This window comes from Euphorbia lathyris, chromosome 1 (assembly GCF_963576675.1).
Source record: "Euphorbia lathyris chromosome 1, ddEupLath1.1, whole genome shotgun sequence".
NCBI classification, from domain to species: Eukaryota; Viridiplantae; Streptophyta; class Magnoliopsida; order Malpighiales; family Euphorbiaceae; genus Euphorbia; species Euphorbia lathyris.
In genome coordinates, this window is record NC_088910.1 from 11,636,861 (window position 1) to 11,758,756 (window position 121,896).

The 121,896-nt window shown below is 36.5% G+C and overlaps 4 protein-coding genes across 4 annotated transcripts; 1 reads left to right on the plus strand and 3 right to left on the minus strand.

Annotated features, from left to right (window-relative positions):
- Positions 1 to 8,177: 8,177 nt before the first annotated feature.
- LOC136221763 (protein NARROW LEAF 1-like) lies at positions 8,178 to 14,173 on the minus strand. The gene is made up of 6 exons (XM_066009199.1): positions 13,930 to 14,173; positions 11,439 to 11,957; positions 10,679 to 10,822; positions 10,168 to 10,408; positions 9,063 to 9,563; positions 8,178 to 8,970 (listed from the first exon to the last, which is right to left on the minus strand). Exons 2-6 carry the CDS (start codon positions 11,931 to 11,933, stop codon positions 8,543 to 8,545), a joined length of 1,809 nt encoding a protein of 602 aa, XP_065865271.1. The 5' UTR covers positions 11,934 to 11,957; positions 13,930 to 14,173; the 3' UTR covers positions 8,178 to 8,542.
- Positions 14,174 to 65,083: 50,910 nt separating this feature from the next.
- On the plus strand, positions 65,084 to 69,977 carry LOC136221774 (uncharacterized). The gene is made up of 8 exons (XM_066009208.1): positions 65,084 to 65,573; positions 66,131 to 66,226; positions 66,690 to 66,800; positions 66,873 to 67,182; positions 67,416 to 67,506; positions 67,834 to 68,164; positions 68,651 to 68,799; positions 69,195 to 69,977. The coding sequence occupies exons 1-8, from the start codon at positions 65,211 to 65,213 to the stop codon at positions 69,712 to 69,714; spliced, it is 1,971 nt and encodes a 656-aa protein (XP_065865280.1). The 5' UTR covers positions 65,084 to 65,210; the 3' UTR covers positions 69,715 to 69,977.
- Positions 69,978 to 73,403: 3,426 nt separating this feature from the next.
- LOC136216886 (auxin-responsive protein SAUR76) lies at positions 73,404 to 74,053 on the minus strand (the record flags this gene model as incomplete). Its single annotated transcript, XM_066003431.1, has 1 exon — positions 73,404 to 74,053. A coding segment is annotated over one exon (423 nt), but the record flags the coding sequence as incomplete, so codon positions are not given.
- Positions 74,054 to 101,230: 27,177 nt separating this feature from the next.
- Positions 101,231 to 106,174, minus strand: LOC136221783 (uncharacterized). The gene is made up of 11 exons (XM_066009214.1): positions 105,866 to 106,174; positions 105,597 to 105,785; positions 105,430 to 105,483; positions 104,360 to 104,470; positions 103,995 to 104,057; positions 103,630 to 103,884; positions 103,363 to 103,509; positions 103,254 to 103,281; positions 102,841 to 102,911; positions 101,710 to 101,769; positions 101,231 to 101,613 (listed from the first exon to the last, which is right to left on the minus strand). The coding sequence occupies exons 1-11, from the start codon at positions 106,097 to 106,099 to the stop codon at positions 101,545 to 101,547; spliced, it is 1,281 nt and encodes a 426-aa protein (XP_065865286.1). The 5' UTR covers positions 106,100 to 106,174; the 3' UTR covers positions 101,231 to 101,544.
- Positions 106,175 to 121,896: the final 15,722 nt, after the last annotated feature.

The following is a 121,896-nucleotide window of genomic DNA, read 5'->3' on the forward strand; positions in this document are numbered from 1 at the left end:
CCTGCTCGCCGAGCAGGGCGCTGCTCGTCGCGAGCAGCTCGCCCTGCTCGGCGAGCAGACCTGCGGGAATTGGTCAAAAAGACCAATTCCGCCCCCACGATGCCACGACGGACCCCACGACTTTCTACCTGCATAAGGACACGAAAATAGGTCAAAAAGAGGGCCGAGCCACGCCTATAAATAGAGTTTTTCCAATGTAAATTAGTATCTTTCATTATTTGTAAATTATCTTAGCTTTCCCCTTGAATTTCCTCTCCATCTCCTCCATCTTCATCAACCTCCATTGAAGCTCCTTCAAAGCTGTTCTCGAGGAATATTCAAGGTCCGTCCTTAAGACCTAGGAAGCCGATTGCAGAGTAGACAGGTTCCTTGAAAGGGATTTTCATATCTCCTTTTACTTTTCCTTGTTTTTACTCTTTGATATAGTCTATGAATCCTAGGCTAATTGTATCCTGTGACATTATCATTCATCTTTAATAATATTTTAGCTCTTATTTTGTTCTATGATTAATTGTTTAATCTTTGTCTTACGCTTTATTCAATTGGTTTAACTCATTCAAAAGCCCCAAAATCGAGTAGGCACATATTGTGAGCTGAATCTGACCTAGTCAACCTTGAGTTTGGCGAACGCACCCCTGGTGATGACATTACAAGAACTGCCGGTGTCTACCATTACTCTCTTCATTTTCCAGCCCTCTACCATTATAGTAATGACAAGGGCGTCTGCATGTGGAGAGATAGCCGGACCGACATCCGCGAAGGGGCGGTTGAGCGATGCCCTATCCAAAGCAGTGGTCTTTGCTTTCTTTATCACCGGATGATATCCTGGTCCACCAGCTATAACATTAATGACCCCTTTAGCCTTTTTCCTTGGCTCGTCTCTGGATTTATCACCATCTCCCCTTCTGTCATTCTGGACGAACCTGTCCAATTTTACTCTCTCAATAAGCCTCTCGATTTCTCTAGCCAACTCCCAGCATGCGTCTGTATCATGGCCGTTCTTCCGGTGGTATTTGCAATAATTTTTGGGGTTTTTCCCCATGTTGGTATACTCCCCTCCCTTTGGTTTGGGGTATGAAATGCTCTGCTTATGCTGGCTGTTCTCTATCCACATTAGTACTTCACTCTTGGAAGCGTTTAATGGTGTAAACGACGTCATGTATGCCGACTTGTTTTTAGAACCTCTCCACCTACCTCGGGATGACGAGTCAGGGAGCTTTTCCTTTTCCTTGTCCCATCTACGAGATTCTCCCTTTTCTCTCTTAGGTGGTGATACAGACTCCCTGCGGATGTCATCAACCTCCATAAAATCCTTGCATCTTTCTATCAGCGCTGCCATACCTTTCGGTTTGTTTCTGATGAGATCTTCCTGTAAGCTTTTACATGTTGTGTTCTTTATCAGTGCCTCTACTGCCATGGAGACATCCACATCAACAATGCGAATACACAATTTGTTGAAATTGTCGACATATTCTCGAAGGGGCTCATTCTCTTTTTGCTTCAATTCAAAGAGTTTTCGTGATTTAACCATTGGAGGAATGCAACCGGCGAATTTCGCACAGAACTCTCTACTCAACTGATCCCAGCTGTCTATCGATCCCGGGGGGAGAGACTGGAACCAATCGTAAGCTGGCCCTTTTAACGTAGTAATGAACATCCGACATAGCACCGCCTCACTTGCCCGGTTAAGGCTGAGCAACATGCGATACTTCCTTGCATGGGCTTCGGGATTATCGTCACCTGAATAGACTTGGATGTTGGGGATCTTAAAGTGCCTCTCAGTTTCCTCAGCCTCGATCCATGCAGTGAAAGGCGAATCACGGTTGGCGAATGGGTTATGCCTGGCATTCTCCTCATTCTGACGGCGTATCTCGTCTCTGATCTGATCTGCCATAGAACCTCGATTCCCCTTGGGACGCCTTCTACTCGGAGGTCTACTTTGAGAAGACGAAGAGCTGGAATCGGACGATGGATCCGATGGTGACCTCCTACCACCTCTGCCGCGTCCCCCATGAGGAGCTGGCCTATTCCCTTCCTGGTTTGGTGGTGGGTGCTGCCCCTCCCTTTGAGTTGCCTCAACTGGCCTCTTACTTCTCCTTCGTTCAGATGGAGGAGATCTGCCCCGCTGGGGCGATCTATGCCTGCGATGGGAAGGAGATCAAGATCGCGCCTTGCCATGCATTTTCTTACGCTTCTTATGTCTCCGTCCCTCTTGTCCGCCATTTTGTTGATTCAGCACCATGTTATTAGGAGCTCGAGGTCCGCCGATGGTGATCCCAGGATTAGCGATGCTTCTAAGGTGAGTTCGATCATTCCTTCGACTCCCTTCCGCTCCATCAATGAATAGTTGTCGATTCAGCGGTGGGTTACTGGCGGATACTGGATTAACTACCGTGGAGTCCACAAGCTGTGAGGGAAAAAACGTCGAATCATGAACATTTGGTCCTACAGCCGCCGTTTGCCATTGTGACGACGTAGGAACCGGTGTAGGACGGCGGAGGTTAAATGGGGGAATCGTCATGTAAGATCACAATCAACTCTCCATGGTAGGTCCATACTCTCGTCCTATGGACCCCACGCAAATTTCCAAGAAAGAGTCAGGTGACATGCTCCCCTCGCCATGCACAGTGGGTGTATCAAGGTCAACGCGACCGGCGTTTGTTGTAGCAGTAGTTGATGGTGTTATGGGTGGTATTTCAACCCCGGTTGAGGGGTTAGACCCTCCACTTGTCATGTTTTTATAGCGTGAACGAAATCCTTTTAGATTAGGACTCCACCTTCACCGCACCAATTGATAACTGGGGATGAATTTCAGATCAACTCTCTTCCCTATGGGGGCGTCGTTGGGTTCGACGGGGGGAAGCTCCGATGCCAAAGTTAGTATGGTATAAGGAGAATAAACTGTATTGACAAAGGTAGGGTTTAAGGAAGAGAATGAATGTGTACCTCAATAGTTTGGGGTGCAAGCTATTTATAGTCATGTGATCGTAACTCCCAATAACCAGAAGGTCTCCATTAATGCCTCATTAATGGCGGTTACGGATCTCCTTTAAGCTCGGTCGTTAGCTCAATAAAGGAACATTAATGGCCTTTATTGGGAATCGGTTTTACCGCTCAATGGGCGGATCGAGGCATGACGGCGGGTCACCCATATGTTTGACTATGGATCTCATATGGCGGAGTTTAAGTGATCCGCCATCCGGATGTCTTACCTGATACACAGCCGTCCCTAATACGTGGTCGTTTTGGCAAACATCCTCTTTGATCCCTAGAATAATATCCCGATGTTATCAGGTGTGAACCCGGTGATAGGCATATTAGCAGAGACTATTCGGTCTTTGGATTATTACAAGATTGCAAGGGGGGAAGATTTGCAGGATGTGCGTCTCTGTTATGCATTTGGGCTTTAAGCCATTTTCATTGCCCTGAATATTTTGGCTTTCCAAAGTCGAAATATGATAAAAGGTACCCTTGCAAAAATTACATCACTAATTTCGGGAAAGTCATATGGCCAAGAAAACGTCAATCTAAGAAACAATGGTTGAGGTTCTTCAAAGGAGTAGGGGCATCAGACATTATTTGGGTGTCCGTGTGGAATGAAAGGCCTAGCACCATATATGGATGTGGAAATTTCAATTGGGTACCATTGTTAGGGCCCTGGAATGGAACGGGATACGCCCCATGCTTAGTAAGAAGACAAATGGGTTCCCGTCAGTTCGTGCCTACCACTTTTGGTTTGAGTCAGGCTAATTTCAATTATTAGGAAGCATATACGGGAAGAAGAATCAGAGTTGTGATTGAGGCATGGACGCATTTAACAGCTATGGTAAATGAGGATCGGGTTGATAAAGTGAGTGAAGAATATGTTTCCTGGCATGAGCAAGTAACTGAAGAATTTATTCAGTTTGACCTAGAGGAGGAGGTACTTGAGTCTAATGAGTTGTCCATTTTTGCTGATTTAGAAGGAGCCATTGAAAATCCACCAATAGGGATAAAGGAAAGTGGTTACAACCAGACTCTGGCAGCAGAAGTGCAAGTGCGGGAATCTAAAAGAAAGTTGGCCAGCTTGGAGCTAGAGAGGGACGCGACACTTCAGGAGAGAGACGCTGTAATTCACCTAAAAAGTATAGCAGTCCAGGAAAGGGATTTGGCAGTTCAGGAGAAGAAATTGGCAGTCCAGGAGAAGGAATCAGCAGCTGTTGAAAAGGATGTTGCAGTCCAAGGAAAAAAAAAGAAGCAATTAAGGGAAGGAACCAAACAATTAGAGAAAAGAATGTAATGATCGAAGAAAGGAACGCTGCAATGCAAGGGAAGGACGCAACCATTCATGCGAGAAACACGACAATCGTCGAAAGAGACTCAGCCTTCCTTGAGAAAAATTATGCAATTCTAGAAAGGAATTCAGTAATCTCGAAAAAGGCGGCCATGGCTTCTCAACTACAGGTTTATATAGAGGAAGTCATGACACAACTCCAGGGATATGCTGATCAGATGCAAAAACTTAAAGAGGCATATCACTTCAGTGAGCAAAAAGTGAATGGCTTATGGGACGATCTGCAGCAGCAGTATGATCAGAATCAATTTCAACAAGAGCATCAAAATGCCACTAATGGGCAAATGAAACAAGTTGTCACTATCCTTAGGACGGTTGCAACCCGCGCACGGCACATAGCTCGAGAATTGGGGCTACTTAAAGATCAATTGGTGATATCTAATTCCACCGAAGTCAACTTATCAGGTTACCTCGATGGACTTATTCAAGAGCTAGAATTCTATGGTAATCATGAATGAATATGAGTATTTTGTGGAACTCCTTATGTTATGTATATTTTGACGAATTATGAAGCGAAAGCTTTCAGATTAAATATGTAACAGAATATATTAGAGAAATCCCTTTTGTTGAAAAGCTACGTCTGACTGTGGTTTGTTTTCCTCCCCCCCTAAACGTTTATTGAAGGGGAAATACATAAATGTTTGGGATAAAAGTGTGATGAGATAAATTGGAAAATAAGCCATAGATTAGTCTATCTCTATGTACGGATTTAGGGGGTAGCAGGGTCCGTTGTTTTCCATCCGTGATTAAATCAATAATATTAAGGAGCCTAGCCTTTCACGAATTTTCTTTTTAATTCAAAAAAGTAGATGCGGATGATGTCTTAAATTCCATCATTTGTGTATGTTGTGCTGAAATCTGCATCAGTCTAATGGAAATTTTCTGCTGCTTAAAACACCAGCCCTGACATGTTGCTGTTGCATTTTTTATATCACCTTTGGTTGAATTTCTGTTGTACCTACCTTCATCGCCAATCTAGAGCGTTTGGCGTCATTTTACAGCTGAGATTCATTAATGTTTCCTAGCATTCTTTTGTGTTATTTTGCAACATTTCAGTTGATTTTTTGACGTAGTTTGCTGCTGCATGTTTTTTTTTCCACTTACTGTTGAGTTCATCTGTCGATCTACCGCAAATCTCGAGAAGCAGCTTATGTCATTTTCAGAGCTACAGTTCACTCTAACTTCCTTAACATCCACTATTCTAACCACCTATTGCACATTTCTATTAATGAAAAAAAAAAACATATTCCGTCAATTACGCCAGGAATTGCATTGTAAACATTAAACTTAAGATTACATTAGACTAAATCTGCTTTTCCCCAATAAATGTAAATTAAAAAATTATCCTCATAGGTCTGGTTGGGAATAATTCCCTTAGAAGGGGCTATTCCCAACCATGGTAAAGAAAAAATAATATTATCCTCATAAGTCTGGTTGGGAAAAATTCCCTTAGAAGGGGCTATTCCCAACCATGGTAAAGAAAAAATAATTTTTTTAATATAATTTTACCCATTACGGCGCCATAGGCGTCGTAATGGGTATGTTAACAGGAATCCCACAAAGGGATTCCTGTCAACAACTGGACAGTGGCGAAATTTATATTATAAATTTTTTTTTAAAAATTATATAATAATTTTTTTAAAATTAATATAATAAAAAATTTAAAATTTATTATATTATAAAAATAAAATTATAACTGTAACATTAGGATTAATTTTGTATAATTTCATACGTTAGAACTAAATCTGCACTTCATTTGAAACGTTACGGTTAAATATTTGGTGCATTACTAACGTATGAATTGTGTAACTTTAATCTTAATGTTTCAATAGAACTGCAGATTTAGTCATAAGGTATGAAATTGTATAAATTTAACCTTAACGTTTTAAGCGAAGTGCAGATTTAGCCCTAACGTATGAAATTGTGCAAATTTAACCGTAACATTCTCAAGCAAAATCAATTTTACCACTCGCTACCGAAAATTTGAATAAACTTGTTTGACTGTTATTTAGATACATTGGACCTTCTAAACCAGTTTGTCTATAAATTGAACCAATTTCATATATTTTTTTAGCTATATTAATAACACAATAAAATATTTTAGACAGTTTAAAAAAACTAAACCTGCTACATATAAATGAATCACAATTTTTTTTTGAAATTGTCGAAAATATTTTACTATGTTATTAATGTACTAAATATATTTTTTAGTAATGCACTAAATATTTAACTTTAACGTTTCAAGCGAAGTGCAAATTTAGCCGTAACGTATGAAATTGTACAAATTTTTAGGGTTAATCCCTTGTTTAACTGTTATTTAGCCACATCGGATCTTCTAAACCAATTTTTCTATAAATAACAGTCAAACAAATCTTTTCAAATTTTCGGTAGCATATGGTTAAAATTGATCTTGCTTGTAAACGTTAAGGTTAAATATTTAGTGCATTACTAATAAAAAAATATTTAATACATTATTAACACAGTAAAATATTTTAGACAATTTCAAAAAAAAAATGCGATTAATTTATATGTAGCATGTTTAGTTTTTTAAACGGTCTAAAATATTTTACTGTGTTATTAATATAATTACAAAAAAAATGAAACTGCTTTAATTTATCGACAAACTAGTTTAGAAGGTCCGATGTAGCTAAATAACAGTCAAACAAGTCTTTTCAAATTTTCGGTTGCACGTGGTTAAAATTGATTTTGCTTGGAAACGTTAGAGTTAAATTTGCACAATTTCAAACGCTATAGCTAGATCGGCTATTCGCTTAAAACGTTAGGGTTAACTTTATACAATTTCATACGTTAGCGCTAAATCTACACTTCCTTTGAGATATTAGGGTTAAATTTGTACAATTTCATATGTTAGTAATGCACTAAATATTTAACCGTAACGTTTCAAACAAAATACAGATTTAGTCCTAACGTATTAAAAAAGCGTATGAAATTTAATTATACAAATTTACAAAAACGTATGAAAAAAAACGTATTAAATTATACAAATTTAACCTAACGTTAAACTTATAATTTTATTTTTATTTTTATAATATAATAAAAAAAATTTAAAATTATTATATAAATAATTTTTAAAATTTATTATATAAATTTTGGGCGGTGGTTGTTGACAGGAATCATAAGGATTCCGGTCAACATACCCATTTCGGCACCAAGCGCCGTAATGGGTAATTTTATAATAAAAAATTATTTTATTTGACCATAGTTGGAAATAACCATTTTTAGAAGAATATTTTCCAACCAGGTCTATTAGAGTAATTTTTTTTCAAAATTATTCCAAACAAGGGATTAATCCTTGCACATTTTTATTAATGAAAAAAAACCCATCTTCCGTCAATTAGGTTTGGAATTGCATTGTAAACGTTAAACTTAATATTACATTAGACTAAATCTGCTTTCCCCCAATAAGTATAAATTAAAAAATTTACCTTATCCCAATTCATATTAAAATGAAAATGAAACAATAACATATATGCATAGATCAATGTGACCCGTGATTTAATTAGGGGTTACAATTTCTGACACGAAAACACGATTTACAAAGACAACCCGACTAACACGACATAATTGATACGAAAAATATTTTTCTAGGAATTATGCCATATATAACCATATAGAACGTACATATAAAATAACAACTTTGACATGAAACACGAAATTGTCACATCTAGATTCAAATCATGATGATAAACGAGTAAATTCTCACTTTGTGAGGTAGATTGGTATCTAATACAAGATTGAAGGAAAATTATGTCATATATATAACCATATAGAACGCACATATGAGATACTCTGACACGAAATTGTCATCTCTAGATTCAATGCATGATGATAAATGAGTAAATTCTCACTTTGTGGGGTAAATTAGTATCTATAATACAAGTTGAAGTTCAAACTACTGTATCAAAGAGTAAAGACTTCTCATTTTAATGTCAACAGACTGTAAACAGAAATCAGGACAACCCTTTGCCAAAAGCAGAGTTGCCTGTAACTGAACTGTGTTTCGCCTTAACTGTAAAGAGAAGGCCTAAATTTGTGCAGTCACTACCCGGTTAATCGAACAGAAACAGTAAACTGTAAAACAGAAAGGTGTTGAAGATAAAAAGTTTCAATATACGGCAATGACATCCATATGCAAGATCATTCAACGGCTGAAGCTCGAGCAGAATCATGTAGCCGTTCGTTGCCAATTCATTTAAGTTCTTCAATGCTGCTGCTGGAAGCATTTCTGCGCCTCCTTTTTGCTTCAATATCGCCCAAATGCAATGAAACACATGAATCTCCGTCACAGTCGCTCCTCAAAGAAGCTAGATTCTCGGAGACATCTTTATCCGAAGAGTTGTTTTTATGCAATGGAGACTGCTGTAGGAAGCTTGGAATGAACTGGTGTTCCACGCTAGGAGCCACGGTGATCCCGTCTTCCAAATGAAACTCGGTTTCCACCTTCACTTCTACGTTTCCTCGATCTACTTCCAATGGGATATGCTCAATTTGAAGACCAAGTGGCTCATACTTCTCTTCGAATTTGTCCTTCGGACCCACTCCCTCTCGAGGGGAGAAGTCTCCCACCATAGACCCTATTCCCGTTGCTGATGTTGTTCTTTGGATTTGTACTGCGGCTGCAAACACACCGATGTATGATGAAAATTTCAACATTGGCAAAATACGAATATAAACAGACGGGCAATGAACGATATTTCGAGTCAAAAACCTTTAAGCCCTTCATTTGTAGTGATAAGATCAAGGTCAAGAAGATTGAGTAAGCGCCCGAGATCAACTACACTAGTCCAATTTTCGGGTGGCTGACCAATTTTCAGCTTAAGTCGTCCGCGATTAGCAGTACCGCCCCAAATGATCCCAATAGGCCGAGGCTTCTCGCCATTCTCGACCTTCATTAGGATCAGGCTTCCGCTATCGCCTTCGAGGTCAAAAGTCTGCTGGTTTTCTCCTACAACAAGAAAGTCGGTTAGATAGCAAATGCCTTTCTCATCATTGTACTCGAGGGCATATGCCAACACGGTTCCTGCAGTCAAGCCGGAACTTCTCCCAACCTTCATCACTTGTTTTCCGATAAGGCTACTGATCGGACACTGCAAATCTATGATCTTTACATCACCGATCTCTCCTACACCCTTCACGGAAGTGGTAACTGTGGACATCTCAAAATCATCGGCAAATGGTATGAATGCTCCATCAGCTCTCACAAATGTTTCTGCAAGATGTTACAAACAATATATCATAAGTTTGAATTAAGGTCTAGTTATTGAGGTCAATATAGTTAGGGATGAGTGAATTCGGTGATAACCAAAAGCTGAACCTATACCGAAAGTTGACCAGTGTAAATACCGGTTGACCACGTGAATTAATGGTAAATCACACTTCTTTGTTTAGGGACCATGATGTTAGTGGCGCCAAAGTTGGGGGGCCGTGAGTAAATTTTATCTATGTGATTTATCAACAATTAACATGGCGAACCAGTATATTTACTTACATTGGTCAACAGTCATTTAGCCTTTTTTATTTCCGCAAGGATTATTATGTTAGTAATGAGAAAGTTGAAGGACCATGAATGTACAATATTAATTATATATTTATTTTAATTTTTCTAATTTTTTAACGTATTATAATAAATTTTGGTTGGTTATCGGTTAGTAACCTAACCGAACTGAACCAATAAATTCCGGTTTGGTTATATTCTGTTATTACACTTGTTCCGTTTAGTTTTAATAATTCAGAAGAATTCGATTCAATTAACCGAAAGTTCGGTTGATACTCACCCCTAATTGTAGTACAATATTATTTGGAATTATCCTTACCAGGGTTTATTCCAGCAAAAATGCCATACCAACGCTCATCGGTGGTAAACGAGGTAGCTCTCTCAACTGCACCAAGATACACCCCTGGTCCAAGCGTTGGAGGCAACGGATGAAACATCTTTTGGCTTGGATAGTCTAAGTCGACTGCAACATGCCTATTTGTAAGGAAACCAACTTGTCGAATGCCAATTCGACTCCTAACAATTGCACCCAAGGTTCCATAAGTCTCCTGGCTTGCAACCTGTATAATTAACATCAATAGTATGAGATTAGAATCATAGAATATCAAAGCAATCACTAAAAAAAGCGAAGTACTTAAGTTATTTACAAAGGGGTTCATCGGTTCAAAACCAAACTGAGAAAACGAGTATCATATTATCAAAGCCCTTGGAAACGAGTCATATTTCAGTAATTTAAAAAATCAGAAACTCGTTTCTTAAATTTTGAAAACACCTTTACTAGGATGTAATGTGTTTCCATTTCCTATAACTTTTCACAAATGTGCAAGTACCTGAGAGCCTGAACCAATACACAGATCACCCCCACGCAAATCATCTACAATCTCCGTGTACAACTGTTCCTTGGGAGCTGGCTCAGGTGCACCAAAATAGGAGAACTCGACCACATCAACATCGCACCAAACACCTCCTGGTCCCTAATTACAACAATTTCGCACATATATTAGCATATTTGTCAGCTGTGCAACACATGACATGACACATATATCAGCTATAATGGAGGACTAACAGCTAAAATATGATAACATTTAACAGAAGGTGTATAACACGACTAGACTAGCGGACATCTATCAAAGACTAAATTTTACAGAAAATCAAAATTACAGGGCTGAAATTGAAATTCAGAGGCTCAGCGTTAAAATTCAGACAATACAGAGTCCAAAAATATAATTTTCCCATTATTAGCTCAATCAAATGAGTAGTCTTTCTGCATTTTAATCTCTCAAGGATTCAAAATGCTACATGAGTTAAGTACTACATATATTTTGCCATGACTTTCATGTTTCTGGTTCATCTATCATATCAGTGGGTCGGCAGAAGTTATTCAATCAAGAGAAGATTCTGTCTCTGATTAAGAATCTAATCCGCTATTGCGTTCAAATCGTGAAAGTTTAGGGGCTTAATCTGGAAAAATAAACATCAGGAGCTTAATCTTTAAAAGTGTAAAAATTCAAAAGCTTAAACATACATTGTGCCTAAAATAAAGCATCATATACTAGAAGAAAACATGACAATAAACATCTTTATGCTAACCTCAAGTGCATTGGGTAGACATTGGATGGGGTTAAGCCACTGCTTATGAACTTTCCTCGAAACAAAAACAAGAATGGCTGGTATATCAGTCAGCACGCCTTTCTGAATTCGGAACCCAACAGCTGTGCCAAGGCTGTAACATCTCAAAATCTTGCTATGAAATGCTCTAATGGTCATCAGCTCAAGCAATGAGTTTGCTCGTTGTCCTTTTGGCAATCGGCCAAGAGTTTCCGGCAGAACCCCTTTCTGAAGATTTGCAAAATAGTTTGCCCTCTCTTCAGCAGCATCGCTTAGTTGCCAGCTCGGCCACGAGAAATAAGCAGCACTGCTCTCGCAATTCTGCCCCGCTGAAGGAAAAGGTTGAAGAGTTTGAGGACTAGGATGATTGCAACAGTTTCTTTCAGTGTCTAATGTTGATTCTTCAGATGGTGCTGAACCAGAGAAACGGTTTGAGCTAGAGTAACGAGCTCTTGTACAAAGTCTGGTGCACTCCATCTTTCAGATTATCAAAGGAAAATACTGCAGCAGGGTAAAACCAAGTCAGAATAGGATACTTGAAGAAACAAACAGCTAGAAAATGACAGATTGAATACAAGAAGGATAGGAATAATTGCAAAATCATGAAAAACAAAAGGGATAAAGTACAAACCGCATGATTATTGGGAGAGAACAAGTTTAAACTCGGTGCATAAAACCGTGCAATATTAGCACTATCGTTTTGCAGATGGAGCTATTTCATAATTTCAGACTCCATTAACAGTAGATCCAAACAGGATCCATTTCCCGTTATTTTGATTCCAATTATAATACTTTCTTTTTATGGAAAGAGATTATATTTGCATCTAGATGGCACACTACTCTTTCTGTAACCACAAGTGAAAGTCTGAGCAAGGAGCGGCCACTAAAGGTTGGCAATGAGGGTAGAACTGAATCCCATATTGAAAATGGAGAGAAAGTGGCTGAGCTATATTAATAATGTGTGTTTACAATACGCATAGACGCATTTTAAAGTTGTGAGTGAGACCAAAGGAATAGGACTTGGGTCAAAGCAAATAATATTTACATAGTATTGGACCGGACTTTTATACAACGCATTGAGTCAACCAAATCTTTGAGCAAGGTTTACAGATTTGTATTTTTTATTTATTAATTTATATAAATTCAATTAAAATATGTATTATACTATCTAAAAATAAAAATATAAAATTATTTAATATAGAAAAACACGTATATTTATAATATACATATCTTTAAAAATTAGCAAACATCAACATTTCAACAACAATACCATTGAAACAACTAAAAAATGAATTATAATAAAGAAAAAAATAAATTCATAATAAAAAATACTTTTTACCCCTAATTACTACCCTTTAGACTTTAGCCCCAAATAAAGGCTTCATTTTACACAAACGGCTATTAGCAATCAGCTTAAGTTTTACCAAACAAATTTACACAATCAGCTAGTCAAATCGGCTAACAAAAAAGTAATCCACTAATGACTGCTAACAGCTATTTGTCAAATAGGGCCCTTGATTTTTTTTTTTCCAGTAATTCCCCCACTAGTAATATATACTCCCTCCGTTTTTTATTATATGACGTTTTGGACTTTTGAATTTGTTCATTTTTATATGTCGTTTTGTATTACCAATGCACTTTTTACAATACTTTCTCTAATTTGCCCTTATTTATTGTAAGAGAGAGATATAGTTATTAATGCAAATTATCTTAATTAAGTCATAAAAATTAATAAGAGAGAGAAATTTTGCATAGAAAGTAGAGATCCAGTAGAAAAGTATTAAGGGTACATTAGTCATTTTAATAGTCTCATTAATATTGCATTGGTCTTGATGAAAAACCTTAAACGACATATAAAAAAGAATGGAGGGAGTATCTCTTTTTCTTCTTCCAAAAATTCGATTTTTAAATTGAGCAAAAAAAAATTCCTGTGTAGATGATTGAACAATTTTGAAACATGCAATTCAGACTTGTATTTCACTGTGCTGTTTATCCTGGAGCCGACCGGCTGACAGTCTGTTTGCACAATATCTACCTAGTGCCTGGAACGTCGTAAAAGAGCAAAATAGTCCCCAACGCCATCGGACAATGAACAGGTGATTCAATCACTGTGTTCTTTGCATCTGAAACCGATGGTTTGAACGCAGACTTTTTATGCCCTCTAACAATCTAAACTAGGCCATTACTTAAGGAATTTTTAGCATAAAAAACATTCTTCTCAATTATGCTATCTTCACCACACAAAAACATAGCATGCCATAAGCAAACAAACACTGTAAATCCAAAAATTAACAGCAATAAAAAACATCGCACATGAAAATCAGAAAGTAAAATTCAACAAACAACAACAATTAAAGCAGACTCAGAAAGCCAAAGATCACAACATTCTCAACTAAAACCACTAAAATACTGCACATTTCATGTAGAAAAGGGGGAAAAGTAAAAATCAAAGATAAGAGCAAAAGAAGCTTACTGGTAAATCCTCTTCAGCAATGGAAAAACTTGAAAAACGGGTCGAATTCGGAGAAATTGAACGGCTCGAGGAAATTGAGAGAGCAACTCATATGGATTATGCAGGCAGATGAAGCAAAAATCGGCTCAGAAATTGCTGAATTCTTTTGCTCCTTTTGGTTGAGAAACTGACACTGATGGTGGGATTTTCCATAGAAACCCATTAGCGGACCATAAAGTATAAATGCCAAGGTAAAGTTAGCCATGGATGTATTTCTTTAATGAGACATTTCCATGTATCAGGCGATTTTGGAGGGAAGTTTATTTGGTGTAGGTAGGCTTATTTTGATTCCTATATGTCCTACTATTTCAGCCGTAGGAATTGAGGATTTGAGATGAGTTTTTGTGATTTGTCTGATCGAATGGTGGTACTGTTAGAGTTTATCTTGGATAATATTTTCTTTTTCTTTTAATTGAGAATCTAGCATTTTTATATTATTTTAATTTATCTTAATTCCTTTATTTATAATTTTGATATTTTTTTATGGAAATATTATTTTGATAATTAAGTATGGGGTAAATTACACTTATGGCCACTGAGCTTTACCAATTTTAACATTGTAGCCACTGAACTTTACATTTTAAGGTATTAAGTAGCCAATGGTATTAAAAAATGTAAAATTCAATGACGATACCGATTAAAATGGACAAAGTTCAGTGGCCATGGTGTAATTTACCCATTAAATATGTGGTAAAATATCGTGTGACAGATTTTTATTGGTTGGTCCACTGTTTATTACTTTAGTTTGGTTGGTTTCAACTTTTGATATTGCATATGTGAATCTAATACTTTTTTGTTTGTAACATGTGAATCTAATACTTTAGTGACTATTTCCAGAAAAAAAAATACTTTAGTGACTATTTAGTTGTTATTTTTGTAGTTTTTATATTATTATTTATTATTTTAATTAAATAGTAGATATAAATAGTAGATTTAAAGTATTAGATTAAGATTATAAAAATGTTTATAATTATTATATATACACAATATAAATATAATAAAATTCATAACAGTATCAAATAAATTAGGGATAAAGTACAAAAATACCCCTAACATTTACATTCAGGAGCAATTTTACCCCTAACATATAAAATGATGATTTTACCCTTAACGTTGGCAGCTAAAAGCAATTTTATCTCTAACGTTGATAAGTTTGGTCAATTTGATAAATAATTCACTAAACTGTATTGTCGGTCGTGAATCTTGTTATCTACACTTTCTATGGGCATATTTTTTTATCATCATTTAGTAACAGACCACAAACATATGATTAGACGTGGAAAGAAATTAAAAAAAATAATAAATATATTGTATTGTACAAGTTAAATAAAAAAAATCAAATATTTCACCGAATTTAAAATTATTAATCTCTAATTCTATTATTAAATCATAAAAAAATATAGTTTTTTTTTATAAACAATGGTTATGCAATTGGTGTAAAATAAGAAACAAAATATTTGTGTTTTATAATTATGTCTGAAATTGACCCAACCTGCAAAATTATGGGTAAAATTACTCTTAGCTGCCAACGTTAGTGGTAAAATTGTATCATTTTAGACGTTAGGGATAAAATTATTTTTCGATGTAAGCGTTAAGGGTATTTTTGCATCTTATCCTAATAAATTATGTCATATATATTATATATATAATAGCTAAAATAAAAAGTTTATAGAAAGATAACAAACTGGTATAAAGGATGATGTATCAAAATGTACACATTACTTACAAATACAACGAGTTCAGTTCATTATTTATCTTTGTCTTCTCTTAAATTTCTAACATCTGTGATCTTTTCTTCTTCCTATAATAACGAAGGCTCTTTAATTTTTAACCTCCGTGATCCTTTCTTCTTCCTATAACAACGAAGGCTCTTTAATTTCCTAACCTCCGTGATCTTTTCATTTTTCCTATATTAAAGAATGGTGGATGTTTCAACTTTCTCATATATTGTGATTTTAATTTTTCATAATTAAACTCAATAACGGGGAACTCTTGGTCTCCCATATATATCATTATCTGCATGTGTATAAAGCCTGTGTCCGAGGCGTATAAATATTAGGAGTGTAGGTATCATGATCACCACGTGAACCAAAAGATTCTAATTGTAGTACTTTTACTCGGATGACTAAAAGTGGCAACATCATAAGAGAGATTGGGAGAGAATGGTTTTTTTCCTTTTAAAGGTGTAGTAGTGTTATCAACGTAGCATTAAAGTCTTGGAAATATTCAAATTATAAAATACGGAAAGACTATAACGATATATGAATGAAAAACCCTCATATACGTTGTTAATTATATTTGTTTTTTTTTGCTAATTGTTATTGATATTTAATGTTCGATATATAGTTTTTCTTGATATTATCTAATCTTTTGTTATTTCATCAGTTTTTTATTAGTGGATTTGAAGATTTCACTTTCAGATACTCTAAGGTGAGATGAAGTTGTCTCTGTAAGTGCCTTTGCAACTTCTTCAAAACCTTGTTTTATAAGGATTGCATCACTCTCTTCGTCATTTTTAGGCGCTTTATTTTGATTTTTTTCCTCTTTTTTGATCCGATATTTTGAGAATGTGCTTTTTCAGAAATAGGAATGTCATCATCTATATTTAATGGGCATGTCTCGTTATCAATTCCTCGAATGGAATCAAACTCATCATCAACACACATAGATTTTCTTTTGCGCATTTCTTTAGGAGTCTCAGAATTTTCGTTTTTTATTCATCCACTTCTCAACTGCCAGTTTATCCTATAAAAAGAATGCAATAAAGCATAACAAAAGCATAATAAATGAGATGGAGATTAACTGAAAGAAGGTAATATGTTGCCTTTCTCATTAGATGAATGAGGAATAAATACAAATAAATAGGAGTAATTTTAGGCTCAGAATCCTAAACAATAACTACCTATTATGAACAAGATTGACTAATTCAAATACATTCAAAATACAATAATGATAATATATTATATTAATGTAGTATATTCTAACTAATTAATATAATATATTCTAACACACCCCCTCAGTCACAGCGGGAGAAGGACGAACACTGAGACTGTTGCGGAAGTCTTCAAAAAGAACCAAGGGCAAGCTCTTGGTGAAGATGTCTGCTATTTGATAATGGGAGGGGACATGTAACACTCGAACCAACCCGCGTGCAACTTTTTTACGAACAAAATGAATATCCATCTCGATGTGTTTGGTTCGTTGATGTTGGACTGGGTTGCCGGAGAGATAAATGGCGCTTACATTATCACAATAAACCAAGGTTGCTTTCTGAATTGGACAATGAAGCTCAACTAATAAATTGTGAAGCCAACAAGATTCAGTTACAACATTAGCAACCCCCCGATACTCCACCTCGGCACTAGAGTGGGATAAAGTAGGTTGTCGCTTGGCCGACCAAGAAATCAAGTTGTCCCCGAGATATACACAATAGCCTGAAGTAGAGCGTCTTGTGTCGGGACATCCACCCCAATTGGCATCCGTGTAGGAAAGAAGACTCGTTGTAGAAGTCTTATATAAGTGTAACCCATAATTAAGAGTGCCATGGATATACCTCACAATTATTTTTAAAGCTTGCATGTGTTCTTCTTTTGGATCGTGCATAAACAAGCAAACCTGTTGAACTGCATAAGAGATGTCCGGTCTCGTGAAAGTGAGGTATTGAAGAGCCCCTGTAAGGCTCCGATAGTGAGTTGGATCGGAAAAAGATGGACTATTGTTAGCACTCATTTTGGGGTTTGTGTAAACTGGTGTAGCTGCGGGCTTGCAAGATGACATTCTGGCCCGTTCAACTATCTCCATAGCATACTTCTTTTGAGATAAAAATAGGCCATGTGGATGTTGTTGAACCGAGATACCTAAAAAATAACTCAATGATCTCAAATCCTTCATTGCAAATTCTGAACTAAGAAGGGAAATAATTTTCTTTCACAAAGAGTCAAAGAAGCAGTAAGTATAATATCATCAATATAAAGCAGAAGATAAGCAATATTTCTCTCGTCCTTGTAAATGAATAATGAATGATCACAAATGCTATGGGAAAAACCAATGGTTGAAAAAAAATCGGCAAACCTTTTGTACCAGGCCCGTGGTGCTTGTTTTAAGCCATAAAGTGACCTTTTAAGTAAACACATATGATTAGGCCGTGTTCTGTCTCAGAAGCCCATGGGTTGATACATGTAAACCGTTTCATTAAGTTCACCATGTAAAAAAGCATTTTTCACATCCAATTGATGAATGGGCCATGAGTTGGAAAGGGCCAAGCTTAAAATGGTTCGGATAGTAGCTGGTTTTACCACCGGACTGAAAGTGTCACCACAATCGATGCCTACCTGTTGTGTCTTCCCATCACCTACAAGACGGGCTTTATACCTCTCAAAAGAACCATCAGACCGTAATTTATGAGTAAAAATCCACATTGAACGAATAATATTCACATGACTAGGACAAGGTACTAGCTCCCAAGTCCTCTTTTTAATTAAAGCATTGTACTCATCTTCCATAGCCATTTTCCAATTTGGATCGTGGAGTGCGGACACGGGGTTACGGGGTAAGGGTGATTTAGAGTGTTGTGTATGTAGAGAAAACTGAGTTTTTGGTTTAAAAATTCCTCTTTGGGCTCGAGTGATGGGCCTTGGTGGAGGAGGAAGTGGAGGTTGCGGTATTGGACTTGGGGATGGGCCTTGTGGTGTTCGACTGTTTGGGAGTGAAGGGGAGGCAGAAGAGTGGCCGAATGGGCTTTGGCTTGGTGAGAGGCCCGATTGGGTTAGGGAAGTATGTGGGGGAGAGATGGGCCCGGTTGTATATGGGCTTGGTTGAGGCTGAGAATGAGAGATGGGAAGGGAAGTTGTAGGGGCGGTGTTTAGAGAGGCTGGGGGAGGGCTTGGTGGAGTAATGAGCTCATGAGCAGTGGCATCAAGGTGTGGGCCTGTTTTGAGAAAATGATTGATATAATTGCTGGGATTTGTATCTAAAAAATCATATGTTGGGGAAGGTGTTTTATGGGCGAATGGGAATTGATTTTCATCAAATATAACATGACGACATAAAATGATTTTTTTAGAATTCATATCATGACATTTATGTTGGTCTCGTGTAACGTGATAGTATTAGTTCCAAGGGGGGTTAGGAACTAATTAAACATTTTTTTTTCTTTAACGGCTGACTAATTATTATTTTAATACTTTTACTCAGTTTCTAGGTCAGCACCGCTGAGTATGTTTTGAGACAGCTTTAGTCAATTTACTAACTAGAGCTGTTTCAGTTGTGAGTTGGGAAGCAACACTTAAGTCGGTTTCCAACTCAGCACTCAGATTACTCAGCTTTGGCGTGTACAGATTATTTTACTGAGAAATGTTAAGCAAGCAACATATATATATATATATATATATATATATCAAGAGAAAGGGTTAGAAGTTACTCAGCAGACTTATCCTGGTTCGGCCTCTCCGCCTACGTCTAGTCCCCGGAATCCTTCCGAGCTTTTTCAATCCTCTACTGAGCTCTTTAAAGGTAGAGCACAAACCTTTTACAATAGCAACTGAGTATGCAAGAGTACCATCCTCTATTCGTCTACTCAATCCTATCACTACCACTGAGCACTATAACCGATTACTCAGCTTCTCTCTACCACTGAGTACTATAACCGAGTACTCAGCTTCTCTAACCTTTTACAGATGATACAAGATTTGTTCTTACTTAGTGAAGAACACTTTAGATGAATAAAATCACTCTAGACTTTTACACAAAGATAGGAGTTGGTGTAAGAGCTTGCTTTTTCTTTTCAGACAGCTTCTATTTTGGATTTTGCAAGTGAATTGACTTGATAAAGATTTGCTTGTCTGTCTTGTATGCTCGTGTCTGATCCAAGTGATGAATTGGCCTTTTTATAGTGATTTTAGAGGCGCCAATGATTTGAATCCCGACATAGTCGTTGTGGGAAAACGGTCTTCATTCGTCATCACTTGGTCAGCAACCAGTGCTGCAGGCCAATCCTGTCTTCTGTTTTCGTCAGGAGCCAGGTTTGTCTTCTAACGCCAGGTTTGTCTTCTTGCGCCAGGTTTGTCTTCTAGTTATTTATCAGATGGTCCATGCTTCTCGAAAAGTTCCTTCCGACAGTTTTCTGAGTCTTCTGAATTTTGCTCAGACCTTGTCTTCCAAGTTGACGGATTATTGACGCTGACCTGATGATCACTCAGCTTGACGTAGCGGTTTCGCCTTCAAGCTTTTCTGAAGAAGACATTTCTTTTCTTAAAGATGAGTTGCATTATTACTCAGCTTCTGTTGTGTGACTTGCGTCTGTTGACTTTTGGCTTTCTTTTATAGATGTTCAATTCCTGTTCTTATTACTTAACTTACTCAATATTGAACAAACACATTAGTATAATTAAATCAAAGCACTTAAATTTAATTGTTTAATCATGGGATTATCTTAAATAATTTTGTCAAATCAAAATCATGTGGAAAGGTGTTTCAACAAACTCCCCTATTTTGATGTTGGCAAAAGTACTTAGTAAGGAACTCAGTGTTGAGCTCCCCCATGATAATTGACCTTTTCTATTCTTCTGAAAATACTCCCCCGTAAGGGTTGGATCTACTGACTTAGTTCAACTCTAAACCTTCTAAGATCTAATCGAGTGAAACTAAGGCTTGAATCCACTAACTTAGTTCAATTCTAAACCTTCTAAGATTTAATCGAAATGAGTCTAAGGTCAGCTTCAGAAGTAGGTCAATACTTGGAACATTTTTTCTTTACTCAGTTTGAATGCTTAGTTAAGTTCAGGTATCAGAGTAAAGGTGAGCTGAGTATATTAATTGGGACTGAGTAGTTTTACTCAGTGACCAAGTACTTGTATAATTTTTATGTTCACGAGTTTTAATTTGTTCAATGAGTAGTTATGTCAGCATATAGATAAACACAGCATATAAAGCATCATATGTATATATAAGAGATAATATGAATAAGGATGCTTTCATATATATACTCAGTCCAACAAGAAACATGCTATATATAGAAACACAAGTTACAAGCTAAGACTATTGCTAGTTCTTTTTCTTGATGTCTACTTGGACTTGGTTAGCTTTGGGTTTGGTCTACTGGCTGGGCTTGGCTGTTCTTTGTTGTTGAGTTTGGTTGCCCGGATTAGCAGAAGTCAAGCCAGGAGGCTTCTGCTGAGGTAGATTTTGAGTTCCTTGAGCTGGCTGCTTATCTTTCTCCCCCGTTTTGCCAGCATCACCAGGTTGAAGGGCAGAAGCATAGAACTGACCCCTCTGAACAACACGAGTTAAGATAGCTGAATATTGTTGCATGTTACTCGTACTTTCTTTGAGACCACTGAAGACCTGGAGGCCATCTGCCATACTGGATGCGGGGATCTTAATATGAGCGCTGAGCATACTGAGTAGAAACTCAAGTGACTTCCCTATCCATGTGATGGAGTCGGTCATCAGTGTATATGACTGATGATACATCCTGAGCATGGAAGCATCATAGATATGACGCTGAGCATTCAGATGTCGGACATGGTCAAGAGTCATTTTAGTGCAGAATAGGATGTCGTTGGTCTTCACCTGGTCAGTTTCCATTTCTTCTTTGCTCAGGTTGAGTAGGCGTATAGCCTCACCAATTTGTTCGATGGAGCATTGAGAAGTGGAGGAGATAAGTTCTCGAGCTCCGGTTAGCTCAGCGGTCAGCTGGGTGAAATGTTGATTTACTTCAGCAGAAGTTGCGGATGATGAGTTCACAGCAGATAGGGCATTGATTTTCCCTTCAATGGAGTCCATGTGATTTACCATCATAAGCTGAAGTTCTGCCAGCTTGACCATGAATTCCTGCTTAGGCTGCTAAGAGACTAAAGAAGTCATAACATTCATCAGCTCCTTGAGACCTTTGAGTTCAGTCAGAAGTTGCGTAATGGATGAGAGTTGAGTAGACTCAGTAGGAGCGGATCCAGCAGCATCGGCTTGAGACTGATCAATTGCTTGTAGAAGCATATGGGCTGAGTTGATGATTCGATGTCCTGACTCAGAGGCATTGAGAAAGTTGTAGGAATCATCTTCAGAATGGTTCTGCGTCGTCTCAAGGGCCGTTTCTTTATCAGCACCAGATGTTGGAGGATTTCGGTGCTGTCCAGAAGTCGAGGTGCCGCCTTGGTTACGAACGGCATGCTCAATATTGAGGCCAGCAGCAGGAGCTGACTGACTTACTAACTGCTCAGTAGGATTTGGATTGGTTTGCCCAGTAGTAGTATTTACCTGCTCAGAGTCAACTTGAGGCTGAATTGGGATAGTCGGTGGAGTTAGTTCAGAGTTGGCTTGAGCAGGAGAATTTTCCTTTGCTAACTCATTGTGTTGAGCAGCAGGAACTTCAATCACTTGCTCATTGGAAGATGGAGCAGAGGTGTCGGCAGAAACTTGACCCTTAGGAATTGTTAGGTCGGCGTGTTCCTCAGTTTGAGAAACAGAGGCTTGCTTTTCTTTCACTTGACTGGGAGTGGGCTCAGTGATGGTGGTGAAGAAGTTGAATTCAAGCCCAGTCAGGTCAGTGATGGGGTCCCTTAGCGGAAAATCATCGAGGATGTCTATGAGTTTAGGCTTCTGTGCCTTCCGCTTGAACCGCTTTTCAATGCTTCCCTTATGATTTTTGGTTGGAGGAGAGGAGTTGGGTCTAAAGTCAGCATAAAGGTCCTCAACCTTGTTCTTCACTGGAGACTCAGCTCCTTGTTCACCAGCATGCTCAACAACAGCTGTGTTACTTGGCTCAGCAGGTTGCGTCTCATCAGCTTCAGGTTGTTCCTCAATGCAACCTTGCTATTCCTGCTGACTGTAGGGAGTCTTTTCCAAGTCGATTTCCTGACTTCGCAGGAAATGTGAATCCTTTGAGATGACGAAATCGAGTGGAGCAGCATCCAATGGCGTCATCCCAGAGGTTTTCTTCCTCTTTAGAGGTTGCTCAAGTGCTTCCTCACTTTCTTCCTCAGGCTCAGCTCGCTTCTTCTGTCTTTCAGCTGACTCTAGTTTGTTTTGAGCTGACTCAGCATGAGCAGCTTTCTTCTCCCTTACCACCAGCCTGATCTTCTTCATAGTTTGATTAATGTCTTTGGCTGTCGGTGTTGAGGATGGGTCAACTTTCCTCTTCTTGTTCTTACTGGGTTGTTTAGCAGGTGCTTCTTCAACTATGGTTTTCTTTCCTTTTCGAGGTAGCTCAGCAGGTGCTTCTTCAACCATAGTTTCCTTTCCTTTCTTAGATTTGAAAGGAAGGTTGTGAGCTAACCCGAACAGGATTCCTGAGGTGATCTCAGTGCCCTCTACATCTATTTCCCCCTTGAGGCTGATCTTGTGATCCTGAAGAATTTTGGTGATGACTGAACCCATCCTCAGAATCCCGGTGCTACGTTGGAAAGCCCCAATGAGAAAGATGGGCATGTTGAGTGGTTGATAGTTGAGCATATGCCAGATGAAGCATTATTCAAAGTTTGAGACTGAGGAGGTGGCATTGACCTTGGGGAAAAGATAGTTGGTCAGGATGTAATGTGCCTGTCTTTGAGGCTGGCCCAGATCAGTGCTGGAGATTTCACCAATGTGGTTCTTGGGTTTACAGAACTCAGCCTTATACTCAACCCGCTTGTAATCATTGGTGCATCGCAATTCTGCACCTTCTTCTTTCAGATCCAGCAGTATAGCGAGATAGGAAGGGGGTGATGGTTATTTCCTTGTTCTTGACCTGAGTTACCATGTAGTCGACATCATCGTCAGCTACTTTCAGGTTTGCGTAGAATTCCTTCACTAGTTGTGGGTAGGTTGTTCTAGGGAGAGAGAAGAGAGTAGTCCATCTGTTCTTTGAGATCCACTCGCAGAAGGGTTTCTCAGCTTCGACGAAGCTTTTAGAAAACCATCGGGAATGGAAGACATTGAGATTCTTGATACTACTGAAGACTTGAAGGAACTTTCTTTCCTTAGGTTTCTTGCTCTTCTTCTCTTTCTTCTTCTTCGATGGAGTAGATCGATCAGTACGGGGGTTCTCACCGAGGATGCTGACCTCGTCCATAGGCTGGTCAAGCTGACCATGGGTTTGTTGTTCAGAGGAAGATGTTTCTTGATACTCCTACTCAGCTGGAGAAGGAGGATTAATGTCGGAGCAATTGTCATCGTATTGGTCACTTGAACGGTTCTGGGAATCGTCAGACATGATGTTCTTGGGAAGTTCTTAAGAAACTCAGAAGATTTGGGAATTGAGAGTGAGAGATCGAGTGCGAAAATTTTCAAGCATGAAAGTGGATTAGTGAGAAATCGTTCACTATTTATAGCCAGTGCGTGTTGATCTGATAGGTCAGAATGGCGGTGGGTTCTTGAAGCATTCAACGACATTTAATTCTGACATTAATGACACATTCAGTGCATGGTTTTCTAATGATTACGCTTACGTCATCCTAGTTGGCTACTCGAATTCGTGTGCAAGCATTAATTGCGCAAGTTGTTTTACTCAGGATCTAGGATACTAACCATTTGAAGTTCTGAGCGTATAGTTTAGCGTAGAAGGGGTACTCAGCATGCATAGTAACTCAGCTTTTAGCAATCACTCAATGTATTTTGCAATCCAGCATATAGTGATTTTATAGCATTCATATTTACTCAGCATATGACACTTACTCCACATGTAATAATCACTCGGCATATTATAATCACTCAACATTCATTTTACTCAGAAATTTATTGAAGAGGATTAGACATACCGATAGCTTCCCTTAGTATGCTAAACTGCTCACGAGCCAATGGCTTCGTGAAGATATCTGCAAGCTGTTCATCTGTTGGAACATAAGTCAGCTTGATCTCACCTTTGAGTACATAATCTCTGATGAAGTGATGCCTAATGCTGACATGCTTCATCCTGCTGTGCTGGATTGGATTCTTTGACAAATCAATGGCACTTTTGTTGTCACATTTGACTTCGATTGTTTTAGTTTGAACTCCATAATCATCCAGCTATTGCTTGATCCATAGAACTTGGGCAACACAGCTTCCAGCAGCAATATACTCAACTTCAGTTGTTGATAGGGCAACTGACGACTACTTCTTACTGAACCAATATACTAGACAGCTTCCAAGGAAATGACATCCTCCTGAAGTGCTTTTCCGTTCAAGCTTGTCTCGTCCATAGTCAGCGTCAGTGTATCCAATGAGTGTGAAATCATTTGTATTAGGATACCATAAACATGTATTCACTGAGATTTGCAAATATCTAAGGATTCTTTTTACAGCTACGTAATGAGATTCCTTAGGGTCAGCTTGATATCTTGCACAATAACATACTGAGTATTGTATATCTGGCCTACTTGCCGTTAGATAGAGTAGAGAGCCTATCATACCTCGGTACAACTTGTTGTCTACTGACTTACCTTTTTCGTCAGCACAAAGTACAGTGTCAGTACCCATTGGGGTAGATATTGGCTTATAATTTTCCATTTCGGATTTCTTCAATATCTCCTTGTCATACTTAGTCTGGCTGACAAAGATGCCGTTTTTGCCTTGTTTGATTTGAAGTCCAAGGAAGAAGTTGAGTTCTCCCATCATAGACATCTCAAACTCAGTTTGCATCTGCTTGCTAAATTCCTTGCACATGGACTCATTAGTAGCACCAAAAATTATATCATCAACGTATATTTGTGCCAGCAGGGTATCTTTACCCTTTTTCTTAATGAATAAGGTTGTGTCAGCTTTTCCTCTGACATAGTTTCTGGTCAGCAGGAAGCTGGTCAGCCTTTCATACCAAGCACGTGGTGCTTGCTTCAGGCCGTACAGAGCCTTTTTGAGTTTATAGACATGGTTTGGGAACTTTGGATCCTCAAACCCTAGAGGCTGACTAACATAAACCTCTTCGTTTATAACTCCATTAAGAAATGCACTTTTGACATCCATTTGGAACAATTTAAAATTTATAAATCTAGCATATGCACACAATATTCTTATAGCTTCTAATCTAGCTACAGGGGCAAAGGTCTCACCATAGTCAATACCTTCCTGCTGACTGTAACCTTGAGCTACAAGTCTGGCTTTGTTCCTGACTACGTTTCCTTGTTCATCTAGCTTATTACGAAATACCCATTTTGTTCCTATGGTCTTTTGATTCCTTGGTTTAGGCACTAGATCCCATACTTCGTTTCTTTTGAATTGATCGAGCTCCTCTTGCATCGCATTTATCCAAAATTCATCGTTCTCAGCTTCTGAGAAGTTTCTTGGTTCAAGGACTGACACGAAGGCTATGTTGCTAAGATATCTCCTGAGTTGATTTCTAGTCATCAGGGTGTTCTCAGCGGCATCAAGGATGCTACTTTCAAAGTGTCCTCTTGGAACCTTGATCTCTTTCGACAGTGTAGTGTCTTAAAGGGTAGGTGTTTCAACAATCTCTGCAGGATTATATTGGTCAGCAAAGACAATTTGAGGTTTGTTTTTACCTTTGGTCAGCCCTTGAGGTAGTGACTCAGCGGCTCCATTTTGGTCAGCGGAAGCTGAGCATAGGTCATCTTCGGCAGACTGACTTATCTTCCCTGCAGGGTCAGTTTCATCGAACTCAACATGTACAAATTCTTCTAAGACCTGAGTTCGTTTATTGAACACCCTATATGCTTTACTGTTTGTTGAGTAGCCTAAGAATATAGCTTCGTCGGCTTTTGAATCAAACTTAGCAAGGTTGTCTTTAGTATTTAGAATAAAACATTTGCAACCAAAGGCACGAAAATATCCAATGTTGGGTTTTCGTCCTTTCCAAAGTTCATAGGGGGTTTTCTTAAGTATAGGTCTGACTAGAGCCCTATTGAGTATATAGCAAGCTGTGTTGACATCTTCACCCCAGAAATACTTTGGAAGCCTATTCTCACTCAGCATTGTCCTAGCTATTTCGACTAAGGTTCTGTTCTTCCTTTCAACTACCCTATTTTGTTGAGGTGTTCTAGGAGCAAAAAAATTGTGGTCAATGCCGCTGGCTTCACAGAATTCATCAAATTGTTGATTTTTGAATTCTCCGCCATTATCACTTCAGATGTGAGCTAATTTTAGGTCTTTATTATTTTCAAGTTTTCTAACCAATGCTGTGAACATCTCAAAAGCTTCATCCTTGCACATAATTTTAGTTTCTAAAATCCCCAATGCATATAATTCATGCACTTTAATCATCTTGTGCACCTCACCCTATTTAAGATTAATCTTTCTCCTGAAAATTGCCATCCACTCATTATCAGTATTATCTCTGTCATTAGTAAGATATGGAGTTTGTTTATTTCTGTTTGTACAACACTTTAACAATACATCTGCTATCAGAATGTCCTACGACTATTCATTATAAATAGAACACATAAAATCAAGAAGGAGAAGAACATGACTATTAATGCTCATATGCTCATGTAATCAGAAAATCTAAACTATTACTGCAAAATATCTAACAGTTGAACTTACCTGAACTCCTTATCTTTAGCTTGCTTTTGAGAGTTGGAGAAAGCAAGAAGAAGGAGAAGAAGATTCATCCAAAATAAAAGAACAAAGACGCTCCATATAGGTTTACTAGTTTAAGTGTTGTATTATGTTTAGGCTCATCATGAATAAGTAATTAAGCTAGTAGAAGTTATTAGTTCTTTATTTGTTACACGATCTAATATCCATTTCAAATTTATAGGGCTTTCAAGAACATTCAAATAGAGAAAGGAGCTCATAGAAACAATCAATCGTTGGAATGGAGAAGTGAAAAGGTATAATATTGTTTTTCAACCTCAAGTTATATGTAATCTACTCGCATATGAATTAATATATTTAAATTTCAATACATGTAGTGCCCTCAACAAATAGGTGCAACGGAGTGTGGCTTCTATGTAATGCGCAACATGTTTGAAATAGTGCAATATCACTCTGAAAGTGCGAATCTAACAAGGGTAAGAGTTACAATTTTTTTCATTCTAGTCGTGTTTTTCCTTAAGTTAATTTGCTACTATAATACATTGATATTTTATGTTTACTTTCTTTGAAGGATTTTGCAACAAAATCAATGACATATTTTGAGGAGGAGATTAGTGATGTTTGAGATATTTGGGCCGATTATTTTGTAATCAAAATCACAAGTCGCTAGATATTTGCATTAGTGTTTTTGTGGAAGTTGTTAGTGTTTGTTCATCTTCCTAGTTTATTTGGCTACAAACTTGAATATGACAAGTATGTTAGAGATAATGTTCCTATTATCTCTGTAAATAGATTCTTATCTAGTTAGAGTTTCAATTTGTCTATAACCCTAGCTAGGTAGAGTTCCAATACGATTATACTTGTGTATTGTATTCCTATACAAACTACTATTGGCTCACTATAAATACAAGGCCTCTGAGCCATAATGACTAATGTGATTCAAACCATTAATTGTGTTATTACTTATCTCTCTCTATCTCCATAACCCTCTCTATATCAAACTATTCATTTAACATGGTATCAGTAGTATCAACTTCCGCATCCTCCGAATCCTCTGATCATCCTCAATCACCAACCTATTCTCAATACAAAGCCGTCGCTGCCGCCGCCACTGCTGCCGCCGCCCCTTCTGCCACCACGGATCAAACCATGAACGACGTATCCGGCGGTTCAATCGCACCGAGCTCGGGTTGGCAATTCACCTCTTTGTTTGTAACCGGTGAATCGTCGTTCCTCGCGGCAACAAATCCTCTGCCACAAGCGTTGCAGCCGCATATGCCGACGGCAACGGAATCACTACCTCAGGCGGTTCTTGATGCGCTGGCCGCGTACCAGGCGCCACCGTCTGCCATAGTCGCAGGCGCCCCTCGCAGCGACCGCTATCAACACGCAAGCGCAACAGCCCCAGCAGTCGGCGCAATAGCAACAGACCATCGGTGATCTTCTGCTGCAGGCCGTCCGCGATGCACTTGCCGCATTCTAGGCGACAAGTCGTTGCGGCACGCAGCAGCAGAACGCGTCGCACCAGCCGGCCGTGCCAAACGTAATCCCCACTGCCGCTGTTCTCAACGCGCAAGCCGCACCTCTCCTGACTCCAACTAATTCCACAGCCGATGCAGCGGTGCTAGCCGCGCTTGCGGCATACCAGGCAGCAGTCCCGCTGTCGCAAAATCAACAAACCCGGGTTCAGCAGCCATCTATTCAATTGCAACAATCCGCGACACCTCCAACTCTATTTTCTCCATCAGTTCTTGCTGCGCTAGTAGCGTATCAGGCAGCTGAAGCCAGTAACAAACATCAGGTTATTTCTGAATCTCATACTTCACCGTTTTGTTACAATACTCAATTATCTCATGATCCCTCACCATCTTTCTTCTCAAATTCGTTTCATAATACTGTTGATGCACCGTCAAACAATGTTAGACACAAATTTATTTCCTCCTCCATCCCTCATACTACAAACAATCCTGTCCATCCAGAACCTATCTCCACTCATGTTGAACAACCAAGACAGCCACCCACAAATATCAACATTAACATCAAATTAACCCGGAACAACTACAAAGCATAGAGAATGTCCATGGAATCTACCCTTCAAACCTATCATCTTCTCTCTCACATTCTTAGTTCAACACCACCTCCACCCAAATTTATTCCTAGATCAGGTTTTGTGACATCAGCTGCGGATTTAATCATAAATCCATCGTTTATTCAATGGGATGATGTAGAAAATGTGGTTAGGACTTTGCTCCTAAATTCAATCACCGAAGAGGTGTTTTCTGAGATTGCATATCTCAAATACTCACATGATATTTGGCTAGCCTTAGAGGATGCCTACGGGCTTATTACAGGCAGCAAGCAGTTTCAGATGGGAGTCGAACTGCATGAGCTTGAGCAAGGGGGAATGTCTGTCACTGCGTATATGCAAAAAGTGAAGTCCATCCTTGATGATCTGGCTGCCTCAGGGAATCCTTATCCTCGACATCTACTACCGTCAGTTCTTTACAAGGGTTTAGCAGAAGAGTATCGCTCCACTGTCCAGAATCTTGTAACTCAGCGCGGTACAAACATCAACTATCAAGAGATTTTGCACAGCTTGAAGATAGTTGAGGGCATGATTCAATCAACCAGAAAGACAACTCTGCTTCAGCCCGATGGTCTATCAGCATATCGGGAGGCCAATGTATCCACCATGGAAACAAATCAATTAAAGAAGCAGAATCCAAAGAAGAGAAGAAGTGGCAAGTGCTACAATTGTGGTGATCCAAGTCACTGGGCTGACAAGTGCAAAAGACAAAGAACAATTCAAGAGCACACTACAATCCTGGACCACAAGCGCACATGGCATGGCAACAACCACCAAATCCATTCATGGGTCCTAATCAGTCGTGGTATCCAGACACAGGAGCAACCAATCACATGACGGCAAATCCGACTCAACTTCATCAAATGCAGCCATATCCAGGATATGATACAGTTCAGTTTGGCAATGGTCAAGGTTGTTGAAACACCTTTCCACATAATTTTGATTTGACAAAATTGTTTAAGTATAATTAAAAACATATTCTAAACACACTAAGTTTAAATGCTTTGATTTATTCTACTAATGTGTTTGTTCAATGTTGAGTTAAATTGTTTATAAGACACAAAGATTAAAAGGCCCAAAGCCCAATACGGAAGTCAAAGCCCAAGTCAAACAGTTTAAGGCAACTCGGCCCACGTATGTCAAAACGTTGTCGTTATGTACAAAACGCAACTCAGCGGAAGAAGGATCTAGAAGACCTTCGTGGAACAACTTCGGGATGAAGCTGCTGAGTTGATTCGACAAAGAGTACAAGACAGCAGCTGGCTAAGAACAACTTCCAGACAAAGTGTTTCCACTTTGAGTAAAGTTCAGAAGACACAAAATGCTGTCTAGTTGACATTACCATAAATGGAGAGACATTCTGCTGAGCTGACCAAAAGCTGACCGAGGACAAAAGATACTCAAATCTGATTGGCCGAGAGCTCTGAGCAAGACAGGATGACAACGACAGGAAGCCGTTTCCCTCCAACGGTTATTTCGAAATTCGAAATGACCGACACCTCAGACGTCTCTATAAATAGAGCCATTCAGTTGCTTCATCAAACACAGAACTTGATCAAGCCATTACGCTGACCAAATTTCTACGCAAAGTTCTGCAAGAAAAAGCAAAGCAATCTTACACTAAATTTCATATCTTTTGTGTAAAAGTCTAGAGTGATTATTCAATCATCTAAGGTGTCTTAGCAATCATTATTTAGGACAAACACTTATCATTTCTAGAGATTAGAAAGGAGAGGCTGAGTACTCGGTTATAGTACTCAGCGAGAGATTAGGATTGAGTAGAGGTATAGAGGAAGGTACTCTTGTTATACTCAGTTGCTAAGATTGTAAAAGGTTTGATGCTCTACCGTTAAAGAGCTCAGTAGAGAATTCGAAATCTCGGAACGTGTTCCGGGGAAAGGACGTAGGCTTGAAGGCCGAACCTGGATAAATCTGCTGAGTAACATATTTCTAAACCTTTAACTCCTTTATATATTTATTGCTTGCTTAAACAAAAAAAACTGACCAAGTAAAGAAGGTCAAGCTGAGTTGTGTGCATTGAATATCTGAGCTCAGGAATAAACTCTAAGTGCTATCTCCCGACTCAAGTAAAGAAACTGACCTAGTCACTAGTTGACTAAGCCAGTATCTTGCTATTCACTCAGCGCCGCTGTCCAAACCTTTTTCTCACGAAAAAGAAGTCTGCCCTAGCTTAAAATTTTTAAATAGTTCCTAACCCCCCCTTGGAACTATACTTGTAACGTTTTAAGGGACCAACAAGTGGTATCAGAGTTTAAAAGCTCACTGTAAAAGGTTTAACCACCTTGAGCTGATCCCCACTATGGGCGAAAACAGCACTCGGTTTCTCCCAGGAAACCAAACAACTCAGATCTTACCTGAGGGGCTGTCCATTACTCGGCCTCCCCTATTCTTCGGGTCTAACTACACCTTCTGGAAGAATAGGATGAAAAATTTCATTCAGGCTACAAATATGAGTGCCTGGCTATCCATAGTCCAAGGTCCATTTCTACCTGTCGAAGTTGTGGCTGGCCAAACAGTTGTTAAAGCTGAGGCCAAATGGACAGAGGATGATCTCAAGAAGCTACAAAATAATGCTTCGGCTATAAACATGCTTCACTGTGCGCTCGATGCTGCAGAATATAATAAAATCTCAGGTTGTGAGTCGGCGCAAGAGATCTGGAAGAAGCTGGAGGTCACCTACGAAGGAACCAACAAAGTAAAGGAGTCCAAGGTGAACCAGCAGATGAGACTGTACGAGCTGTTCGAAATGAACAATGATGAGGGAATATCTGACATGAATGCAAGATTTACCAACATCATCAATGAGCTCAAGAGACTTGGGAAGATCTTCACTAAGGAAGAACAAGTCAAGAAAATACTCAAGAGCCTTCCCAAAGACTGGCAAGCAAAGAAGACTGTTGTTGAGGAAGCTCAGGACTTAACCACCTACAAATATGATGAGCTCATCGGCTCGCTGCTGACCCATGAAATCTCGATGAAGAATTTCGAGGTGAAGGAAAAGTCTGAAGACAAGAAGCAAAAATCTCTTGTAATGAAAGCTGACTCCACTGATGGGAGCTCAACAGATGATGAGGAGATGGCTATGTTCACAAGGAAGATGAAAAGGCTGTTCAGAAAGAATGACAAATATTCTAAGAAGCCTTACAGAAAGTTTGATAAGTATAAAGCTGAGTCCAGCGATAGCAAATACAAGAAGGACAACTCAAAGCCCACTACATGCTTTGAATGTCATCAAACTGGCCATATCAAGTCAAGCCGCCCCACGCTGAGGAAAGAAAAGAAGAACGACAAAAAGGCAATGGTGGCAACATGGAGCGACAGTGATGAGTCTTCATCAATAGAAGCTGAGGCCATCGAGTCAGCGAAGATATGCTTCATGGCTGACGAACTTGCTGAGCCGTGCGTCTCTGAGCATGCTGACCCCTCCATTGCATCTGATGATGAGGAGCAATCAAATGAGGTAGTATCACTTTCCTAGCTCAGAAACGAAATGGGTAATGCCCTGAGTGACCTCTATACACTTGTCAAAAAGTGTAATAAGAAAATTAGAGCACTCAGCAGGCGCTGTGATGAGGTTGAAGAGGTCAAGCTAAGTGACCTCAGATTCCTTCTTCAGGACAACTCAACTTTGCATGATAATATGGAGATCATACATAAGTCTGTCTCTGAAGTCCAATCAGATTCAAAGAAACTGAGAAAGGACGTCATCCAGAACCAACTAAATGTTCAAAACAAAAGAAATATTCCTCTGAATGCTCAGTACCGAAGTACTGGTCAGCAGAGATGGAATCCCCAGTGGAATGTCCAGTGTGACTTCTGTGGGAAGAAAGGACACACCACAAAGGTGTGCTGGCATGCTCAGCACTGGGGTGCTGACCAGTCAGTGAGAAATCCTAAACGGAAGGTCAGCTGTGACTTCTGTGGAAAGAATGGCCATACCATCCAAGTATGCCGCCATAAAATAAAATATGATGCTTTACTTGTTGAACCTAACAAGTAAGGACCCAAAAAGAATTGAGTACCTAAAAGTAACTAGTTACAATGCAGGTAAGCCTGAGGTGTGCTGAGAAGTCAAAGATGTGGTATATTGACAGCGCATGCTCGAGGCACATGACTGGTGATGAAACTCAGTTCATCACGTTTGAGCGTAAACGAGGAGGAAGCGTAAGCTTTAGAGACAACAAAAAGGGTAAGATAGTAGGGTCAGGAACCATCGGAGGTAATCCTACTATTGAGTCAGTCTCCCTAGTCAGCGGACTCAAATATAACTTACTCAGCGTAGCTCAGCTATGTGACAATGGGAGAAAAGTTATATTTGATGCTACTGGATGTAAAATATACGAGGGAAAAACAAATGAGTTAATTTTAACTGCCCTTCGGATTGATAATGTCTTTATGCTAGACTTAGAGAAAAAGTTTTTAAAAAATGTATGCTTAGTTTCAAAGGAAGAAAATTCCTGGCTATGGCACAGGAGACTTGGTCATGTAAGCATGGACCTCCTGGCCAAATTAGCAAGAAAGCAATTGGTTGAGGGACTGCCTGAACTTAGATTTGAAAAAGATCAATTATGCCACGCTTGCCAAGCTGGAAAACAAACCAAACAATCTTTTCATAGCAAAAACATTGTCTCAACTCGGTCCAGTCCAGCCACTGAGTCTGGGTGGAAGAAGATTTTCCTTGGTCATTGTAGATGACTTCTCTCGGTACACTTGGGTCATCTTGCTGAGTAGCAAGGATGAGACCTTTGAGACATTTTCAAATTTGGTTAGAAAACTTGAAAATGATAAAGACCTAAAACTGGCTCACATCCGAAGTGATAATGGTGGAGAATTAAAAAACCAACAGTTTGTTGAATTCTATGAAGCCAGTGGCATTGACCATAACTTTTCTGCTCCTAGAACGCCTCAACAAAATGGGGTTGTTGAAAGGAAGAACAGAACACTGGTTGAAATAGCCAGGACAATGCTGAGTGAGCATAGGCTTCCAAAGTACTTTTGGGGAGAAGCTGTTAACACAGCGTGCTACATTCTCAATAGGGCTCTTGTTAGACCTATACTAAAGAAAACCCCCCTATGAGCTTTGGAAAGGACGAAAGCCCAACATTGGATACTTTCGTGCTTTTGGCTGTAAATGTTTTATTTTAAACACTAAGGATAGCCTAGCTAAGTTTGACTCAAAAGCTGATGAAGCTATCTTTTTAGGCTACTCAACAAACAGCAAAGCATACAGAGTTTTCAATAAACGAACTCAAGTTTTAGAAGAGTCAGTACATGTTGAGTTCGACGAAACTAACCCTGCAGGTAGATACCAGCCGCTGACTGAGGATGATCCACACTCAGCACCCGCTGATCAAGATACAGCCGCTGAGTCATTCCCTCAAGGGCTGACCAAAGGTAAAAGTGAACCAAATATTGTTTTCACTGACCAGTCTTCACCTGCAGAGATTGTTGAAACACAGACAGCACAAGACATCAATTTACCCAAAGAGATAAGGATTCCAAGAGGGCACTCAGAGAGTGCAATCCTTGATGCCGCTGAGAATACCCTGATGACAAGAAACCAGCTCAGGAGGTACCTCAGCAATGTAGCCTTCGTCTCAGTTCAGGAACCTAAGAACTTCGCTGATGCTGAGGAAGATGAATTCTGGATGAGCGCAATGCAAGAGGAACTTGACCAATTCAGAAGAAATGATGTATGGGAGCTAGTGCCACATCCAAGGAGTCAGAAGACCATTGGAACAAGATGGGTCTTCCGCAACAAGCTGGATGAGCAAGGAAACGTAGTCAGGAACAAAGCAAGGCTTGTAGCTCAGGGCTACAGTCAGCAAGAAGGTATTGACTACGGTGAGACCTTTGCCCCAGTGGCAAGGCTAGAGGCTATTAGGATTTTATGTGCATATGCATCTTACATGAACTTTAAACTATTTCAAATGGATGTTACGAGTGCATTCCTTAATGGAGTTATAAACGAGGAAGTTTATGTTAATCAACCTCCAGGGTTTGAGGATCCTAAATTCCCAAACCACGTTTATAAACTCAAAAAGGCTCTGTACGGCCTCAAGCAAGCACCACGTGCTTGGTATGAGAGGCTGACCAGTTTCTTGCTGACTAGAAACTATGTCAGGGGCAAAGCTGATACAACCTTATTCATTAAGAGAAAGGGTAAAGATACCCTGCTGGCTCAAATATATGTTGATGATATTATTTTCGGTGCTACTAATGAGTCAATATGCAAGGAATTTAGCAAGCAAATGCAGACTGAGTTTGAAATATCGATGATGGGAGAACTCAACTTCTTCCTTGGACTTCAAATCAAACAAGGGAAAAATGGCATTTTCATCAGTCAAGCTAAATATGCCAAGGAGATATTGAAGAAATATGATCTTGAAAATTGCAAGCCAATATCCACTCCTATGGGCACTGATACTGTCCTCTGCGCTGACGATAATGGTAAGTCGGTAGACATCAAATTATATCGAGGTATGATAGGCTCTCTACTTTACTTAACAGCAAGTAGACCAGACATTCAGTTCTCAGTATGCTACTGCGCTAGATATCAATCTAACCCTAAGGAATCTCATTACATAGCTGTAAAAAGAATCCTTAGATATTTGCAAAGCTCAGTGAACGCAGGTTTATGGTATCCCAACACTCATGGATTTACACTCGTTGGATACACTGACGCTGACTATGGTCGAGACAAGCTAGAACGGAAAAGCACCTCTGGAGGATGTCATTTCTTAGGAAGCTGTCTTGTATCCTGGTTCAGTAAGAAGCAGGCGTCAGTATCCTTGTCTACCACTGAAGCTGAGTACATTGCTGCTGGTCACTGTGTTGCTCAAGTCCTATGGATTAAGCAACAGCTTGAAGACTATGGTGTTCAAACAAAGACAATTGAGGTCAAATGCGATAACAAAAGTGCAATTGATCTATCAAAGAACCCAATTCAACACAGCAGAATGAAGCATGTCAGCATAAGGCATCACTTCATTAGAGACCATGTACTCAAGGGTGAGATAAAGCTGACCTAGGATGAGCAGCTTGCGGATATCTTCACAAAGCCATTGGCTCGTGAACAGTTCAGCATACTGAGAGAAGCCATTGGTATGTTTAATCCTCTTCAGTAAATTCATGCTCTAAAATGTAAATTTATGCTGAGTGAATTACTACGCTGAATGAGTTATGCAAATGCATGCTGAGTGATTGTTATGCTGAGTACTTAACGCAAAATACATATCAATATTGAGTAAATATGCACACCGAGTAGTAATCTCAAACTGAGAAATCATCCTTTCATATGCTACTGACCACTCATAATATAAAACGCTTAGTATTCTAAACGTGAGTGTTAGATCCGTTGCATTAAATGCAAAAGCACGCGAATAGCCACCTAGGATGACGTATGCGCCGAATGTGTCATAAAAGCCAGGATCTTTGTCGGTTGACAATCCCAAGGCAAAACTGACATATGGATTCGATAAGATCCACACTTCATCGCTATAAATAATGGGTAAATCCCCATTTTTTATTTTCTTTACACTTACCGAATTCTCTGGCAAAGCTTTCTCTCTCTCTAAGAATCTCAAAGCTTCCCAATCCTTTTCTGAAACAATGACTAGAGTTTCCGTCAACATCTCCGGTGCCGGTCTCCCTAAGACCAGCTCTGATGAACCCTCCAGGCAAACTACTGTGCCTGAAACCACCAAGGTCACTACGCCGAGCAAAGGCAAAGCTGGCCAAGCTACCTCAACTAAGAGTAAGCCGACCAAGGCCAGAACCTATACCAAGGTATTTGAAGATATTAGCGAATGGAAAGTAGACTTCTCACGATGGGTTTCTGAGACCTTCGTGACATCCGAGCAACCCTTCTGCGAATGGATATCGCAAAATGGATGGACCGAGCTGTTCTCCATTAGGGATCACACCTATCCTGGCCTAGTAAGGGAGTTCTACCACAATCTCCGAGTTGCTGATGATAACCAGGACTATCTGGTAACTGTGGTAAAGGAAAAGACCATTTTCATAAACCCTACTTATCTCGCTAACTTGCTGAAGTTAAAGAATGAGGGAACAAAACTGAGGCGATCTGGAGATCATGAAGGTACTGGGTACGATACCACCTTCTGTAAGCCCGCTGGCCACTCTGGAGAAGTCTCAAGTACCTCAATGGGTCAGCACCAAAAGATGGCTCACTATCTACTGACCTACTTCATTTATCCCAAGATCAACTGCACCACCTCAGCAACGAATTTTGAGCAATGCTTCATATATCATATGCTGACATACAAGCCGATCAACATACCAGTATTCTTGATTGCTGGGTTCATAAGGAGCACTGGAACTCTCAGACTGGGATCACTCATCACCAGAATCCTCTTAGATCATCAAATTGATCTATCTGAGGAAACTAAGGCTAGAGGATCTGAGATTACCGCGGCTTCGCTGAGGGCTTTGAAGTTCAATCAGCCACTAAAGAAAGGAAAAGCTGCTGCTGAACAACAAGCTGAGGAAACAGCTCCAAAGCAAAGCCAAAGGACAAAGGCTCCAGCTGCCCGCAAGAGGAAAGCTGCTGGGACTCCTTCAAAGAAGGCTGAGCCTCAGGCCAAGAAGCCGAAGTCAGCTGCTGAACCAGGTCAGGAGAGACCTAAGTCAGTTGAGAAAAGGAGCAGGCAAGATGAGCCTGAAATTGAGGAAAGAACAAATGCTGATGAGCAACCTCAAAATAAGCAGAAGTCTTCTACACTGACTCCTATTGATGCGATTCCTACTGACGTCCTTATTCCTGGTGATTCTCACTACACACAGTGTCTAGGAACTGTAGCTGAGCATCAAGAAGATGAAGTGCATCTGGACGATCAGTTCATTACACAAGTTGAGGAAGAGTTAGATGGCGATAGTGAAGAAGATGAAGAACAAGAAGAAGGCGGTCAAGATGACGCTGAGGACACCGAGGAGACAGCTAGTGAGGTTGAAGCTGAGCCAATCAATACTGAGCTGGCTGCTGGAGATGAACAAGAACAAGCTGACCAGCTTAATGCTGATCAAGAGGAAAGTTCTCCCTCTCACTCAGGAGAATCTATACAAGCTGACACTCCTCCTCCAAGAAGAAGATTAATCAAGACAAGTCAGAAGTCTGTCATTGACCCTCCTGTTCAGAAACCAACTGTCCCTGACTTTGTTATCCAGAAACCGACCCAAGACCCTTCTAAACTCAAGCTGAAATTTTTCAGAAAACAACCATCTTCTACTCCATCGGCTTCCCTTAAAAAGCAAGCCTCTGTTTCTTCACCAAAGGAACACGCCGACTTGAATGCTTCCGCTAACTCTACAAGCCAAGTGGAGCCAATTCCCGTCAATGCTGTCACTACAAGCATTGTGCTGACTCAGAACATCCCTGCTCCAGTCAGCACAGACAGCATTCGGATCACTTCTTCTCCAATCAACACTTCTGCCGATCAACCAACTTTACCTGAGACTCAAGTGCAGATTGGAAACACACTTCCAGTCACTAACCATGTGATTCCACTGACTCCTCTTCCAACCGGTCAAATTGAGGAAAGCACGCAAGTTCATAAAGGCTCTCTCAGCTACTTACATGCCACCGAGTCTGGAAAAAGAATCATCGACTCGGTGCAAACTTTAATCAAAGACCTTCATCAAACCACTCCACCTGCTGCTGGGTCTTCTACTGTTGAGACAACTCAGCTCTCCCACGTAACTCAGCTTCTCAATGAAGTTAAGGGATTCAAGGATTTGCTGAGTGTCATAGTCTCCTTTCAAGCACAGCAACCTAAGCAGGATTCCATCACAAAGCTGGCTGAGCTCCAGCTGACAATTGTTCAACATCTCAATTCTCTTCAAGGTCAAGTTCAGACCCTGTCAGCTGCGAACACGCGATATGCCACTTCTGATGAAGTTAAAATGCTCTTTGCTCAGCTTCACACCGAGCAAATCAAGACCAACGAGCAAATGGTCTCCTATTCTCAATGCTCAGTGGAGCAAATTGGTGAGGTTGTTCGACTGTTGAACTTGAACAAACAAGAGATGGACACTGACGCCATGAAGCAAAATGAAATACTGTCTGTCACCAGACAAACCTTCAACCATGTACGTCACAGCAACATTCAGCGTCAATACTACGACACATCCTTACTGAAGACTTTTCATCAAGTCGTTGCTGGTCTGACCGATGCACTTACCTGGATAGGTAAATCTCAAGCTTTCATAGTAAGCATGATCAGTGCTGCTGAACTCAATATACCCGCCGAGGTATCAGATGATGGAGTTGCTATCTTTTACGGCGTCAATGAAAGCGCCGATAGGCTTAAGACACTGTCCACAGAACTGACCAGAGCCGTCTTAACCGACGCCTTTAGGATTCCTCCTCCCGATGCTGACAAAACGGGGGAGAAAGAACAAGCTAGAACACAGCATGAGCATAGTCAGTCCAAACAAAAGAAAAAGAAATAGAAATTAGGCTAGCTCAGTTATGCTAAGTTTGTAGTCTCTATGTGTATGTTTATCTTTTGTTGTATACGCTGACTACTTCTATTAATATCAATACTTGCATCTTTTTCTCCAAACCTGAGTTATGAGTTATTATATACGATGCTGAGTATTAAGTTATTATGTATCTTCAAGTACATCAACTATGTTTAATGCTTATAAAACTTATTGATTGTACCCAATGCTGATAACATGTTTGACATTGACTTGTATGTTTATAAAACATTGTCTTATAAAACTCATTGAACAACAAATTACTCAGTGCCCTCTGAATGCTATAACTTCCGCTTAAACACTGAGTAAAATAGAATATGTTTCATGAGCTGACCTATATCTGAAAACTGACCGTAGACTTACTCGATTAAACCTTCAAATGTTTAGAGTAAAACTAAGTCAGTAGCTCAACCCTGACGGGGGAGTTTGCTAAGTTATATTAGGTCAACTATCATGGGAGAGCTCAATACTGATTTCTTCGCTGAATAGTTTTGCCAACATCAAAATGGGGGAGTTTGTTGAAACACCTTTCCACATAATTTTGATTTGACAAAATTGTTTAAGTATAATTAAAAACATATTCTAAACACACTAAGTTTAAATGCTTTGATTTATTCTACTAATGTGTTTGTTCAATGTTGAGTTAAATTGTTTATAAGACACAAAGATTAAAAGGCCTAAAGCCCAATATGGAAGTCAAAGCCCAAGTCAAACAGTTTAAGGCAACTCGGCCCGCGTATGTCAAAACGTTGTCGTTATGTACAAAACGCAACTCAGTGGAAGAAGGATCTAGAAGACCTTCGTGGAACAACTTCGGGACGAAGCTGCTGAGTTGATTCGACAAAGAGTACAAGACAGCAGCTGGCTAAGAATAACTTCCAGACAAAGTGTTTCCACTTTGAGTAAAGTTCAGAAGACACAGAATGCTGTCTAGTTGACATTACCATAAATGGAGAGACATTCTGCTGAGCTGACCAAAAGCTGACCGAGGACAGAAGATACTCATATCTGATTGGCCGAGAGCTCTGAGCAAGACAGGATGACAACGACATGAAGCCGTTTCCCTCCAACGGTTATTTCGAAATTCGAAATGACTGACACCTCAGACGTCTCTATAAATAGAGCCCTTCAGTTGCTTCATCAAACACAGAACTTGATCAAGCCATTACGCTGACCAAATTTCTACGCAAAGTTCTGCAAGAAAAAGCAAAGCAATCTTACACTAAATTTCATATCTTTTGTGTAAAAGTCTAGAGTGATTATTCAATCATCTAAGGTGTCTTAGCAATCATTGTTTAGGACAAACATTTATCATTTCTAGAGATTAGAAAGGAGAGGCTGAGTACTCGGTTATAGTACTCAACGAGAGATTAGGATTGAGTAGAGGTATAGAGGAAGGTACTCTTGTTATACTCAGTTGCTAAGATTGTAAAAGGTTTGATGCTCTACCGTTAAAGAGCTCAGTAGAGAATTCGAAATCTCGGAACGTGTTCCGGGGACAAGACGTAGGCTTGGAGGCCGAAACTGGATAAATCTGCTGAGTAACATATTTCTAAACCTTTAACTCCTTTATATATTTATTGCTTGCTTAAACAAAAAAAAAACTGACCAAGTAAAGAAGGTCAAGCTGAGTTGTGCACATTGAATATCTGAGCTCAGGAATAGACTCTAAGTGCTATCTCCTGACTCAAGTAAAGAAACTGACCTAGTCACTAGTTGACTAAGCCAGTATCTTGCTATTCACTCAGCGCCGCTGTCCAAACCTTTTACTCACGAAAAAGAAGTCTGCCCTAGCTTAAAATTTTTAAATAGTTCCTAACCCCCCTTGGAACTATACTTGTAACGTTATAAGGGACCAACAAAGGTTTGCAAATTTCTCACTTTGGAAATTCAAATATCAATAATTTGAAAATTAATGATGCCCTACTTGTTCCCAAGCTTAAAAAATCTCTATTATCTATTCAAAAATTTACCCGTGACAACTCATGTTTCTTTGAATTTTGGCCTAACCATTTTCTTGTGAAGGACCAAACAACTGGGGAAATCCTATTACGGGGCCCGAGTAAAGATGGGCTTTATGTGCTTACACCCACCCTGAAGGAGGCGCTAGTTGGAGAGAAGGTGTCTTTTGAAAGGTGGCATGCACGGCTTGGACATTGTCAGAATCAGACAGTCAGCTCAGTTCTCAAAGGAAACAATCTATCCTCTTCAAAACCAGTTAGCAATTGTTCTTTTTGTCCATTAGGCAAGCTTGCTAGAAGCCATTTACCCTCTATTAGTCGCTCTAGCACATTTATTTTTGAGAACTTACATCTGGATGTTTGGGGGCCAGCTCCAGTTGTTTCTTGTCTTGGCCACCGTTATTTTTTAATAATCATTGATGAATTCACTAGATTTGGATGGGTTTTCTGTTTAAAGAATAAGAGTGATGTTTTTTCAACCTTATGTGATTTTTATGCCATGATCTCTAATCAGTATAGTGCAAGGGTTAAGAATATTTACTCTGATCTTGGGGGAGAGTTTCAAAAACTACAACCTTTTTTCAAACGACATGGCATTATACACAAAATTGCATGCCCTCACACTCATGCACAAAACGGTATAGCTGAGAGAAAAATTAGACATGTCGTTGACACCTGCCTTACTTTGCTAGCCAATGCATCTTTACCTCTAAAATTCTGGAACTATGCCATGATACACAGCATTAGGCTAATCAACTACTTACCCACCAAAATCCTAAACAACAATTCACCCTATTTCTTGTTCTACAAGAAACAGCCTGCCTATAAGGCCTTACACATTTTTGGCAGTGGTATCGATCCTCTTCTTCGTCCATACAATCAGCACAAATTTGACTTTCGCTCCAAGCTATGTGTCTACCTTGGTCCATCAGAAAATCATTCTGGGGATATATGTCTTGAACATGCCACCGGACGCATATACATCTGCAAATTTGTGCAGCACAATGAAGAAGTATTTCCTGCATCAGCAGTCACTGCATCATCACCTTCATCTAGCAACTTGGGGGTAAGCACATCGTGTCAACTACCATCTTTACTCGGCCCATATCCAGGTAATTTCTCTAATCCCAATCCTATATTATCTACTTCTAACTTAGTTCCATGCTCCCAACCCATCACACCTGTCCACTCTGGACCTCATCCTGGAACCCCAATTACTCCCCCTGACTCCGAAGCCACAAACACTGCTCCTTTAGCTCCACGTCAATGTTTGTCACCAGTGGTCTTTACTGCATCAACACCTGTTCCTCAGAATGATCCTAGCACACCAGTTGATGCTGTGAACATCACCACACCGGAAATACAGAATGCAGTACCTCATGAAGAGAACATCATACCACAAACAGATTCTCCTCCTCCTGAAACTGCACCACATGCTCCTATTCCAACTGAAAGGCCCAGACCTCGCAATGCACCGCTGATTGGTCCACGACAACATTATATGCAACTTCGACAGTCGTCTCTTCAGTCAAGAGGAAGGTTTGAGGGACTTCTAGCTACACATCCAAATGGCACAGTGGATCCCACATGCTTCAGTAAAGCCAACAAACAATCCGAATGGCGTACAGTAATGTCTGAAGAAATCCAAGCTCTTTTGGACAATGGCACATGGCAACTTGTACCGAGACCACATGATCAGCATGTCATCACCTCCAGGTGGCTCTTTCGTACAAAGAAGAAGTCTGATGGAACCATTGATCGTCACAAAGCCCGCTTGGTAGCACGGGGATTCACTCAAAAAGCTGGGATTGACTACAAAGAAACATTCAGTCCAGTAATCAAAGCTACAACCATTAGGTCTGTATTTGCCATTGCAGCAGCAAACAACTGGTTCATCAATCAGCTGGATGTCTCTAATGCATTTCTTCATGGAAACTTATCAGAGACAATATATATGGAACAACCGCAGGGTTTTCGGGACAGTGACCGACCAGATCATGTCTGTCTTCTAAAAAAGAGTCTTTATGGATTAAAGCAAGCACCGCGAGAATGGTTCACACGCCTTCGAACATTCCTCCTCTCCCTTGGGTACAAAATGTCACAAGCTGACAACTCTCTGTTCATCAGACACACCGACACTGAAAAGACTTACATTCTGTGCTATGTTGATGATATACTCATAACAGGTAACCACCCTGCACACATCACCAACACTATTGCAGCCATCGAACATGAGTTTCCCATTCGCAATCTTGGCAAGGCAGAATACTTTCTCGGAATTGAGATCAGATATGAGAAGGATGGCATTCACATGTGTCAAGCCAAGTATGTGGCTGACATCCTAGACAGAGTGAAGATGATTGACTCCAAGCCCACACTAACGCCCATGGCCACCACGCCAACACTTTCAAAGGAGCTAGGCACCAGCTTAACCTCTAGAGATGAATATCGAAGCATTGTAGGAGCACTTTAATACTTAACATTCACTCGTCCTGACATTGCATTTGCAGTTAATAAATTATGTCAGTTTCTGCACTGTCCGACTGATGAGCACTGGAAAGGAGTTAAGAGGGTCTTACGCTATATTCAGGGCACATCAGACTTTGGCATAGTCATGTCCATCAAACCAATACAGCACATCCATTGTTACTCAGATAGTGATTGGGGAGGGTGTCCTGATGATCGATGATCCACGGGAGCCTTCTGTGTTTACCTTGGATCCAGCATTGTATCGTGGCAGACCCGCAAGCAACCCATAATAGCCAGATCCTCAACAGAAAGTGAATACAAGGCAGTGGCAAATGCCACAGCAGAACTCCTATGGTTCAAATCTCTTCTCTCGGATCTCGGATTTCCCTTACCCACCCCGGTTCAGCTATGGTGTGATAATGTTGGAGCAATTTATCTCACCTCAAATCCAGTGTTCCATGCCCATACGAAGCACATTGAGCTAGATTATCATTTTGTTCGTGAACAAGTTCACAGAGGTTTTCTTAGTGTCAGATTTATTCCCACCGATGATCAGGTGGCAGACATACTCACCAAGCCGCTAGCTCCGGCTCGCTTCACGATGCTACGCTCTCGCCTCCTTGTTCGTGCCCGCCATCGGCTTGAGGGGGGTGTTAGAGATAATGTTCCTATTATCTCTGTAAATAGATTCTTATCTAGTTATAGTTTCAATTTGTCTATAACCCTAGCTAGGTAGAGTTCCAATACGATTATACTTGTGTATTGTATTCCTATACAAACTACTATTGGCTCACTATAAATACAAGGCCTCTGAGCCATAATCACTAATGTGATTCAAACCATTAATTGTGTTATTACTTATCTCTCTCTATCTCCATAATCCTCTCTATATCAAACTATTCATTTAACAAAGTAGGTAGATATTTGTTTAAGTGTTTTTGTGGAAGTTGTTAGTGTTTGTTCATCTTCCTATTTTTTTGGCTACAAACTTGAATATGGCAAGTTGAATTAATTGTTATATACAACTATTTCTTGAAGAAATTAAGTTGTGATTATATTTTGAATATGTATATATTTATGCAATGTGGTACTTGTAGTTTTATTGTGTATGTTCTATAATATCATGTAGAATTAAGCAAATTTTGATTATAAAGTTTTATGATGGATGCTGGAAAATTTTGTAAAATTAAAAAAAAAACAATATTTTGCGTCGCGCGTGATGATGGAGCAATACAAAGTGTACCAGATTAACCGGGGAGCTTGTGTCGAGCACCTTTGGAGAGCGTCACAAGAATTATCATATGTTGTGTCGCGCGCGTGTGACAAACGACACAACGGATGAGTAGATTATGTCGCTCTCAAGAGCGATGCAAAGTTCTTGTGTCACACAAAAGTGCGACACAACAACCTGAAAAAATGTGACACAAGTAAGCATTTCTGTACTAGAGCTCATTATCAATATTCATGAAAATTCTTTTCGCAATATAACACATCAAGCAATCTCCAAGCAAATCATCTCCCATTCGGTTGCACAAATCGATATTGATAATGTTCATTGTAGAAAAACATCTTTCAACTATAGTTGTTGCAACAGGTAAGACCAATGCTAACTCGATAAGTCGATACACCAAATGATAAGTGGTATGATATTTAATTTTCACCATCTTCTTTACAAGCTCACTAATATTACGAAGACCATAGAATGCTTCATTCAATCTTACATCAGTAATGTAGTATTTAAGCTGATGGTGAAGCTCAATCAACTCAAAGGAGGAAAAATCTTCCGAATACAACCCATCAAAATAAAGCAGTCTTTCATGATCAAAGGTAGCAAAAGAATCAGAAGGATCAAGACATGTTATACACCTAAGTAACTTTATGATGCACGTTTTACGTATACGTTCATGTGAAGGCAATTGTACCTTAATCGTGTATCAAGTAATAAAGTGAAAGTAGAGTATCGTTCCCACGAGGATGGTGATTATAAGTATTAATCTTTTTGCTTACTATCTATTATTTAAACAATCAAAAGGTAGAGTTTGTTGAACAACCAAGTTAAGACTTAATAAACAAGTGAAATGAAAATTAGACAAATCAATTGAGAGATTACTTATATTGAAGAAACTAAGGCTTCTAGCTTCACTTAACCTCTTTGCTTGGTAATAACACTTAACCCCTTTTAAGTTGTTTTATCCTTTTTAAGATGGCGATTTTTCTTATTAACTAATAGATTCTCGAGATTGGCTATAAACTCTCGATTAATTACTTTCCTTTAGTTCGGCTCAAGTAATTAATCTAGAGAAGCATTAAGTTTTATTAATCTAAACCTTTTTAACCTACTTTACCTTGATCCGGCTAAAGTGATTACTTAAGATTCAAGAAAAATTGCTCGAGTAATTAGTTCTAAACTTTCGATTAATTACTTTCCCTTGGTCCGACTCAAGTAATTAATCCAAAGAAGCATTAAGTTTTCTTAGTTTCAAACCTTCGATTTATTACTTTCCCTTGGTTCGACTCAAGTAATAAATCTAAGATTTGTAAATAAGATTCATGAAAAACCTTGGAAAACCAATAAGCCACACTAAATGGTCATTAGGTCCAACTTATGAATTTCGATTAATCAATTTAATCACGGTCAATATAAACGATTAATTATATTCAAGTAGGAATTTGGTCCATCTCCTACAAGCATAAGAATCATAAGTTAGTTCTCAAAAAGGATAAACATGGCTTAAATAGGTTAAATGTATGATAAGTGTAAATTATACGTATTTATTTAAGGTGTTTAGATATGTCTTGGAGCTCAATTATGACTTATATTCACCTTAAATCTCATAATTTGCCTTAATGATGCAGGTTGTTTTGTTTTATCTGTGCCTGCTCTCTATTTAGGGAAAGAAGAGTCAGATTGTTCTGTTTTACCCATGCCTGCTCTCTATTTAGAGAAAGAATAGTCAGATGGTTTTGCTTGCTGTCTGCTTGCTCTCTGTTTGGAGAAAGAACAGTCAAATTGTTCTGCTTTCCATGTGCTTACTCTCTATTTGGAGCAAGAACAGTCAAACAGAAGATAGAAGGAGTGGGAGATGAAGTCAAAAGAAGACCATCATTTTCAAGGAGTTGTCATTGGAACTATCAAATTACCTTTTCTATGTTTTTGTCTTGCCTAGGGAAATAAAGCTTGTAGTTGGAACTAGCAATCTATGTCTTTTTATCTTATGCTACAGACTGTTCTATGCAACAGTTGTTTTGTCTGTCTGTGCAGACTATTTGTCTTTTGTGCCAGATTGTTTGTCTTTTATGCCAGACTGTTCTGTCTGTCCGACAGGCTGTTCTCAGATGTTGTTTTCTATAGTTTTGTCTTTGTTTTAGTATTTTATTATTTTTCTTATGTATTTAAACCCACTTTGGGCTGTTGTAAGAAACACATTATTATGGTGTAAGTTTTCAAGTTATGGAAATTCAATAAAGAGGGGAGGTCTCATGGAGACCAAACCTAAGATTTCTTTCTATTTTTTCTTGCATTGCATGGTGACAAAGAGTGAGTAGTCACTCTATAGGCTGAAGCTAGCCTTAGGCTGGTGGATGTAAGTGGTTTTTCTTCCCTATTATGTGCAAGAATATTTTTAGATGATTGTTAGGTTCGGTGGTCAACTCATGATAGGTCTAGCTAGCCTATCCTTTAGTTGGATAACCGCGGAGGAGACTTGGGTTAGATAACAGAAAATGCAATCTAACACATGTTAGTTGATGATGGAGACACGATCATTTTTTTTTTGGTAAGAAGGGAAGAAAAAAAAACAAACAAACAAAAACCTAACCCGGGATCAGTCTAGGAAGACTGACCCCAATCCTATCCTCAAGAAGAGAAGGTAACAGAAAAGAAGGAGGAACAGAAAGGGTAGAAACACCTAACATCCCCCCATGCTCAGCAGCTGCCAAGCGATCCGCCATGCGGTTTTGCTCCCTATAAATATGGGAGAAGGTAAGAGAATCGAAGGCAGGACGAAGCCTCAAGATGGCTTTAATGAGATTCTGACTCTTAAGACAAACAGCCTGTCTATCCGAAATCCTGTTGATAGCCTCCAAATTGTCAGACTCCACCGAAAGTCTTTTAACACCCATGCGAATGGCGAGTTTAATGCCAGACAAGATCCCCTAGAGCTCTGCAGTAAAGGAGGAGCCCGTACCTAAGTTATGGGTAAACCCAGCCAGCCAGGCGCCACCAGCATCCCGAAGAACTCCACCAGCAGCAATTCTGCCATTACTAAGGCAGGAGCCATCCGTATTCAACTTGACAACCCCTTCCCTGGGCTTCCTCCAACCAACTAACTGGACCTCTTTAACCGGGGAGGGGTGAGACAGACACGATCAATTGATATGCCAAGGGTTTTTAGCTTTAATGTTAATTGCTTTCTTGTTCTTAATGCATAAGAGTTTTTATAAGCCAACATTTTATACTAGTTTGCATACTCTTAGAAGAATCTCTGAAACATAGGAGACCTGACCTTAGTGAGATTAGTGAAAGTCACCTTGGGTCTACATGCATGATATTGCTCAATAGGGGAAAATCTGCTTGTTCATTGGCCGTTTGGTTGTGCTTTCAGCCTGTTCTCTTTTATCTTGATTCATCATCAATTTATCTTGCATGTTTATTATTAGCTTTGATTTATTTAATGTTTTTATCATGTTTAATTTTAGTTATTCAAAATTTAATCTTAAGATAACCAACCACCATTCTAAGAATCTGGTTGTTCTATTGAAATGTCCTTGACTTCTGCTTGCTCTATCCATATGGAGATGATAATTTACTTACACTTTATTACTTGTACCTAGTGCACTTGTTAGAGTCACACCCTTTGGGGGACAACAACGTAATTACCACATAATTAAGATTAAGATCCGCTTTTAGCCTTAGTTAAGGGGGTTTAGCCCATGATTAGATTAAAACACACCTTAGGAAGATAGATAATGGAGTTCATAGTAATAAAAGAGATTGGAGTTTAGAAGAAACCGTAATGACGATTACTGAACGAACTTCTTCGGTAACTTAAAACTTACTTTTATTGGATGAACTTTTGCACAAACAACAACTTGAGCACAATAACAACAATCACAACAACAAATACCACTGATCTTTGAAGATAAAAATCAGCAAAATAACATTATAGAGGGAGGAATTAAGCTTAAGCTCGGTGTGTCCTCAAATGGCTCCCAAGGTCTCCTTTTATAGTAAAATGGTACAAATGCTTCCAAAGACCAAGTCTCCTTATGTCCCATAAATCCTTAATCTTCCATACTCAGCTTCAAAGAGGGTGGTGGAAGACTTTGACAATTTAGGAGTTGAAATGAGTAAAGGTGGGAAAGGAATCATAGGCTTCAACATGTGCATCAACTTAGGACACTTTTTTAGCCTTTTAGACTTCGAATTTGGAGATGATCATTGTTAGTCATTTGTACATCTTTCTCTTATCTTTCCAACGCATTTTGAATTGCCTCAATCCGAGTCTTTATGAGGGAGATACGATTAAAATACGAAAATGTGTCAAATCTGTCCTAGTGTGAACAATTAGACCTGTATTACTGTCAGCTCCATATGGACGAGATGCTTGTGCATCTTGACAAGATGCATACAAAAAATCATTAAAAACTCATTTTTTCACTCCATTTTACTCTCGAGTTCTCGCTTTAAGCCCCGACTTTGGTTATTTGTGCCGAAAACCTTGCGAAAGTGTCTGAAAAACACACAAACTGACTTAGATATATAAAATGAAGAAAATATACAAAAATCATTATTAAAACTTACCAAAATATCACTAAAAACGTATTAATTAAGTACGAAAATGCTATAAATCACGACGATAACACTATGAACTTGCCTAGGTGAAACGTTTGTCTAATGCTCCATAAATATCATCAATTACCTAGAATAAAATAGTTCATGAAATGATTAAATATGTCATTTATATTATTTCATTATAATTTATATAAATGAAGAGAAATCAAATACCTTCAAAAAAGTGTCCGCACGAAAATGGTGGTGATACGTCTTTTGTACTCCATCAATAAGACGTCTATCACGACATTGAATGACATCCTCCATATTAGGTACGTGTATTTCTCGTGTATTACAAAAATCGGTGACTTCTTTCAACAAATTATCCCAACCATCTTCCATATATGCTTCCAAGTTAATTTTCACCACTTTAATCATACAGATAGCATTTCCTAAATTTTAATCCTTTACATTCCCATCACCCCCTCGACTTTTCTCATCATAGCCATCCACATGTATATTTTTAAGCACTTCTTCTATTGAATCCCACATGTCAAAAAGACGGACTAATGTTTTATAATGGGAACCCCAACGTGTATCACCTGGTCGAGCTAAATTGATTTCTTGATTCTTGCCCTTTCCTATAGAAATTTCATGGTTCTGTATTTTATTTACTACCTTTTCATAATGTAGTTTTAGAAGAGAATCCTTCCTTTTACATGAAGCTCCAACAATATTCACAATCATAGGAATGTAATCAAAACAGGTACGCACTGCTCCGTTTTGTGCTGCAGCAGCCACAACAATTAATTGAAGTTGGTGAGCAAAACAATGAATAGAAAATGCATGCTTGTTTTCATTTAAAATGAGTGTCTTTAGACCATGAAGCTCACCACGCATATTAGAAGCCCCATCATAACCTTGACCTCTTAGTCTCGATAGTGATAATGCATTTTTTGCAAAGAAAGCATCAATAGCTTGTTTTAAACACTCTGCAGTAGTTTCACTAACATGTACTACCCCAATAAAACGTTCAATCACCTCTCCTAGATTATTCTCATATCTCAAAACCGCAGCCATTTGCTCCTTTACTGAACAATTCAGAGCCTCATCAACCAAAAGAGCAAAGAATTTATCCCCAATCTCATTGAGAATAACTTTTCTCATCTCACTTACACAAGCTTCTATAATTTCCTTTTGAATTGAGGGAGAAGTCAATTGATTATTTCTTGGAGCATTTAAATCCACTACCTTCCTTACCTCTCCAATAAGGTCACTAGTATACTTGAGAAGTTCAAGAAAATGACCCCGACATATTGAGTTTACAGACTCATCATGTCCCCGAAAAGGCAAACCTTCTTTCAAAAGATGTCAAATGGCACGTACAACTGTTGTTAATCGAGTACAATCAACCTCAATTGCAGAACATTTTGATGATAACACATAATCAATATTCTCCTTTTGATTTTGATATTGCAACCACTTTTGTTTAGCATAACCGTGTGCACTGTTTTGACCTTCCTCATGGTCAATAAAATATTCTAAAGCTTTTTTCCAATTAGTATAACCCGTCTTTGTAAAGGCAGTATCCCCATATTTATTACCAATGGTAAACAAATAACAACATAAGCAATATGTAGCATCCTTAGACACACTATATTCCAGCCACTGATATTTTTCAAACCATTTACTTTGAAATTTCCTATTATGTCCACCAATGAGAGTTGATGGAAAATTATGCTCAAATGGTTGACAATGGCCTTTAGCCACATACCGTCTCCTCAATGTATCTCTGATGTCACTATGATAAGTATCAATTGGTTTATGCAATCCCGGATCACCAATTATATCATCATTGGTAACTTCAACTTCAATACGCGCTCTTTTATCACTTTCTTGCTCAATTGGTCTCAAATTAATATTGGAAGAGGATGACTCAATCAGATTTTTATTCGGTACTAACGTAGAAAAACATTTCTTCATATTTAAGACTCCTAACATGTAAAAAGATTATATTTAATCAAATCAAGTATATAACAAGTATATTATATAGCAAATTGAAAAATCGGGGACTAATTTATAAAACCCCCAATTTATCAAATACCTAATCAAAATTTAACTACCAAAATTTCAATTAATTGTAACTATCAATATCAACAAGAAAAACTACAAATAATACACAATCAAATAATCAATCCACTTAAAATATAACTAAATAAAAATAATACTTTACTTAATTTAAATTCTAGGTCAAAAAAACAAAGAACAAAGTAAATAATTATTTAGCACAAATAACTAAACGAGACAAACAAATAACATACAAAGAAAGAAAAAGAGAAAGAGACAAAGAAAATACTAACCTCAAAAATATATTCTTCTTGAGAGATGATTAGTGGAGAGTTGAAAAAAGAAGAAGAAAATGAGACAGAAAGGAGAAGAAGATGCGCAGCATGAGGAGTAGGATGACCACAAATCCACTCCTAAGACTTCAAGTTCTTTTCACTACTAGAAAATCTTGAAACTGTATGAAATATTATAATGAAAATTTTTCCGCCACTAAATTGTAACAAAATTCTGTCACTATGTTTTCCGTTACATGGTGGAGACGGAATGAAATATTCCGTTAAAGTGTAATGGCGTGAGAAATTTCGTCATTCTTTGAGACGAAATCTAAGACGAACTTATTTTCGTCTAACATCTTAACATTTTTAGAAACGTTTTATTATTTCCTTAAACAATAAATAAAAGAGTGTTTCATTAAAAATTATATGGTGCGAATTATTACGTTCACTTAATACATATGTTTATCCAAACATCAAAATTTATCCAAAAAAAAATTGTTTCACAATTTGTTTATATTCAAATAATTTTGCATTTATTATAATTTAAAATAGGTTTCACCCAATACATATATATATCCAAACATCAATTTTTTTTTACATGTTAAGGACCAAAATATTTTGGTCCTTAACATGTCAAAAAAAAAAAAAATTGACCCATGATGGGTCTAAGTTTAGGTCCATTCTAGATCAAATAAGGAAGACTTGAGGCAGCCCAAAGCTGGGATGCCTCAAGTTTGGGGGTGCTAATTCAGTACCTCCAACAATAATCAATGGAGATAGGGGGCCGGAACCACCTATGCTCAGGATGGTTCCGGTGGCCGGAGGGGCCCGGACCACCTGTCTCTGCCCCTGATGATAACATGTATGTATTTTTTTGTATTAAAGTTAAAAATACATACATGTTATCATATTAGAAAGATTGAGAATGACATAAAAAAATTCAAAGTATATAAACTTAACTCTAAAATAATTTTATGTGGATGTATTAAATTAATTTTTGATATTTCATTTCATTCTAATTTATTTCTTAATTAAAATTTTCATAATTTTATTATATTTAAAAATCTAATTAAAATTTTGAAAACATATCTTAATATTGAAAAAATAGGATACTTCATATAATTAAAGTTGTAAAAGAGTACAAATCATTTGTCTTTAATTCAAATTTTGATATCAAATTTTATTTAATTTAAACTATCATCAAAAAATACATTTTTTAATGAAATATATATGATGTAAAATTATTTAAAAGTAAAAAAATCTTGATAAAGAAATAAATTTCAATTTTTTTTAAAAAAACATATATTATTTCACTAAAAGAAAAAATACAATATGAAAGTGATGAATAAAACCTCACACAAATGTAGGCCAAAGTCAGTACAAGATCCATAAAGGGAATAAAAAAGACCACAAAGAGCAATAATAATCATAACAGAAAATCCTAAAAAAAACTACAAATCACATACTCCTCGTAAATTTGCATCCACAAAAAAGGAGTTATAATCCCGTCTTCATTATTTAGAACCTTCCGGACATTCGAATATGAATCCTTTCTATGCAATGACATAAATTTAGTGATCTACAAAAAAATATAAAATGTTTATATTGCTAAACCAAAAAAAAAACTATAAATGAAATAATTATAGATAATAGATGCAGTTCATACGGAAAAAGAAATCCGATAAAATATATGGACTCCAACCAAAAAGAAAATAACAACAAAGAAAAAAATGAAATATTGGAAACAAATAAATGGGAGGATGAAGAAAAATAGATATGCAAAGAATAAGAAAAAGAGAAAGTTTGGTGCGGCAGGAGAGAGAAAAACCTAGAGTTGAGATGAGAAATTGATAAATGCTTACATTTATTATTTTATTAAGATAATATAAAATTTTCATATTTCGTGCATCACACGAGTTTTCAACTAGTTAGAAATTAACAAGTCTACATTTATCGCCTCGTCAATATTCAATAACTAACATTATTGTAATTTTTTTGAATTACTTAACAATTAATTATGACATGTTTTTCTTTGTTTTCAACACATTTTTTTTGTCTACAATTAGGGTTGGTCTTAACAATTTATGGGTCCTATGCGAAATAAGAGATACATGGGTCTTTAATAAAAAAAAAATTATGCGTTATATATTCCTATAAACAATAAATAAAAGAGTATTTCATTAAAAATTATATGGTACGAATTATTACGTTCACCCAATACATATGTTTATCCAAACATCAAAATTTATGAAAAAAAAATTGTTTCACAATTTGTTTATATTCAAATCATTTTGCATTTATTATAATTTTGAATAGGTTTTAAGTTTAAATTAACCTTTAACAAATTTGCATTTAAAAAACCACTTGATTACTTTAGGCTTAACTTATAACGATGACTAATATCACGTTGTTCTAATAAAGTTAGTCTTAAATCTAAATCTTATCACGTTGTTCTAATAAAGTTAGCCTTACAATATTACTAAGATGTTAATAATGACACAATAAGTAAACTTTTTCCTTTCAATCCAAATCCACTCCTAAGACTTCAAGTTCTTTTCACTACTAGAAAATCTTGAAACTGTATGGAATATTATGACGAAAATTTATCCGCCACTAAATTGTAACAAATTCCGTCACTATGTTTTCCGTTACACGGTGGAGACGGAATGAAATATTCTGTTAAAGTGTAATGGCGTGAGAAATTCCGTCATTCTTTGAGACGAAATCTAAGACGAACTTATTTCCGTCTAACATCTTAACATTTTTAGAAACGTTTTATTATTTCCGCTACAACATAAATAATATTTTATAATTTTTATTTTATATAAAATTAATATTAAACTAAAAATATAATATTAGGTTTTATTTTCTCACAAGTCACCTACCATCTTCTTTTTCCATGCTGCAATGCTCTCTCAACCAAAACCCTACTTCCTCTCCATAATCGTTCCAATCTTCACTTGGAACTTCGATTCTTCACTTAAAATCTTTACTTCACTTCCAACCTTCATTCTTCACTTCAAACTTTATCAGAGGCGTACGTGTTGGGGGGTTTTCAGTCCGCTTGCCACTAAGGTAATTTTTATGAGTTTGCTTTATATGTTTGGTTCTTCACTTCAAACCTTCAAATCTTCACTTCAAACTTTTAATCTTCACTAAAACCTTGATTATTAACTTCAAACTTTATTAGAGACTACATATTGGGGATTTTCAGTCCGCTTGCTAGGAAGGTAATGTTTTCGCGTTTTGCTTCATATGTTTGATTCTTCACATCAAATATTCAATATTTAACTTCAAACATTGATTATTCACTTCAAACTTTGATTTTTCACATCAGATCATACAGATTGGGGGGTTTTTAGTCTGCTTGCCACCAAGGTAATCTTTTATCTATTTTTTCTCCATATGTTTGCATTTGTTGGTAAGGAAACTAGCGGAAGTTGCTCAAAAATGGCTTGTTTTCTGGTCTATCTTCCATTATTGGATAATAATATTTTTCCTCACTTTTTTCTTTTTATCTTTATTTTGTTTCAATGTAGAATTACTGCCCTTAGTTTATTCATTGAAAGTAACTTAGTATTTAAGAGGCCATTAATACATAAGTTAGAACATTATGACCAAGAGTTGCATATACTGGTTTTCTGTTGTCTTCTTTTTGTATCTTTCTAATTTTGTTTCTTATTTTTTTATTAGAAAGATACAAAACATTTTATCCAAATATTTTGTAGCCTTGTGTATTTGATTGATTTAGTTATGACGATATTATTATTTTTTTAGTTTTCATCCCCTGCTCTAAAACTAGCAATGGCTTAGAGGCGCGATGCTTGCAAACAGAAAATAGTTATATCGTTCATTGCAAGCACAAAATGATTATGTTGCTAATATATGAAACTTTATATTGTTGTCATAATTCAACACTTCCTATTACAACTGATGCAGTATGGTATCTGGCGAGAGGTAGATGCAATGACCTTGATGCACCATCCAAATGTATTGCGAGCGCATTGTTCTTTCACTGCAGGCCACAACCTTTGGGTTGTTATACCATACATGGTTGGAGGGTCATGCCTTCATATAATGAAATATTCTTATCTAGAAGGTTTTGAAGAGCTTGTTATTGTCATATTATTGTGTGTGACTCTTTGGGCTATTGTTTACCTTCATGCCCATGGTCAAATCCATAGAGACAGTAAGATATAGTAATTTTCTTATCTCATATTTCCTTTGTTGCCTTTTATGGTCCATTATGGTTGCTGCTGAAACCTATTAGCCTTATTTTTTTTAGGTAATATCACAACTGAACATAAAATTGTGAGAAAAGCCATATATATGCAAATAGTTGCATGTCGTTTACGATGTAGGATAAGCTAGATTTTTTTTGATTGAATATGTGAAAAAAATAACTTCTTACATTATCATCTTTCTAGATCACAAAAATCATTTGTTGGCTGCTCTGGATGGTCATGCCTTTTTACCTTCACTAAGCTTGAATCAAAACTAAATGCCTGAGTAAAAAAATAAGAACAAATAGGTGAAACATATTAGTCTGTTTAGAACTATACATATTTGTTTATCTTGAATACAATTTGTTGTAGTGCTTCCTTTTGTCCTTTTCTACCTGAATGGCTCCTAAAGTTATGCAACAACTGCATGGAAATGACTTTAATTGAGTTTTACTATTTTTTAAAGAGAAAAAAAAAGAAATTATTTTCTTTTTGCAGTTTGTTAGATATTGGAATCATGTATTGAAGACCCTTTGAAATTTTGTTTCTACGAAGCATAGTAGACATATGCTCATTTGTAATAACTGGTCTTGAACTTGCTCATGCCCATGCTCCTTTCTCCAAGTATCTACCAATGAAAGTAAATTTAATTTCTTTACTGACTATCATCTCAGAAGAATCTCATTGACACTTATTATACTGGTTGATAATTTGATCTGTTTCAATATCTCTAGGTTTTGCTGATGACCTTACAAAATGCACCACCGGGATTGGACTATGAAAGACACAAGATATTTTTTAAGGTTGGGCTGTGCTACTAAATTGAAACATATGGTTTTACACTGATGAATTCATCATCAATTTCTCTATGCAACTTCTTCAGTCATTTATAGAGATGGTAGCTGCTTGCTTAGTGAAGGATCCAAAGAAATGTCCCACCTCAAATAAGCCCATCTTCTTTTTCTAAATAAGGCGCTTTACGAGGACAATAAGTAGTTATCGCCGCTGATAGTTGTAAATTGCTTGAGGCTTGTCATCGTCTTTTTTATAGTTTAGGTCCTCCACACTTAGGTCGAAGGATTGGACAAAATATATCAATAGTGAGGAGAAGTGAGAAACTAATCTTGTCAAGGAATATGACCTTATTAGAAGACATTTTTTTTAGTACATGATACACCTTTTGAAGGCTAATTTTATATAGGATATAAAAACCTTCTAAATTACTAGAATATTATAATTAGCCTAATTTTGTAATTATGATTTTATATTTTTAGATTTATGTCAATACTCTAGTTTAAATTATATTCGCGCGTGTGTGTGTATTATAAAATGAATATTCATTTAAATGCATTATTTTGTATTAAAAAGTATTATATTGAGACAAAATTCTGTTAGTATAATGTTTATATTGATGGAATAAAGGTTTTGAGGTTTATTTCTGTCTTTGTATTCCGTAATAATGTTGTGATGGAAACATGTTAGTAAACACGTGAGGACTTCCTAACGTTTATTTCCTTCTTGAATTCCATCTACACGGGTGACAAAATTCCATCATCGATCCGTCGCAACATTCCGTCACAACAAATGCAAGCAAAATCTGCCTCGATCGATATAACCACAATTTCGATCCGTCACAAATTTCGTCTCTAAGGTGGTTTAGTGATGGAAATAAGCGATTTATGATGGAATTTTCTGTCACTATTCGACAGTTTTCTAGTAGTGATATTTGAAATGTATCCTCGTTTTGTTTAAATTTTAGAACATAGTGAAGTTTCATTGCCATACCCCATTTGTTAGAAATATAGTGCACAACCTCTTGAGTGATTTTGAACAACAATCATTTATTGAATTGAATAATTCAACTGAAGTGAAGTAAATCAAAATCAGCTCAAACATTTATCCAAAACTCACAGTAAGCATTTATCAATACAATTTTCACCCAATTCAATATCCACTCAATTCATTCAATAATTCAACTAAAGTAAAAGGCTAAATCAAAATCAGCTCAAACATGTTGGCAAAATCCACCCAAATACATATCAAACATGTTGATAAAATCCACCCATTACACAATTCAATCAATTCAAAATCCACCCAATTCTATAATCAAAAGCAAGTGAAAATCTAGAGAAAAGAGAGAGATAAAATACCTAATATTGAAGAACTGAATAGAGACAGACACATATATTGATTCAAATTTGAAGAAGAAGAAGAGCTGAAGATTGAAAGAGAAAGGTGAAGATTGAAGAAGAGAAGAAAGGCGAAGATTTCTCTTTTCGAACATTGTTAGCCTTTAGGTTGTGTTATTGTGTCTGTGAAGAATAAAAAATAGGGAGATTAATTTTTTTTAACGTTTCAATTGGAGTAGTAAGAATTAGGATAGTTGGGCCCCTTTTAAGTCTTAAATATTGATTATTTGGGCCTTAAAGCCTGATTGGTATAACTATATGTATAAACAAAACTTATACCCCACAGATATATATAGACTTGCAAAAAAATATTTTGGGCCCCTACTATGCACATCATCACCATCATCATCGTTATCAACCACCACTACTTACTTACTCACTTTGGTATTGTTGATACCATTCTCCACGAACTTTGACTTTTAGGCTTTCTAATTTACATGGTGAGATCTCAGATCTCGACTAAGCTAAAAAATTGTTTGAAGACGGGGACAATAAGGCTATAACCCTTGTTGCGACAATACTAGTAAAAATCCACCATTTGCTCTACGGCCACCAACATAATCTGGTTAGGAGGAAGCCTTAAGTCCCACAGAATCTCTCGAAAACCTTGAATAAGGTATTCCTCATACAAAATTAAAGCATTTACATGCATTAAGCTATTAGGTCACACGTCTAGACCATGGGCTTCCAATTCATAAGAACACCAACCATTTATACAATGGCGATCATGGAAACATCCCATGAGTTAGTATACTCACCACATTGCCCATATGATGCATATGGGTATTCAATTTGGGGTGTGCTTGGTGTTCAAATAGGCTCCCCTTTTGGTCCAACTATGCACATCTGTCGGGCATAATTGATTCCTGACCTTTTCATACAACTCGCTAAGAATGACATCAAACTCAACAAAGTCAATATGGCCAAGAAACTCCTTAGTATAGGAAAAAAATTTATGTTTATAACTAACTGTGACCTCAAACTCCTCAGGCTTTTCGACATAATGACCCTCATTGTTCCCACGAGAATCACCAGTCCAAGAAATATTCAAGTTCGAAGAAAGTTTGGGCATCTCTAGCTAAAGAAACCTTAAGTATGGCTTTGCATTGGACAAACAAATAACAAAAAGCGAGCAAACGAAATATAAAAGGATGCAAATGAGAGACTAACCTGTTTTATAGCCTCGATGAACGGCCAGTTAATAAAATTTTATATGTTCCGAGTTAACTGAGTCATTTATGAAGGCGAAATGGTTCCTCCTCACCCATTTCACTGCTATATACATTTCTGATATCATACTACAGTAAAGGATCTCTAAATCATGTCATCCATCACCTAGGAAATGACAATTATCCTTTGAAAAACGCGCATCAAATGATGAACATTCAATTTTTTCATCTCATATCTAATGATTTGAAATGCATCAATGAGGGGGCATCTGTTACGAATCCACTATATTAAATCCCTCTATGGATCTAGAAGCCCTTCACTCTCTACACCGACTTGCAAACACAGTCTCACCTAAAGGTAGCAAAGTAATCTCACCCTTTAGGGCCCCTATAAAAAAATACTTTTCTCACTTTTTAGGACAAATTCACATTGCATCATAGTACTTTTCTTGACAATTTAACTGCCTTTGTCATCAGACTGTACCCAATGGCACACCTCAGTGCAGGTCAATCTCTAAAGACTGAATCCGTGATCGAGCTCTTGGGCCAGACCCAATAACTATAATTTTTTTAAATTATTATTGTGTATAATTTATTCACATTTATTATAATAAACATTAAAAGTTCGGTTCAATCCACAATACAGTTCGATTCAGTTTACTTCAATTCTCGATCCAAATATAATAAATCTCTAGAATTGTACTAAATGAAAGTCAATAATACAATTCAATTTGAATCTAAAGAAAAAATCAAACGATCAATCAAATTTTCTTATATCTTTTTATTCGGGTATTCGGCCCGATAAAAAAACTACACAACAATTATTAATATTATAGTTGAAAAGGGTTATAAATATAATTTATCTCTCTTTTTTTTTTTTGTATATAAACTCAAATAATGGTTATTTAGTAAAGGAAAAGAAAAAGAAAACAATCACAATCACAATGAAGTAATAAGTACAATGACACAAATGTCAAAAGAAAAAGGGTGGAAAATGATAGTTAAGAGAAGAAGAACCTTTGGAATGATGAAAGTAAGTGACTTAATTAGTTTTTAGTCATTTTCAATGTTTCCTATGTTTTATCAACTTTTAACATAATGACCCACCAACTTAATTTCTCTATTTTTTATGTTTTATTCTTGCACTTAAAATGACCAACAAAGAACATTCCCCACTCACGTGCGCACCACAATTAACTTTGTTTTAGCCCTTGTAATTTATAATAGTTGCAAATTGTTCTCCACCAAGTAGATATGTTCATGGGTTGGGCCGGGCCTAATCGGGTTTATCATGTAGTGACTTTGTCCAATCCCAGCCCAGCCCACACTATATTTATATCGGGCTCGGGCCGGGCTGGGCTTGACTATAAAAAGTATTTCCCAAGCCCGGCCCAACCCGCCCATCTAATATATTAATATTAAAAAATAAATTAAATAAAATAAATTGTTTATAATGTAAACCTATAATCCAATGCAATCTCAATTTCATTATTTTTTTTCCTTGCACAACTCTTCTACTCTCCTGTTACTTAATATTACATTTTTTTCATTATGCATCTGAACTTTTTTGTTTTGTAAAATTCTCAGACTTTTAAAATTTTGATTATACTAATTAATTAATTGGTATTATTAATTTATTCTGTATTTGTTTTTTTGTTATTTTCTATTTCTTTTATCTATTTCAATCTATCACCATATACATATAATTATATATATATAATCGGGCCGGGCCGGGCTCAGTTGGGATTTTGAGACAAATCTCAAACCCAACCCATTTTGTGTGCGGGTTTAGTCGGGCTTGGGTCGGGCCGGGCCAAACATTAAATATGAATGTCCAAGCCCAACCCATAAAGAACGGGCCTGGACGGGCCAACGGGTTCATGAACAGGTCTACCACCAAGTGTTAAATTAAAGGGTAAATTTTAAATAAAACCCCTGCGGTTTCACTAATTTTCAGATAAAGGACTGTTGTTTATTTTTTATCAAAACAAGGATTGAAGTTTCACACTTTTAATAAAACAATGACTTTTTGGATTAATGCTATTAAAACCATCTTTAACAGTTGTTCAATGTCATATTTTCTATGGAACTACATTTTCGATTTTCAAAAATCATCTTTTTTAGAACTTTCTCTCTCTAAACATTAACTTTCAATCTCTATCAAACATCATCTAAATAATCTCAAAATAAAAAAAGTTGAAGAATTAAAGTTGTTTAGAATATTAGTAGTTCTTAAAATATGTCATTTTTGAAGTCGTCAAGGGTGATTTTAATAGTATCAATCGAAAAAGTCCTTATTTTGCTAAAGTTAAAAACACCGGTCCTTACTTTGAAAAAAAGTAAATCGCAGTCCTTTATTCGAAAATTAGTGAAACCACACAGGTTTTATTTAAAATTTACCCTAAATTAAATCACAAGAGCTATGAGAAAATTAAATAATGGAATAAAGTATATGAAAGGTATTAAACTTATAGGCTATCAAATTAAAGCTTCAAAATCAATTAAGATTTTAAACTATTAAAATCATCAATCAAGTATCTAAACTAAGCAAAAAATTATTAATTGAGTCATTATCATATTCTAAAATTAGAAATTGTGACTATTTGATATAAACTGTAATAATCTATGTGTTGGTTCAAAATGAGTTTGCGAAAGAGAGTCTGAAACTGTTTAGATTTTCGATGAGGTTTGAATTGATGATTTTTGCTTAGTTCAGAGACCGGATTGATGATTTTGATAATTTGAAATCCTAATTGATTTTAAATTCGGTTTAAAGAGCCAAATTGGTATTATGCCTATTTGAAATTATTATATTCTTCCATATATTTTTAAGTAATATTATAATAAAATTATATATGATATCTAAATATAATATGAATATCAAACTAGAAATAAAAGTCTATTAATTTTCCCAAAGAAGTATCTTATATAAATAAGTGAAATCAAAATATTTGTTGAGGACATAAGAATAAAAAAGTCTAGATACTAAAATTATTTAGAATTGCATTTTCAATTTTTCAAAATCAATTTCTTTGAACAAATGTCACTCTACTAACCAAACTCCAGTTAAAATATTTCAAAATAAAAACTTTCAATAATTAAAATGGCTAAATATATCTTTTTCACTAGCTCTGGAATCAAATGTTATCTGCTGTTCAAGTCATAAAAGTTTGGGTCATAATTACAGTAAAATCTCGATAAATGCATATCATTGGGACCGGAAAAAAATATTCATTAAGTGAGATTATTTATTTATCGATAAATGAATAAATTATTCATTTATAGATAAATCAATATTTATTATTTTATAGATAATTGTTCATACTTAACATGAAATTTGAACATATTGAATTGGCAGTTATTCGACTTTATAACTATTTTAATAGCATAGTATATATTTGAGGCAAAAAATTTTATGATCAATCTGTATCTGGTAGATTTGTATATTGACATTTTGGCGAGATATTTGAAACTGTGTTAACTGTAGAATAAATATTTTAGATATAATTGGCGTTTGAAAAGTAAATAACGAGTCAAAATAATCAACTATAGATGCATTTTTTCAGAAAAAATAACTTCTAGTTTATTGATTGAAAGGTTTTGGTCTATATATATATATTGTATGTAATTCAATAATTATTAATTTATATTTTTATTGGGCCTTTAAAGATTTAAATATTTTTTATTACTTAATGCATTTAGCGAGGTTATTACTTTAGTCCATTGGCCCAAGTCGGGACTGAAAGAATTTATTATATAAACGAGGTTATTACTTTATCGAACATTCATTTATCGAGTTTTAATTGTAAGTACAAAATTACAATTAAGTCGTATCATAATTAATTCTTAATATATCATTATTCTCTATATATTATGATTTTACACTATAATTTAAAAATTCTAGACTCCAATTTATAAATCATGAACCCTATAAAATATAGTCTAGACTTCTATTTATAAATTCCAACCCTTAAAATATATTAAAAGTACTGATTTTACTAGTTTGGCATAATCCAAAATTATGATTTGATACAGTTGTAAATAGTTTTTAAAAAATGAAGGGCTTTTTATGTTAGTGGAAGATAAAAGCCCACAAATTTTTATTTCCGATTTTAAAGTTCAAAAACCATAAGTGTAATTTATTATAAATAAAGTGCAAATAAATGGATAAATTAAATTAAGAATTAAGGCTCGAAATGGTTCATGAAGTTTTAGCCTAAACTTTGAGATATCAATTTAGTAGTAAAATTGACAATTTAATCCAAAACAATCTATTTTAATATCTAAATTTTTTTATCAATTTTTATCAATTTTAGGGCTGAGTTATATTTAAATTTTGATTTAAACTAAACTGGCAATGCCCACCAAATCGAGGAGCGATTTTCACCTTTAATTCATTATATTTATGACTCCTAACTATAGTGTCACTAATATTATATCCTCTAAATTTCCTTTTTATATATAAAAATGGTTAAACTTTACATTATTATAACAATAAATTTCAGAATAATAAAATTTCTTTAAAAAGTTTACATTTTTTTTCATCTCAAAAAAAAAAAAAAAAAGTATTTGATTATAGTTATGGTTACATGAATAAAAAAGAATCACTAGCATATTTAAACTAGTATTTTTCCGGACTTTGTTGATTTGAATTTGAATTTTATAGTGTTCTAAAGTTAAAAAAATTCCATATAAATTTATTAAAATTCTTATAAAAATATTTTTTTTTTGAAAAAATAAAAAAAATGAAATTTGAGAACCATAATATTAGCACTATAATTTCAGGATTTAATTGATCTGAAATGTAGGCCCAGTATCAGGCCCATAATCATTACGAGGCCCCATTGTAGTCGTAATGAACCAGTGGATATCGGATTCAAATATGACCCGGTTACATAATATGGATACCCAAAACCGCCACATACAAAACCCTAAACCCTTGAAAAACCTTTCTCTGCTCGTTCATGGCAACTGTCTTGTTCATCAAGACATAAACCCTGTTGTTATACTTTCATTATTTTTCCTTTTTATTTGTTTAATTGTTAGAGCTAGCAGAGAAGAAAACGAAAATGGTGAAATCATATGCAATTGGAGTAATCTCAGCCATAGCTGCATCAGCTTCTGCTTCTCTTTCCCAGTCCAATTCCGTCGCTTTTGCCGATGGTCCTTTCAACTTTCCTCAGATATTTTCTTCTTCTCCTTCTCCTTCTCCATCAACTAGTTCCAATGCTCCTCCTACTCAATATCCTTCATCTGGTCAAACTCAGCCTTCCAATCCTGCTCAATCTGCAGCTCCTGATGCCGCGGATTCTGCTCCTAAAGGTCCCAGGAATGATAATCCTAGAACGACATCGGCTGGATTCGATCCGGAGGCGCTCGAGAGAGGTGCCAAGGCCTTGAGAGAGATTGCGAGCTCGACTCACGCTAAGAAGGTGAGGTTTTTGGAGTTTGAATTTGTTGTCATTGGATGCTATATGTTGAAAAAATTTGTGCGTTTGTAAGAATTTGGGTGATTTTGTTTGGTTTTTGCAATTGTGTTTATTATCTTAGTTATAGGTTAGAATTGGGGTTTTAAAGAGTAACTGGAGAATGGGCTCTTCCTTTTTAATTTTGTTCTGATAATTGAAATTTATGTGCTTAGATTGCTAGTCCTGTTAATTCAATTAATTTGTACCATTAGGTTTGTTGAGCTGCCCATGCCTGTCAATGAAAAGGAAGTTTGAGTTATTGTGTGGGTGGATGGAGGGAATTAGGGAGATACCATGAGGGTTCAATCAAAATAACTTCGCAATTTCAAATAGGAAGAAATATTTAATGTTAGTCTTTATACTTGTTAATTGTCTTGTTTTTGTGCTGTAATTTTTTATTTGACATTTTTGTTGAAACTTGAACTTGTTTCATGAAATAACTTTTTTTTTAAGATAAAAATGAAAAAGAGCATTAGGTCAATGGTCAGACTGAAAACTGGTACTTCTTGCTTATGATATAGGTGTTTGAAGTTATAAAGACTCAAGAAGCGACAAGGCAGGAAGAGTTGACAGCAAAGGCTGCAGAGTACAAGGCAATGCAAGCTCAAGCTGAAACTGTAAGTCATACATAGTTTCCTTGCCTCAATATTTATGCAAATTCCCTGGACCTCAATGCCCAGAGTTAATGGGTAAATGGTTGGTGGCAGCAAGATTTTTTTTGTTGCTTTTGCATACATTTGTTGGTTAAGTACATATAGAGTTCTCTCTTATGAATGGGAATTCTACTATTTACAGAAATCCCTCTGCAGGAGCAAGAACTAGTAATTTCATCTTTTGACTTTGATTTGTTGGTACTTCTCTGAATGATGAAATAACTATTTGAAAGCAGTAGAAAAGCATTTGAAGTAAAGATTCATAGATATAAATTGTGATCTAGAGCTTTGTATTAGGCACTGTGCTATAACATTTGAGCATAAAGAATTTTGCTGTTGTGTTTCTTCATCCTAAGGTTCTGAGACTCATAGAATCTATGTTGCTGGCAGCAATGTTTCTTAAAATTTTCACCTTGTTGTTTGGCAGGAGAGACAACGTGTAATATATGATGAACAGAAAAAGCTCCAACAGCATCAAGCACAAACTAAATCCCAGATGGCTCGTTATGAGGATGAATTGGCCAGAAAGAGAATGCAGGCATGCAATACCACATTTTCAGACTGAAATAAGTTACTTTGTGGAGAGGAGTTTGATTTGTTGTTTTTACAGGCTGAAAATGAATACCAAAGATCTAGGAACCAAGAGCTTGTCAAGCTCCAAGAAGAATCATCAATAAGGCAGGAGCAAGCTCGACGAGCCACAGAAGAGCAGATTCAAGCTCAACGGCGACAAACAGAGAGAGAAAAAGCTGAGATTGAACGTGAAACAATAAGGGTGCGAGCTATGGCAGAAGCAGAAGGGAGGGCCCATGAAGCAAAGCTAGCTGAAGATGTTAACAGACGAATCCTAGTTGATCGTGCAAATGCTGAAAGAGAGAAATGGGTTGCTGCTATAAATACTGCTTTTGAGCATATTGGAGGTAAATCTATCTCAGAGTAACAATTTTTTTTATTATTATAAATTAGGTTTGGTTTATCATTTTGTTATTTAGGTTCTCTGTGGTTTGAGGATTTTGGTGATTGAGGCCCTCTTATACTTTAGGAAAATTAGAACATGGAGGTGCAACTATAAACAGAATATTAGTCTTCATAAATGTGCAGAACAGTTATTTGGCTTGAAATCCGCTGAAGTGCATGTTTTTGTCTTTTTCAGGGGGTTTACGTGTCATTTTAACGGATCAAAATAAGCTGGTTGTTGCTGTGGGGGGATTGACAGCCCTTGCAGCTGGGATTTATACAACAAGGTAACTTCCTAACTTGATGTAGAAGCAACTCTGCAACTTGAATTTCTTCTTTCTTGAAGTTGAAGAATCTGTGCAAGTTCATCCAAACATTTATTTAGTTAAGTGGCTGTTTGTAATGTGATTGAAGTTTGCAAATATGTTTTTTTGGTGGCATGCAGCAATCTTTGTTTCAAATCGGCTTAAAAAGAATCTAAATCAATTGTGTCAAGTGTCAAACATCTTTGATATTGAGAATGTGCATTGGATCTTTGTTTCTATATGTACCAAGTTTTATTTGCCAGAGAATTGTTATGTACTAGCTTATGCAATCTCATTTATTTAATGCAGAGAAGGTGCAAAGGTGATTTGGAGCTATGTGGATAGAATATTGGGACAACCATCTCTAATCAGAGAGTCGTCCAGAGGGAAGTACCCTTGGTCAGGATTTTTTACCCGTGGCATTAGCACTTTTTCACGTAATGCCAACAATGGGTCTTCTAAAAATGGAAATGGCTTTGGTGATGTTATTTTACATCCTTCACTTCAAAAGAGAATTAAACAATTGGCTAACGCAACTGCTAATACAAAGTCCCACCAGGCACCTTTCCGGAACATGCTCTTCTATGGCCCCCCAGGAACAGGGAAAACAATGGCTGCCAGAGAGCTTGCTCGCAAATCTGTATGACCTTTATTCAATTATGCCATTCTTTCCATAAGCTATGTTATTGCTAGAATATAATTTTCTCATCTTTCAAGACGGTCCTGTTTTCCTTCATGGATTACTTGGCATAATGGGTCTATCATTTAAACAATGAATTATAACTCGTGCAGTTTTAATAGTTTGTTTTTCTTCTGTGGAATAACTTTCAAGTTTGCTTGTTTTGACTGTGGTTAGTTAGATGTTAGACACTTTAAATTTGGAATGTGATGCATGCAAATGTATGCCCATCTGTAGAGCAAAAGATTTTTTTACTTGACAAAGAAAGCAGGCATAATAGAAATTTAATTAACTTAATTGGGCTTCCTATAATTTGAATCAGTTATGAGAAATTTGAGGATGTTTGAAATCACTCATGGAGAGGTCTAATTTCGTATATAGTCATGATGAATAGTTTATGAAAATTTGATGAGGTTTTTTCTTATCTTTATTTTTTTTTTCATGCAGGGATTAGATTATGCATTGATGACTGGTGGAGATGTTGCTCCTCTTGGATCACAAGCTGTTACGAAAATTCATCAGTTATTTGATTGGTCTAAGAAGTCGAAGAGGGGCTTGTTGCTCTTCATTGATGAAGCAGATGCATTTCTATGCGAGTAAGTAGCACTTCCCCTTTTCGATTTACCTCAGTGAATTTGTCACTTGGGGTTTTACCTCTTCATTTAAGTCGTAGATGGATGAGTTGAGTTTAAGTACTAATTCGATTCATAACTTAGCAATATGTTAGATATAAAGTAGACAGGAGAGACGATGTTCATTGTAGACAAGCATTGGAATTTTTATAGTGGAAGGGTTAGGTTTACCCTTTGATGGTTATATACATCTTGAAGCCTTCCAATATTCGGACTTTGTCTATTTTATGCAAAAGAAAGTCGATATTTTTTCTCATAGGTTGCATATGCTGTTCACATTACTCGTATTTAATCAAGGATTTTAGTTTGGATAGGGATGTAGATTTTTTTTAGATTGAATTTGGTAACCTAATTTGCAGGCGAAACAAGATCTACATGAGTGAAGCTCAACGAAGTGCACTCAATGCCCTTCTTTACCGCACTGGTGACCAATCCAAGGACATAGTCCTTGCTCTTGCTACGAACCGTCCAGGTGATCTTGATTCAGCAGTGGCAGATCGTATCGACGAAGTCCTGGAATTTCCCTTACCAGGAGAAGAAGAACGGTTCAAGCTGCTGAAGCTCTATCTAGACAAGTATATAGCTCAAGCTGGATCAGGAAAAACCGGTAGCTGGTTCAAAAATCTGTTCAAAAAACAACAGCAGAAGATCGAAATCAAAGGAGTAACCGACGATATCATAAAGGAGGCAGCAGCCAAAACTGAAGGGTTTTCAGGAAGGGAAATAGCAAAATTGATGGCCAGTGTCCAAGCTGCAGTTTACGGAAGCCAGAATTGTGAACTGGACGCAAGTTTGTTCCGGGAAGTCGTAGACTACAAAGTTGCAGAACATCAACAGAGGAGTAAAATGGCATCAAAATCGGAGGTGAAAAATGCCTAGTAAGTTGCCATAACCCTATACTTTTAATTAGTGTATTGAGCTGTTTATAGGTAGATGAGTGTCGACTCGGCTATAAACTTGAAGAGCTCAGATTTTGTAGTTTTTGGGCATTAATTGTTGATCTCATTATTTTCCCATCGATGTGGGATTTTGGAATTTTATTTTCCATACGCTTTAGATAAGGTTGTTGATGATGATTCATCATAGATATAAATATTTTAGAGTTCATAATTTATTTAATGAGGTTCAACATGGTTATATCCCATCTCTTTTGTTACTTACTTTGGTTGAACTGGGTCTTTTTGTTGATAGACTACTTTAGATAAGGTGATTGTTCCGGTCGTCGAATCTGTGTTGGGGACAGCTTCCTATATAAACTCTGATGATAAAGTTGGTTATGATTGTGTATTATAGGGAGAGAAAGTAGAGAGATCGAGAAGGAAAGAGTGAATAACATTGTCCTTTTCGGGGAGCAGCCTCGCGTTTTTTTTAATAGAATGTGGACTAAAGACTTCGTTACTCTTTTAGTGGCATTTTGTCGTTTTGAGGTAAAGTACGGTAGGAGAAAACTTATAAGTGTTTGGTAAATACATGATAAAAAGTCAAAAAAAAAAAAATATATATTATGTTATATTGAAAGTTAGAGTTATTTTTGTCCAAAAAATTTAATATCAGCTCTCCGTATAAGTTGTGGAAGCCACTTTTTTCGAAAGCTACATATTGTAATTTTTTCTGAAAAACAATTGTCTCAAAATTTTGCATTTACGAAACACCATTTTTTAGTTAAAACAGTTTTCTCAGTTTTTCCAGTTAAAAAGTAGCGTTTGGTATATGCAGTTTTTTCTTTAAAAGTTAATATTATTTTGGAACAAAAAAGTCACAACTTCCAATATAACATGCATATATAATTTTTTAATTTTATATCTCATAACACTTTTATGTTTGTCACAACAATGCCATGGTTGTTAGAGAGAGTGCTAGATGGATTGGTCGAACCAATTTATGTTTGGTTTGTGGGTTTTATGGGCCGAATTGGTATATGTATACTTGATTAAATTTCAAATTGATTTACCTATCAATACATATAGAGATTCAATGTTATGAATTCTGAATTGTAAATCTAGATCATTCACTGTTAGATCTAGATTTATTAGTTTTATATTAAAGAACAAGAGTATTGAAAATATTTTCAATTGCAATCTTAAAAGATTTAATCAGTTTGAATTACATTTCATATTTCACGGCTACTAATTGTTATTCGGCTAGTAATTGTTATTCATCGATTCTTTAATCATTATAGAACTTTATTGGTAAAATTTTCATGTCTATATCTAATTAACAATAAATAAATATAGAACTCCAATGGTCATCTGGATTCAACAAGTGTTTGAAGATGAAATTGCAAAATCGATTGCAATGGAGTGATGAATTGATGCGGTATCAAGAAATTGTATGATCCAAAATCTTGAGATTTTCAAATCTATCTATGTGCATACTTGAACTCAATTTCTTCCTTAAATAATTACATTAAAATAAAAAGAATTCAAATTTTTATAATCACTAGCTAAATAAGTTAATTCTAGGGACAATGTATAAAAATAATACTCCTAACTTTTACGGTTTAGAGCAGTTTAATCTTAACGTTCAAAATGGTACGATTTTGCTCCCAACGTTGGCATTCAAGAGCAATTTTACTCATAACATTGACAAGTTGGATCAATTTGAGAAATAATTCATTAAATTGTATTCTCGACCATGGATCTTGTCATTTACGCTCCACATTGCTTTGTTAGTAACAGTTCACAAACATATGATTAAACATGAAAAAAACTAAAAAATATATTGTAGTTTGTACAGGTTGGACAAAAAAATTTAAATATTTTGCCGAATTTAAAAATATTAATATCTAATTTTATTATTAAATCATAAAAAATATAGTTTTTTTAAAACTCAACTGACCTGCAATTAGTGAAGAATAAAGAAAAAAAAAATACATGTGTTTCCCGCACAAACAACTGATTAATTAAGTTCATTTAAAATGTCTTTAATACAAAACTATATAGTTTTGAAATCTACAAAATTAAAATTTACACAATACTATGTTGTTTTTACATTTTCTCCTTTATAGAAATACTATCATTAAAAGAATAAGCAAACCAAGTTTGCTCACTAGCGTGTTCATAAACATTATAATCAAGCTTGTTTATGAGTTTGTTCATGAATCTATAACTGAATCTGTTCACGAGCTTTTAAACCGAGTTTCATCATATTCAAACTCTTAAAAATATAGCCGACATAGTCGAACTTCTATCAAGCCGAACGCCGAGCCGCTCAACCTAATTAAAAATCAAGGAAATGGTGGTACTATTTGTTCTTATCTTTTATATTGTACTAAAAATAACAAAAATAAAAATAGAATTAACAACTAATTTCAATGTTATGAAAAAGATGAAGGATTTAAATTTGCCTAAGAGTAGGAAACATACCCATCCAAAGTAAAATTAATATGCAAGAAAATAAATTGGTGCCAAGAAACACAAACATAAAGTGATGATTTGCATAACTAAATCAATACAAAATAGATATTTTTAGGAAAAACTTTATTAATACTTAATCAAGATCCAAGAATCACCTTAAAAATAGGGTAAATTACACTTATGGCCACTGAATTTTACTAATTTTCACGATATGATCCCTAAACTTCAAAACGTAATATAAAATAGCTCAATTTTAATTTTTCTAATATTATGATCACCAAACTTCAATTAACGCCTCAAAATAACCGTTGATAACCTCAAAATATGAAATTCTAAGAATTGATGATATTTTAAGCAACTTTAATTCTTCAAAATTTTCGTTTTGAGGTTATGTAGCAAAGAGAAAGTGATTTTTTAGAGAGAAAGTTTCTGAAATGCTGATTTTGAAAAATAAAAAATGTGGTTCTATGATAAATGTTATTCTAAACAACTCTAGTTCTTGAACATTTCAATTTTGAGGTCGTTAATGATTATTTTGAGGCTTTAATTGAAGTTTAATGCCATAATATTAGAAAATATAAAATTGAGTGATTTTTATGTTACGTTTTGAAGTTTAGTGGCGATACCATGAAACCTAAACTTCAAAACGTAACATAAAAATCACTCAACTTTATATTTTTTAACATTATGGACACTAGGCTTTAACTAACGGTCCAAAATGACTCTTAACGATCTCAAAACGGAAATGTTCAAGAACTAAAGTTGTTTAGAACGATATTTACCATGAAATCACATTTTTTATTTTTCCAAATCATCATTTCTGAAGCTTTCTCTCTCTAAATTTACTTTCTCTTTCCTAAGCAAACAAAACCCAGATGACCCCAAAACAAAATTTTTGAAGAATAATGTCACTTAAAATATCATTAATTTATAGAATTTTATATTTTGAGGCCGTCAACGGTTATTTTGAGGCATTGATTGGAGTTTAGTGGCCATAATATTATTTATTGATTCCAATATTTATTTATTTTATAATAAGTCCATTATTCTAATTAATTTCTGTAAACTCACGTTTTATAGCAGGAAAAAAGATGACTTAACATGTACTGATCATATAAAATGACATGTAATATGAAACAAAAAAGAATCTCTAGAACGACATGTAATATGAAACGGAGGTAATATAATATAAAAGAACAGAAACGAGCTAAATTTATGTTTATTTATTTATTTATTTTAATCACAAAATGAAACTTGATTCAATAACAAAAATTAATGAAGTTAGAACCAATAGAAAAAAAAATCAATTAGAGCATATCATCATAAGAACTTATAATAATATGAATATGAATTTCATAATGTTTCCTTTGCCTACCTTACTTATATATAAATGAAACCATGATCAAGAAAATAGAATCTTCTTGATATTCATTCCATTTCTAGAACACATATAGATCCGCCAATTCTTGAAAAGATTCGGTACTATTAAGATTCGGATCAGCGTTTTCCAGCATCCACAACAAATGATCGAAAAGAACCACTTCACATTTCACAATCACGATTTCTTCCTGATCACCACCTCCTCTCATCTTCTGTTGCTGCTTATGCATCTCGTTCGATTTCTCGATTAGAGCATCGACCAGAGGATGACTCAAGTACTTAGAGCTAATAACATAACGTTTTCTCGTGCTCCCGACGAATATGATCTTACGCTCTTCTTCTTTTTTTTGATCAACCCATAATTCTTCTCTAGTAGATTTAGATCTTAGGCTACTATAAGATGAAGATCTTCCAAGTTGCCTTGACAAGGTTTTGCACTTCCTTAGTATCAAATTGATTTTTTTCATTTTTTTTGGGGATTTTTGTTAAGGAAAATAAAGAAAGAAGAAAGAAAAGGGTTTAGAAGGTGATGTTTTTGGGGGAGATAAAGGAGAGACTTGTTATACACTCACAAAATGAATATCATTAATATTATATATACTTAGGTGAGAAGAAGAGATTGGTGGGTATTATGTCATTGTTTTCCGGTGCTTGAAATGTGGGGCATAAGTTTTTTTTTTTTTTTTTTTAAATTTTATTATAAAAATAATTTCAATAGTTTTGTAAATGGATACTTGGAAAATTGTGGATTTTTTTTTGATAAAATAATTTATACTGTTTATTATATTAGTAAAAATAAAATAATGACACCGCGTTAGGTTTCTGTATTTTTTTATTGTTTTTTAATATGTGTTCATATATTTCATCGAAATTCTTTATCCGTCTAATTGTATCTGCTCTCTATTATTCTGTCGTTTATGTTTTTTTTCAGATTTAGCAAGAAGGGAAATGATTTATCTTGTTTGTATATCAATAAATCTACGTGGTTGCAATAAAAAATGACTCAGATCCGAATGTTTGGAATGGTATAAAAGATGAAGTTTGGATTGCAGATGTCTTTCTACAGATTTGGATTTAGAGATATATTGTTGTTGCTTGTGTTTTATACCTTTTATGAGTTCTTTTTGCTCCTTATAATCATTTTGATCATTTCGTGGATATTATATTTGCTTTAATCTGTAATCATGTGAGGTTTTATTTCTTAGATTTTGCTTGTTGTATTTTTTTTCATATAATGAAATTACAAATATTTAAAAAAAATAAGTAAAAAAAAAATAATGATATTGTTAAATCCCAGATAAATTTTTTTATTACTGTTGAAGTTGATGATGTGACGGAGGATATTTTTATCCAATTAATTTTATCATTTAAATAATAAAAAAATAAATTTCAAAATAATACTCAAAATGAAATTTATTGTCTGCTCTCAATAAATAAATTTTGGGTAAAGTTCAAATAGACCTCCTGTGGTTTCACTAATTTTCAGATAAAGGATTGTGGTCAAAACGATGATTGAGGTTTTTAACTTTAACAAAATAAGGACTTTTTCAATTGATACTATTAAAATCACCTTTGACGACTTCAAAAATGACATATTTTAAGAACTACTAATATTCTAAGCAACTTTAATTCTTCAACTTTCTTATTTTGAGATTGTTTAGATGATGTTTGGTAAAGAGAGAGAAAGTTAATGTTTAGAGAGAGAAAGTTCCAAAAAAGATGATTTTCGAAAATCGAAAATGTAGTTCCATGGAAAATATGACATTGAACAACTTTAATTTTTAAAAATTTTTATTTTAAGGTCGTTAAAGATGGTTTTAATAACATTAATCTAAGTTTGAAACCTCAATCCTTGTTTTGACAAAAAGTAAACCACAGTTCTTTATCTGAAAATTAGTGAAACCATAGGGGTTTTATTTGAACTTTACCCATAAATTTTCTAATGAAATAAACGATTTGAATGGTATGAGTTATCTAAAAAAAAAATAGTGAAATGAAATATTTAGTAAGAGAAGGATAATTGAATAAAATAGCCCTCTGGCATAGTGTTACTATTTTGGCTTATAATTAGAAAATAATAATAATAATTATTGAATGCAATTACAAAAAAAATATGAATTCTTATTTTGAGCTAAAATCAATAAATATATTATTTTTTTTTACGGTCCCGCTCAATTGAACCCTAATGACCAAGTGGAATTTAGATCTTCACCGTCAGATCCGGTAATATTATAATCCTAGGGACATGAAATTACTTAATTTAATATTAGTTAACTGATTTCTTTTTCTATTAATTCTAATCAACTCCTAAAAAGAAGGAAACAACTTTGGAGAGAGGAATTTGATTTTGCAGAACGACCATGTTCTTCACTTCGCCAAGAATTGCATTAATTCACCCTACTCCTTCGTTTGCAGAATTGAATACCGGATAATTAAATTGGTTAACTAAGGTTTGATTTTTCTGATATACCCATCTCTCCTTCCTCCTTTCTTCTTCTTCCATATTATCCAAGGCTATCGCTACCATTGTTGAACGAATTAGAAACCTCCATCCAGTTGCCGGAGAATAAGGAAAAAATAATATCGTTTGATTCTGATCCGGAGGAGAATGAAAAACTAAGGTTCCTAAAAAACTTAAAAGCCAGTATCCTAGAAAACTAAAAATTCAACTCCTAAATATGTCAACTAGATTAGCAATTGAGTGAGCTTAAACATGTGATGAACATAAAAAGTAATAAGATACCCAGTTATCCAATTATTGAATTCTATCTTCTTGTAATTTCATTATTTGCACCATCAGATTTCCAGGAAAAACATAAAAAGATAAAGGTTGTATAGTGAAAGAGATTAAGCTTGTTTATCCATAGAAAGTCACTCGGTTTTCTATGGCTTATTACGATCACATGAAACATGAATCCATTTAGAAAGGAATGGATTTCAATGAAGCAGGAATGACTTTTCTACAGTTTCTTCTTCAACGTTCTGGCGTTCCTTCTCCGGCGTTCACCGTTTTGTAACTCTCTCTCATACACGTTGCTTATTTTTAGGAGTTAGATTGATACATAAATAAATAAATAAATAAATATGTTAACTAATTTTAAATATAAATTAAGTAATTTCATGGCCCTAGGATTATAACATCACCGGATCCGACGGTGGAGGTCCAAATTCCACTTGGTCATTAGGGTCCAATTGAGCAGCACTGTATTTTTTTAATATAAGAAACCATATATATTAAGACAGGCGACCGAAAAAGAAAAGCTCCACGTTCTCCAAGCGGTTGATCTTAGCGTGCTAGCTATTGTTTTATTTCGTATAGTGTAGATTGGGCCAACCTATGGTGTACCGGTTATTATGCTAATAGCATCGCCGATCCGTCGGGTAGCTAAGTTGGTATGGAAGAATTGTTGCGCCGCAGGAATATCATTCAGTAAACCATAAATATTGTTTAATTGAAAAATACAAAGTTTGATTTTGAAAATTCAATAAACCATAAGTATTGTTTAATTGAAAAATTGATTTACACAATTTTTTTAACTAAAAATTTCATAAACTATAGAATAAAGCGAACTTTTTAATTATCCGAGACTATTTTTACAAATCAACCAAATTTAGGATTTATTTACGTACTATATTCTCAAATTTGTATTTTATAATTAGTGACATAAACACGTCACCTTTTTCCTTTTATTGTTATTTATATTTAAATTTATTTAGATAATAATCAACTAACTTAATGTACACGCACAAAAGGACATGCATGATGTATCTATACAATTCATGCACCCCTTTATTTATTTACTTATTTATATATATATATATATATATATATATATATATATATATAATAATAATAATAATAATAATAAAAATATCAAGATAACGATCCACCACATCCCATCCACTGTTTTTCTAATTTTGACACAAGGGACACCTTCCTACGAAATAAAAGGTTAAGGTGCAAAAATACCTCTAACAGTTTGGGTCAGAAATAATTTTACTTCTAACATTTAAAATTGTATAATTTTACTCCTAACGTTAGAAGTCAAGAACAATTTTATCCCTAATGTTAATAAATTGAATCAATTTAAGAAATAATTCATTAAACTATGATGTACATTAAATCGATCTGAATGTTTTAATCGTAAACCAACAAAGATTACAAACTTCTCAAGCTTAACTTGAAGGTTGAATAAACCCAAAAGGAATGAATCCTTGCTCCAATGGAGGCTTCAAAATATAATATTCATCAAAAAGTTCAGAACATTACAAAAATGAGAGCTTAAATACTCTCCAACATTACAAGGGAAAAGACCAAAAGCCTATGAATAGGGTTTTGGCTAACACATGGTCATAAGGGTAGAATAGGAAAGTGGTAGTTTAGTAATTAGGGGGGCCAATGGAAAAACAGTAAATAGAGTGTAACAGAAAATGGTCCCCTCAAGGTGAGAATTTGGAGGGGAAGTATTCTCCAGGACAAACACGCCCCGCGCCTACGTGCTACGCCCCACGTAGATGTGTTCCTGGACTTGAAGACGCTTGCTCGAATTCATTACGCGCGGCGCCCAGCAGATTACACCCCGCGTCATAGGGTTCCTGATCTTGATGGCTCCGCGGAATGGGATCTACGCGTGGCGCCCAAGGGGTGCGCCTCGCGTGTTTGACGTCCTGGACGATTTCTGGCTTGATGTGGCTATCTACGCCCCGCGTGGTAAGGGAGGCGCTCTGCGTCTCCGAGTGGTGTGACTTTTCTCCAAGGACAACCGTTCCCACGCCTGGCGCTCGGCCTGACATGCCCCGCGTGCTCTCTGTTTTGGCTTGCTCTTCGCTCTCCTTGAGTGGGTTCTCTCGAGTGGATCCTCGTTGCGCCGGACTCGGGTCTAGGGATATGATGCCCTCATCATTCTCCCCTTCTTTGAAAGAGTCGGACTCCATCTCGGTGACTTTGGTTGGCAACGATCCCTCCGGCTTCTACAAGGTCAAGTCCTGCACATTAAAAGAAGAAGACATTTTCCCAAGCCAATTGGGAAGGGTTAGTTGGTAAGCGTTGGCACTGATTTTCTTTGTGATCCGGTAAGGACCATATTTTCTCGGCCTCAACTTGCTACTCGGGGCATGACTAAGTCGCTCTTTTCCCAAGTACACCATCACCTCATCCCCAACCTCAAATTGCACATCTCTTTGGTGCTCATCGACCTTGGCCTTGTTCTTACTGTTTTTCTCCTCGATGCTATGCCGAACTTCTTGGTGCATTTGGTGGTAGTCATAGCCCAAATTCTGAGCCGCTGCGCTCTTCTTCTCCCCTTTCGAAACTTCCCCCAAATCAAGCGAGTGGTTCGGAGCTTTGGTGTACACAACATCGAAGAGGGACTTCCCGGTGGTTGAACTCACGACGGAGTTGTAGGCGAACTTGGCTTGGGCAAGCACATAATCCCACATCTTGGGTTTGTCCCGGCATTTGCTTCTCAATAAATTACCCAACGTCCGATTGACCGCCTCGGTTTGCCCATCCGTTTGTGGGTGAGCCATGGTACTAAACTTCAACGTGGTACCGAGAATCACCCAAAGAGTTCGCCAAAAGTGGCTAAGGAACTTGGTGTCCCGATCCGACACTATACTCTTAGGGACCCCATGCAATCTCACAACTTCTCGAAAGAACAACTTGGCGATGGCGGTGGCGTCATTCGTCTTCCTACACGGGATAAAGTGTGCCATCTTCGAGAATCTCTCCACCACCATAAATACGGAGTCCATACCCCGTTGGGTCCTCGGCAGCCCCAATACAAAATCCATGGAGAGGTCTTCCCAAATGGTCTCCGGGACCGGTAGGTGCATACGTAGCCTGGCATTAGTAGCATGCCCCTTGGATGTTTGGCACCCCTCACATCGCTCCACGATGTAGGCTACGTCCTTCCTTAGTTTAGGCCAATAGTAGCGGGAGCTAACCGCCTCAAAAGTCTTGTCTCTCCCAAAGTGTCCCCCCAACACCCCTCCGTGTAGCTCTCGGATCACTCTTTCCCGGATGGATGTGTTCGGAAGGCACAATTGGCTGCCCCTCATGAGGAACCCGTCCACAAGCTGATATCCACTCTCCTCGGTACCTCTTCTACATTTCTCCCATTCAAGCCCAAAGTCTGGGTCTTCCTCGTATTCCCCTTTAATGTGCTCAAAATCCACTAACTCCAAGGCCACTGTTTTCAATAGGGCTACCCGTCGGCTCAAGGCATCCGCAACCTTATTCTGTTGACCCACTTTGTGAAGAAGTCGATAAGGAAACTTATCCACGAAAGCGGACCACCTAGCATGCATGGAGCTCCGGAGTTGTTTTTGACTTCCCAAGTACTTGAGGGCTTGGTGGTCGGTATACAACATAAATTCCTTCCCGATGAGGTAGTGCTCCCACGTCTTGAGAGCCCGCACTACTGCATAGAACTCATTTTCATACGTGGCCCACTTCTATCTAGAATCACACAACTTCTCACTGAAGTACGCTATGGGCCTCCGCTCTTGCATTAGCACTCCCCTTACTCCGACTCCACTCGCATCACACTCCACCTCGAAGAGCTTCTCAAAGTCTGGAAACGCTAAAACCGGAGCGGTACTTAGCTTTTCCTTAATCAAGGCGAAACTACTCTCTTGCTCATTCCCCCACTTGAAGCCTCTACCCTTCTTCAAACACTCGGTCATAGGGGCCACGATCGCGCTGAAATTCCGGATGAACCGCCTATAGAATGTAGCCAACCCATGGAAACTCCTAATATCCCCAACTGTCTTCGGGGCCGGCCACTCCCGGATAGCTCTCACTTTCTCTTCATCCACTCGGATTCCACTCCCACTGACCACATATCCGAGAAACACCAAGCTCTCCATCACAAAGTCACACTTCTTAGTGTTGGCAAAGAGTTGGTTCTCCCGGAGCAAAACTAACACGGCCCTCAAGTGCTCCACATGCTCTTCTATTGTCTTACTATGGATTAGAATATCATCAAAGTAGACCACCACGAACTTGCCAATCACCGGACGTAGTACTTGGTTCATCAACCTCATGAAGGTGTTTGGTGCATTGGTCATTCCGAACGGCATCACTAGCCACTCATATAGTCCGTCCCGCGTCTTAAACGCCATCTTCCACTCATCCCCCGCCTTGATCCGGATTTGGTGGTATCCGCTCCTCAAGTCGATCTTCGAAAAGACCTTGGAACCGCCCAATTGGTCAAGCATATCATCACGTCGGGGAATCGAGAACTTGTACCGAATAGTAATCTTGTTGATGGCTCGGCTATCCACACACATCCTCCACGACCCATCCTTCTTGGGCGTCAACAAAGCCGGCACCGCACACGGACTCATACTCTCTCTAACATAGCCCATCCTTATCAACTCGTCCACCTTCTCCTTCATCACTTCACTCTCCTTAGGACTCATTCGGTAGTGAGGGAGACTAGGCAAGCTAGCTCCCGGCACTAGGTCAATGTGGTGTTGGATGTCCCGTAGAGGTGGCAACCCATCGGGTAACTCTTTCGGAAAGACGTCATGGAACTCATTTAGCAACCTCCCCACATCCTCCGGAACTTCTTCAGCTTCACTTTCGACCCTCTCACTTGGTGTGCTCAACTTCACCATCACTACGTAGACTGTTTGGCTCTCCTCACACTCGTTGAGAAACGCCTTGTGAGTCGGGCACACAATCAAAGTAGACTTTCCTTTATCTTTGGTCTCTCCCAATAGAGGTGTTAGAACATACCGAATGCCGTCCTTCATGAACCGATAAGTATTCTTCCTTCCGGCATGGGTAACATCCCTATCAAATTGCCACGGGCGTCCCAACAGTAGGTGGCACGCATCCATCTCCACCACGTCACAATAAACTTCATCCCGGTACTCCCCTATCTCAAGAGGAACCCTACACCTCTGGGCGACCTTCAACTATCCGACGCTCTTGATCCACCCCACACTGTACGGACTGGGATGCGGTTCAATCACTAACCCAAACCTCTTGGCTGCGGCATCGCTGATAATATTCTCTTGGCTCCCACTATCTATGATCACACTTCACTTTACCCCTTGTACCAGGCATCGGGTTCGGAACAATTGGTGTCGTTGATCCGATTCCACTTTACTTGAAACCAATAGTCTTCTCACAACATGTATGATGCGCCCACTATCATACTCTTCCTCATACTCATCATCCATGGGGTCACAACAAACATCCGCTTCGTCATCATACTCATAATCATCTTCGTATCTCTCAACTACGTTGGCGCTTCTCCTCTTAGGACATTCATTGGAACGGTGACCCGGCTCGTTGCATCGGAAACATTTGAATGGAGCCGGTTTGGCATAGGGATTGCTGCCCCTAGGGGGTTGTGTCGCCTTAAAAGGCCTCACATCTCCACTAGGCGCCCTTTCCGCACTTGGCGCTTTGGGATCGCTTGAACTTGCGACTCCTTTACCCTTGTCAATGCTCTTGGGAGCTCCTCTCCCTCCATAGGTGCTCTCAACCCCGGTTCTCCTATAGCCTTCATGACCCCTCAAACACAACTGTGACTCAGCCTTCAATGCTAAGTTACGGGCGTCTTGCACCCGAATCACCATCTGCGTTCCAATCCGATCTTGGATGTTGTATCTCAGCCCTTCAAGATACCTTGAAGTCTTTTGGCTTTCGATTTCTGATAAATTAGCCCTTGCCGAAAGCCTCAAGAACTCCGAGGTGTATTCGTGCACACTCCTGGCACCTTGTGAGCAATTTCTATAAGAGTTGTAGATGTATTGCCCGTAATCAAGTGGTAGAAACCTCTCCCGCAACATCGATTTCATCCTTAGCCAAGACCTAATCGGTTCCCTTCCTCCTCTTCTTCTCCCCTCCTTCACATTATCCCACCAAACCGATGCCCCTCCTTTCAACCGGTAAGCTACCAACCGAACCTTCTGATCCTCCGGTATCCCCGCGTAATCAAAGAACCGCTCTACCTCAAGCAACCAATCGAGGAAACCCTCTATGTCGAGTTCTCCCCCGAATGACGGTAAGTCCACTTTCAACTTGAAGGCATCATCTCTATCAAAATTTCCTCCATACCCCATCCTCACATTCGGTTCGCCTCTATATCCGCCCCTCTCATTACCTCGGCCCCCATACGGGTCATTCAAACCAATATTTACCATTTCAAAACCACCTACAACATCATTATGCACAACATCCATATTCCCGGCACGCACATGCGCGGGACCAACAACATCATTTACATGCACATCATACCTAGGCCTTTCATTCATGGCATTATCATCAATCCTAATCCCCATATTCCGAGCAATCCTAGGCATATCATAATCATCAAACAAATCCCCATCACTATCACTATCCACATTTCTAATGGTTACGGGATTAGTCCGCCTTACCTCTTGAACCCGAGGGTCCCTTGCTTGGGGTGCATAGGTTATCCGGGGTGGTGGTGTTGGTTGCCGTTCAGGTAGAGGGCGGTTTTGTTCCTCTTGTCTCCGGTGAGGTTCTCCGGCGGGTTGGGTGTGGCTATTTCGAAGCTCAAGAATAAGCCTCTCCATATCAAGACGCATTTCTCTTCGACCCGCTTCTTGCTTCTCTTCAAGCTCACTCATCTTGTCATTCATTGCCTTCATGCTTGATTCTAGTGCTTCAAACCTTTGTTCATGGGCTCCAATGGCTTCGGTGGCGATACGTGGTTGAACCATCTCCGAGAAGAAGTCTCCGGTCAAGGAAAACGACTCGACTCTGATACCAACTGATGTAGATTAAATCGATCTGAAGGTTTTAATCGTAAACCAACAAAGATTACAAACTTCTCAAGCTTAACTTGAAGGTTGAATAAACCCAAAAGGAATGAATCCTTGCTCCAATGGAGGCTTCAAAATATAATATTCATTAAAAAGTTCAGAACATTACAAAAATGAAAGCTTAAATACTCTCCAACATTACAAGGGAAAGGACCAAAAGCCTATGAATAGGGTTTTGGCTAACACATGGTCATAAGGGTAGAATAGGAAAGTGGTAGTTTAGTAATTAGGGGGGCCAATGGCAAAACAGTAAATAGAGTGTAACAGAAAATGGTCCCCTCAAGGTGAGAACTTGGAGGGGAAGTATTCTCCAGGACAAACACGCCCCGCGCCTATATGCTACGCCCCGCGCCTACGTGCTACGCCCCGCGTAGATGTGTTCCTAGACTTGAAGACGCTTGCTCGAATTCATTACGCGAGGCGCCCAGCAGATTACGCCCCGCGTCATAGGGTTCCTGATCTTGATGGCTCCGCGGAATGGGATCTACGCATGGCGCCCAAGGGGTGCGCCCCGCGTGTTTGACGTCCTGGACGATTTCTGGCTTGATGTGGCTATCTACGCCCCGTGTGGTAAGGGAGGCGCCCTGCGTCTCCGAGTGGTGTGGCTTTTCTCCAAGGACAACCGTTCCCACGCCAGGCGCTCGGCCTGACACGCCCCGTGTGCTCTCTGTTTTGGCTTGCTCTTCGCTCTCCTTGAGTGGGTTCTCTCGAGTGGCTCCTCGTTGCGCCGGACTCGGGTCTAGGGATAAGATGCCCTCATCAAACTATCTGCTCGGTGTTTGGAATGAATTCAAAAGTTATATTAAACATTGTATTCATTGTTATATAAGCATATAAGGTCACGAAGTGTTACATTTATTGAGTTAAAAGAGCTAATGGGTTGTTGACTAAGCTTATCTAACATAAACCCGATCCACAAAAAGTTTAACCAAATTATTAATTTATTAATTATAACGGCGGAGATTTCATTAATTTTAATAGGTAATGAAACAAATGTTATGCATTACCCTCAACTTTCATACACATCTAGTTTTACCTTGAAGTTTAGTGACCTCAAAATGACACTAAATTTTAATTAACACATCAAAATTATTATTAATGGCTTCAAAATGATAATATCCAATTAAAGTGGTTTAGAACCACATTTATTATGGACTCACATTTTTTATTTTTCAAAATCACAAAACATTCGTTTTCTCTTTTCTAATCAAACAACACCTAAATGACATTCAAACGAAAAAGTTGAAGAATCAAAGTTGTTGTAAATCAATTCTTAAAATATTCTATTTTGAGATCATAAAATTTTGAGACGTTAATTGAAGTTTAGTGGTACGATGTTGAAAAGTATAAAATTGAGCAATTTTTATAGACCTAATACATTACCAATTCCTTGGGCTTGTCCATAATAGTAGATTGACTCCTCAAACTTTGCAAGTGTCTCACCAGCTCATTGAACTTGATTATTCTGTATCACAAACTTCATGAACTTGTCCGTAAAACTATATTAGCTTCCTGAACTTTATAAGTATCTCACCAACTCACTAAAGTTGCTTATTCGGTAACAACTAAATACACAAACCATATGTAACACTCTGGTCCAATACCATGTAGATATCGTCTGCTCTGACCCAAATTCAACACCTTGGGCCGCACGACTTTAAAACGCGTCTGCATGTATTGGATTCACATCTTACTAATAAGCTCCAATCACTCCCTCTCCATTTCCGATGTGGGATTCAGTTCATTTCCGCCCCCATCGCCATCTCTTAGGGCCGCTCCTTGCTCAGGCCTTCCACCCCGGCGCCACCCTCTCCGGACCGGGTTGTTACACCATAATACTAACTCTTAATCCCCATCCATTCGATCTCTCAAACCTACAACATTAACTCTTGTAATAGGTTGAAAGGTAGGAAAAGAGAAAAAATTACATCTCAAATAGATGAAGGTGTATTTTCAGAATTTAGATTTAATATGTTTTTATATTTAGTTGTTACGGAATAAGTAAGTTTAGGGAGCTAGTGAGACACTTATAAAGTTCAAAGAGTTAATCTACTTTTATGGACAAGTTCAAAGAGTTGGTGATATAAAATAATCAAGTTTAATGAGCTAGTGAGACACTTACAAAGTTTAAGGAGCCAATCTACTTTTATGGATAAGTTCAGGGAACGGGTAATACAGTAACACCTCGATAAATGCATATCCTTATGACCAGAAAAAAATATTCATTAAGCGAGATTATTTATTTATCGATAAATGAATAAATTATTCATTTATCGATAAATCAATATTTATTATTTTATAGATAATTTTTCATTGTAAAATGGATACAGACGAAGAAATTATCCAGTCAATAATGAACAATGATGATGAAAATGATCCAGAGCCAGATGATAGTTGCGTTGTCGCAAATGTATCGTCAAAAGAGACTTTTCAAGCAATGGTCACCTTAAACAACTACTTGCTACAACATGAGCAAAATATATCAGAAGTTGTGTTTGCACTACAAAAAGTTAAGAATTGTGTTCATTTTGATTTAGGTGGAAAGAAAAAACAATCAACTATAGATGAATTTTTTCAGAAGAAATGACTTCTAGTTGATTGATTGAAATGTTTTAGTTTATATATATATATATTGTATCTAATTCAATAATTATTAATTTATATTTTCATTGGACCCTTAAAGATTTAAATATTTTTATTACTTAATACATTTAGCGAGGTTATTACTTTAGTCCATTGGCTCAAGTCGGGACCAAAAGAATTTATTATATAAACAAGGTTATTACTTTATCGAACATTCATTTATCGAGGTTTAACTGTAAATTGGGTCTAGTAGAAATGAGTAAAGTTTAGTGATCATGATGTAATTTAGCCATGAAATGACAAAAAGAATGCATGTGGGATGGTTGTATCATAAAAAGGCGAATCCCACATGGAAACTATAAGCTTACAACTATAAACACAAAGCCACTTGTGTTGAGGATTACGAGCAAAAGGGATGTTGGGGTTCATGTACATAGTCATGGGCATTTTTCAATAATAATCCTTTGTTTTTTTCTTAGTATTTGGCTTCATTACCAACTACTTTCTTTTCACATAGCACATAGTAGAATATAGGCTTAATACATTACCAGTTATCTGAACTTGTTCAAAATAGTAGAGTGGCTCTCTGAACTTTGCAAGTGTCTCACCAACTCCCTAAACTTGCTTATTTCATATCATCAGCTCCTTAAACTTGTCCATAAAAGTAGATTAACTCTCTGAACTTTGCAAGTGTCTCACCAACTCTCTAAACTTGTATATTCTATAACAACTAAAACTTATTAAACTTAAATTCTAAAAATACATCTTCACCAATTCGAGAGGTAATTTTTTCGCTTCTCCTACCTTTCAATCTATTATAAGAGAGCGTTGCATGTTGAGGGATTGAATGGATGAGAATCGAGAGTTAGTATTATGGATTTTGTATTTATCTGTTATAGAATAAGCAAGTTTGGGGAGTTGGTGAGACACTTGCAAAGTTCAGAAAGCTAATCTAATTTTATGAACAAATTTAGGGAGTTGGTGATACGAAATAAGCAAGTTTAGGGAATTGGTGAGACACTTGCAAAGTTTAGGGAGTCAATCTACTATTTTGGACAAGTTCAGAGAGCTACTGATGTATTATGCCTAGAATATATAAGAGGGTGGTCTTACAATACTTATGTTTTCCTAATTAAATTTAATCATAAAACTTTATTTATATAATTAAAATCAATAAAAAGCATAAAAACATGAAAACGTGAAAAATGCAAAAAATTGAATCGAAATCAAATACAAAATTAGATTAACAGAAATCAATAAATTAGTGTATAATTTTTTGTTTTTTCATACTTTATTTTATATTTTTCTCATTTTTTTTATTTTCATTTTCAAGAATTTTCACAATTTTCTCCTTTTTCCGTTTTTCATTTTTTCTTCATTTTTTCGTTTTCGATTTTTCATGTTTTTTTTTTTTGCGTTTTTAACAAGAATGAAAGGTTAGATTGAGATTTGACAAATGAAAGGTTAGTTGCAGCTTTGAAAGTAGGAATTAAGATTACATGTTTTGAATGTAATGAGAATTCAAGTTATTTTTCTATGCAACGGGGATTACAAGATTTGTTGAACAAAATTTAACTTATGGTTTTCTCATTCCATCACAATAAAATTGTAACATGCAACCAAACATGGTAATGTGTCTTCTATGTAATGGTTATTCCATTACAAAGGTCATTATGTTTTACCAAACGGGACCTTAAGATATTCAAGGATTTATAGAAAGATGAATTCATATAATCAGTGGCGGATTCAGAACTTTTCGAGAGGAAGGTAATATCGAAAAAATACAAATGATTATAAGAGAGAATGAAATGAGAGATTTTTTTAGAATAAGTTTTTGAAAATTTTGGAGATGATATTTAAGATTTTTTTTTTTATAAAATTCAAGGATGATGAGGACAATTTTGAAATCTAATATTTAAGGGGCTGAAAATGAAAATAGAGACATTTCTATCTAGATATTCACTTTTATGGATTTTAAAGTGAATTACTATACCCAACCTCAATTTCCCACCCTTAGCCCCGAGAAAAGACTAAAATACCCTTCTATCAAATTTCAAAATTCTTAAATCCTCCCAAACACCCTAAACTCTCTTGGATCAAATCTGGACTAATTTATCAACGAAAACATGGATCGGGGGAGGGACGAAAAAGGAAAAGGACTAATGATACGTAATTTCGTTTGATTTTGTTGATTTTTGTACGTTTTTTATTCGATTTTGGATTGTTTAGGATTTCGGAATCGCGAGGTGGGGCGTGAGGCCATCACGCCTCACCACAGGTGACGACGTATGAACTGAAGGAAAATAGGTAAACGTTTGGCAGCGGAAATATAAAATTTTTAACCTTTTTCCATTAACCCAAGATCCGTTAATCGTTATTTCATATAAAGAGGGATAGAAGGAAATACCTTTTGATGTTCTATCTACCGTTGCAATCGAAGTGCCCACAACTCTTACTTCGAGTTTCCGAGCACAAGACAAAAACACAATTCAAAACCAAGTTAGAATTCAACCGTATGAAAACAATCAAGAATAGATTGCCTCTAATTAATCAACACAAGATCAAGGAATAGAGAAAGAGATTAATAATCAATTGAAACGGAAGGAAGCGGTGAATAATCTCGTCCTCAACAGTGGGTCGAAATTCTCTCTTCGGTAGACATTGTGTTGGGCGAAATTTACATATAGGGGGGTATATATACTCTCTTGTATCTAAACCCTAGTTAGATAGAATTAGGTTACTGAATAAGAATTTAATTCGGAATATAATTCTTATTTATCATCTATAATTATATCTAAATATAAAGATAATAATAACAACCTTTTAGGATAATAATAGGAGCAATTTAATCTCATTAAACCTCCTAACTTATTTATCCTTTAATTAATTTAATTCACAATCATAATCTAATTAGAATGGTTAAAAATCAAATTAATTATTTATGTATTTACCATACATAAAATCGCCCCCCTATTTACTGGGCCTTAGTGGACTCAATTGGGCTTCCATCGATTAATTAACATCTGTTTCTCTTTTGGGCTCCAAGTCTTATGTGTGACCCATTAGGTTCTTATTGCTTCTAGCCGTATACAACTATTAAATTAATTTTCTCAGAATTATATTTAATCTTTGCATAACAGAATGAGTACGCGAAATGTGATTAGCAAATCCGAAACATTCCCCCAGAGCTATAAGAAGACAGGTTGATTCTGTCGTTGACCTTTCCGTATTAGTTACAGTATAATTCGATCCTTTATCAACTACATCCTTGAACTGAATCTTATGACTATGGATAATGTCAAGTCATATATAGCGAGATGTTCGTTTTACTTGTACAGACTGAGTTAACTCCAATTAGATAGGTTAAGTGAAATATGTATTTCAAGTCTTAAGCTATCACCTTGCAAGGATTTAGAGTCAAGTCTTCCACAAGCGATCCTTGGACGTATCTCCCATTTATCGGGAGTGACAAATGCTCAATCCAATGTATAACTATCCTGCAATTACTTCTCGTGATACCCAACGTCTGCCTTTCACACCCCAGAGTCATCTCTGTTATGGATCGTGTTACAATAGGATCAAAGCATCACATTCCATAATCCAGAATCACTAATTAACATTCCTTTGAGTCTGAGGATTACTTATACCTATTAATACCAATGAGATGAACAAGTGACACGGATAAATCTACCCATCCTGTTATCTCAAGTCGGGTCCACAATCCTAATGAACTCCCTTTCATTGGATCCATGTAACTGTCCAGATATCTGCATATCTGAAGCTTGTGAGATCAGCTCTTTGTCTCGACAGAAGACATTGTTACATGCAAGTCTCAACAGTGATATGTCAATCCTATTTCTAAACATATTACTTGACTTGGGGTGATTTTAAGTTTATTAGTTTATTATAAATTTTCGTCTCACTTCATGCTTGTATGAACACTTTATAATCACTTTAAACAAATTTAGGGATTTCCTTTTATTAGACTTATCTAGTTCTTAAAAGAGGTTGCCTTTATATAGTTATGAAACCACATCTTATTAAAACAAATGATGTAAAGAACACTTCATTTACATTAAGTTTATATCCTAGAACAATTGTCTATAGGACACTAAACCCCAACATGAATATCACACCGCACCACATGTGAAGGCGTGATAGCCTCACGCCTCACCACAGGCGACATCGTGATGTTCATACATCATCACCTGTGGTGAGGCGTGATAGCCTCACGTCCTCACCTATGTGAGGGCGTGATAGCCTCATGCCCGTGTGGCGAAAATTCTTAATTTATTTATTTTTGTTATTTTTATTTTATTAATTTGATTATTATTTTTTATTTTTGTTAATTTTAATTAAATTTTTATTTTGTTTAATTTAGTTTGATTAAATTTTTATTTTGTTCTAATAAAAAAAAATTTATTTTGTTAATTTTAGTTAGGATTGAGCAGACTCCACTAGTTAGAACTGATCTGGAGCAGATTATGGAGAAATGGAACTAGACGAATTGACTTGTTGTAATTTTTTAATATTTAAAATTCTTTAGAACTTATTATTTTTAACACATTTTAATACATATTTGATACTTTATGTATATTATTTAATTATAATGTTAATAATTATAAGTCAAATTATAATGTTAATAATTAAAATATTTAGAATAATTATAATTGTTTAGAATAATAATAATAATTAAAATTGAAATTGGAAAAAAAAATTCACACGTGGGCATGTGAACATCACGTTTACAGGTATTTACGGGTTTAATTGAATAACATGCCTATTTTTTTTGCCTTCCCGACACGCGGGCGTGTGGTTATCACGTCCCACCATGCGGTCGGGCATGTGGCTATCATGCCTCATCGTGTGGTCGGACGTGATAGCCACACGTCTCACCGTATGGTCGAGCGTGTGGCTATTACGCCCAGCCACACGGTGAGGCGTGTGGCTATCACGTCCGACCACATGGTGGGGCGTGATAGCCACACGCCCGCGTATCGGGAAGGTAAAAAAAAGCCTTTAACACCCACAACCCCTGAAAGGGAATTTTCGTCCTTTCACGGGGCTATGGGTGAGAATTTGAGGTTGGGTATAACAACACCCTTAAAAATCGGACCAGAAAAAAATCTCATAATTTAGGAGAGATTAATACATCAGGAATCCCTTAAATTTGGTCTAGAAAATTTAGTCCTCTAAACTTATGGAGTGTCTCGTTAGTCCTCTAATTTGCTTAAAATGACATGATTATCCCTCTAAATCCACATATCGAAGCCAAAAACAAGAGAGAATTCAGGAAAATTAAAAACATTAGGAATAAGGGCCAAATTTAACCCTAACGTTTTTAGAAAGTGTATATTTTGACATAAATATTTCCAAGCAAGATCAATTTTACCTCTGCATTACCGAAAATTTCAAAAGATTAGTTTAACTGTTATATAACTGTCATATCAGACATTCCAAACAAGTTTGTCGATAAACTGAAACAGTTTGTCCATTTTCTATTGGTTGTTTCTAACTATATCAGTGACCCAGTAAATATATAAGACACACTTAAAAAATTTCTTTTTGTGATTCACCTATTATGGGACAGACTTAATTGTTAGCATTTTAATATGTTTTTTATATATATAATTGTGTTAGTAACACATAAGGGCGTAGACAGGGGGGACCGGGCCCCTCCGGCAGCCGGAACCACCTTGACCCCGGGTAGTTTCGGCCCCCCTGTCTCATTTTTTTTTTATCGAGTATTGAATTAGCCCCCCTAAATGGCCCATTACGTGTTAGGCTTGTCCAAAATTCAAAATTTCAATATTTTAGACCTATTAGGTACTCCCTAAATCCAAATTTCTAATTTTTTTGGCCTGTTAGGCCTCATTAAACCCAAATTATTAATTTTTTTTGGCCTAGTAGGCCATCTGAAATCAAATTTTGTAATTTTTTTCCTGTTAAGCCATCCCTAATAATCCAATTTTGGACTATTAAACGAAATGTAGCTTAATTTTGAGAAATTGTACATTGATACTTAAAAATTGATTATTGACTATTCAAATTATAACACGCATATATACAAAAAAAAAAAAATTGAACAAGTTTGTTTTAGTTTTTTTTTTTTTTTTTTTTTTTTTGCGAACGCACATGTAAAATCCCCCCCAAGTAATAATGTATTCGCCACTGGTAACACACGATATATCTTAGACATAATTAATGTATGAAATTTTCGATGTGACAGTTAAATAACAGTCAAACTAGCGTTTTCAATTTTTTTGGTGATGTGAAACTAAAATTGAATTTGCTTGAAAACGTTAGGATTAAAGTTGTACCATTTTATACATTAAAGCTAATCTATACTTCCTCTAAAACGTTAAGGATCAAATTTGGCTCTTATCCCATAACTTGATCTCAAGTTGAGGAGATAATAGATTACTAACCAAGTTTATGAATTTATCAACTAGTTATAATTGCATTACATATTGAGATATTTATGAAATTTCTGAATGTTTGTAGGATTGTATAAAGTATGATTCCAAAATTGATATATATATATATATATATAGAGGATATAATTGAAAATTATGGCACAAATGGCCAACATGGTAGGGTTAAGATTTTAGCCAAATTCTATGGGAACAGAAAATTTGTGCCCATTGTTTTCCTTAAACTATACCAGAAATGGGATAAATTACACCCATGGCCATTGAACTTTACCTATTTTAACATTATGGCCATTGAATTTCAATTCTTAACGATATAGCTACTGAACTTTATACGTTTTAACACTGGTGGTCACTCAACTTTAAATAACTCATCAAAATGACCATTAATAACCTCAAAATGAAAATATTTAAGAATTAAAGTTGTTCAGAACGATATTTACCATGAAACCACATTTTTTAATTTCCAAAACATTTTTTTGGAGCTTTCTCTTTCTAAAAATTTCACTTTCTCTCTTCTAACCAAACAATACCTAAATGACCTCAAAACGAATATTTTCAAAAATTAAAAATCCTTAGAATATCATTAACTCTTGGAATTTTTTATTTTGAAGCCGTCAACGGTCATTTTGAGGTGTTAAGTGGTCATCGATGTTAAAAAGTGTAACATTTAGTGGCCATAATATTAAGAATTGAAGTTCAATGGTCACAATATCAAAATAGGTAAAGTTCAATGAGCATGGGTGTAATTTACCCTTTTTAATTTAGATCTATAACAATGTTTGTGGTGAAGGATTGATGGGAGAGTGGGAAAGGATGAATGAGTTTTGAAGATATATTTAGATATGCGATAACATTGTGATATTATCCTGAGGATCAAAAGAGAAATACGCCTAAGAACGCCACGTGTTGGTCACCTAATACGAGAATACTACGGCGTATTGAAGCAAAGAGATCCGGCGGGCGGATCACTAAGAACTCACCAAAAGAGACTCGCGGGCGAACCTGTGAGGCGAATCTCCATAAACCCTCAATCCGCCATTAGAACGGCTGGGCCGATCCGGCAATAAACGACCATTAATGAGCTATCAATTAGCTAACCGCCAACTTAAAGGTAACCAGTAACCGCCATTAATGGAACATTAATGGAGACTTTCTAGTTACTGAAAGTTACAACTTCATGACTATATATAACCTATGTCTCAGGCTATCAAGGTACACATTCACTTACCCTCTGTCAATTCAGTTTGTTCTCTTGTTCTTCCTTACTGACTTTGGCATCAGAACTTCCCCCGTCGAACCCAACGACGCCCCCACAGGGACGGAAGCTGATCAGAATTTCTCCACAAGTCATCAATATGCATCCTCAAAACAAACATAGAGATGATTTTTATAGGGTGTTGCTATTTACCGTCCCCATTTGGATAATTTTGCCCTTTTGATATTTTTTTTTTATTTTTGAAAAAAACAGCAAATTTTAGTCTAGGAGGGTGCTGGACCCGTCCAGCTAGTGGCTGAGCGAGTCCAGCATCCGTCCAGCCAATGGCTTAGGCGGGTGTTATATCCGCTCAGCGATTACGTGAGTTGCTCAAACAATCCCAATATACGCCTCTCACCGTGGAGGCAGAGATAATTACTATTTATACCAGAATGAATGGTTATCTTGACTCATTAGAAAGAGGACAAATAAGGTTCTTCTTTTGGTTCAAATCACGTGTGAAATCCCATATTTTCTCTTTATTCCTCGCTTTGCTCTTCCCCTTCCTTGGGGCTTGCTTTCTTTTAGGCGGGTGCTGGACCCGCCCAGCCACTGGCTGGACGGGTCCAGCACCCTCCTAGACTAAAATTTGTGCTTGGCACAATGGTAGGTTTTTTAGTGACGAAAAATATTAAATCGTTCAATTTTTTACGACGAAAAATACAAAATTCTTTAATTTTTTGTGACGAAAAATGCTAATCATCAGAAAAACATGCATTATGTTCATGATGTTTTTGATAAAAAATGTAAATTTTAATTTCCGACTCGTAATCATCCATTTTCCGGAACCGGGTTGTCACATATCAAATATTTTTATAATTTCAATTATTGTTGTTCGAATTTGTGATTTTGGAGAAAGAATTTTCAGTTTTTTTTTTTTATCAAAATTATGATAAGGACAAAAAAAAAAAAGTCTAAATGAGTGCGATGGTATTTAGCAATTCACTTTTTATACGATGTAGGTATTAATTTAAGGCACAAGGAACAAATTAATCTTTCATCATCTCACTAATAATGATTAAGAAAAGAACTTGACTTTGAATCTCTCTATCTCTCTCTACCTAAACAAGGTTACAAGTCTCTATCTTGACTGTTATTAGGATCTGTCCACATTATTATGGAAATGCAACTTTTACAACTATCTTCTTACCAAAGTTCCCTATGTTCAAATGTGCCTCTTGCGCTTACTAGTTAAGCTTTATCAATTGTGTGGAAGTTTAGATTACACTTTTAAATAATAATAATAATATTGTTTGTCACTTTAAACTCATACTTAACCTATCACGCATAGGAGTGTCAATGAGCCTTAGTTAAGTTTGGAAACTATTCGAACTAGACTCGATCAAAGCTCCGCTTGATAGGGTTCAACTCAAGTTCAGGATCAACTCGAGCACTAACGAACGTAAATCTGAGTTTCCTTAAGTTTAGTTTGAAAAATCACGAACGAACTCGATTATTTTTTAATCACTATATATATATATATATATATGAGAGATCATGTGTGACACATTTTTTATGGTGTGACAAGACTTATTGTGTGACAATGACCAATTTTGTAAGTAACCAAAAGGAGGTGGCAAATTTGTAAATAAAAGGAAAGAGAAAATTGTTTTATTTTTTTTCTTTAAAATGCATTTTCCAAACTTTTCCAACCTCGTTTTTCAAAAAATTTTATACCGTTGGACTCGTCTTAATTAAACGGTCATTTTAAGATCCATGAAGCTCAAGTTCCGGTGAACGGAATCCGGGTGAGCGTTTTCCGGCGAGCAAAAAAGTGTCCAGAAATTTTTCAAAAAATTTCAGAAATTGTAAAACATTATTCTAAGAAACTTTAATTCTTGGGTCGAAGCGAGATTTCTTACAGTTTAGTTCCAATAAAACTTTTTCCTTAATTTTATCCATTTTACATGTTTCAACAATTTGTTGGGTAAAAACTGTAAGGAATCTCGCTTTGAGCCAAGAATTAAAGTTTCTTAAAATAATGTTTTACATGTTTTAGAATTTTTTGATAATTTTCTGGACACGTTTTTTGTCCTACTTACGTTGTTCCAAATCAGTGTACGATTTGTTCCAACATAATACTTATATTGTTCCAACAGAAAATTGTTTTATTTCTTTTCTTTAAAATACATTTTTCTGACATTTCTAACCTCGTTTTTCGAAAAATTTTATACTATTAGACTCGTCTAAATTAGACAGTCATTTTAAGATCCCTGAAGTTCAAGTAAAAAAAATTCCGGTGTATGAAATCCGGGTGGGCGTTTTCTGGCGAGACAAAAAGTGCCCAGAAAATTCTCAAACAATTCCAAAAAATGTAAAACATTATTCTAAGAATCTTTAATTCTTGGGTCAAAGCGGGATTTCTTACGGTTTAGTCCCAATAAAACTTGTTCCTTAATTTTATCCATTTTACACGATTCAACAATTTATTGGGTCAAAACTGTAAGGAATTTCCCTTTGAGCCAAGAATTAAAGTTTCTTAAAATGATGTTTTACATGTTTTCAAATTTTTTGATAATTTTCTGGACATGTTTTTTGTCCTACTTACATTGTTCCAAATCAGTGTACCATTTGTTCCAAATCAGTGTATCATTTGTTCTAACATAATACTTGTATTGTTCCAATAGAAAAATTTTTATTTCTTTTCTTTAAAGTACATTTTGCCGATATTTCTAACATTGTTTTTTGAAAAATTTGATACTATCAGACTCGTCTAAATTAGACGGTCATTTTAAGATCCCTGAAGCTCAAGTAAAAAAATTCTGGTGAACGGAATCCGGGTGGGCGTTTTCTGGCGAGAAATAAAGTGCCCAGAAAATTCTCAAAACATTCCATAAAATGTAAAACATTATTCTAAGAAACTTTAATTCTTGGGTCGAAGTGAGATTTCTTACGGTATAGTCCCAACAAATTGTTGAAGCATGTAAAATAGATAAAATTAAGGAAAAAGTTTTATTGGGACTAAATCGTAAGAAATCTCACTTCGACCGAAGAATTAAAGTTTCTTAGAATAATATTTTACATTTTCTGGAATTTTTTGAGAATTTTCTGGACACCTTTTTGCTCGCCGAAAAACGCCCACCCGGATTCCGTTCACCGGAACTTGAGCTTCATGGATCTTAAAATGACCGTTTAATTAAGACGAGTCCAGCGGTAAAATTTTTTTTGAAAAACGAGGTTAGAAAAGTTGGGAAAATGCATTTTAAAGAAAAAAAATAAAACAATTTTCTCTATCCTCTCTTTCATTTTATTTACCAATTTGCCACATTCCTTTTTTAATTATTATCAAAACTACGTAGTTTTGTTATGTCACACAATATGCTTCTTGTCACAACTTAAACCCTTGTCACGCTGGATCTCACCTCTATATATATATATATATATATATATATATATATATAATTATTATTATTATTATTATTATTAGTTCTTCGTCATAATTCACGTAGGATTTGATCCATGAAAAAAAAATGACATAAATAAAGCTTTGGTCTTTGAACCTTTAGCTAGAAAATTATGTTTTGATAAAGAAGAAAATACATTACAAACTTTAATATATATTTCATTGTTTTAAATTTTTTTTGCGGGTTTATGTTTACCTACCACGAGTAACATCTACTATTCTTAAATCTCGAACATAACATATGATTGTTTTTTAAAAAATATTTTAAACTCGTGTGGAATATGTTATAAAGTTTTTTTTTTTTTTTGCATCTCCTACACTACTTATTCTATGCATGTATGATGAATTTGGTTAAATATCGTTAAAAGCTTGGCTCAACCAGATTCAACCAAAGCTCAATTCGAGAAGGCTCAACTCGAGATACTAACAATCCAATACTGAGCCTATCTAATTCGGACCCAGCTCGGCTCATTTACACCCCGACTCACGCACATAAAAATATCAGTAGTGCAAAATTAACAAATCTAAATATGGCTAGATCCATATATAAATTTAGAATGTCAAACGATAAGTTTAGATATATAATTATATATAAAATCTGAAAATAATAATAACAATACTAACAACAACAAGAAAGCCCTATCCGAACATTTATTAACAATTTCTGATATCCTTCTACTTTCAACTAAATCCAGCCAGGGAAATTTTCTTTCAAACAGGTTGACACTTTACACGTAAAATAAATGGATCGTGTTGCGGATTCACTCATCACTCGTTAAGACTTAAAATTTGATAAAGTAATGAATCATGCCAAACTCAATCCATTTAATCTTAAATATACTATTGTAATATATAAATCACTATGGATTTATAAATAATTTAACTCTAGTGTAACTGGGCTTCTTTTTCCCTACAAATGCTGATTTATTAAATTTCATAATAGGTGAAACGGGATTATGGGTTTTATAATTCATTTAGAGTCCGTTTGTTTTTATTGTTTGGAGCTCATGTTTGCTGTACCTTAACAAAATTAAAAACAGCAGCTGATTGCTGTTTTTGATACAACCAGCTGCTGATAGGAACAACATCATTTTGCAACTTTTTGTAAACAGGAGTATTAATTCATTTTTCCTGCTTTATCCTAAAATTCGAATATTCCCTTTCATCAAAAAGTTGCTGCTTTATTTACTTCAACTAATTATAGGCGATTATAATATTACCAAACAATAAAAATCAAACAACAAACAGCAACAAATGAAATAAATAGGCTCTTAATTGACTACAAGCGATATATTAGGTTAACGCATCCAATGAGTCTTGATATTTTCGACCTATATTTAATTTGTTTAATTAATCGTATCGACCCGTTTTAATTTCATGTCTCATTGGATCAACTTGTCTATTAAATGAATAGTGTCAAGATTGATCGTAACGGGTCATCAAAGTAAGTCGAGACTGTCACCAAAGGTCTAATTCACCCCAAAAAAGCACTTTAAAGGAGTAGAATTATCCCACATATATAAGAAGTAATAGAACTCTCTAGTTAAGCAATATGTCATATCTAATACACCCCCTCATGTCCAAAACCATCTTCAGCGTATATTTATAGATGATCCAACATTAAATATAAGTTTTGATACCATATAAAAAAACGCCTAACACCAAAATGCACCTCAAAGAAAAAGTATTGACCCCATATATAAAGAATCATATAAATCCCTAGTTAAACAATATGAGAAATCTAACAGACACGACACATATATTGAACCGTAATCCTATTTTAACATCCCCAATAACATTTTTGCCTTGACTTAACTAAAAACCAATGCAAAAACATTATCAGAAATTGTGCCAAGAAAAATGTTGAACATTGAATTAAACTCCTCCAAATACACGTTGGGGTAATTTGGAACCTCATCCCACGAAGCATAGGTCTAAATGGGACATGGCCATCAACATCAGTTGTATATGGGATAAACAACGAATTTAACCTTAAAAAGTGCATATTTAGTCTTAACATATGAAATGGTGCAAATTTAACCTTGAATTTTCTAAGCAAGATCGATTTTAACTCTACGTTGTCAGAAATTAGAAAAATGTTTGATCGATATTTAATTGTCACTTCATACCTCCAAATATCAATTATGTCACATTTAGTGTATTACTAACAAAATTACAAAAATTCTGGCAAAACGTTAAAAGTTATATTTGCTATATATGAGTTAATCAAATTTTTTTTTTATCAAACTATCTAAAATATTTACTGTGTAATTAATATAGTTACAAAAGACCAACAAATAATAGCTTCAATTTATCAACGAACTTATTTGGATGTTCCAATGTCGCAGTTACATAACAACCAAATCTTTTCAAATTTTTGATAGCGCAGTGCTACGTTAGGGTTATATTTGCACCATTTCATAAATTATGGCTAAATATACATTTCGTTTCAAATGTTAGGGTTTAATTTCAACCTTGTCTTGTCTCTTTGTATAATTATAATTGCTAAGTTGTGTACGATTTCAAAGCTATGCTACTCCTTTTAGGCATAGCTTTCAAGTGAAAAGAGCTTCATATTTCAGTTGCTTAGAAGCAAAAGCATCATCTATACCACACTCATCAGACGTCTATAATAGATCCAAAATTCCAGCCATAACAGAAAGCAACATCAAACACAAATTATACTATCAGACGAAAACAACATTTCATCTTAACTCTTTCAGGGTACTAATAAAATATTAATTGAGCCAATAAGTAGAAGGATAGAGTCGACTAAAAGTGAATTAAGATACCAAACTTAGGATCTCACTCACCAAATTTATTGTCAGATTCACCCTAAGTAAACTATTGATACTATGAATGCAGAACATTTCATGGGTTAATTACATCCATAGTTCTCAAACTATAAAAACTGGAACAGAAATGCCATTAATGTTAAATTCTTAACGAAAAAGCCATTGCTGTTTAACCTTAGTTTTCTTTTTTTTTTTGAGTTAAATTTAACCTTAGTTTTCACTTGATCTCTTTTTGTTCGGAAACCAGCAAATACATTTGCCGGAGATGTCATGTCATCAAAATTTCGTCACATGGAATCAAAAGTTTGCCACATCGAAAATAAAAAATATACATTTTTTATAATTTCCACGTGGCGAGATTTTGATGACATGTCATCCACGACTACACGTGGCATCTCCGATGAATGTTGTCACGAGCCACGATAATCTTTCCCCACAACAGGCCAATTCAGATAACCTATGGGCCTGTTGAGGTCGTGCTACAGCCCGTGTCTGCTGGGGTCGCTGAGGCAGAGTTTGTCCACCCCTATAATGTGGGAGGACCAGAATTAATATATTCCATTCAACAGTACCCCTCAAAAAAGTCCCTAGAACATTCCAAATGCTTCCATATGAGGATGGGCTAGAATTGACTAGATGGGCCGAGAATAGTCAAGATTGGACAAGAATGTGTGAGGCAGTTCGAGAACGGGCCAGAGGGCTCTCACCTACAGGCACGCTCACACCTGCAAATCCGTGCTACAGGCCCATGCGCCTACCAAATTGGCCCAGAACCTTCTAGAATCATAGGGACTTTCCAGAAACCGCCTCTACAGCAGCCAATTGAGCGTCTCAATCTTTTGAGGAATTAAACCTCAGCCATTAATGTAATTGACCATGGCCATCCATTACCTCGGTTGTAAGCATATAAATAGAGTGCAATATTCATTCCGGTGTAAAGTGTAACTTTGGTAGCACAATTGCTTAGTATTGTTGGGAGGCTGACTAACAATACGTTTTCAGAGTTGTATTGCTAGTAATGCAAGGTCCAATTGACGATGGAATTGTGTCTGACAATGGGTTTACTGGTTATTGGACAAAAGGACTATGGATGAACCAAACTTAAACAGCAATAGCTTTCTCGTTAAAGAATTTAAGAACTGTCATTTTTGTTCTATTTCTGATAGTTGGAGGACCATGAATGTAATTGACTCAGATTTCACACATGGATAATGAGATCAGTTATGAACACTCAAGGAAAAAAAAAAAACTATAGTTTGAGGAAGAAAATGCCTAGTCTTGTAATAAGGGGCTTTAACCTTTTAGCACGACAGGGAATCTTGTTCGACAAGCAAAATGAGCATCCCCTCAAACTGTATTCAAAGAAAAGCATCATGCATGTCTTTCACAAAATGAGCGTCCCCTCAAACTGTATTCAAAGGAAAGTACTTTTAATTTTCAATTTGACATGGGAAAACCTTTTTCTCTAAATAATTTTCAGGTTCAGTGATCAAAATTTGTGGTTTCTTTTCAGTGAAAAGATTAACAGTACAGTATCGAATCATATTGTGAGTTCCACTTTCATCCAATTGGAATGGTCTTACCTCACTGTATTCTGGGATTATTCTTTCACGGATTTAGGAAAGAATATAGTATCTTCTGCCGGTTCTATATGATGATATAGTATAGGTACAGAGGAGAAAGAATAGTACCGCCATTAGACATTGAAACGAAATAGCATGACGTCTCCTTCTTGGACAATGTAGTCTTTACCCTCAGATCTCAACTGCCGGAGTAAAACATGTGGCAAACAATAAGCGTCTAAGAGAATCAAAATAATGATAGAACTTCCAAATGTAAAACAGTCAAGCAATCAACTTACAAGTCCTTTTTCCCTTGCTGCACCTAATGAACCAGCTGCAACAAAATCATCATACGCCACCTTAACAGCCAAGAAGAAGAAGAATAGTTAAGATAGAAGTTACCAAATTAATGAACTAATCAAATAGTGCTGGCATATAGAACAGGCTAAGTCATTCTGTTGTAAGTTGCTCAAGGTTGTGCTACAAGGCTCACAACCTGATAGAAAAAGGGCTGATAGGTTGAATAAGGGAAGTTACTGGGTCAAGTTGTCTCATGGACCCAAAATATGGAAAGTATATTCTAGGATGCTGCAAGGGATATGTGTTGTCAAGGAACCATTTGAACCAAAAGCTTAAGCTGATAGTTAAGACCTAATAATAGCTTCTATATTAATCTCAGGCTCTGATACCATGTCAAGGAAACATTTGAACCAAAAGCTTAGGTTGATAGTTAAGGCCCAATAATAGCTTTTATATTAATCTCAGACACGTGTAATATTGGAGAGCGAGTAGTAATAGAGAGCGCAGCGTGGATTATTACATGAGTTTTGAGGTCTCTGGGCTCTGTTCAGAGAAAAGGGGAGTTTTTCATAGCTATGCTTGCAAAGAGTTTTCTTCCTATTCTTTCCTTCATTTCTCTATTCCTAATTTCTATTGCATGGCTCTCTCTTTTAACATTAGACAGGAATATCAATACATTCCATCTCAATTGATCATCTTTTTCTCGTTGTTTAATCTTGATTAGTTGCCTGTGAGCTTGTTATTCTTATCACAAACGAATTACTGCATATTGCATATTCCATAGCAAACCATTCTTATCCTTGGCGCAACGGTAAACGTTGTTGTTGTTGTGTGACCAAGAGGTCACGGGTTCGAGTCTTAGGAGCGGCCTCTTGCCAAATAAATTGGCAGGTGAAGGCTTGCCCCCAGTACACCCTTGTGGTGGGACCCCTCCCCGGACCCTCGCTCAGCGGGGACGCGTAGTGCGACCGGGCCGCCCTTTTTTTTATACTGATCAAGCTTTTATATGTAATCGCGATTGCCTCCAACAGTATCAGCATGTTACAGTCTCATTTTATTTTTCATTGCATAAAACAAAACTTGATAGCACTTTTGGATGGGAAGCCAGAGTTTCTAGTTGAGATGCTTACTGTCTCAGCTCGAATGAAACCTTTCTCAAAGTCCGAGTGTATAACTCCAGCAGCTTGGGGTGCAGTCATTCCTAATCAAAAGTGAACAAATTTAGACAGCAAACCAAATAGCCTCAATATAAAAAATTGTTCTTAACCATGCATGCTGAGCCATGTTTTCCATCAAAAGAAAAGAACAACAACAACAACAACAAAGCCTTAGTCCCGAAATGATTCGGGGTCGGCTAACATGAACCATCATATAAAACCGTGAAATCAAGAAAAGAACAAGCGTAAGAAAATACTTTTTGTGCCTTTCTAACACAAATTCGGAATAAAGCTAAATAAGTTAAATCTGATCATCCAAGTTGTAACAGTAGGACTGCTTGGCGCAAATCTAGGATGAAGTTCAAGACCAGCAAGGCAAAACTAACCTGTTAGGATTGTCCATGCTTTAGTTTCCTGTGGAGAATATCAAAACATTACTTTACATAATTGATAATATTGAAGTCAAATTACTTTCTGTCACAAATGTCTCCTCACCTTTTCGCCAGAAGTAAAATATGTACGCAGCCCCAAAAGGTTATATGTTGCCCTAATAAGGTTTCCAAGGCCACTTTCATCGACTCCAAGTGATTTCAAATATTCTGTTCTTTCTTCAAATGGTAGCTCTGTAAGTTCTGACTCAACCTGCAACGTTAAGTATCTCAAATTACATACCCTCACATTGTAGTTAGGAATTAAGACACCAAGAAAATAGACAGTGAAATGCACTGAGATGAATAAAATTTCATGAAGGTGTAACTAAACCTGTGCAGAAACTGCAACTAGTCCGGATTGCAACTCAGATGCAAGGTTCATCACTTGACCGACGTGTGGATTATTTTCAGGAACAGCAAGGTCCGATTCCGCAACATTTGCCACATATATGATTGGTTTCATGGTAAGCAAACAAAGATGCTTTATTGCCTCCTTCTCAAAATCTGTTAATGCTACAGATCGTGCTGGTTTTCCATCCATCAGTACTTCTTGAATTCTTTCCAAAGCAGACTTTTCTGCTTCCTCCTAAAATAAAGTTAATGTCATTCTCATAGTCAAACTACTAAGCTTTATCTGTCTATCTAGACCTGTGCATACTGTGAAAGGCTAATCGAAGTAAAGAAAAATGATTTTACCTTGACTTTAGATTGTGAATCCTTGGACTTCCCCTTTTTGAGCTTCTCTAATCTTTTCTCAATCTGCATTTCTTATACAAAGATATAATTCAGTTCTGTCAGCTTATATTGCAACATTTGTCATAAAATCCAACATACAAATAATTGGAATTACGGGAATATGAGTAAGGGAAGAAAATGAACTACTACAGCTTAAAAGCTTCTCTGTATTATCATTATTTTAAAGTGAGCATGAATTGTAGAAGAAAACAGTTGTAGCAGCTGATATGAAATACACTATCAGCAAAGCATATCAGTTAACTCCCTTACACGCAGTATGCATAGACATAAAATAACTCTATGCCGAAGAAGTCTGTGTAGTATACCTGGTCCAAATCTGAGAAGATGAGTTCTAAGTTGATCACATCAATGTCAGACTTAGGATCAACTTTGCCATTCACATGAATAATGTCATTATCTTCGAAACACCTCACAACCTGAAACAAGAATTTTAGGCTATTGCAAAATATTGAGAAGTCAATCATAAAAGAAATATTTTCCCATCAATGATATTCAGAATTTCTAAAATCCAGGGACCTATTGGAATATCTTCTTCAAGTCTCAGCGATACGATTACATTTTGTATCTAAAATTCCTTCAAACCTAATAGACCGAGTCAAATGTGGTCATTAATTACCTCTTGCTAATACAAATTTAAATCAGCTCTGATACTTACATTGATGAATCCTAACTTCCTTTTAACAATGTTTTATGAGAATATCCAAAAGCTCCCTCACAAATCCAGATCTCATCACATATAATATCAAATTTTGCAATATGATCCTAAACAAGACTTGGGCCCAGCTTTCCTTCAGAAATCTCAAACCATGATACCACAAATTCCATACTATCTAGATTTAGATTCTAACCTAAACATCCATAAGTTCTGCAAATTCCATGTAATTAAGTACACAAGATGAAGTTGAATCTCTAATCCGTCAATGGATGGTCCGGCCTGACTAATTTTCACATCAGTTTTCAGTATCCATCTTTTTCATATGGCTCCAATTTGATCAAGATATTAAGTCTTCTCATTCAAGTTTGATCGGGGTTGAGCAGGGACTTAAAAACTCTAGTTACTGGTTTGACCTGCTCTGGCCTGCCCAATTAACAAGTCTAGAAGTAGTAACGGCTCATTAATTAGTTACCACGTATCACTTAGTCTACTTCACTACCATCCACCTTTTCAAAGGTTTAGTTGTTGACACTTCAAACCAAGCAGCTTCAATCAAATATCAGAGAGTAGTTCGAGAAATTGGAAGGTATAAATTCGCATATTAGTATTTTTTATCGAAATACCGATTGCTTGAAATTGTTCAAGCACCATAATAGATAAAATTATTAATTAGAAACGAAATATAAAGAAACATTGATCTGAATAGAGATGGATTAAAACCTGAAGAATGGAATCAACCTCCCGAATATGTGACAAGAATTTATTGCCCAATCCCTGCAGTAAGCAATTAGCAAATATTGTAAACAATGACATTCAACATTAAAACCAATAGAATCAATGACAATAAGAAGAATAAACTCAAAACTAGTAAGAGAAACAGAACAAACCTCTCCTTGGCTGGCGCCCTTCACAAGTCCAGCGATATCAACGAACTCTATAGAGGCTGGGACTGCCCGCTGAGACTTGCTAAGATCAGAAAGCACAGTAAGACGCGGATCTGGAACCGCAACAGCTCCTACATTTGGCTCTATTGTACAGAAAGGAAAATTTGCTGCCTGAGCTTTTCCATTCTCAACCTAAATACACCTCATTAAAAACCGGATAAACCAATAAACAAACAGTGAGAGTCGACGAAAAGCAAAGAAATAGTACTCACTACGGCGTTGAAGAGAGTGGATTTTCCGACATTAGGGAGGCCAACTATGCCAGCCTTCAAGCTCATACTTATCTTCGAAGAAGAAGATGAAAACCGCCTATTTATACCTAAAACACCTATGAACTGAGAGCTATTAGAGAACAGAGAATGATTTCTACACAGAAATGACGATGATGATTTCATTGGAAAAAGAGATAGCGCCGGAACCAGGTTACTACAGGCAACTCTCGCCATTTTTATTTGGCTCCGAGCTCTGAGAGGAGATAAAAGGGATGGAGGAGAAGAGGTTTATCTGATGAGTGATGAAGAAAAGAAGCTGATGGAAAACCTCCTCTGGGGTTTAACTTTATCCGGTGCGGTTGGTTGTTTGGACGACTTTTAGTAACCAATGATATATTGCCAAGTGTTTATAAAGCTAGTGGACTCTTAACAGAGATAAAATACGCTAATACTCCCCCGACTCTCCACTAACTTTCAAATCTGCCACAAACAATTTCATATGTATTTAAAAAGTCAGCTCATTTTTTAATGAGATAGGTACAAAAATATTCTTATCCTTCTCGTTTTATTACACAATAGTTATGCGTCTCTAGGGAGAATGGGGTCTTGGTTTCCGGGATTTCACGGCCTTCAATTTGGCTATGTTGGGTAAGCAAGATTGACAATTTATGACTAACCCAAATACTCTTGTAAGCAGGATTTTTAAAGCTAAATACTATCCGTTGGAGGATTTTATGCATGCTCGGTTGGATAATTTGCCGAGTTTTATTTGGAGGAGTCTTTGGAGTGCTCAATTAGTGCTGAATGAGGGGTGGAGATGGAAGCTCCATCAATATGTGGAAGGATCCTTGGTTGAGGGATGATAACAATTGTAGGGTGACAACGCCAATGGCAGAGTCCATGAGGGATCTCTCTGTTGCTGATTTTTATCCATAACTCCCTAGATTGGGATGTTGAGCTGCTGACAAAAGTTTTTTATCAGAGGGATATACATGAGATTTTGAAACTGCCTCCTAGGCTAAGGCATGGTCCAGATAGAATTATTTGGAATGGTAGCAGGTCGGGACATTATACAGTGAAAAGTGCCTATGTCCTGACATCTACCTCTGTAACCAGTAACTCAGAGTTTCAGGCCTCGGGTGAGTGGAACAAAATATGGAGAGCGAGCTATTTCGCATGGAGGGTTGTCAGAAAATGCTTACCCTTAAGATTCAACCTAATTCAGAGGGGGATTCTGGTTCCGGACATGTGTGGTTTGTGTGGATTGGACTTGGAGGATAGTTGGCATTTATTTATCACCTGCAATTTCGCTCAACAAGTCTGGATTGAGACGGGTTTGTGGAGAATGGTGTCTAATTCGACCTTTAACGCTGTAAATTTTGCAGCTTTTGTTTTCTCTTTTTTGACAGGTGCATCTCAGCTTGATGGAGCAGTATTCTTAGCAGCCCTGTGGAGTATCTGGCGTCAATGAAATGATAAGGTGTGGAACAACCGTGTGGCTTCTTCTAGACGTACGGCTCACAGCGCAAAAGAGGCTTTAACGGATTGGATAGCAGCACATCGTTGACAGGAGGATCAGATTGGCGAAACAAGCTGAAGTGCACTCTCAAGGAGCAATCCCGTTGTTGTACCTCCTCCCAGAACTCAACAAAGGATTATCAATCATCTAGCAACCCATGATTCAACCTTATCGGTGTGTCAGTTAGCCCCTGATTGGAGGAATATTGCTGCAGCTCGCCCTGGTGCTGTCGACTTCTCAATTGCTGGCGGGTCTGCTGCAGCATCTGCTGCGTCTCCGCCACCTAAATCACGCGATGGTGCAGTGCAAGGCAACCAACTACCGATCCTCAGTGGCACTGCTTCGCCTCCTCTGATGTGGATTAAACCCCCACCGAACTTCTTCAAGTGCAACACCGACACTGCTCGGTTTGAGGATATTCTGTAGATTGGCATGGGAGATGTCATTAGAGACTCTTAAGGTTCTTTTATTGCTGCTCGATCATCTCTTATCCCCTGTTTCCCTCGGGTTGACGAAGCTGAAGCCTTGGCCTTACTCCAAGCCCTGCACTGGCTGCAATCCCTGGGGTATCAAAAGGTAATCGTCGAATCTGATGCAAAACTTGTTGTCGAGGCCATTAACTCCAGCGTCGATGACATTTCTGAATTTGGTTCCATTATTGCAAACTGTCAGAATTTCCTCCTTCAAAACGACACTTTCTCTGTCACATTTGCTAGGCGACAAGCGAACGGAGCGGCCAATGCCATTGCTAGGTCAGCCCGGACATCATCTTGCCCCATGTTATTTGATTCTATTCCGAGTTTTCTAGTCGATATAATAAACTTTGATTGCCGTTTAGTGGCTTCTTAATTCCATTTCATTTAAAAAAGTGTTATTTTTAATCATGGTTGTCAAAACTAGACCGGTTAAAGAATCGGAAGACAAGAAGATCAAGGATTAAATATTCAACCGAGGTTTAACCAGGATTCAATCGATGTTCAAAAAATGATGTGAAAATTATATTTTTAGTCACATTTAATATTATAACATAGTATAATATTAATAAAAATTATATTAATAATAATAATTTTTTAATATTATGATATTTTGAGATATCAAATTAATAAATTTAATAGGAAAAAATTAAAAAATTATTAAAATTCAATAAATTTATAAAAAATTAGAAAAGAGATAGACTTATAAAACCGGTTAAATGTAATATTGGTCATTGAACCTACATGGTTATTTCAATATGGTCACTCAACTTCAATTTGTTTCAATAAAATCACTTAACTTTGAGTTTTGTCTCAATTAAGTCACTATGACGATTTCAGTGATTAAAAAACATCAGAATGATGATATAAATGATACGTCAATATGAGACAACTCATATTTCTAACTAAAATGACACATAACATCCATATATGTGCCTCCTAGCTATCATGTGTATTATTTTTGTGAAAAAAAAACTAAAATTTAGTTTTTTTTCAAAAAAATACCTAAAAAATGTGTCTGTCACATTCGTTTCGGTTAGAGATTTGAGTTAACTCATATTGATGTGTCACTCATATCATTAGTTCGATGTGTTTTAACCATTAAAATCGACGGAGTGACTAATTGAGACAAAACTCAAAGTTGAGTGATTTTATTGAGACAAATTAAAGTTAAGTGACAATTTTGAGATAACTATGTAAGTTCAGTGACCAATGATGCATTTAACTCCATGTAAAACTAGATAGTTATTTTTAACCTTTAAATTTAAATGTTAATTAATTTTTTTTTTTTTGGTAGAAGATGTTAATTAAAATTTATTAATATTAAGAATATAAAATAATTTTTTTACAATATTTATCTAAATATAAAATAAAAATAATTAATACTTAATAATATTATATTAATGGTGTAGTGATAGTCATGTTTGTTTGTATCCCATCTTTGTCAAATTTACATTTTTTTAAGCAAAAGTAGACCTGGCAAAGCGACACACGACCCGATGACACGACACGAACACGACATGTTTTTTAGTGTTAGTGTTTAGGGTTTTATGACACGACACGAAAGTTGACACGACACGAAATGACACGTTAATTTTCGTGTCATTTTCGTTTCAACCCGAAAAACACGAAACTGACTCGAAATTTAATTAAAGAAATTAAAAAAATTAAAAATTATGATAAACTAGGTTAAAAATAGACATGACTTTTCTTATTTATTAAAGTATAAATATAAAGAGTATAAAAAAAATCCTATCTTATCTTATTATCTTAACTTATTAGGTTTTAATTTTTCAAATTATGAATTTGAAGTAAAGTTCAAAATATTTGGAATGACAGATCGGGTCGTGTTGAGCAGGTCAGGTCGTGTTAGTGTTGAGCTTAATAGGTAATGGGTCATTTTTGGATTGACACGAAACTGACACGCTAATTTTTTAGTTGAGTTAGTATTGATATGTGAACCTAAAAACGACACGAAATGACATGGATATTGAAAATTATTGTTATATTCTCTTGTGTTTTTTATGTCACTTTATTAATAAAGATAATAAAATTATAATTATTAATTGCAAATATTAATTTGAATTTCCTAAATTGTTATAAACACATTACATGACCCTTTAACATGATATTATCGAACTTTTCGATAATTATTGTTAACATACTAATCTAAAAATGATATAAAATGTTTAAAAACAGTACCATATCTTCTTATATTTTTAAGAGTTATTATTAATATATATGCATAACAAAATTACATGTAACCCGAAAACACGACACGAAATCGACACTAACCCGAACAGGTTAACACGACTTTGACACGAAAGTTTTTGGGTTGGGTTTGGGTCTACTCATTTTTTACACGAACCCGAAATGACACGACTCGAACACGATAATTGCCAGGTCTAAGCAAAAGTGCGTGAAATCTGACCGGACCAAACCGCTCAACTGTGCTTTTAATATCATAAATAGTATATTTAAGTGTAATGTTAATAAATCGAGTATGTCATATATGGTTAAAAAAGTTAACTTAAAAAATAAAGTTCTAATTTGTCATTCTAAATCTTTAAAACAAATTAATTTTTTTTTTTTACATTTTTATACCATTTTCTTTTATAGATTTAAGAATTTAATCATGACACTTTAAGCAAATTTAAAAGGCTAACACGACATCATGTAATTTTAAGAGATCAATCAAATTTTACGAGATATGCCTAGTAGAAACATCAGAAGAGATTTCTTAAACTGGACGAGCGAAATTTCTAATTATTTATTTCCTATTAAAAACTTTAGGTTCGCTAGACTTTACTTATTTAAGAGGAGAAAAATTCTCCCTACCAAAGGAAATTGGGAGATAAAATTTTGTCACAACTAACTTTGTGATTCTCAGAAGGGCTATAGTAAATTCTGATTATAAACTTCTTCATTTTGGCTTATACTACGCTCACCGAAGAAGCGAAGGGAAGAATAAAAAAATGGAGAGGAATCCAGTTGAAAGATAAAAATAGAGAAAAATAGATTCTGAAAACATATCAGGTTTCACAACAGAAGAGCATAAAAGTTTATTGCTAACATATGAAAAAGATGAAAGAAAAAGGGACACCAAACTCAAGAATTACAGAAAATCGCAGAGAAGTAAAAGGATCCCCGAAAAATGCAAAAAATGTGAAAAAGGAAGAGGAGAAATCAGCTCTCATTTATAGAAGGAAGGCGTTTGAAAAGCGAAAAGACCATTGTGAGCGGCTAGAAACTCGTGTTCCGAAATAGTTTGCATTACCTCCGATGGACGATAACCGGTTTTTATGAAAATGCATTGCTTAGAGCATCTCCAACAGGCTCTTAAATTGGCTCTTAAGTTAAAATTTGAGGAGGGAGAATAAAAAATCAGCTCCAACAGCCTCTTAGTGGCTCCTCAAATCGCTAAGAGCCTCCCCATCCTCTCTATTAATAGAGAGCATCTCTCCACCTCTTAGTGCCTCCTAACTTCATATTTTATTAATAATTTATTATTAATAAGTCTCTCTCCTCACACTATTGATAATATAACAATAAATAATAATTTAAATAATAAAATAATAAATAAGGAGTGAATATAAGGAGCATTGTTGGAGATGATATATCTTAGTCACTCTTAAATCACTAAGAGTCAATTATTTATATTATTTATAGAGAGTTCACTAAGAGTCTCTTGGAGATGCTCTTATTTCCTAGAAGAGTCTAAAAAATACATTGCATAGTTCGATGCTAGACTCACGAGGAACAGTATTGTGTAATTTGATATAAAAGAGCACTTTGAAACACTTGATTTATAAAAGACAGAGTCGCCATCCAGTTTCAACCAACCGGAAAAAATCGGTAAAGTGGACCAGAAGTGATTACTCTACCTTTTAAAGACTAGGTTCGTGGTTAAACACTTATTTAACTAATTGTTAAATGATTTAAACTTTAGTGAAAGGTTTTTCCATAATTTCTAAGTGAGTTTACATTTACACATCCCTTCATGTTAAGGTAATATGCAAAGTTTTTATGAGACCACCTAATTGTGTTTGATCTAGGATTGTTAATGTAGTAAGGCTCTGTTCTTTATCGCTGAAAAAAACTGAACTGAACTGAACTGAACTGAACTGAATTGAATTGAATTGAACTGAACTGAACTGAACTGAATTGAATTGAATTGAATTGAACTGAACTGAACTGAACTGAATACTACTGAATACTGAACTGAATTTAACTGAATACTACTGAATACTGAACTTAACTGAATGCTACTGAACTTAACTGAATGCTACCGAACTTAACCGAACTTAACAATAATGATGATATTAGACTTTAAAATAATTTTCATGATAATATTGGATATTAATTAACTTATAATAATAATAATGGTTCTAAATAAATAAATATATTATTAAAGATAAAACTAAATTGAATATCGAATAAAAGTCTGGGTTGATAAAATCTTGGCTCGATAAAAGCCTATGAAATTAAATAAAAATAAGTCTAATTTAAATTAAAAATACAAATTATATACAAACACAAATTTATATATAATTTAAAGCCTATGAAATTAAATACAAATCTTCATATGAATACAAACTCTTAACTTTTTATTTTAATTAAGGATTAAAGTGCAAAAATAACGTATTGGGTCAGGAGTAATTTTACCTCTAACGTCTAAAATGGTGGAATTTTATCCCTAACATTGATAAATTGGATAAATTTGAAAAATAATTCATAATATGGATGTAATTCCTAATTTTTAAATATGGATGCATACTTTAGTTTTTTTTTATTAAACCATATATATTTTAATAAACTATCATTTCTTGACTTTTATCTAATTTATAGATAATGATAAACTATAAATAATAATAATAAATAATGATAAATTATAGATAAATAATAATCATAATTATAATAAATTATATATAAATAATTATAATATAATAAATAATGATAAATTACTGAATACTGAAACTGAATGCTGAAACTGGATGCTGAAACTGAATGCTGAAACTGAATGCTGAACTGAACCGAATTGAATTGAATTGAATTGAATTGAATTGAATTGAATTGAACTGAACTGAACTGAACTGAATTGAACTGAACTGAACTGAACTGAACTGATTGTTACTGAAATTAAGTGATAAAGAACAGAGCCTAAGTATTTTATATCCCTATCAGGAATCCGTCCAGATAGGGACAAATATTTCCTAAAAAGAATCCTCAGAGAATGGGAATAGTAAAAAAATTGCTTGAAATTTGAAGGAGGAAGAGGAATCTTTTTTGCGCTTCGTGGGAAATCTATCTCTATTTCCGTAGAGATCATGAACTTAATAATAAAATTATGGTAAAAGCTATGGTTACTTTGTTTTTGACAAAGTAATTCTTACTTTGTGTGTTTTCACCATTGGATAAATTTTACACTCCATCATCCAATGGTGAAAATAACCAAGTAAGGTTTACTTTGTTAAAAACAAAGTAACCATAGAATGCACCATAAAATTATAGATAGTCTTTAAATATTAACACTGATTTTATAATTTTAATTATAATATTAATTAAAATAATAATATTTAATTAAAATCTCAAATTGTTATAATTATATTTTATTAATTTGAAAAAATTATATATGAAAATATTTTTTTAATTAATATTTAAATAAAAAATAAAAAGTTTACAACACTAGTTTTTAGTCTCATACCTTATGATTCACTTAAGAAATAATTTGTAGGGATAATATGTACAAATGCTCTCCATATGATCGCGGTAAAAAATAATATTATCTCTAACGTCATAAATAATATAACTATACTCTTAACATTTGCAAATTGGACCAATTTTAGCTCTACCTATAAATATACTCACTCTACGTAGTTATGTTTCTCGTTATTTTCACTCCACATATGCATCATGATGTCACTTATCATCAACAGATTCAAAACACATGAAACAAATTTTAAAAAAATTGAAGAAATATGACATGTTTACACGTGTCTCTTATCATTACATTGCACACGGTAATTTTTTAATGCTTTTAATTTTTCTTTTCACGTGTACACGTAAGTTATTGATGAATTATAATTAGAAATGACAAAAGGTAGGGTATCCCCTGGTAGTGTCAATTCAAACCCTTACCTGTTTATTTTTTAATTATTTGTATCCGTTTCATTGATAAATATTGAACACAATAGACAAATTGCAGCAAAATGCAAAGAGTATTTGTTATTTAGAATGTAAACCGAGGAGGCTTTAAATAGCTTTACAGTGAACAGAAATCCAGAAAGAAAAACTAATGTATCCCACATGTACAGGAAACGTGATTACAGCAAAGACCAAAACAGATAAAATCAAACTCTAACTTATTCCTATTTTCTAGGAACTTATTGTTAACAGCAAAGACTACTTCAAAAACTTAACAAGAAAACACGTGACTTAACAAAACTCTCCCCTAAACTAAACTTGCTTACAGCAAGTTAGTTTATACCAAAGCTGCTTCGAACACCAAGTGCTTCTCTAAGCTTCTCAAATTGATCAATCTTTAAAGGTTTTGTCATGATATCTGCAACTTGCTCATTCGTGCCACAATATTCCATTTTAATTGACCCATCATTTACAAGATTTCTTAAAAAATGAAATCTTACATCAATATGTTTGCTTCTCCCATGAAGTATCGGATTCTTTGCAAGTTTAATAGTAGAAGAATTGTCACAGAGAACCTTCACATAGTCAATTTTTGTACCTTCAATTTGTTTCAGAATTCTCTGCATCCAGACACATTGACACGCACATGAGGCAGTAGCGATATATTCTGCCTCTGTAGTTGACAAACTCACTACAGGTTGCTTCTTTGATGCCCAAGCTACAACTCCTCCACTTAATACGAAGACATATCCTGATGTACTCTTTCGGTCATCTATATCACCAGCATAATCACCGTCTGTATATGCCATTAACTCAGTTGTGCAACCTCGTTTGTAAACAATGCCAAAATCACCAGTACTTTGAATGTATCTCAAGATTCTCTTAGCTACTAATATATGTATCTCCATAGGTTTAGACATAAATCTACTTATGAGACATATACTGTACATCAAATCTGGTCTTGTGACAGTCATATATAGCAAGCTTCCAATGATCTGCTTGAACAAGGTTCCATTTACTTGAGTGCCTTCCTCCTCCTTTGATAGTTTGTTTCCTGGAACAATTGGATTTCTAACTCCATTGCACCCTTTCATCCCAAATTTTTCAAGCATTTCACTGACATATTTCTTCTGGCTGATGAAATTGCCATTTACTCCTTGATGAACTTCCACTCCCAAGAAGTACTTCATTTCTCCTAGATCAGTCATCTCAAACTCATTCTTCATAGAGTTTTTAAAATTTTGTATCATAATCAAATCATTGCCTGTAAAAACAAGATCATCAACATAAAGGCTTATAATTAGAATCTTGTTGTTCTCCTGTTTTACAAACAAGGTAGGATCACAGCAGCTTCTTTCGAACCCTTCTTTGACGAAGTATCCTTCAATTCTACTAAACCACGCCCTTGGAGCTTGTTTTAAGCCGTAAAGAGCTTTGTTTAGTTTGTATACTTCGTTCTCCTCTCCCTTAACTTCATATCCTTGTGGCTAAGCAACGTAGACATCTTCTTTGAGTTCTCCATGCAGAAATGCGCTTTTAACGTCTAGTTGAAACAGCTTCCAACCATTTTTCACTGCTACTGCAATCACCATGCGAATAGTATCCCATCGTGCTACTGGCGCAAAGACCTCATTGTAGTCAATCCCCTTTTCTTGAGCATACCCTTTTGCTATGAGGCGTGCTTTACATTTGCCAATCTCTCCATTTTCGTTCAGCTTGGTTCGATACACCCACTTGACACCTATCACCTTCACTTCCAAAGGAGCCTTTACAAGTTTCCAAGTTTGATTCTTATTTATTGCTTCGATTTCAAGGTCCATTGCATCCCTCCATTTCTTCAATTTTGCTGCTTGTTCATAGAAAATAGGATCAGCACATATACATAGAGCAAAGTTTTGTACCTCATCTTCAGAGAGTCCTTCTCCACTTGTGTAATCTTCTAAGTAGGCATGAACTCTTCTTTCTCTGATTGAGAAAGATGAATTAGAGGTATTGTTGGGGCTAGAATTTAGTGAGTTAGAGCTGGAACTTGTTGAATTTGGAACATCATCGTTGGAGCTTGAAATTTCTGCGTTATTGGAGGTATGTCTTCATCCACATCTGCTGTATTTTCTTCATCTAAATCTGTTTCTTCTTCACTTTCATCTTCTTGATTGTGGGCTTCTTTATATTCTTCTCCCTAATCAAGTACATCAGTAGTCTCCTCTTTTGTTTTTGCCCAATCCCATCTCTCATCTTCTTCAAAGATGACATCTCTGCTGATGGTTACTTTCTTTGTGAAAGGATTAATCAGCTTGTATCCTTTGGACTCCACACTGTAGCCGATCAAGACTAATTTCTGACTTTTTGCATCTAACTTCAATCTCTTAGCATCAGGTACATGTACATTTCCAATGCAGCCAAAGACCCTCTTTTGACTGTAGGAGGCAGGCGAAATAGGACCGCAAATGTTTGAGTGTATGAGCTGTAATTTCTTTGTGGCTCTCCAATTACTCTTCTTTGAAATGGCTACTCTATGTTGTTTTCCCAGCATGCAGCTTGTACACTTTTTTGTTGGGGTTTTGATGTTTGGCAGCCCTCGAACCATCTCTTTGTTGTGCAGCAATGCTAGATTTTTATAGCTCATATGCCCAAATCTTTGATGCCAAATTTCACTCGATTCTTCAATTTGTGCGTTGAAGCAAGAAGGTAATTTCATGAGAATGTTTGCAATAACTACAAACATTTTGTTTGCTGTCATTTCGCTTTTCATTATAACACCACGGGTCGGATGATATAACTTGCACACTCCATGTTTGATAAGAATGGTGATTCATCGTTCTTGTAATTGACCTATACTCAGCAGGTTATTACGCAATTCAGGTACATAAAAAACATCACTCACAATTTGGATTTGGCCTCCAACTTCGAGCTTGATACTCCCTTTCCCCATCACCATCAGCTTGGAATCATTCCCAAGTTTAACGGAATGCTTAAAAACTTCATCAAGTCGTGTGAACCACTCTTTGTTTCCTAACATATGGTTCGAACATCCAGAATCAAGAAACCAGATCCCTTTCCTTTTGTCTTGCCTGAGATCAACTTGCGCTATTAACAACATCTCATCTTCATCATCGATCTCGACATAGTGAGCCCGTTTCTCTGAATTTTGACATTCATACTGAAAATGTCCCAAATTGTGACATTTATAGCATTCAATAGCAGATTTGTCAAAGAACGGTCTGCCTCTGCCTCTTCCTCGACCTCTAAACGTGCCTCTGCCTCGTCCACTTCGGTCTTCATGTGTAACTTTCAATACTTTATCTTCTTCTACAGATCCTTTCATCCTTTGTTCGTGAATTAAAAGGCTGCTTTGGAGTTCATCCACAGTTAAAACATCAACATTATTTGATTCTTCAATTGAACATACCACGTAGTTGAATTTTGGAACTAAGGATCGAAGAATCTCTCCTGTGATATCAGCTTCTTTGAGACTTTCACCACATGATTTCATCCTCTTGGCAATTGAGAGTGTTCTTCCAAAATAGGCATTGACACTTTCCCCTTCTTTCATCTTCAGAATTTCAAATTCAGTTTTTAGGGTTTGAAGTTGTGCTCTTTTAACCCTTGTCGACCCTTTAAATTATGCTTCATCGAGTCCCAAATCTGCTTGGATGTATCATCGTTCAGAATGGTTTCCATAATTTCTCTGTCAATGGCTTGATAGAGATAATTCTTTACCTTCTTGTCTTTCAATTGCTGTTCTGCAATAACCATAGTCTCTGCTTCTGATGGCTCTCTTCCTGTTGGAATCTCTGTTATTCCGTCTTCTACTAGGCTCCAGAATTCCTTTGCTCGAAGGAAATTCTCCATCAATTTTGCCCAATGTTCATAGAAGCCATCAAATTTTGGGATAGCTGGTTGCACAAAACCATACTTGTAACTATAAATAGTTCCTAACCCCCCCCCCTTGGAACTATACTTGTAACGTTATAAGGGACCAACAAGTGGTATCAGAGCTTAAAAGCTCACTGTAAAAGGTTTAACCACCTTGAGCTGATCCCCACTATGGGCGAAAACAACACTCGGTTTCTCCCAGGAAACCAAACAACTCAGATCTTACCTGAGAGGCTGTCCATTACTCGGCCTCCCCTATTCTTCGGGTCTAACTACACCTTCTGGAAGAATAGGATGAAAAATTTCATTCAGGCTACAAATATGAGTGCCTGGCTATCCATAGTCCAAGGTCCATTTGTACCTGTCGAAGTTGTGGCTGGCCAAACATTTGTTAAAGCTAAAGCCAAATGAACAGAGGATGATCTCAAGAAGCTACAAAATCATGTTTCGGCTATAAACATGCTTCACTGTGCGCTCGATGCTGCAGAATATAATAAAATCTCAGGTTGTGACTCGACGCAAGAGATCTGGAAGAAGCTGGAGGTCACCTACGAAGGAACCAATAAAGTAAAGGAGTCTAAGGTGAACCAGCAGATGAGACTGTACGAGCTGTTCGAAATGAACAATGATGAGGGAATATCTGACATGAATGCAAGGTTTACCAACATCATCAATGAGCTCAAGAGACTTGGGAAGATCTTCACTGAGGAAGAACAAGTCAAGAAGATACTCAGGAGCCTTCCCAAAGACTAGCAAGCAAAGAAGACCGCTGTTGAGGAAGCTCAGGACTTAACCACCTACAAATATGATGAGCTCATTGGCTCGCTGCTGACCCATAAGATCTCGATGAAGAATTTCGAGGTGAAGGAAAAGTCTGAAGACAAGAAGCAAAAATCTCTTGTCATGAAAGCTGACTCCACTGATGGGAGCTCAACAGATGATGAGGAGATGGCTATGTTCACAAGGAAGATGAAAAGGCTGTTCAGAAAGAATGACAAATATTCTAAGAAGCCTTACAGAAAGTTTGATAAGTATAAAGCTGAGTCCAGCGACAGCAAATACAAGAAGGACAACTCAAAGCCCATTACATGCTTTGAATGTCATCAAACTGGCCATATCAAGTCAAGCTGCCCCACGCCGAGGAAAGAAAAGAAGAACGGCAAAAAGGCAATGGTGGCAACATGGAGCGACAGTGATGAGTCTTCATCAACAGAAGCTGAGGCCACCGAGTCAGCGAAGATATGCTTCATGGCTGACGAACTTGCTGAGCCATGAGTCTCTGAGCATGATGACCCCTCCATTGCATCTGATGATGAGGAGCAATCAAATGAGGTAATATCACTTTCCCAGCTCAGAAACGAAATGGGTAATGCCCTGAGTGACCTCTATACACTTGTCAAAAAGTGTAATAAGAAAATTAGAGCACTCAGCAGGCACTGTGACGAGGTTGAAGAGGTCAAGCTAAGTGACCTCAGATTCCTTCTTTAGGACAACTCAACTTTGCATGATAACATGGAGATCATACATAAGTCTGTCTCTGAAGTCCAATCAGATTCAAAGAAACTGAGAAAGGACGTCACAAATATCCAGAACCAACTAAAGGTTCCAAACAAAAGAAATATTCCTCTGAATACTCAGTACCGAGGTACTGGTCAGCAGAGATGGAATCCTCAGCGGAATGTCCAGTGTGACTTCTGTGGGAAGAAAGGACACACCACAAAGGTGTGCTGGCACGCTCAACACTGGGGTGCTGACCAGTCAGTGAGAAATCCTAAACGGAAGGTCAGCTGTGACTTCTGTGGAAAGAATGGCCATACTGTCCAAGTATGCCGCCATAAAATAAAATATGATGCTTTACCTGTTGAACCTAACAAGCAAGGACCCAAAAAGAATTGGGTACCTAAAAGTAACTAGTTACAATGCAGGTAAGCCTGAGGTGTGCTGAGAAGTCAAAGATGTGGTATATTGACAGTGCATGCTCAAGGCACATGACTGGTGATGAAACTCAGTTCATCACGTTTGAGCGTAAACGAGGAGGAAGCGTAAGTTTTGGAGACAACAAAAAGGGTAAGATAGTAGGGTCAGGAACCATCGGAGGTAATCCTACTATTGAGTCAGTCTCCCTAGTCAGCAGACTCAAATATAACTTACTCAGCGTAGCTCAGCTATGTGACAATGGGAGAAAAGTTATATTTGATGCTACTGGATGTAAAATATACGAGGGAAAAACAAATGAGTTAATTTTAACTGCCCCTCGGATTGATAATGTCTTTATGCTAGACTTAGAGAAAAAGTTTTCAAAAACTGTATGCTTAGTTTCAAAGGAAGAAAATTCCTGGCTATGGCACAAGAGACTTGGTCATGTAAGCATGGACCTCCTGGCCAAATTAGCAAGAAAGCAATTGGTTGAGGGACTGCCTGAACTTAGATTTGAAAAAGATCAATTATGCCACGCTTGCCAAGCTGGAAAACAAACCAAACAATCTTTTCATAGCAAAAACATTGTCTCAACTAAGCGTCCGTTAGAATTACTACACTTGGATCTCTTCGGTCCAGTCCAGCCGTTGAGTCTGGTTGAAGAAGATTTTCCTTGGTCATTGTAGATGACTTCTCTCGGTACACTTGGGTCATCTTGCTGAGTAGCAAAGATGAGACCTTTGAGAAATTTTCAAATTTGGTTAGAAAACTTGAAAATGATAAAGACCTAAAACTGGCTCACATCCGAAGTGATAATGGTGGAGAATTCAAAAACCAACAGTTTGTTGAATTCTGTGAAGCCAGTGGCATTGACCATAACTTTTCTGTTCCCAGAACGCCTCAAAGTAGCCAGGACAGAACACTGGTTGAAATAGCCAGGACAATGCTGAGTGAGCATAGGCTTCCAAAGTACTTTTGGGGAGAAGCTGTTAACACATCGTGCTATATTCTTAATAAGGCTCTTGTTAGACCTATACTAAAGAAAACCCCCTACGAACTTTGGAAAGGACGAAAGCCCAACATTGGATACTTTCGTGCCTTTGGCTGTAAATGTTTTATTTTGAACACCAAAGATAGCCTAGCTAAATTTGACTCAAAAGCTGATGAAGCTATCTTTTTAGGCTACTCAACAAACAGCAAAGCATACAGAGTTTTCAATAAACGAACTCAAGTTTTAGAAGAGTCAGTACATGTTGAGTTCGACGAAACTAACCCTGCAGGCAGATACCAGCCGCTGACCGAGGATGATCCACACTCAGCACCCGCTGATCAAGATACAGCCGCTGAGTCATTCCCTCAAGGGCTGATCAAAGGTAAAAGTGAACCAAACATTGTTTTCACTGACCAGTCTACACCTGCAGAGATTGTTGAAACACAGACAGCACAAGACATCAATCTACCCAAGGAGATAAGGATTCCAAGAGGGCACTCAGAGAGTGCAATCCTTGATGCCGCTGAGAATACCCTGATGACAAGAAATCAACTCAGGAGGTACCTCAGCAACGTAGCCTTCGTCTCAGTTCAGGAACCTAAGAACTTCGCTGATGCTGAGGAAGATGAATTCTGGATGAGCGCAATACAAGAGGAACTTGACCAATTCAGAAGAAATGATGTATGGGAGCTAGTGCCACATCCAAGGAGTCTGAAGACCATTGGAACAAGATGGGTCTTCTGCAACAAGCTGGATGAGCAAGGAAACGTAGTCAGGAACAAAGCAAGGCTTGTAGCTCAGGGCTACAGTCAGCAAGAAGGTATTGACTACGGTGAGACCTTTGTCCCAGTGGCAAGGCTAGAGGCTATTAGAATTTTATGTGCATATGCATCTTACATGAACTTTAAACTATTTCAAATGGATGTTAAGAGTGCATTCCTTAATGGAGTTATAAACGAGGAAGTTTATGTTAATCAACCTCCAGGGTTTGAGGATCCTAAATTCCCAAACCACGTTTATAAACTCAAAAAGGCTCTGTACGGCCTCAAGCAAGCACCACGTGCTTGGTATGAGAGGCTGACCAGTTTCCTGCTGACTAGAAACTATGTCA

What these genes read in the sequence shown, in the direction of transcription:
- LOC136221763 (XM_066009199.1), bottom strand. Translation starts at nt 11,933, where the DNA reads ATGGAGTGCACCAGACTTTGTACAAGAGCTCGTTACTCTAGCTCAAAC. An exon ending in GTCTACCCAATGCACTTGAG is followed by an intron (nt 10,823 to 11,438) that starts GTTAGCATAAAG and finishes TGTTGTAATTAG; the next exon opens with GGACCAGGAGGTGTTTGGTG. An exon ending in GTATTGGTTCAGGCTCTCAG is followed by an intron (nt 10,409 to 10,678) that starts GTACTTGCACAT and finishes TTAATTATACAG; the next exon opens with GTTGCAAGCCAGGAGACTTA.
- LOC136221774 (XM_066009208.1), top strand. Translation starts at nt 65,211, where the DNA reads ATGGTGAAATCATATGCAATTGGAGTAATCTCAGCCATAGCTGCATCA. An exon ending in TGCAAGCTCAAGCTGAAACT is followed by an intron (nt 66,227 to 66,689) that starts GTAAGTCATACA and finishes GTTGTTTGGCAG; the next exon opens with GAGAGACAACGTGTAATATA. An exon ending in TGCTTTTGAGCATATTGGAG is followed by an intron (nt 67,183 to 67,415) that starts GTAAATCTATCT and finishes TGTCTTTTTCAG; the next exon opens with GGGGTTTACGTGTCATTTTA.
- LOC136221783 (XM_066009214.1), bottom strand. Translation starts at nt 106,099, where the DNA reads ATGGCGAGAGTTGCCTGTAGTAACCTGGTTCCGGCGCTATCTCTTTTT. An exon ending in ATTCACAATCTAAAGTCAAG is followed by an intron (nt 103,885 to 103,994) that starts GTAAAATCATTT and finishes ACTTTATTTTAG; the next exon opens with GAGGAAGCAGAAAAGTCTGC. An exon ending in GTTTCATTCGAGCTGAGACA is followed by an intron (nt 101,770 to 102,840) that starts GTAAGCATCTCA and finishes TTGGCTGTTAAG; the next exon opens with GTGGCGTATGATGATTTTGT.